The sequence below is a fragment of the Haliotis cracherodii genome, unplaced genomic scaffold (genome assembly GCF_022045235.1).
Source record: "Haliotis cracherodii isolate W230 unplaced genomic scaffold, xgHalCrac1.p SCAF_1, whole genome shotgun sequence".
NCBI lineage: Eukaryota > Metazoa > Mollusca > Gastropoda > Lepetellida > Haliotidae > Haliotis > Haliotis cracherodii.
In genome coordinates this window covers 41,727,624-41,871,802 of record NW_027266264.1, presented here as the reverse complement: position 1 = coordinate 41,871,802, position 144,179 = coordinate 41,727,624, and the positions used below count along the sequence as shown (strand labels likewise).

The following is a 144,179-nucleotide window of genomic DNA, read 5'->3' as shown; positions in this document are numbered from 1 at the left end:
GAATCCAGGTGCACAGAGATGTCGCAGGAAGAAGAATTACAAATCTGTCTCCTACAATTACAGGGGCAATGTATGGAGCAGATATTTAGGCAGATTATTTTGACCTGAACCAATTACTTCTTGCCAACTGATAGACAGATAACATATTTTCTCTTGCTGATACTTTTAATTGCTGACTTGTTTAAGACTTTGCTGTCAACTATAAATTATCTCCAGTGTTACTTCATGGTAAAAGTCTTGAGAAAGCTGTGAGAAACATTATTACATCAAGACACATTGAACATGGAAGTTGGAGAAGATAGACTGTCTCTCACATTGATGGTAACTCCTTTGCAGCGAGAAACTATTTACAGTTTATTTCATCACCACAACTGGGATATAATAGAAGTTCCTCACTCCGAGACAACAACAACAGTTACAACTGTGCGGGATATTAATGACCCTGATGATGACCCCGAGTTTATGATCCAACAGGGAGCTGATGCAGATGAGTGTCCTCATTGTTTATGCAAACCATGCATAACGGACTCTAGTAATAAGCAAATGTGGTGGGAAGAAGACATCCTTCAAGACAATGTTCATAATTCTGAACTAAGAAAGGGACATTATAAGAGATTTTGGACTATGCTTCTTCACCGAGGTGTATGGAGGGATTCACGTTATCAAGAGAGAAAGAGACAGGCATTAGAAAGACATGTGAACAGACATCACTTGGTTTGGAATGGAACCCGACACAAACGTGACCTGATGCCAGATTGTGTTATTATACTAGTTCGGACATGGCTACCAAATCCACCCAATAAACCATATTTGGGACATACCTGGAATTGATGCTACGACTATGTATTTGTTATGTTTGCATCGGTATGTGGAATACGCCCTTTCAATAATTGTGTTTCTTCATTGTTTATGTAGTATTATATTGAAGTTATTGTTAATAATGTACACTCAATTACCCTAACAAGGTTATCTGTTAATGCCATTGTTGTGAAGTTAGAAATATCAAAAGAACTTTAACAATTGTGCTTATAGTTCATTTAAATGATGAAGTGAGCGCCTGTAATGACACATATTTGTTGGTTGTAAACAATATATATAAGTACCTATAAAGGTACTTTGCCGTGAATTAAAATGTGTAAATGAATAATGGATGATCTTTCGAGGAAACCTTGACATTTATGTTGGGCACCTCCTCCCTGTTGCGGATACTTGACACACTAAGTGGGTGAGTGAGTGAGTGAGTGTGAGTGTGTGTGTGTTTGTGTGTTTGTGTGTGTGTGTGTGTGTGTGTGAATAGAGTATAACTGAAGTGCTGTGATTGAAACTTTTTGTGAATAATACTTTTGTCTTAGAACTCATTCTTTTGTAAATATGTACATTCATGAATAAGTAAAATTTCATATATGGTTATCAAATGATTCTGTCTTCTTTCTTCTGAATTTGTAGAGAAAGTGTAGTTGGATTCAGGATTTACTATAAGGCACATGTTTATTCTTGTAGTAAATTCCATGCTTAACCTTTGACCTCGCCAGGCTCTCACCAAGCAACAAAACTGTTAGAGCTCTGTCACTCATGGGCAGATAAAATCTACACTGCTGAGGAGTAGGCAATGGGAGACTAATTAGAAACCCATGGGTTTTTTTCAGTTTGCACTCCGGCCTTTAACTTTCTGCACACGTTCTGATACAGATATATCAAGAAATGTCGGACACTCTGAAACTCTGTGTTCTTCTTCACACATATAGCACTTTGGTGCTCTCTTCAGTTGCTGCTGTGAATATACACCCCTTTTTCTATCCAAGGGTTCGGAGAGTTTGATTTACAATCAGTCCTCCCTTTTTCAATGTCCCCAAAATCAGGGTCAAACTCCACCTTGACCCTTTTACTGACAAAGTCACTAATATGAATTACTGAAGGCATTTCACCCTTCTCTCTTAGATCTGTAGCGATATATTTCCACTTCTCTATGAGGTATGAAGGCAGCCGTGTCACAATCTTGTGGAGATTGTCGTTCGCATTTAAATCTGCATAGTAATATATGCGTTTGAGGGTTGCAATGCAGTTGATCAAGTCAAGTTAAACGTCTCGCAAAGCATCTGTGTTATTGCCAGGAATCTTAGGGCCCTCTGTCAACTTGTTAACATGTGCACGAGCAATAATGCTTGCCTGGCCAAACTGATCTTGAAGAATCTTCAATGCTGTTGCATACATGGTTCCACTTGAACCAAGTCCAGATATAGCCCTCTCTGCATCACCCCATACATGCATTCGCAGCTGCATCATCTTGATGTCATCTGACAAATGAGGTTTATTATGAATATGAATTTTAAACTTCTCAATAAAGTTCACATTCTCTAAAGGGGTTTCCATCAAATTTCCCCAGCGTAACAGTTGGAATGTCTTTACTGGCTTCCAGCTTAAATAAGGCCTCAGCAATGGACATATTGTTCAATCTTGAGGGCAACTCAGTCTCTCTAAACTCCACAAGACTTCTAATCCATGTATCAAATGACTGGTTCTGTTGTGAACTGTCTGGGTTGTCAAGTCCTGATGACTGCTGTTCACCATGTGAGCTCTTGCCACTAGCCAAGCTTTAATTGGGTACTCTCCCTCTCACAGGTGTTAGATTCTGACTGCAAAGTCTCCTGTCCTGGTGAGTCTTTGGATGTGTCAGTAGCATTCTGTTGACTTCTCCTGTGTTGTCAGGTTTGCCATCAGCTGGTGAATTCTGTTCAGCACTGCTTCCTGGACCTGATGGATATGAATGATGAGGCTGATAAGGATGATTAGATTTCTTAGTTTTCTGTTTCTGTGAACCCACTGAACTACCATATGACGTCTCATCCTCTCCATTGTCAGTAAGTGAGAGTAAGTAATCTTCAGACACTTCTTCCATAGTGTGAATGTCATCTATCAAATCAGCCTTGCACTAGTCTAGTCTGGCCACTTGTGTATCATCAGCATATGTATACAGTTCTGCATGGATCTCAAAGGCTTTCGAATAGTGTACGCAACTCCTTCAGTTCTTTCAAAAGCCGTCGCTGACTCAAATTCTTCTGAGTTACAGCTTCTTGCACTCTATTGATGGCTCTAGTTATTCTCCCCCTAATACTTCTTTCTCTTATTCTTCACCATGATTCTCAACTTGATTCTTTCATCAATCTCTTGTGTAGGTTGGCGGTCGGGTAGCCTAGTGGTTAAAGCGTTCGCTCGTCACGCCGAAGACCCGGGTTCGATTCCCGACATAGGTACAATGTGTGAAGCCCATTTCTGGTGTCCCCCGCCGTGATATTGCTGGAATATATTTTGTAAAAGCGGCGTTTAACCATACTCACTCACTCACTCTTGGGTAGGTGGAACATCACCTATTCCAACGTCGTCAACTGATGGTGAACTCATGATCCTTCCTAGATACCAAGCTGAACACTATTCTTCACTCTTCAGAAATTTGGTAGGAATTATCAGAAAGAATCATACAGAGATCACAAAGCCGTGATTTCTTCTAACACGGAATTTACTTTTCTAGGGTTTCTGAAAATTACAGAATGATACAATGTAATTGAATGTATCCACCATTCACTGTCATGACAATACATGTAATTAAACATGCTGAAGTACTCTTTTATAATATAATTACAACACAACAATAGCATGATACCTTACACTGTAAGACAATGACTGCTCCCTTGCTACGTGCGACTTTGAAAATGTCATGTTTACACAAAGATATGAAAATAAAGCATTAACACTGACCATGTGTGCAGTATGTTGTTTCTAAATCAATTTATGATGTCAATAACACTACGAAGATTTTTCTGCGATAGCGCGCACTTCTACGACGACAAGCTTATAGTTGACAAAGTCAGCTATATCCCCCGCCCATTTTAACAGGTTATGGTCCCAAACCAGGTAACTGACCCAACATTTCTCTTAGCCCATGTCAAAATAGCTGCAATGGAAATTCTAAAATAAACACATATAAAACTCCTTAATATCAAATGGCACTAGTTCAGTATGCGCTTTATATATAGACATGCAATGTTTGGCAAGGAAATATTTAACAGTTTATTTATTATACTACTTAAGTAAACCAATCCTATATTAAAACTTAAATCCAACTTGTTGTCATGGAAACATAAACAATAAAAGTTTCTAAAAGTTATTATATATCAAAAGGCACCAGTTCAGTATGTGCCTGGTAGACATACAAAGTTTAGTAAGAAAGTATTTAACGGTTTTTGAGTTACACTCTGGAAACGAACACCACCCCTGTAGAACCTAAGTCCAACTTATTGCCATGTATCGTGAAAAATAAAATTTTCTAAAATTCCTAAATAACAAGAGGCACCAGTCCAGTATGTGTCTGGTAAACATGCACAATTTTTGTTGGAAAGTATTGAATGGGTTTTGAGTTAGGCTCCGGAAACAAACTCTACCCTATAGAACCTAAGTCCAACTTGTTGCCATGGAAACGTAAAAAACAAACATTTATAAAACTCCTATATAGCAAAAGGCACCAGTTCAGTATGTGTCTGGTAAACATGCAAAGTTTTGTAAGAAATTATTTAACGGTTTTTGAGTTACGCTCCGGAAACGAACAGCACCCTTATAGAACCTAAGTCCAACTTGTTGCCATGGAAACGTAAAAAACAAACATTTATAAAACTCCTAAATAGCAAAAGGCACCAGTTCAGTATGTGTCTGGTAAACATGCAATGTTTTGTAAGAAATTATTTAACGGTTTTTGAGTTACGCTCCGGAAACGAACAGCACCCTTAAAGAACCTAAGTCCAACTTGTTGCCATGGAAACGTAAAAAACAAACATTTATAAAACTCCTAAATAGCAAAAGGCACCAGTTCAGCATGAGTCTGATAGACATGCAAAGTTTCTCACACACACGCACACACGCACACACACACACACACACACACACACACACACACACACACACACACACACACACACACGCACGGACGGAACCCATTTCTATATCCCCCGCAAACTTCGTTGGGGCGGGGGATAAAAATAGGATACACTATCGCACGTTGCTTAATATTTCAACTTTCCAATAAATATAAGAAACTGACTGTCAACAGCTTAAATGACCATACATCTTAAAATTATGTCATATTGATGTTTTCTGTACCTGAAGAGTGGATCTCGACCATGTAAGACATCTCAACAGTTGAATTTCCGCACTTCTCAAACTCTCTGACCATCGTTGGTCACTCGCTCGCAGTAAAAACAAATACTCAAGGGAGCATCTATTGTATCAGAATTGTGCAAAACAGTCAGTGTAAAGCCTCTATGGCTATGCACCTACAGTCACAGATATTATACAAGTTAAAGTCAAATAATATTCCAGACAATTAGTACACATGATGCAAAATGCCTCTGTACGTATTTTAGATGGAAAACTATTTTGCAAATATTATGATTACATTACAGAGAATGCTAACACAGCACGATCATAGTATTATTACTTATTCTCTAAAGCCTATAAATGCCATCTAATTGGCATTATTATGTTTTCAAGCCTCAATCTACATGAGTGATATATGCATAATGAGATTTACAGTATTTGTATAACTATACAAGGAGTAATCACATTGCAGTCTGGTATCATAACATTATGCAACACGATAAATGAAATACAGCTCTCTCCATAGATGGATCTATTAGCTCGATCATATAGCAGATAATAAATCAGATGCAACCTAGTTCTTAGTTAACATATTATTCCAAACACTTCAGTAGTACTAATTAGTCTTGAACTAATAAGTTCTCAGGCCACCCATGTTCAATATCAGGTACAAATGATGCCTTTGACTGACATCTTACTTTTAGTTGTTCTCCTTTGGGCACTTTGAATGCTTGAACACCAGTCCCTACTTGACTTACCTCTGATCACAACTGCCCTGACTTTCTTGTTTGAAACACCCTTCATGCAACATTTGAGTGCTATTTTCTCTGTTTGAGGACCAATTTCAGACTGATAATGTTCAATTACATTGTAACCAAAAAGAGGACATAGGAATCCATCATCATTACACCCTAGAAATGGTACTGTCAAATTCAATTCCTTTCTGCTACCTGTCTGGTGCTGGAAGTCGATGTCAACCGACCCTTCAAAGGGAATTTCGCCTAGGGCACATTGAATTGACTATCCATAATTCAGAAGTTCACTCAGTGGTCTAACTGTCTTCACTGGGGTGAATGATTGAAACTTTGCATCCAGTGTCCCATAAGATCTCAGTAGCTTTTCCTTCACATTTGCTGAAAACTCTGCATTTCTTTCCCACCAGCTTGATCAGTTTTCTTCTCTGACCTGTGGGTAGTGCTGATGCTTTTCCAGTGAGCAGATTTACTGATGCTGTAGAGGCCTTACCTTTGTCCTCTGAGTCTTTGACTGCTATTGATGACTGATTGGGTAGAGACGATAGACGGTTGTCGCTTTCCAACCTTGTATCCAGCCTTGAATTGGTCATTACTTCTGCATCGCCAACGGCGTGTACAGTTCTGAGCAAGTCATATTTTCTGCAGTTTGGGCAACCTGGTTCAAACTAAAGATTGGTATTCTTTCTCACATTGTAAGATATTGATTGAGGTGGTGAGTCTTGTGCTGGCCTCTGTGTACTCTGAACTGACATTTTCTTCAACTCAGCCACTTCCTTTTTTTAAGGTTAGTAATTTCATCAGGTCCAGCTTCCACCATGCTTACTCTGCTTTTCTGTTTGACCCTGTTAAGCTGCTCAGTTTCTTCCATTGTTGCTTTATTCATGGCCTCAATAAGTTTCTCATCTGGAGTTTTCGCCTGTGCTAACAACACTTTAAGTTCTTGACGAATACTGTCACTCAGGAGATGTCTATGTCTAAACATGGAATGTATGAACTGAATGTATTTTAGTCAAGATTGCTCTTATCTTCTTTGGATGCAAATTTTATCCTCTGCTTCAAGCACAATGCTCTCGTGAGAAGTTCCGGTGTATCTTCTTTAAAGTTCTGTACCTGATTACACAACTCTGTATACACTTCTGTTGGTGTCTTTAGGTGATAATGAGATCGAAGGATTCCTCGTAGTTTTGAAAGAGTTCTCTCAGGTCGCACCTCTGAATATCCTCTTAGTTTTGATCTGAGTGTAAAAACACTGATTATCCCTTCTATGACTTCCTTCTCACTGTATCCTTTCTCAACACCACCTTCAATCTGCTACGCTAGACTACTGAATGAAAGTAGTCCCTTGCCTTCTCCAATCTGTCCTAAAATCTTGAAGTCTTTTCTCCAAGAAGAGCACCGATCACATCTCTAACCAGATGCAGCTTTCTGAACAAGTACTGTGTCTCAATGACCATCTTATCCCTTTCCACCAACTTTCTACTATCTTTATCGGACTGTGTAGCTTCACACGACTTCTGCATAGCACACTTTTTCGTGGGGTCATTTACATGTAGTAGGGTTGTGGTCTGATTATCTTTCTCTTTGAAGGCTTCTTCAAAAGCCTTCTGCACTTTCTTGATGGCTCTTGTAAAACCTTCAAGGATGACACTAATCTGAAGGATACCCAGGATCTGAAGCTAAAACGTCCATCAATGTCCAACTATCCTGTGCCATACACACTCTAAAGGATTCATATTGAACCCTTTCTACTCCATTATCTGTTAGTTGACATGGGGGCTTACCAATACAGTCAGATCAGCCTGCAGCACCTTCAGCACTCCTTGATATCATCTGCTGTAATTTCAAAAAAGACTGTAACACACGTAGATGCACTTACCGGAAATATGGTCTCACTTGCAGTGCCGTGTGCAGTTAATACCATGGTACAAGCTGTAACAGTAAACAGTTACCAGACTTCTCAGCGGATGACAAACCTGTTGAGACTTTCGAGGTACATGTATATAATGATCTTGCAACGTCAAGCTACAGTATTCACCGTGATATTTTTCCACTGTTCATCACGTAACGTGTTCACGAATCACACAACCATGTAACGGAATGAGCAGTGGACAAAGTTTCAGATTTATATCTAAATATTTGTATTTGGTGGTTATATTTACATGAATGAAAACGAAACTTGTTATAACGTTAATTGTAATGTTGATAAGTGGATTCAGACAATAACAATCAACATTGATATCTAAACTCGCCAAAACAAGTAATTTAAGAGATACATATTGATATTTGGGGGGTACATTTGATTTATGCAAATGATTGAGTATTCTACATGCATCTGTGTATCCCAATGTAGAAGTTCAAATCACACAAATATGTCATCAGAGACCAAAAGGGTATTGATATTCTACGTCTAGCCATCAAACTCTTGGTGGCCGTCTTGGAATTTTGGGCCACCAGGGGGGCTCTGGCGACAGAGTTTCTATCTAAAAGTATACTTCAGTGAATCAGTGTGCTAAGTTCTATGCATATAAGTCCTAGCACACTGTTTTTTAGTTAAAGGTTTAACGGTGTAAGGACACATTTAGGAAAGTGTTGGCCATCTTGAAATTGGCGTCCATCTTGACTTTTTGCAGATTTGTCAATAGTCGAAAACGTTCAGTAGTTGTGAACATGTTTTTAGAAACATAATATGGCTATTTCGCATATACAACACATGGTTTTTCATCGAAACATTGAATCTCATCTGAAATATGGAAGATATATTAATAATTGGTGGCCGTTTTGGATTATGCAAATTAGACATATTTCCCAAACTAGGATTGCTTGGAACTTTTAGTATGTTGTGTTCGGGACCTTGTAGAAATGCATTGTGGTGAAATACATTCTGTTGCAATTTGTTCCAAGTGAAATCTTATTTTTGCCTGGGCTATGTCAGACATACTAGCAACTTACCCTAAATGGCTTCTGTGGTGGAATCGTAACATAAGATCAACAGATGTCGTTCATCCAAATGTTCCAAGGGAACCATGCAACCTAACCATTTCCAGAACGCTCTTACCATGTTCCTTTGTACAATTACTAAACTCAAACACATCTTGCACTTGTCAACTCACAAATGCTAAGATCTAAAGATCTGTGAAAAGTCTTCTTCAAACATATCCATTTCAAAACATCAAGTATTTAAGTGTGGTAAATGTCAATGTTCCAACACCTTGAGTGTCAATAAAGTCAAAGTAATCACCAAGGTTCTTCTGCACCATTCACTTCAGTTCCATTAGTCTCAAGAATTGCACAAGAGTTCACAAACCTGAAGTCCCTGTTCATACCTTGACACACAGTATCTAACATTCAATGTGCATTCCTGCCACTTGTCGAACAAAATGTCATAGACACTGTATAATGTTAATGTTCAGCATAGAAGATAACGGACTGTCATGACGCGACAAACTTCAGCTGCATACATTAACATCCGAAATTCATGAATAATCAAAATTTAGTGACATTTGTAACAGACTGCAAGAACTCCAACAACTTCAGCTGTGATCTTAAGTCAGAAATTCACGATTCTATCGTATTGCCCATTATAGAACACACAAAATCTGTCACATGACTGTCAGACCTCTTACAACTGACAGTCAAATATATTAAAGTAAAAAATTCACTTTCTCTGATGTAACACTGACGTGATTCACAAGTGACAAGTCAAGCACAAAAGTCAGCACAACTACTTTGCTTAAGTCTTCAGCAAACAACATTCAGTTACTTGTAATCACTGTTCAATCATTCTAGATGAAGTCACAAATAAATAGTTTCCTTTAATGAGAAACTTTAGCAGTCTAAAATTCTTGACCCACACTTCCACAGTCGTCTTCTCATGAACCAGAAGCAGTCCTTGTCATGGCAGAGTAGCAGCATCGATGATGACATCCCAGACGATCCCCCAAGATTTGTAACAGGTTTTCATGTCATCATGTGCTCCTGCTCGGGCTGCCTCGAAGATTTCCCCCTTCCAAACTGCTAAAGTCCCCTGAAACCAATGGCATAGAATAGACGAAAAAATAAACAAATTTACTGAACCGCAAAAGAAACGTCATCCCATGTAACATTGCATTGCATGGTTGTCATTTAAATATCTGGGTAATTTTTGTCAAAGTTTCTAAAATTTAACATTACCTTGTCCGGAAAATGAAGTTTGATGATAAAAAAAACAAAGCAGATGACAATAAAACCGATCGCCCAAACGCATCACGGCAACTGCTATGGTAACCCGATGCACGTGAGTTCCGTGCAAATTGAAATGCACATGCGTTCCCCCATTTCTTACCCTTTAGAAATCCATCCAGGTCGGGTAACATTCATTCGTCATTTAATTGCTTCCACATGCCAAGATTGACAAGAAATCAACAACACCAAGCCCTTGGACGATTGCAAGCTGTACAAACAACCCGGCAAGTAGCCAATACATTTCAAGTCCATGAAAGGACCATATACAGACTCCAGCAACGGTACCAGACCACTAACACTACAGATGACAGACCACGTAGTGGAAGTGCAACGGTCACCAGCCGACGTCAGGATCGTCAGATTGTGCGACAGCATGTTCAAGATCGCTTTGTTACTGCTGCGGAAACTGCTCATCAGACCATGGGGACACACCAGCGACACATTATAGCGGACACCGTGCTTCGACGATTGACGAGCAGACACCTCCACTGTCACAGGCCACACCGAGGACCAATTCTGACACCACGTCATCGTCGGGACCGTCTTCTGGTGCCACCAGCAGTGGAGAAGGGGACTCTTCTCAGACGAAAGCCGTTACTGTATCTCAACAGCAGAAGGCAGAGAGAGAGAAAGAGAGTCTGGCGACGCCATGGGGAACGTTATTCGGATGCTTGTGTTGTTGAGAGAGACTCGTGGGGCGGTCCGAGCATCATGGTGTGGGGTGGAATTGGTCTTGCACAGATGATCAGCCCTGTGGTATTCCAGAATATCGGTCCAGGGAAAAGCAATGGTGTCACAGCAGCCCGGTAAATTGATCAAGTCTTGAGACCACACGCCATACCTAATTTGGCACGTCGCCGCAATCACGAGTTTCAGCATGATAACGCCCGTGCCCACACTGCAAGAGCAACAAGAGACTTCCTCCAGCAGAATTTGATCATTTCAAAATGTCTCAAAGAATGTTTAGAGTGTTTGGACAAATAAGGTTTCTCATATATCTATCTATGGTGACGTTTCTTTTGCGGTTCAGTATAGTTTCTTGTTCAAGATTTAATACAGAATGTCTGCATGCGTTACACCATCAAACGCCTTACATCAACAAATAAATCAATGATTGGTATGCTTGAATCATGTTAACTGTTTTGTGTTACTTTAGACTTTAACACATGAGATTCTTTAACATAATACTTCTGAACACATATACAATACTTCTCGTGAGCACATGATACAGTACTTAATACAGCAAAGTGTTGTGACTAGTACCTACCAGAACTGGCAAGATTATCTCAATAATAATTCACAACTGGAATGGACAACTAATTTCCTGGAAATATCAACCTATTTGAACAATTTCAACTTAGAAATGCTGTAGAGAATTGTTATCAACATTAACTGTTTCCAATATAAACCTTCGGGTAACTGTCTGATAACTATAATGACTTAACAATTATTAGCTGTAAGATATCTCTGACATACAATGGATAACATTTATACCCATGGAAACTTATTTTCCACATTAATGATGGGGGTGTTCATAAACAACACTGGTCGTTATATGTGAAAAAGATTTACATATACTTAAAAAATAAATATACACTTAAATATATGTATTTGTATGAAATTATACACAGACATTAATATGTGAGGGCACATGGCATTCACATGTAGTCATATATAGAGGTTATCATGCAAGTGTGTTTGGGAATGGTGAATATCCTGCATTAGGAATAAACATTGTATTTAGCGAGCCTTGGCAAGCTAAATACATAGTGTTTATTCCTAATACAGGATATTTACCATCCCCAAACACACAAGCATGATAACCTCTTTATCATATAATGTCATTCTTTAATTCTGTGTTTAAAAATCGCTTTCCCTCTCTCACAAACATTACCGAAACATTGCGAGTTTTCCTGGAATGCGCGCATTAATATTCTTACGTCACAGGGTAAGTGATGTGTCAGTCGGACAGTGACAGTAGCCAATAGAGTTCAAACTGAAATCTGTTTTTTATACAGTGGCGAAGCAACAGATTCGCAAAACAACAATTTTTTTTACTTGCATTTCGTGGCAATCCATCTGTCTGTCCGCTTGAGTAACTGCCCTTTGTCAAAGGGAAGCTACTCTAACCCTAGTCTACGAGACGTCACAGTCACGTTCAGACGTTGTTGACACTCGGCCTTTCCTGTCATAACGTTAAGAAGTGCAATCAGATGTACACACAGCGACAAAACGAAACAAGGTAACAGTTCAAACATATTTCGGAAAAATCCACACTTTTTTAATTTGTGGAAAAGGTTTCAAGCCGCAGAGGTCTACAAGCACAGATATGGCTACTGATCCCGCTTGTATAGGCCTGGTGCCCTCGCAAAATTGTTTCGAAATTTATATCTCCAAAGTTTCTAAACTTATAAAATGCCTTAGCGACGTCACAGTTAGACACTGATTTTAAGTTTATAATACTGTTCTTTTGATAATGATAGCAATCATCTCTGTAGTTTATCCAGATTCCCGATGGTTATAATTCTGACTCGATTGCCGTATGACAAGGGCGACGCCATGTTTGTTTATAAACACTGAAAGTAGTCCCTACTTGACCTTTGATATTTGCATCTCTATCCGCATATGACCTCAACGGCTCTATCCTGCCGAGAAACCTACCCATTTTAGGATAATATAATATATTCATTCACATCGTCACACCGACGACATTATAGAAATAGATGGAACTCGTGTTTTTAACAAATACATTTAAGGACGTGTTATAAGTCGCAATAGCTACATATACATTTGTTATTATTGATTATATTAATACAAAAGAAAAAGCATACAAGCATATCGTGTAGGTGAAACTTGGCGCGAACTGAGTCCACCAAACACAAAGTGACAGGACTATAGTGCCTGTATCTAAATACAAATACAAGACCTAATATACTTACTTTGTTAAAACTGGTAATCTTAGAAAACACGAAATATGTGTTATACATAACATACCTATGAACGATTTACATTATACATAGTTATAAGCAAACATGATAAAAACATACGCACTCGCTCACTCATTCTCAAATGAAACATTTAGGAAAGGTGAAGATATAGAGTGCTAGATTTCTCTCGGAACTTACTGACCTAGTTGAAACATTTAAATGGCTGCAAATATATGACTAACTGAAATGACTTATCTAAATAAGTATTAAGACTTTGTAACACTTCAACTGATTAAACAAATAGACACAAGTATATTATAACAATAGGTATAAAAACATTACTAACCAATTAGGACGATCTGAAGAGATGAAAATATGACACAAAGCAAATGTTGTTTGTTGTGAGCATGGTCAAGGTGTAGTGGCTGGTGTATTGGTTAAATGCTGGGTGTTAGTATTTTAAACGAGGCCAATCAAGCACAATTAAACAAAGGACCGACCCAAGCTACCTACCCTACCTCACAGATATTAGAGGTAAAATAAAAGAAACACCAAGCAGAGATTGTCATTATTCTGCTGCAGCGCTATAGAATACAACAGCCATACATGTTTATTTAATTTAATGCAACACAATTAAAGGTTAAAACATCATTTCATTACAAAAGATGATATGTATGCAAATATATCAAACACAGAAAATACACACTTCGTTCCACTACGAAATGATGTCCTCATCATTTAATTATACCAGTCACAATATCCAAGATTGCATCAGATACTCGATGCGACTGATCAGAAAAACTTGTAAAAAATGAAATGAAATAAATATCCTTACAACCTGATAATAATCTAACATCATGTTCATAACACAAATCTGTTCTAAGAAAACAGCATAAAACACAAATTCATAACAACAAACCATCAAAACATTAAAAGAATACATCACTTAAGCAGCAATTTATATCAAACATTTTAATGCTTATGTTTTGCAAACAGAGAGCTGTTGTCAGTGTTGAACGACGTCTGTCGACCTCGCCTGAATGGAATCCGGGGATTTGCGCCTCCGTTGTTCAGGTGGAGATGACGACTTCGACTCTAGTGTCGGCATTGTTCTCGCTCACGTTTTCTTTGATGAAGGTTACGCTGGTCTCTTTACTGGACATTTAAAACATTAGTGAGTGGGTTTAACGCCGCTTTTAACAGTATTCCAGTTACATCACGGCGTGTCAGCTTCATGTGGGAGGAAAGCCCGAAGTGATGCAGGCCTCAGACGTTTACCACTTCGGTGAAACCCACGAGCACGGGTGTGGTGCTGACAAACCTAGAAACATAATCGGGGCGAACCGGGATTCGAAGCCACAATCATAGGTTCTGGGCATGCCCAAGGGACGCAACTCTGCACAGCGAATCGCGGCGCCTTAGACGACTGGGCCACCCGTGTCCCCGGACATTTAAAACAATTGCCTATATGTTATCATTATACTTGTTAATAAGGCATTCTATGATTAATTCAATCTTCTTTCTTTTTGAAAATGGAGATTCTTATGAACATAAACAACTACTTACAAAACCAAGGTTTACTATATTTTGGACCAGTTTATATTTTTACAACATATTCTATAATACTGTGTTCATATTTACAATAGATGAGTAAATCTGTTTGTATTTGTTTACACCCCATGTTAGTGATCCATAAATAATTACAGGTTCAAGCAGTGTGTCATACTATTTGATAAAATCTTGATAAGACATTCCTCCTGCCGTGTCGGTTACATCACATTAGTAAGACATCCCATTAGTGAGACACCCATTGTAAGACAGTGGAGAAGGTGGGATTAATTAAACAAACACAGCCAGTCTACCCACTTAACAATGGTCACAGCCCATGATTAGCGGATTAATTAATAAGAGTAGGCCAGTAATTCTGTTTGAAAATTCTCAGGAAATAAATGATTTAGGAGCTAATAGGAGCTTACTCAAAAAGTTTCACTGTACACAACCACCCCCGTGTGCGAAATACGCATCAGTCGGAAAGCGCACGTTAAATCTCCAAAGTAAGTAAGTACAACCACCCACCAGAAGACACCAGCAGAATCCAGTTCCTTGGCAACTTAAGGAAGAGAGCAAGAGAAGAACCAACCACTCCTATGCCAGCCCTCTACAACGACGAGGTCTTGAGACATGATCCGGAGGCTGCAGCTATATTTCCCTCCTTCAGCTAGGAGGGTTTCCACAGTCGCCCCAATGCATCACTGAATCAATGTCATCCTAATCTCTACAGGGTCATCGAGATCATCAAGAAGATTGAGAAATCTGAGAAGACCAAGCTATCTCAGTTAGACCTAGGTGCAGCTCCACCAGCAAGAATGAGTGAGTGAGTGAGTGAGTGAGTTTGGTTTTACGCCGTTTTTAGCAATATTCCAGCAATATCACGGCGGGGGACACCAGAAATGGGCTTCAAACATTGTACCCATGTCGGGAATCGAACCGGGGTCTTCAGCGTGACGAGCGAACGCTTTAACCACAAGGCTACTCGACCGCCCCCCACCAGCAAGAAAGCGTGTGTACAAGGAGATTGACAGTCGACTTTCCAGACTGAAGGATCAGCTATCCCAGGGTGTCAAGACACAACTCCAGTTCGTGGATGCTGTTTGCAAACTTCTGAAGATGGATTAAGGTTGTGTCAGTATGACAACCTCGATGTGAACTGTGATGTGAACTGTGGTATTAACTTATATTATATATAACTGAACTCTAAGTGGCGAATATGTTAAAACAATGGATTTAATATTGAATGAAATAAAGAAAAAGAGGGTATCAAGCATCTTGAGTCATTTCTTTTGTCTATAATAAGACAAGTCCATTTTCATGATAGGGGTTAATTACCCGATTAACATGTGCAACCAGGTATGACATTGTTGTTTTAAGGTGTCTCACAACTGGGCTGTCTTACTAATGGGAGGAGACCCCCGTGTCAATTTCGTAAATAATGATGATAATGCACAACTTGCTGATTTAGTATCCTTATTACGGTTGACTGCATCACCATTCTCAAACCTAATCACTAATCATAGCAATGGCATCTTCCAGTTTTAGTGAGAAAGACAAGAAATAAGCACTTAGGTTTTTGTTTTTATACGTGTAATGTTATAACAATATTTCATTTGACAATTTTATAACAATAAAAGTTCATGACAATTCATAAATAGAAGCACCATTACCAGTATGTATTTATGTTTAAAACAGAAGAATGAGTAGCACAAAAATATCTTAATCTCAAAGTTCTCAGTTCGTTTTTCTTCCGTCTTTATTTTTTAAGCATCAAGGGACGAAATCCATTCAGGTACGTACTGAAAAGCAGTCAAGTCTGGCCTGTCAAGTCGCTCCTTCAGGGACACAAGTCTGTTCTCTTTCTCAATGTAGACAGCCTTTCTTGGTGGTGGGGCTGCTCCAGAGAGATTTCCATCACTTTTGTATTTGGGGTGAGTTTTGATTGTGTTTTGGAAGTTTTGTGTGAAGTGGGCAGCTACATTTATAGCGTGAGCTTTTTCTTTGTTTATTGGATAGGTTCTGATTATTGGGGGGTGGGGGTGGGGGGGGGGGGGGGGGTGGGTGGGGGGTGGGGGATATCCTTTTATACATAGAACTGATACACATAAGGAAGAGAATTTATGGATGCCAGATTCCTTATCAAAAGGAACACAACGTTTCGGAGTATATACTTGAACCTTCATCAGCTGAATATATGTTATGAAGCAGGGAACATAAGCACCTGTATGAACAGCAAAAGTGAGTGATCATGGTAAGTTTAGATTTTACGTTGCATCGGCATAGTTTCAGCCATATAGCGACGAGACCAAGTTGATATATTCAAAAGTGAGTCATAAATGCAAGGTTATATTTACAAACATTTTTTGAAAACAATTTTCGGCATAACAATATCATTTATACAGTTTAAAAAAGGGGCTGTAGGCCAGTATGAGCCAAAGCTAGGCTACTTCGCTTGGGATCAGGCTTCCTGCACGATACCCGAGGAGGATTTACGTCATCGTTGTAGCTACTGATGGTCGTGCTTAATACTGGCCAATACTAAAATATATTCAGCAATGTGTTGGCTTAAAACACTGGTTTTATTATACTTGCATCGATTATGATACGAATTACGTGTTATACTTGGGGACAATCATTTTACGGTGCCTCAACCTCCTGGACAGAGCCTTTAATAATGTCAGTTAGTAAAATCATCACACTAAATTTAAAAACAAGCAATTAATTATTCACATACATATTTAGAATTTATTATACAGACCGTTTTCTTTCAAGTAACTGGGATTTTGATGCCCGCTCAGATAATGTGAATCCCTGTTTGATAATGTGAATCCCTTGTGATAGTCATACAAAGTCATACATGCTTGACGGTAAACCTTTTATCACAAGGGATACCCTTAGGAGGTTCGTCCTCATCTGCTTCCGGCAGGTATTCGTGCGTAAACCGACGGTGGCCAATACGACATCCTCGTAAAACGACCTCATCATGTCTTGACTCAGGACTGATTTAGATAAATCCAACATAATAGTCTCTAATAACAGTGGATATGTAAACAATGTAGACAAAAAGTAGTTTTATTCAGGTTAAGAAATTAAAGTTGTTACATATTTTATAAGTATCTTGGTATGTTATTTTCATCGAGGTTAGTCCGGTCCCGGGCGTGTGAAACTCTCACTTCAGCCTTTGAAGGCTCTGTTCCCATTTTATTAATTGATGAAAGTCTACCCACCACCGCACTTCCATTAAGCGTAGTTGTTGACATATTGCATACAAAAGTAATGACTATATTATTATGCGGAACGGAGATATTGGGTTTCTCGTATATAGACATTTTCTAAGGAAGGACAAACCCAACACCTTCCAAAACTAACATAAAAAGATCTTTAGAAATAGTGTCAAAAGATTTTTCAAAGTCTATAAGAAGTGATAATCCAGGTTTGTTTTATTTCTTTGTTTCAAACATGATGTCCCTTATACACATGCCTGGAATTAATCGAGCTTGGTTTTCACGGATAGGCACTGGGAGTATTTTCATTATCCTTATAGTAATGCAAGTAATAATTATTGTATTAATTTTGTTCAAAAGTTATAATTGCAGCCAGTTTTTCAATATATTTCCTATTTTTATTAATTTTTGGATAACACTCCACTATTCATTGTCATTGTGAGAGCATTGTTTTTGGAAAGTTCCTTAATATATCTATAAATCCAAAATGTAGTCATTCCCAAAGAATTTGAAAAAAAATCAATTGGAAATCCATCTAGCCCTGGACATTTGTTATTTTTCATTAATTTAACAGCTACATCTATATCTTTAATATTAAAATTTTGTTCTGATTCTGTCTGAAGTAGGTATTTCCACAGTACATGTATTAAGAATAGTCATATTGACCTCATCAATAGGCCCGGTTGAAGATTTTGATAGAATAGTTTCTGGTCATCCAGTATTTTGTGACCATCGAATATTTCTTCCCCATTTCTATTTATAAGACTATTAACGAATTCACTTGTGAAATTTCTATTTTCGAGATGGTAGATATATACTCTCTCAAAAAAGAAACGCATATAAGAATTTTAACTACAGATTTCTTTTTATTTTGATACACTGTGGACAAGTTAATAGCAAATGGAATTCGAAGAAATTTTACACAGGAAATGTCAAGGTAACACTGTTGAATAAGACATCGGAAAAAGTCAGTTAATGAATCACACATCGACGTTTGATGGCGCTGAAGTCAGTACCTCGTATGACCACCATTGGCGTTCAGAACTGCGCGACATCGTTTCGGCATAGAACGAATTAGTCTCTGCATCTGATGTTGCTGCAATGTAGCCCACTCTGCCTGTAGTGCATGTGCTAGTTGCTGGAGTGTCTGGGGCTGTGGGTTACGCTGTCGCACCCGTCTGTCCAGGGCATCCCAAAGATGTTCTTATCGGGTTTAAGTCTGGTGATCTGGAGGGCCAGGGCAGCACATTGATGTTCTCATTCTGGAGGAAGGCCCTCATGACACGTGCCGTATGAGGTCTGGCGTTAACCTGCTGGAATAGCTCCCTCTGGCGGTTGATAATGGGAAGGAGGTGTGGACGAAGGACTTGATCCCAGTAGCGTTACGCTGTCAGGTTGCCTTGTATCAACACCAACTCACTTCTTCCAGTGTAGGATATGGCTCCCCACATCATCACGCCGCCCCTACCGAGTCTGTTCACCTGGGGGACACAGGCGGCGGCAAAACGTTCATGACGTCGTCCGTACACCCGCATTCTTCCATCGCGTCGTTCCAACAGAAATCTCGATTCATCGCTGAACCAGATTCGACGCCAATTCACCAAATTCCAGGCCTGAACGTTTGTACACTATTGAACGCGATGACGTCGATGCTGCTGATGCATAACGGGGCCAAAGTAGGGTCTTCTTGCTCTTAAACCTGCCTCTCGTAGTCTGTTCCCGACAGTCTGTGCAGATATCCTTCTCAATCCGGGTATTTGCCTAGCGGTAGTGGTCGCTGTAGCTGTTCGCTGACGCAGGTGATGCACCCGGATGTACCTACTTTGCGCCGCAGTGGTGACTCGAGGACGTCCACTTTTAGGTCCATCTTCCAACGAGTTCTGCTGCCGATATCTCTCCCAGAGACGAGAAATCGTGCTTTGATGAACATTCATTCGACGGGCAACTGTAAGTTGAGATTGTCCTGCTTCCAGGAGACCTATGGCGACGTGACGATTGGCGCGGCTCAGTCTTGGCATTTTGCAGTCTTCACAAACTTCCAAATAAAGTGAATGAAAAAAGACGGAGATCGATCTTTTATACCCATCCACGACACGATGTGATCCCCGAGTTTCCCGCGCATTGCACGTGCAATACGTGTTCTGTGACATTAAATGCGTCTATCGAAAATCTTGCTTTAACATACGGGTTTTTCATGCGGGATGCGTTTGGATATGACGCTTTAAGACAAAAACACCAGAGAAATCATAAATTAAACAAAACAAATTGAAAAACCCACCCTGTACCAATACATTGCTGCATCAAATTACCATTTTCGTTATGCGTTTCTTTTTTGAGAGAGTATATTTGGTAGGCTTTTATCATTCTTCGTTCCATTGCGTCCTATTTCTGATTTTGATCTTGTTCCCCTTTGACCTTTTCCAACTTCACCTTCTTTCTAGATAACTCAGCTAATAGTCCGATGTTCTGAAAGTTTGAGTCTGATCATGTCCTCGAAGTCTTTAATTCTAAATTCTCTATTTCCTTCATCTTTCTTTCTGAAAGTTGGCATAAGAAATACTTGTTCCTCATTTCTTTCTGAAAGGTGGCATAAGAAATAGTTTTTCCTCATGAATTAAGTGTCTAAAGTGGCCAAGTTCTAATTTTAAAACTTCAACAGCCTTAATTTTCCAAATACTAGTACCTTCCTTAGTATACTCTTTTTTTGTTTCTAGTAATAAGAGTCTCAGGGTGATCTTCATTTCTCGGATGTGGTGTGCTGAATTTCCAGACAAGGCTAATAACTAAAAGGTCAGACTTGTATCCTGGAAGTATATGTCTACACAAAGTTAAATTTCCTATAATTCCAGAAAAAAGTCAAGCCTGGATTGCTGCCTATGATTTCTCAGCTACTATATATATTTTCTCATACAAGGATTGTGGTTGCTTTACATATCGACCCTGTCAGTGTCACATGTTTTAGGGTCCTTAATATTCGTTATAATCTTCTAAGCCTACTGATGGATTTAAGACAAGATTCCTATCTCCACAAATCACAAATGATTCAGTCTTTAATCTATCAATATAATCAAATAATGTTTTGTAAAAGGTGGGAGTTATCATTATTAGGCCCATAAAAATTAGTAAGTGTCATAACTTCAAAAGTGGCATCTGCAAAGATAAATTTCCATCGCACCCTTTCTTAATTTATGAATCAGGATTTCAGCCTCCAGAATTGGATTATAGGGACCGATAATGCTTTGAAGACCCCATTAATTTCTCATTGTGTTTTAAAATTCTTGTGAAATGTGTGTAGCCCGAAGGAAAATTTTGGAAACTTTATTTTTACGCCACATGATGGATTCAATTGAGGGATTAGCCAACCGAGAGAGAAAATGAGTTCGCGTCCTCCATGCGCAGTGCCACCTTGTCTTCCGCAGCGCTACCTTGAAATGCAGTAACATACCTGGCTGTAACAGTACTTTCTGTTTTTCCCGCGCGTAAGCTTCAAACATTTTATGTAAAGCAGGTGTACATGTACCTGCTCCTTCTGTATCCTTTCAATACCTTACCATACTTCTGACCACCAGTATGATGGCATATTATATCATGGATGGTGCTAGTATTAGCCATTACCAGTCTTTCTGTCTAAACTTGACTTTATGTTTTCTTTTTTTGTCAAATCATTTTTATTCCAGTTTCAGTGGTTACACAGTGATATATACATATATAGCAATTAACATTTTGACACCGCATATTTGGAGGATAGGCCTTGATCATGAAGGATCGAGCAAGATGTTCCGGCATGAAAGTAGTTAACACCATATTTATGAGCAATCGTAGAAAGATAAGCTAATATTAAAGGAATAAACAGTACCGAATTATAGTATTGTAATCCTTATATTGGAAAAACATTACAGTCTTTCTTTGGCAATAGAGTCAAAGTGATTGGAAACAATCAATAATAACACACAGTCGGCAATCTATGTAAGATTCAAGGCATCATGTAAACCACAATACAATATCCACTTTTTGTTATAAGTGCTAAGCTTATTATTAGTTTTTGCTGACAGATATTCCAAATAAATAGCATCTTTTAATACTTGTTTAAAAACGTCCAATGAGGGTTTCTTTTTCTTTAAACTAGAAATAAAAATGTGTCTCTTAGCTAACATAATAATATGATTATTTGCAGGTTTTGCACTTATTTCACCAAAACATACATTAGATCTTGTAAAACGTATATGATTATTTCCCACAGAATTCAGGAAAGCCTCCAAGTTTTGCCAGAATTCGAACACATATTCACAGTCATAAAATACATGCATCAAGTTTTCTTTCTCTATCTTGCAAAATTCACATAAAACATCATCGACAAGTTTCGTTTTATAAAGTTCTTTTTTTGTATATATCATTCTATGCAGAAATCTAAATTGAAAATCTATCGATTTTACATCTCTAATGTCTTTTCTAAAAGAGACACAAAAATTAGCCCATTCTAAGCATTCACCAAATTCAATTTCCCATTTCTTACATATTTTAGGTTGTGAGTCAGAAAAAATAAGTTTATCATAAAAGAGTCTTGAACCATTTTTACAAATCAATAAGTCCTGATAACAAGGAAGAATATACATGTCAAAGTATAAATCTACATCAAAATGTTTTTGAATTGCTGTTTTCCATGCTTGGGGAGTCAGAAAAAATAAGTTTATCATAAAAGAGTCTTGAACCATTTTTACAAATCAATAAGTCCTGATAACAAGGAAGAATATACATGTCAAAGTATAAATCTACATCAAAATGTTTTTGAATTGCTGTTTTCCATGCTTGGGGAATAATTGAAATAAGCTGAACATAATGCAAATTATAAACCAAATTTTTAAAGTACGTCTATTATAAATGATTTGGAAATTGTATCAAAGGCTTTCTCAAAATCTATAAGAAGAAGAAGCCCTGTTTTATTTTGTTCTTTTAGATGAAATATGATATCATATAAAAATCTTATATTTTCTGCTGTGCATCTTCCTGGTATAAAGCCAGTTTGATTTTCATCAATTAGGGAAGGGAGAGTTTTCTTTATTCTATTTGCAATACATGCACTCATTATATTGTATAATACATTAAGGAGAGTTATAGGTCGCCAGTTTTTAAGTAAAGTTCTATCCTTTTTACCTTTGGGAATACAGGTGTTCATACCTCTGTTTACAGTTATTGTTAATTTCCTATTACTAAAAGATTCATTAATGTATCTGAAGATCCAAGGGCCTAATTCCATAACCCGATGCACGTGACTACCGTGCAAATTGAAATGCACATGCGGTGAAATTGGCAACACGAAGCCCTTGGACGATCGCAAGCTCGACAAACCACCCGGGAAGTAGCCAATGCATTTCAAGTCCTTGTAAGGACCATATACAGACTTCAGCACCAGACCACTAACACTACAGATGCCCGACCACGTAGTTGAAGACCAAGGGTCACCACATGACGTCAGGATCGTCAGATTGTGCGACAGCATCTTCAAGATCGTTTTGTTACTGCTGCGGAAACTGCTCAACAGATCATGGGGACACACCAGCGACACATTATAGCGGACAGCGTTCTTGGACGATTGACGAGCAGACACCTCCACTGTCACAGGCCACGCCGAGGACCCATTCTGACACCACGTCATCGTCGGGACCGTTTTCAGTGGGCAACACAGCACCAGCATTGGCGCCACCAGCAGTGGAGAAGAGGACTCTTCTCAAACGAAAGCCGTTACTGTATCTCAACAGCAGATGACAGACAGAGAGTCTGTCGACGCCATGGGGAACGTTATTCGGATGCTTGTGTTGTTGAGAGAGACTCGTGGGGTGGTCCGAGCATCATGGTGTGGGGTGGAATTGGTCTTGGAATCAGCACTGTGGTCTTCCAGAATATCGGTCCAGGGAGAGGCAATGGTGTCACAGCAGCTCGGTACATTGATCAAGTCTTGAGACCACACGCCATACCTAATTTGGCACGTCGCCGCAATCACGAGTTTCAGCATGATAACGCCCGTGCCCACACTGCAAGAGCAACAAGAGACTTCCTCCAGCAGAATTTGATCATTTCAAAATGTCTCAAAGAATGTTTAGAGTGTTTGGACAAATAAGGTTTCTCATATATCTATCTATGGTGACGTTTCTTTTGCGGTTCAGTATAGTTTCTTGTTCAAGATTTAATACAGAATGTCTGCATGCGTTACACCATCAAACGCCTTACATCAACAAATAAATCAATGATTGGTATGCTTGAATCATGTTAACTGTTTTGTGTTACTTTAGACTTTAACACATGAGATTCTTTAACATAATACTTCTGAACACATATACAATACTTCTCGTGAGCACATGATACAGTACTTAATACATCAAAGTGTTGTGACTAGTACCTACCAGAACTGGCAAGATTATCTCAATAATAATTCACAACTGGAATGGACAACTAATTTCCTGGAAATATCAACCTATTTGAACAATTTCAACTTAGAAATGCTGTAGAGAATTGTTATCAACATTAACTGTTTCCAATATAAACCTTCGGGTAACTGTCTGATAACTATAATGACTTAACAATTATTAGCTGTAAGATATCTCTGACATACAATGGATAACATTTATACCCATGGAAACTTATTTTCCACATTAATGATGGGGGTGTTCATAAACAACACTGGTCGTTATATGTGAAAAAGATTTACATATACTTAAAAAATAAATATACACTTAAATATATGTATTTGTATGAAATTATACACAGACATTAATATGTGAGGGCACATGGCATTCACATGTAGTCATATATAGAGGTTATCATGCAAGTGTGTTTGGGAATGGTGAATATCCTGCATTAGGAATAAACATTGTATTTAGCGAGCCTTGGCAAGCTAAATACATAGTGTTTATTCCTAATACAGGATATTTACCATCCCCAAACACACAAGCATGATAACCTCTTTATCATATAATGTCATTCTTTAATTCTGTGTTTAAAAATCGCTTTCCCTCTCTCACAAACATTACCGAAACATTGCGAGTTTTCCTGGAATGCGCGCATTAATATTCTTACGTCACAGGGTAAGTGATGTGTCAGTCGGACAGTGACAGTAGCCAATAGAGTTCAAACTGAAATCTGTTTTTTATACAGTGGCGAAGCAACAGATTCGCAAAACAACAATTTTTTTTACTTGCATTTCGTGGCAATCCATCGGTCTGTCCGCTTGAGTAACTGCCCTTTGTCAAAGGGAAGCTACTCTAACCCTAGTCTACGAGACGTCACAGTCACGTTCAGACGTTCTTGACACTCGGCCTATCCTGTCATAACGTTAAGAAGTGCAATCAGATGTACACACAGCGACAAAACGAAACAAGGTAACAGTTCAAACATATTTCGGAAAAATCCACACTTTTTTAATTTGTGGAAAAGGTTTCAAGCCGCAGAGGTCTACAAGCACAGATATGGCTACTGATCCCGCTTGTCTAGGCCTGGTGCCCTCGCAAAATTGTTTCGAAATTTATATCTCCAAAGTTTCTAAACTTATAAAATGCCTTAGCGACGTCACAGTTAGACACTGATTTTAAGTTTATAATACTGTTCTTTTGATAATGATAGCAATCATCTCTGTAGTTTATCCAGATTCCCGATGGTTATAATTCTGACTCGATTGCCGTATGACAAGGGCGACGCCATGTTTGTTTATAAACACTGAAAGTAGTCCCTACTTGACCTTTGATATTTGCATCTCTATCCGCATATGACCTCAACGGCTCTATCCTGCCGAGAAACCTACCCATTTTAGGATAATATAATATATTCATTCACATCGTCACACCGACGACATTATAGAAATAGATGGAACTCGTGTTTTTAACAAATACATTTAAGGACGTGTTATAAGTCGCAATAGCTACATATACATTTGTTATTATTGATTATATTAATACAAAAGAAAAAGCATACAAGCATATCGTGTAGGTGAAACTTGGCGCGAACTGAGTCCACCAAACACAAAGTGACAGGACTATAGTGCCTGTATCTAAATACAAATACAAGACCTAATATACTTACTTTGTTAAAACTGGTAATCTTAGAAAACACGAAATATGTGTTATACATAACATACCTATGAACGATTTACATTATACATAGTTATAAGCAAACATGATAAAAACATACGCACTCGCTCACTCATTCTCAAATGAAACATTTAGGAAAGGTGAAGATATAGAGTGCTAGATTTCTCTCGGAACTTACTGACCTAGTTGAAACATTTAAATGGCTGCAAATATATGACTAACTGAAATGACTTATCTAAATAAGTATTAAGACTTTGTAACACTTCAACTGATTAAACAAATAGACACAAGTATATTATAACAATAGGTATAAAAACATTACTAACCAATTAGGACGATCTGAAGAGATGAAAATATGACACAAAGCAAATGTTGTTTGTTGTGAGCATGGTCAAGGTGTAGTGGCTGGTGTATTGGTTAAATGCTGGGTGTTAGTATTTTAAACGAGGCCAATCAAGCACAATTAAACAAAGGACCGACCCAAGCTACCTACCCTACCTCACAGATATTAGAGGTAAAATAAAAGAAACACCAAGCAGAGATTGTCATTATTCTGCTGCAGCGCTATAGAATACAACAGCCATACATGTTTATTTAATTTAATGCAACACAATTAAAGGTTAAAACATCATTTCATTACAAAAGATGATATGTATGCAAATATATCAAACACAGAAAATACACACTTCGTTCCACTACGAAATGATGTCCTCATCATTTAATTATACCAGTCACAATATCCAAGATTGCATCAGATACTCGATGCGACTGATCAGAAAAACTTGTAAAAAATGAAATGAAATAAATATCCTTACAACCTGATAATAATCTAACATCATGTTCATAACACAAATCTGTTCTAAGAAAACAGCATAAAACACAAATTCATAACAACAAACCATCAAAACATTAAAAGAATACATCACTTAAGCAGCAATTTATATCAAACATTTTAATGCTTATGTTTTGCAAACAGAGAGCTGTTGTCAGTGTTGAACGACGTCTGTCGACCTCGCCTGAATGGAATCCGGGGATTTGCGCCTCCGTTGTTCAGGTGGAGATGACGACTTCGACTCTAGTGTCGGCATTGTTCTCGCTCACGTTTTCTTTGATGAAGGTTACGCTGGTCTCTTTACTGGACATTTAAAACATTAGTGAGTGGGTTTAACGCCGCTTTTAACAGTATTCCAGTTACATCACGGCGTGTCAGCTTCATGTGGGAGGAAAGCCCGTAGTGATGCAGGCCTCAGACGTTTACCACTTCGGTGAAACCCACGAGCACGGGTGTGGTGCTGACAAACCTAGAAACATAATCGGGGCGAACCGGGATTCGAAGCCACAATCATAGGTTCTGGGCATGCCCAAGGGACGCAACTCTGCACAGCGAATCGCGGCGCCTTAGACGACTGGGCCACCCGTGTCCCCGGACATTTAAAACAATTGCCTATATGTTATCATTATACTTGTTAATAAGGCATTCTATGATTAATTCAATCTTCTTTCTTTTTGAAAATGGAGATTCTTATGAACATAAACAACTACTTACAAAACCAAGGTTTACTATATTTTGGACCAGTTTATATTTTTACAACATATTCTATAATACTGTGTTCATATTTACAATAGATGAGTAAATCTGTTTGTATTTGTTTACACCCCATGTTAGTGATCCATAAATAATTACAGGTTCAAGCAGTGTGTCATACTATTTGATAAAATCTTGATAAGACATTCCTCCTGCCGTGTCGGTTACATCACATTAGTAAGACATCCCATTAGTGAGACACCCATTGTAAGACAGTGGAGAAGGTGGGATTAATTAAACAAACACAGCCAGTCTACCCACTTAACAATGGTCACAGCCCATGATTAGCGGATTAATTAATAAGAGTAGGCCAGTAATTCTGTTTGAAAATTCTCAAGAAATAAATGATTTAGGAGCTAATAGGAGCTTACTCAAAAAGTTTCACTGTACACAACCACCCCCGTGTGCGAAATACGCATCAGTCGGAAAGCGCACGTTAAATCTCCAAAGTAAGTAAGTACAACCACCCACCAGAAGACACCAGCAGAATCCAGTTCCTTGGCAACTTAAGGAAGAGAGCAAGAGAAGAACCAACCACTCCTATGCCAGCCCTCTACAACGACGAGGTCTTGAGACATGATCCGGAGGCTGCAGCTATATTTCCCTCCTTCAGCTAGGAGGGTTTCCACAGTCGCCCCAATGCATCACTGAATCAATGTCATCCTAATCTCTACAGGGTCATCGAGATCATCAAGAAGATTGAGAAATCTGAGAAGACCAAGCTATCTCAGTTAGACCTAGGTGCAGCTCCACCAGCAAGAATGAGTGAGTGAGTGAGTGAGTGAGTTTGGTTTTACGCCGTTTTTAGCAATATTCCAGCAATATCACGGCGGGGGACACCAGAAATGGGCTTCAAACATTGTACCCATGTCGGGAATCGAACCGGGGTCTTCAGCGTGACGAGCGAACGCTTTAACCACAAGGCTACTCGACCGCCCCCCACCAGCAAGAAAGCGTGTGTACAAGGAGATTGACAGTCGACTTTCCAGACTGAAGGATCAGCTATCCCAGGGTGTCAAGACACAACTCCAGTTCGTGGATGCTGTTTGCAAACTTCTGAAGATGGATTAAGGTTGTGTCAGTATGACAACCTCGATGTGAACTGTGATGTGAACTGTGGTATTAACTTATATTATATATAACTGAACTCTAAGTGGCGAATATGTTAAAACAATGGATTTAATATTGAATGAAATAAAGAAAAAGAGGGTATCAAGCATCTTGAGTCATTTCTTTTGTCTATAATAAGACAAGTCCATTTTCATGATAGGGGTTAATTACCCGATTAACATGTGCAACCAGGTATGACATTGTTGTTTTAAGGTGTCTCACAACTGGGCTGTCTTACTAATGGGAGGAGACCCCCGTGTCAATTTCGTAAATAATGATGATAATGCACAACTTGCTGATTTAGTATCCTTATTACGGTTGACTGCATCACCATTCTCAAACCTAATCACTAATCATAGCAATGGCATCTTCCAGTTTTAGTGAGAAAGACAAGAAATAAGCACTTAGGTTTTTGTTTTTATACGTGTAATGTTATAACAATATTTCATTTGACAATTTTATAACAATAAAAGTTCATGACAATTCATAAATAGAAGCACCATTACCAGTATGTATTTATGTTTAAAACAGAAGAATGAGTAGCACAAAAATATCTTAATCTCAAAGTTCTCAGTTCGTTTTTCTTCCGTCTTTATTTTTTAAGCATCAAGGGACGAAATCCATTCAGGTACGTACTGAAAAGCAGTCAAGTCTGGCCTGTCAAGTCGCTCCTTCAGGGACACAAGTCTGTTCTCTTTCTCAATGTAGACAGCCTTTCTTGGTGGTGGGGCTGCTCCAGAGAGATTTCCATCACTTTTGTATTTGGGGTGAGTTTTGATTGTGTTTTGGAAGTTTTGTGTGAAGTGGGCAGCTACATTTATAGCGTGAGCTTTTTCTTTGTTTATTGGATAGGTTCTGATTATTGGGGTGGGGGGTGGGGGGGGGGGGGGGGGTGGGGGGTGGGGGATATCCTTTTATACATAGAACTGATACACATAAGGAAGAGAATTTATGGATGCCAGATTCCTTATCAAAAGGAACACAACGTTTCGGAGTATATACTTGAACCTTCATCAGCTGAATATATGTTATGAAGCAGGGAACATAAGCACCTGTATGAACAGCAAAAGTGAGTGATCATGGTAAGTTTAGATTTTACGTTGCATCGGCATAGTTTCAGCCATATAGCGACGAGACCAAGTTGATATATTCAAAAGTGAGTCATAAATGCAAGGTTATATTTACAAACATTTTTTGAAAACAATTTTCGGCATAACAATATCATTTATACAGTTTAAAAAAGGGGCTGTAGGCCAGTATGAGCCAAAGCTAGGCTACTTCGCTTGGGATCAGGCTTCCTGCACGATACCCGAGGAGGATTTACGTCATCGTTGTAGCTACTGATGGTCGTGCTTAATACTGGCCAATACTAAAATATATTCAGCAATGTGTTGGCTTAAAACACTGGTTTTATTATACTTGCATCGATTATGATACGAATTACGTGTTATACTTGGGGACAATCATTTTACGGTGCCTCAACCTCCTGGACAGAGCCTTTAATAATGTCAGTTAGTAAAATCATCACACTAAATTTAAAAACAAGCAATTAATTATTCACATACATATTTAGAATTTATTATACAGACCGTTTTCTTTCAAGTAACTGGGATTTTGATGCCCGCTCAGATAATGTGAATCCCTGTTTGATAATGTGAATCCCTTGTGATAGTCATACAAAGTCATACATGCTTGACGGTGAACCTTTTATCACAAGGGATACCCTTAGGAGGTTCGTCCTCATCTGCTTCCGGCAGGTATTCGTGCGTAAACCGACGGTGGCCAATACGACATCCTCGTAAAACGACCTCATCATGTCTTGACTCAGGACTGATTTAGATAAATCCAACATAATAGTCTCTAATAACAGTGGATATGTAAACAATGTAGACAAAAAGTAGTTTTATTCAGGTTAAGAAATTAAAGTTGTTACATATTTTATAAGTATCTTGGTATGTTATTTTCATCGAGGTTAGTCCGGTCCCGGGCGTGTGAAACTCTCACTTCAGCCTTTGAAGGCTCTGTTCCCATTTTATTAATTGATGAAAGTCTACCCACCACCGCACTTCCATTAAGCGTAGTTGTTGACATATTGCATACAAAAGTAATGACTATATTATTATGCGGAACGGAGATATTGGGTTTCTCGTATATAGACATTTTCTAAGGAAGGACAAACCCAACACCTTCCAAAACTAACATAAAAAGATCTTTAGAAATAGTGTCAAAAGATTTTTCAAAGTCTATAAGAAGTAATAATCCAGGTTTGTTTTATTTCTTTGTTTCAAACATGATGTCCCTTATACACATGCCTGGAATTAATCGAGCTTGGTTTTCACGGATAGGCACTGGGAGTATTTTCATTATCCTTATAGTAATGCAAGTAATAATTATTGTATTAATTTTGTTCAAAAGTTATAATTGCAGCCAGTTTTTCAATATATTTCCTATTTTTATTAATTTTTGGATAACACTCCACTATTCATTGTCATTGTGAGAGCATTGTTTTTGGAAAGTTCCTTAATATATCTATAAATCCAAAATGTAGTCATTCCCAAAGAATTTGAAAAAAAATCAATTGGAAATCCATCTAGCCCTGGACATTTGTTATTTTTCATTAATTTAACAGCTACATCTACATCTTTAATATTAAAATTTTGTTCTGATTCTGTCTGAAGTAGGTATTTCCACAGTACATGTATTAAGAATAGTCATATTGACCTCATCAATAGGCCCGGTTGAAGATTTTGATAGAATAGTTTCTGGTCATCCAGTATTTTGTGACCATCGAATATTTCTTCCCCATTTCTATTTATAAGACTATTAACGAATTCACTTGTGAAATTTCTATTTTCGAGATGGTAGATATATACTCTCTCAAAAAAGAAACGCATATAAGAATTTTAACTACAGATTTCTTTTTATTTTGATACACTGTGGACAAGTTAATAGCAAATGGAATTCGAAGAAATTTTACACAGGAAATGTCAAGGTAACACTGTTGAATAAGACATCGGAAAAAGTCAGTTAATGAATCACACATCGACGTTTGATGGCGCTGAAGTCAGTACCTCGTATGACCACCATTGGCGTTCAGAACTGCGCGACATCGTTTCGGCATAGAACGAATTAGTCTCTGCATCTGATGTTGCTGCAATGTAGCCCACTCTGCCTGTAGTGCATGTGCTAGTTGCTGGAGTGTCTGGGGCTGTGGGTTACGCTGTCGCACCCGTCTGTCCAGGGCATCCCAAAGATGTTCTTATCGGGTTTAAGTCTGGTGATCTGGAGGGCCAGGGCAGCACATTGATGTTCTCATTCTGGAGGAAGGCCCTCATGACACGTGCCGTATGAGGTCTGGCGTTAACCTGCTGGAATAGCTCCCTCTGGCGGTTGATAATGGGAAGGAGGTGTGGACGAAGGACTTGATCCCAGTAGCGTTACGCTGTCAGGTTGCCTTGTATCAACACCAACTCACTTCTTCCAGTGTAGGATATGGCTCCCCACATCATCACGCCGCCCCTACCGAGTCTGTTCACCTGGGGGACACAGGCGGCGGCAAAACGTTCATGACGTCGTCCGTACACCCGCATTCTTCCATCGCGTCGTTCCAACAGAAATCTCGATTCATCGCTGAACCAGATTCGACGCCAATTCACCAAATTCCAGGCCTGAACGTTTGTACACTATTGAACGCGATGACGTCGATGCTGCTGATGCATAACGGGGCCAAAGTAGGGTCTTCTTGCTCTTAAACCTGCCTCTCGTAGTCTGTTCCCGACAGTCTGTGCAGATATCCTTCTCAATCCGGGTATTTGCCTAGCGGTAGTGGTCGCTGTAGCTGTTCGCTGACGCAGGTGATGCACCCGGATGTACCTACTTTGCGCCGCAGTGGTGACTCGAGGACGTCCACTTTTAGGTCCATCTTCCAACGAGTTCTGCTGCCGATATCTCTCCCAGAGACGAGAAATCGTGCTTTGATGAACATTCATTCGACGGGCAACTGTAAGTTGAGATTGTCCTGCTTCCAGGAGACCTATGGCGACGTGACGATTGGCGCGGCTCAGTCTTGGCATTTTGCAGTCTTCACAAACTTCCAAATAAAGTGAATGAAAAAAGACGGAGATCGATCTTTTATACCCATCCACGACACGATGTGATCCCCGAGTTTCCCGCGCATTGCACGTGCAATACGTGTTCTGTGACATTAAATGCGTCTATCGAAAATCTTGCTTTAACATACGGGTTTTTCATGCGGGATGCGTTTGGATATGACGCTTTAAGACAAAAACACCAGAGAAATCATAAATTAAACAAAACAAATTGAAAAACCCACCCTGTACCAATACATTGCTGCATCAAATTACCATTTTCGTTATGCGTTTCTTTTTTGAGAGAGTATATTTGGTAGGCTTTTATCATTCTTCGTTCCATTGCGTCCTATTTCTGATTTTGATCTTGTTCCCCTTTGACCTTTTCCAACTTCACCTTCTTTCTAGATAACTCAGCTAATAGTCCGATGTTCTGAAAGTTTGAGTCTGATCATGTCCTCGAAGTCTTTAATTCTAAATTCTCTATTTCCTTCATCTTTCTTTCTGAAAGTTGGCATAAGAAATACTTGTTCCTCATTTCTTTCTGAAAGGTGGCATAAGAAATAGTTTTTCCTCATGAATTAAGTGTCTAAAGTGGCCAAGTTCTAATTTTAAAACTTCAACAGCCTTAATTTTCCAAATACTAGTACCTTCCTTAGTATACTCTTTTTTTGTTTCTAGTAATAAGAGTCTCAGGGTGATCTTCATTTCTCGGATGTGGTGTGCTGAATTTCCAGACAAGGCTAATAACTAAAAGGTCAGACTTGTATCCTGGAAGTATATGTCTACACAAAGTTAAATTTCCTATAATTCCAGAAAAAAGTCAAGCCTGGATTGCTGCCTATGATTTCTCAGCTACTATATATATTTTCTCATACAAGGATTGTGGTTGCTTTACATATCGACCCTGTCAGTGTCACATGTTTTAGGGTCCTTAATATTCGTTATAATCTTCTAAGCCTACTGATGGATTTAAGACAAGATTCCTATCTCCACAAATCACAAATGATTCAGTCTTTAATCTATCAATATAATCAAATAATGTTTTGTAAAAGGTGGGAGTTATCATTATTAGGCCCATAAAAATTAGTAAGTGTCATAACTTCAAAAGTGGCATCTGCAAAGATAAATTTCCATCGCACCCTTTCTTAATTTATGAATCAGGATTTCAGCCTCCAGAATTGGATTATAGGGACCGATAATGCTTTGAAGACCCCATTAATTTCTCATTGTGTTTTAAAATTCTTGTGAAATGTGTGTAGCCCGAAGGAAAATTTTGGAAACTTTATTTTTACGCCACATGATGGATTCAATTGAGGGATTAGCCAACCGAGAGAGAAAATGAGTTCGCGTCCTCCATGCGCAGTGCCACCTTGTCTTCCGCAGCGCTACCTTGAAATGCAGTAACATACCTGGCTGTAACAGTACTTTCTGTTTTTCCCGCGCGTAAGCTTCAAACATTTTATGTAAAGCAGGTGTACATGTACCTGCTCCTTCTGTATCCTTTCAATACCTTACCATACTTCTGACCACCAGTATGATGGCATATTATATCATGGATGGTGCTAGTATTAGCCATTACCAGTCTTTCTGTCTAAACTTGACTTTATGTTTTCTTTTTTTGTCAAATCATTTTTATTCCAGTTTCAGTGGTTACACAGTGATATATACATATATAGCAATTAACATTTTGACACCGCATATTTGGAGGATAGGCCTTGATCATGAAGGATCGAGCAAGATGTTCCGGCATGAAAGTAGTTAACACCATATTTATGAGCAATCGTAGAAAGATAAGCTAATATTAAAGGAATAAACAGTACCGAATCATAGTATTGTAATCCTTATATTGGAAAAACATTACAGTCTTTCTTTGGCAATAGAGTCAAAGTGATTGGAAACAATCAATAATAACACACAGTCGGCAATCTATGTAAGATTCAAGGCATCATGTAAACCACAATACAATATCCACTTTTTGTTATAAGTGCTAAGCTTATTATTAGTTTTTGCTGACAGATATTCCAAATAAATAGCATCTTTTAATACTTGTTTAAAAACGTCCAATGAGGGTTTCTTTTTCTTTAAACTAGAAATAAAAATGTGTCTCTTAGCTAACATAATAATATGATTATTTGCAGGTTTTGCACTTATTTCACCAAAACATACATTAGATCTTGTAAAACGTATATGATTATTTCCCACAGAATTCAGGAAAGCCTCCAAGTTTTGCCAGAATTCGAACACATATTCACAGTTATAAAATACATGCATCAAGTTTTCTTTCTCTATCTTGCAAAATTCACATAAAACATCATCGACAAGTTTCGTTTTATAAAGTTCTTTTTTTGTATATATCATTCTATGCAGAAATCTAAATTGAAAATCTATCGATTTTACATCTCTAATGTCTTTTCTAAAAGAGACACAAAAATTAGCCCATTCTAAGCATTCACCAAATTCAATTTCCCATTTCTTACATATTTTAGGTTGTGAGTCAGAAAAAATAAGTTTATCATAAAAGAGTCTTGAACCATTTTTACAAATCAATAAGTCCTGATAACAAGGAAGAATATACATGTCAAAGTATAAATCTACATCAAAATGTTTTTGAATTGCTGTTTTCCATGCTTGGGGAGTCAGAAAAAATAAGTTTATCATAAAAGAGTCTTGAACCATTTTTACAAATCAATAAGTCCTGATAACAAGGAAGAATATACATGTCAAAGTATAAATCTACATCAAAATGTTTTTGAATTGCTGTTTTCCATGCTTGGGGAATAATTGAAATAAGCTGAACATAATGCAAATTATAAACCAAATTTTTAAAGTACGTCTATTATAAATGATTTGGAAATTGTATCAAAGGCTTTCTCAAAATCTATAAGAAGAAGAAGCCCTGTTTTATTTTGTTCTTTTAGATGAAATATGATATCATATAAAAATCTTATATTTTCTGCTATGCATCTTCCTGGTATAAAGCCAGTTTGATTTTCATCAATTAGGGAAGGGAGAGTTTTCTTTATTCTATTTGCAATACATGCACTCATTATATTGTATAATACATTAAGGAGAGTTATAGGTCGCCAGTTTTTAAGTAAAGTTCTATCCTTTTTACCTTTGGGAATACAGGTGTTCATACCTCTGTTTACAGTTATTGTTAATTTCCTATTACTAAAAGATTCATTAATGTATCTGAAGATCCAAGGGCCTAATTCCATAACCCGATGCACGTGACTACCGTGCAAATTGAAATGCACATGCGTTGAAATTGGCAACACGAAGCCCTTGGACGATCGCAAGCTCGACAAACCACCCGGGAAGTAGCCAATGCATTTCAAGTCCTTGTAAGGACCATATACAGACTTCAGCACCAGACCACTAACACTACAGATGCCCGACCACGTAGTTGAAGACCAAGGGTCACCACATGACGTCAGGATCGTCAGATTGTGCGACAGCATCTTCAAGATCGTTTTGTTACTGCTGCGGAAACTGCTCAACAGATCATGGGGACACACCAGCGACACATTATAGCGGACAGCGTTCTTGGACGATTGACGAGCAGACACCTCCACTGTCACAGGCCACGCCGAGGACCCATTCTGACACCACGTCATCGTCGGGACCGTTTTCAGTGGGCAACACAGCACCAGCATTGGCGCCACCAGCAGTGGAGAAGAGGACTCTTCTCAAACGAAAGCCGTTACTGTATCTCAACAGCAGATGACAGACAGAGAGTCTGTCGACGCCATGGGGAACGTTATTCGGATGCTTGTGTTGTTGAGAGAGACTCGTGGGGTGGTCCGAGCATCATGGTGTGGGGTGGAATTGGTCTTGGAATCAGCACTGTGGTCTTCCAGAATATCGGTCCAGGGAGAGGCAATGGTGTCACAGCAGCTCGGTACATTGATCAAGTCTTGAGACCACACGCCATACCTCATTAGGCACGTCGCCGAAATCCCGAGTTTCAGCATGATAACGCCCGTGCCCACACTGCAAGAGCAACAAGAGACTTCCTCCAGCAGAATGGCATCAGAACCATGCACTGGTCTGCTTTCAGCTTTCAAAGACGGCTGAATGACGTGAGACCAAGGCCGACAACTGCAGCTGAACTGCATCAGGCGTTCCTCAGAGTGTTGGGCTCAAGTGCCCATGGCCTTCATCAACCGCCTCATCCATTCCATGTATCGACGTTGCACGGCAGTCGTCAATGCACATGGCGGACACACGAGATACTGACTTGTGATACTATTTGCTCAGAGACTAGTGTTGTGTTTCACTTTAAGAACATTTGACACTTTAATTTCTGATGATCAGTTTTGCCAAGTTTCATCTTTTCAATATGTCTCAAAGTATGTTTACAGTGTTTGGCGAAATAAGATTTCTCATATATCTCTCCATGGTGACGTTTCTTTTGCGGTTCAGTATATATGCGTTTTTGGTTATGTTTCAAACCACTCGCCTCGAGGTATAACACCTAACGCGGGACGGAAAAACACATCAGATCAGGATACTGCTACAACGTAACACTTAAAAAAGGAAACGACAATATTGTCATCAACACTCAGATTTATTACTTTGTGTCTGTGAATCAATCACTTTGTTACATTGCAGTGACACATCAGTTACATAATTTACTCCAACAAAATTCAACATAGACAGAAGTTTGATGTGGGTCACCTGGCTATCATATTGGGAAATATCCGTAACATCCTTGTCAGTCGGTATATTCCTGAAACAGTGTAGATGCGACTTACTCCCATCCTTGTTATGGTTTCAGTCAATGTACGTTTGTGTCATTGTGGTGTGGCCAGTGTTACAATTCTCATCCCCGACGGACATAATGGTAGAATTGGGATGTTCTTCTATATGGTTACAGGCTAGATGGGATGGCTCGGCATGTTAGTTATCTGTTATCATATCATTTCCTATGATCATACATCTGGTTGCTGTGTATATGGTATATTTTTACATTATCACGCCCATTTCGGAAGGTTCTACACAACTGTCAAATGTTCCCAATTATCATATTCAATTTTCGTGAACTATCATTGTGTACATCTGTAAAACAGTCATACGCTGTCTTCCATGGAAAGGTTTCTACTACTACTACTACTACTACTACTAAGGGATCATGAAATATATATGTCATTCTTCATTTTGACATTCAATGAAAGGTCTGAGTCATTAGTATTTTTTATTTTCATTATGCTATTGGCATGCTTCAAACTGGTAACAATCAGCGAGAGGTAGCCGATATGGTCATTGTGTCACAGTCTGTGATTTGCAGACTTAAGAACAGGTTTTTGTAGACACAAAATGTTAATGATCGGCCCTGCATAGGGCGCCCTATGTCAACACAATTCCAAGATCGATTAATCAGAAACCAGACCTTCAAGAAATATATCCAGCCAATCAAATCGCTGTTCACTTGCGCCAGGCCACCGGATTTCAAGCTACTGACCAGACAAATGAAACTCATCTGCATGCTCAGCGACCACGCAGTTGCTTTTGCAACATTGTGGATACTCAATCACTCAGACGCACATATTATATGAATATAGTGTCGAAATATTAAGAGACTAGTCGGTGTCCGTACCATGTCTCCACCCTTATAAATAAGGCAGCGATGCAGTGAAGCCACTTCCTCTCTCTGCTTCAATCCGAGAATTAGCGTCGCAGCATACATTCATGGTAAAAGTAGGAGGAGTTGACACCGTGTGTAAGATAAATCAGAACAGTATGGAAATCAAAAGTTTGTTCTTGAACTACCGCATTTGTGGCCTAGTAGAACAGTGCGTCTGCCCGGAGAGCAGAAGGTCAGTGGTTCGATCCCTGATCGCGTCATACCTAAATACTTTAACAGGTGGTAATTGTTGTCACCCTACCTGGCGTTCGGCATTAAGGGCATAAAACAATGACTAGTTGGCTCCGCGTGGAGTATCCATATTATACCTCCAACGTGGTATCACCGTGGTATTGCACTATAAAACCTAGCTTGTGCGCTATTACAAGCAGCCACACACACACGTATATATATATATATACACACACAGACACCGGTGCATTCACGTCGCTATATACCTACAATAATCATGAACGCGACATTAAACTCCATTTTACCTCACCTCGCCTCACATTCTTCTTGAAAAATCAACTCGCCATGGCAAACATAACATTATCCGGGTGCATGCTTAGAGAGAGAGAGAGAGAGAGAGAGAGAGAGAGAGAGAGATATTAACTGCTCGACATGTAATGCTATCAGTAGCATTGTAACCACTCGTCAAACAAAAACTCGTGTAAGATCGTGAATTTTCCCAATCATACTGAAACGATACCATCAATGGATAATCTTCTCTGTAATATTCCAGTTTTTCTGTCCACATGTATAGCTCTATACATGATAAACGGTACGAATACCAGTTGGACTTTCTCAACATCGGCCTTACTATTATTACTATCTGGTTAGTATTGGCAGAGTGTTACTGTCGATTGTGGAGCTTCTCTGCTGACAGCGCCAGGATGAACATGCTCTCCTCCCAAAGCCTGTAAGGCCTGTCCCAACTGAGAGTGGCTGTTACACTGCTGTCTCACTGAACTGCCACACTTGGCTTGGTGTAATCACCTCAGAATGGAGTCGTGCTATCTTCCTGGAGGCGGCAAGGGGGCGCTCTGCTGATTGGGTCCGCCGTATTGGCTCTCGGCCAAATATACTGGAATCACGTGATCTGCCCCTGTTATCCTTGTGTCAGAAAAGATATGGCATTATTTACGCTGCACACATTCACCAAACAAACAAACATACTTATTCTAATATTCACATGTCAATTTGTTAGGGTGATTGACATATTACTCTGTGTATGCGAGAGTTCGTGTGCCTGCGCGTAATAAATAGTTTTGACAACATTTACATGTATGCTACTGAATGATAATGTGCTCTCATGGAAGGAGTTCTATATAATGTATGACATAATGTACCCTTTGTTGCTGACTGGTCATCGCCGTGGCAGCAGTGACAACTGTTGATGACCTCTGTGCATCTTGAAACGGGGTGGTGGCTTGTGACAGTTGTGGTGATATGTCGGGGGAGTCGTCGTGTGTTGGCGGGCTTGGGGCAACCGATTCAGAAATCTTGCTGGACTTTTTGAAAGGCAATTTGAATTTACTCCTCACGCTGGCAAGAATGTCTGAAATTGAAAAGCAATGTGAAGGTTACGCGATGAACCTAACATCCATTGGCGCCGATTATATAGTGCATGAAGTATGCGCCATAAACGAAAAACCTTTCGAAGGTGGAAAATATTCATTCATGTTTTGTACACGTTTACTGAATGCGTTATGAACAATTTCTACTACTTCATGACTTTCGTACGCAATCTGTGAGCTCTCGCACAAAAGAATAGCATGTATATCTAGGGAATATTACCAGTGGGTATGAAACCCGTAGGTGCAGCAACAGGCATAACCTGGGTACCCATCTTGGCCAGTGAACTCCCAATGTGGCTCTCCATGCTGCTTGACTTCTTAAAGAAGCGTCTTTTCTCTTTAGCAGACAATTCCTTTGCTGGTTGCGTATTCGACTGGTCTGTGCTGTGTTCTGGGTATTTCTTTGACGTTACAGACTTTGAATTCTCAGTTTGAACAACTCGATGGTGCATCTTCTCATCCCAAGACATAGAGGATTTCATATTAAATGTACGTGGGCTGTCAGACCTGGCCAGCAACGAGTAGTCCTCCTCAGCTTCCTTTCTCACTGTGGAAGGATCGGGAAGACTCGACTGTTTCTGGTGGTGAACTATATTATGCTGTTTCCTCTCAGTCCAGGACAGGAAGCCAATTTCAGACGCGGGTCTCTCCTCGAAAAACTTGCGTCTAGCCGAACGCGGAGATAACCTGTCTAGACTTCCGACCTTCGGCCGTGAAAACGAGGCATCGTCTTCTGGTGGCGGCACAATGGCAGAAAACTGTGATGCAGCATACTGTTCTGTAGGTGTGGTTCCTGCAGACACTGATTGGGTGGTCGTTTTATGTTCGCGAGAAGTCAGCAGATGGCTGGCAGGAGCAGAGTCCATGGATATACTTTTCTGGAGTGTTGTAGGTCGCGCTGCGCAACTACTTGATGACGAGGGAATGGCAGAAGGGGTTGGAGACAGAGATTCACGCTGGGACGAAGATAAACTAGGGGAGGTTGATCGGGATGCCTGTGCACTTTTGCTACCGGGAGAATAAAAAGGACTGTGCGTCATCCGGGAGAACATGTATCTTGTAGGTGACGCAACATCTGGCAAAGGAGACACCGTCGAATTGTCGAACGTACTGCTCTTTTGTAATCTGTACGTTGTGTTTGGTCTATCTAAACTGTCCCTACTTTTCGCCACTAATACGCCGCTACCTTCCCTTTGTATATCTGTAAGTTCTTCTTTTATCAAATCTATCTCTGAACTTGACAGACTTCTGAAAATGTAAGAAATGAATCAGCGGAAGGCATGTGAATGTATAAGTTTGGTAAAATATGTTTCTTCTTAACTATCCAAAAGAGTCATGAACAATGATACAACCATTATCAACAAATATTGTCCATGTTCTCAGATTAATGTTTCCTAATACATGTCTACATATTATACTCTGTACACATTCACGTTGCTTCTTTCTTCAAAACTCATGTCGATGAACATTTCATTGATATTTTTCTTTACATATTTTTGCGTGCTTCAGTAATCATTGCTTTAAATGCCGTTAATATATTGTATTGTTTTGAAATAATTAACAATGTGTTAATTCGACCATGTATTCCCGCTGTAGGTACCTGCGTATCTGTGAGCGGTCATCTTGCAGAGTGCTGGTGTGTTTTGACAACATGTCAGCAGTGGCCACGATGTCAGCAAGTGCCTGCAACATCATCACAGGCATCCGCATCATGCATTCCCTCACAGCAAACAAACCTGTTGTCACTACTAATCTACTTCACCAACATAACTCTGGGATAACTAGTACATATGTGTTTATAGGAGTGAAAAAGATATATTTCTGACCAAAGATGAATGATTAAGGGCGTATATTTCGTTATATATAAGGATTCAAGTTATATGTTTACATTAGCGCAATATAACTATAATTTTAAATACTTCGGAGAATATAATTGTTGTTTTTTATGATAATTTAAGGATCTGAATAGTTAATCCGGTTCACATAAACAGAGTTAAGGGTTTCAGAAAGAGGGTAAAATAAGTATAAATATATAAAATACATGTGTGTCTGGGGGGACTGTTGTAATGAAGACCTGTGCATTTGGAGAGGTGGTTATATTGGACACATTGAAACCTGTTCGAACTATCATTTTGGATGCTTTGCCACATGTATTTGGATGATCTCTGGTCATTCCGAACAAATGACCGAAGTTTCAACTTTTAAATAAATTGATAGATAGTGGGTCAAAATTCATTTTGGTTGCCTATCACTGGATTGTCTTCTCTGCAATATTTCATACAGAAATGTCTGAATCAAGTACAGTCATTATTTGACGTAGTCGTTTGGTTAATGTGTACGATATCAGTTATATGAAGGATTATATTTTGTACGCAATCTCTTTCAACTAGTCTTACCTTCTTGATGTACTTTAAAACAGTCTGAAAATACAATGATGAACACAAAATCAGATCACTATTCCGAAACTATGAAACTAATAAAAGATTAGGGTGGCGTCGTACAAAACAACCTTAGCACTACGACTGTCGTAAGTCTATGTTAAGGTATGGGAGCTACGATCACCTTAGGGCTAAGCTCGCTTTGTACAACGGCACCTAGATGACTTCAGTTTAAAAATTATGAGTAATATTTTCAAAATCCCAAATTGTTGTCACCTTATCGAGACTGACCGCTTCATAGTCCCACGGGGCCTGGGTTCCGAGAGTGATCTCATGCTTCTCTTTAGAAATTAGTTGTCCCAATTCTCTCAGTCTGATCAACTGAAGAAATATGGAAAAGATTATACTAAAAACATGTACGTTACTCCTAAACAACAAGAAAAAGATATAAGGTGAAGTCATAATAATTTTGTATGAATGCAATTTTCCTTTAAATATATACGTGTATGTTTACAACGAAATCCGTTATTGTAAATTAATTTCGGTATCATTGATGTAGAACCAATTTTGTCCCCTCTGGAAAAAAGAAATCCAGATGCCTGTTTGTACAGGACCGATCATTTCATATTCTGCTGCAAGATGTTCTTTCAATGTTGTTTTTGTTGTCTTAAACGAAATGTTCAAATGACTCCGCTGTCTCATTGCATTGACAAATACATATTATACACATACGTTGCTGAGTATATCGGATACGCGCTTCGTATCTCTCGAATGTGCGGCTTTACTCTCTGAAAGGCGCCTGTATAGTTCGTTTCTCTCCCTCAAGTCCGCCTCCCGCTCTTCATCGTGTGTCAGTACAAGCTCCGTGCAGCGTTTCTGTAACGACACCAGTCTCTTCCCAAAAGATTCGTACTGAAATTGCAAAGAGTACAAACTGACATTAATGACAAATATTTCATACAGAAATGTCAGAATCAATTTCAACTACAGTAATTTATTCAGAGTATGAGTAAACGTGAGTATGAGTTTGTACCTTTTTAATAGTTCTGTGCTGCTTAACTAAAACCAATTCTAAACATTTGGTGACTGAAAGTACCTCATCGTAAAAGATTACCTCCGCCATGGCAATGTCTCTCTCTCTCTTCTCTTTATTGTATGCTTGTCTCTCCACCTCTAACTGCTGCAGTAGGACACGGCGTTCCTTACTGTACTCCTCGTCACGTGACTTGAGCTGCTGTTGAAGGTCAAGGGCAAGGTTATGGGCCTCCTCGAGCAGCCGTTTCTGTTCCGTCCTCTCCTTCTCCCACGCCAGTTCCATGTGACTATGAATATCCTTGGCTTTTGTCTGAGCCCTTGATGTCAATGACAGCTTCTCCTCCATCTACACAGGTCACACAAGGTGTTACTTAACTGTCGCGTACATACACGTCAATACTAGCTAACATTACACCTAGCTTATGCTATCATAAACTGTTTGATTGGCATTTGTAGAATCTTTGGAATTTATCACCAAGTCACGCCGAAAACAAGCCATGTCAGACCATATAATCAACTGCCCTAATCACAACATCATGTGGGCCAATGTACAAATCCTATCTAACAATCTCCATGATTCGCCAAACGGAATCTAGCAGAGGCAGTTTAAATCCGCCGACACAAGCAATCATCAACAGAGATCAAGGATAATCCAATCTGCCCACAATGAATACATGACAGTTGGGATAGCAACTTCTTTTATTCTTTATCACAACGTTTCAGATCTACGTCTTGCACATTCATCATGTGAATGAATTGATAAAACAGAATGCTCTAACTATCATCTCTTATCAATCAACCATTAACGTCTTTCTGTTGTTACTATATGAATCAATTATTATGTCCTTTGTTGTTGTCAATCCCTTCCTTGTATACTGGCATGTTGTTTTAGTTTATTATTATTACATAACCCTGTACTGTGCTGTCTTACTTCACTCTATCTTGACAACGGTAAAAGGATCTATACTGAAACATCGCAAAGAAGTTCCCCAAAGAATTACTGTGGCGTTTATAGACTGTTAGAAACACAATTATCTGCCCTTGATTTGTAAGCGATAAGCGGTAGATTTTTAGGCGAATATACCTTCCGGTGTGTGCAGGCTCCAGTCGTTTACAACAACAGTCGTTTACAAGGCCTAATGATACTGTTTGAATGGATACAGGTGTTCTTTTAAGCATTGTTCTTTCTCCATACCATTTTCTATCTTGAATATTCAAATACTGTCATTTAAACAATGTGCTTTCAAGACGACGTTCTAATGCCAAATTAAACATGTGTTTCAACATTGCTAAAACTCTCTGTCATATGCTTTCTCGCCGCAATAATGTATTATTGATGGAAATGTGTATGCTTTATCCTGTTTATGATATAGCTGTACCTAAGGTTAGACTTAACAAGAGAACGCCGTTATCACTGTGCCCCCGCCATGGGATACATTAGAATTTTGTTTGTTTATATGGTACATGTAGTTAATATAAACCAAAGAAAAGGTCCCATAAAGCCTTAAAAAGAGAGAGCCACTTGGGGCGCTTTATGTCATCAGGAAAATTGATTAAATGTGTAATTAATACACACAAAATGTCCCTTATAATAATATATAACAACGTTTTGATAAGTATCTCTTAGATAGTTTACTTATAGTAGTTTCTGAGATACATGAGTCCCCATTGCCGACACTATGCACAAAGTAAAATAACATGGATCGAGGGCCATAACTGTGTAAACAAATAATTTACGGGACCAATCCTCGAACTCAGTGTTGAATAGTATGCACACTTTCATTCATATAACTAAGGTAGTTTCTGATAAATCTTGTCCCCTTTGCACACAGTATGCACATTGTGAAAGTAAAATAAAATTGATCAAGCGCCGTAACTATGTAAAGTTTAAAAGAAATATTACGGGACCAATTTTCGAACTCAGTCTTGACAAGTATCTCTTAGGTAAGCATGCAAACTTTCATTTGAGTAACACAAGCAGTTTCTGAGAAAACTTGTATCCCCAATACATTTAGTTGAATAGCATGGAGCAATGGCTATAACTCTGTGAGAAAATAATTGACGGGACCAAGTTTTGAACTCACTCTTGACAAATATCTCTTAGATAGGCGCGCAAAGTTTCATTCATGCAACGTCAGTAGTTTCTGAGAAAACCTGCCCCAAGTTCACAGTATTCACTAAGTTGAAAAGAATAGAGCAAGGGCCATAGGTCTTAAAAAATGAATGTATAACACAATTTTCACACTCATTTGAGACCTCTACCAGTGACACCATTGTGTAAAATTTCATTTCTCTAACTTGAATAGCTTTTGAGAAAATGTGTCCACATTGAGATGCGAAAGGACGGACGACCTCCGTTCCTTTATCCCCCTGCCCCACTTCGTGGAAAACAACGTATAGGAGTAAATACTTACTCCTTCATAGTAAGGAAGTTGACATCAATAAATACTTTTCCTTATGTGTATCACTTCTAAATGCATTTCAAAGACTTTATAATACAATGGATATTAAAATTTATCATCACTTGTCAAGTTCACTTAAATGTCACCAGCGGGAACTTGTCACACATGAACATGGATTCTAACCAAATCTGATCGTCTAGAAACGGTATTTTGTAATTTTAAGTTGACATTGGTCTCTGTGAATGGCTAGCTTCTTTCCTTGCATTTCAATACTTTCTTGGTGTTTCTCTTTTTCCAGTGATTGATGTTGGCATTGAGAACTTTGGTTTTTTGCCAGGTAATATCGTGGCCAGGGTAATAGTGTTATTTCTGTACGTTAAATCCAACCTTATTTTAACATATCAGCATGTAGAAATGTGACCAACCAGGAGAAAAGGGACCTAGGATACAATTGTACCGTTACGTCACAAAGAAAGTTTGACGTTAAATCACCATGTGTGCGGCCTGAAGAAAAATATCTTATTTTTCATTTTTTAATTCGTAATGTAACAAAAGCAGACTTTCAAACATTTTCAGCACACGTCTACTTACAACTAAGCAGGCATTATATCTAAAAACTGCAATCATGACATATCGAGTTTTAAGTCTGAAAAAGGGACTTTGCAGAAAATGAATCCAATGTTTGTTGGCATGTATCTCTGTAACAAATATTAACTGAAGCTTGTGAATTGTATTTTTGTGACCCTAAGATATTGTACTTGTACAATATGTAATAAGAAGTCACAGTGTGATTTTTCACCCATAAGATCCCATCTCATGGTTGGTCACATATATAAACCCAATACGGACATCTAATGAAGGGACACTGAAGCGTCGAATAATCTGGTTGATATCCATAAAAGAGTGTCACGTAAAATCACCATCTGTAATGTTTTGTTTCCAATGTACTCGCTGGAAGCGGGGAGTTGTCAGGGGAGACAACTCTGTCTTATTTTCCTTAGGCGTTTCTGATAGAGCCTATAGAGCAAATTACTATAATATCATGGTTGCCGAAGATTCACATGAGCTCGTGTACATACCTGGTTAATCTTGCTCCTGAGGTTTGCTCTCTGGATGTCCCAGCTTGATCTCTCTGTTGCGCATTTATTGATTATTTCTGTCCTCGTCCTGTCCTGTGCAGATAGGTCCTCTTTCAGGTCCTGCACCTTCTTCCTCAAGTCCTCTGTTAGTTCCCGCGTCTCGTCAATCTGCTCAACAGGAAGACAACGCTTGTCAGTACGATAAAGGCCAGGACGTATAACTCATTGATGCCAGTCTACTACAATACGTAGACTGTATTGAAACCAATATATCTCTGTAGGTATAACGCACAGTCTATTGCTGTATGTGTAACGTACTGAGTGAGTATGTTGGGTTTAAAACTGCTTGAGGTGATGCAGGTATCAGACGCTGAAGTGCTAGAACACAATAAGTGCAGGTTCTAATCAAGTTAATTATTCAGGGCTTGTCAGCCACACCCGTCCTCTTGGGCTCGACAAGTGGTAAGAGGCTATGACGTGAATCACTTCGGGCTTTCCTCCAATAGACCCGTGAAGATCCGGGTTTGAGTAGGTCTTCAGAAACACATGCTCGTCGTAAGAGGCGACTAACGGGATCGGGTGGTCAGGCTCGCTGACTTGGTTGATACATATCATCGTATCCCAATTGCGTGGAAAGGTGCTCATGATGTCAATGCCTGGATTGTCTGGTGCAGACTCGATTATTTACAGACCGCCGTCATATAGCTGGAATATTGCTGAGGGCGGCGTTAAACAACAAACAACCAAACAACTTTCTTCAAACATCAACTTGACACGCCGTAATATAACTGAAATACTGTTTATACAGTGACGGTAAACCCTAGTAACTAACAAACTCACTATATGTTTTAAAAGTAGTTTACAAGTTTCCCACCTCCTTGATTTGCCTTTGCAATTTAGCTTTTTCATCCTCCCACTTAATGAGGTCCGAACTGTAATTATCCTTCAGGCCTGCCATGCCTTTTTGGATTCCCTGAATGATAGCTTTATCGAGGTCACGCTCTTTCTGGAGTTTCTCAATTGTCACAAGCATCTTCGAGTAGTCCTTTGACATCTTCTCAAAACGGGTCTCGTAGCGCACTTTCATAGCTAAGTATTCTGCCCGAATCACTCTTTCATCTTGCTGTATTTTGTAGGCCATATCAGCCTGCAAACACAAAAATAGATGTCAATGGGAAGATATTCTTACAGTCTTTGCAACAACAAAAGATGGTAGGCCCTCTCGCCCTGTGGACGTCACACAAAACCATTCTGTTCTGGGACATATAATGATAGGCTATCCAAGTCTAGGGAGATCGCATGAAGTCTGTTCTTGTACAAATAATGATAGGTCATCACAGCCTGGGTACAGCAAGTCTGATCTATAGCAAGTCTGGCTATCCAACATTGTGGACATCACATACAGCCAGTCTGTTTTACATCATGTATTAATCGTGCATCTCAGTCTGGGGACATCAAGCACTATCAGTCTGTTCAAGTGCATGTAAAAGCAGGTCATCCAAGACCGGGGACATCATATACAGCCAGTCCAATCTACTCTTGTATGTTATGGGCTAAAGGTATATACGTAAACGGTACGTGTATCTGGAAACATTTCCGGTACGTTAGAATCTCTGCAAGTGTACACAGCAGACATTATTTAAAATTAACAGATCGTTTTTAATTTCAACAAAATCAGTAAAAAACCCATTGTGTCACTATTTTTTCTGATCCATCGATCACTTGACTGTCTGGTATTTTTACATGCCACCCTCTCATGGCAGGAGTACTGCTGTGCGGCGTCATGCAACAAACACTTACTTGTTTGTGCAAATTGTATGAGAGGTGGGTGCTACCGGTAGGGCAGGACATGTTTCCCTTTTCAGGGGGCGTGATGGGGTTAAATTCATATACACATTCATCCAAGTATTATACCTTTTCTGTAGATTTTGTTTTGCGCAGGTACACTTCATTAGAATATATGAAACTCTGCCCCTTTAGGAAGTCTGCAAAAAATATCATTAAACGTACAAACCAATGAACTGAGACACAATGCGCATTTTTTACCTGTGCCGAAAGTCTTTCTATGTCTTGCCGAAGTTTGCTTTGTATTTCTGTTTCTTGACGCAGCTGGCTGCCTTTATCCACCACTTCTGACTGGAGAATGCTATTCTCTTCCTGCACAGCTTTTAGGGCTAGTTCCTGTTCCTTTTTGAGATTATGAATCTCACATACAAGTATTTCCTTCTCTTGAAAATACTGATGAGCATCTGATTTCATAGCTTTTTCAATTTCAAGTTTATTCATTGAAGGAAGCGTTTCGTATAGTTTAACTTTCTCATCAGCAACGTTTATTGTCCTTTCAAAAAAAGCTTTGTCTTTGTCCCATAATAACATAGCCTCGTCCAGGGCTTTCCTTGACGTTTCTAAATCCTTCGCGACCTTAATTTTTTCATGCCTTATTTCATTGAAGTCACTTTGCTGCATCCGCAGAGTTTCCTTAAGTCTACAGTTTTCTTTTTCTATGTCTGTTTCACTGCCATTATCTCTCCTGGTATTGTGGGAGATCTGTTGTTGCAAGACTGATATTACAGCCTCTTTTTCATTTAACTGAGAGCCACAGTTCTTTACCTTATCACTCAACATTTTCACATCTCGCTGCTTGCAATCTAAACTGCTATTAAGTTTGCACAAAATATCATCTTTTTCTTTCAAACGTTCGTCACGGTTTCTCACAGCTTCTCTTAACTCGCGTATACCCTCGTCCCTGTTCGAGATTTGTTCCAGTATTACACGGAAATCGTCATCACGCTGTTTCAGAAGCATGTCCTGCTCCTGAACGATTTCGTCACGCCTTGTGATAGCACGTAGGTTTTCGTTGATATTTGTCTCTGATATGGCGATGACCTTCTCCTTCTCACACAGTTCGTCCTTGACCTTCTCTAGCATGATACTCATAACCCTAATGTCCTCCTTCGTTTGTCTAAGTTCAGCTTCAAGTTCCAGCTTCTCTTCCTCTGACGCAGCACTCTTCGACCGCCAGATATCGTTCATCTACAATACACCATGCATCAATCACCATTAATCACTGCATAGGACAAACAATACATGATGTCAAAGCGACAACTCTCTACTCTTGCTTTAATAATGCAGTATTTATGATCAGGGCTATTGACATGTTCCAAACTGGTTGAACTCAGCGAGATGTTTGCAGATTTTGAATTCACAGGAACAAATGTTAATGACAAATAGTAATTACCCGCGGGCAGCTAATCTGCACACCACCGTTAACAAATCGACACATTCTAGCCAGATGGCAATGACGCTAAGAGCGTAGAAACTGGGGCAATCGACGATGGCCTTCGTGTAATGTTTCAGATGAGACCAGATTCACTCTGTTTTTTCTTGACAGGCGTGGACGTGTCTGGACATCATAACGAACATCATGCGAACGAGGTATAGATTCAGAACGCCACTGCCAGAAGACCACTGCATATTGCCGATAGAGGGGTCAGTGGTCAGTACATCAGTGCTAACCGTGCACGCACACTGTCTACCTCCAGCAGCAAAGCATCACCAGAATGCAAGAGTCAGCCATGTGTCCTGACCTATACCCCATAGAGCACGCCTGGGACAAGATCGGAAGACGAGTACGCCGACGTCAAAGGCCACCGCTACGTTAGCAGAACTGGACCTGGCACTGCAAGAGGAGTGGACAAGACTCCCTCAAAATGTCATTGGAAGATTGATTCAGACCATGCCTCGACGTATAAACGACTATTTGACCAATCATGGGGGCATGACTTACTATTGATAAAGTCATCTTAAACTTTCATTTCTTGACTACACTTCTGTCGTCTTATCGGATTGGTTATCCTCTTACAATACACCGCTAACATCTTCGTTTGAGTACCATTTTACACAAAGTTGTTCCTTTTCCTCATCTCTGCAATAGCATCACTCGATACCTCGTGGCCCAGCACGGATGGCCATATCGTCTGAGGCGCCGCAATTCGCTGTGCAGAGTTTTGTCCCCGGGGCATGCAAGAAACCTATGATCGTGGCGCGAATCCCGGTTTTGTTTCTTGAGTTTGTGAGCACCACACCCGTGTCTTGTGGGTTTCACCACATTAGTAAATGTCTACTACCTGCACCACTTCGGGCTTTACTCCCACATTAAGCTGACACGCCGTGATATAACAGGAATACTGTACATAGCGCCTTTTAACTCAAACTACTCACTCACTTGTATTTCTTGATTCGATATATCATATGTTAAAGCGTCTAATGTTTTCGAAGAACAAAAAGTGACTTGTTATTTCGATTTCGTGTTTTTGCCAACAGAGAACGTATTCGATTCAGTTCGACTGTGGCAGACTTGTCATCGCAAATACGATACGAGACAAGACAAACGATGAGCACTGATGTCGCCAATGCATTATTTCTACGATGGAGCGTGACACAATAATTATGATACTGTTTTTCAGTACATTTATATGGCGGGAGAATCCATGTTGATATTTCGATGTCATAATGTTTGCTGTGAATGTTAAGACTCGGTGCATCTGGGTTGAAGGTTATTAATTCGCAATGTTCCAAGTGTAACGGATAACATAATTACAATTACAGTTTCACATATCCTGACCCTTATAGTGTATCTCAACAGTGATTGTGTCTGTAGGATTGTGCATGTCGAATATGATTGTATATGTAGGATTGTGTATCCCAAAATTGATAGTTTGTGTAGGATTTTGTATCTTGAATGTGATTATGTGTGTAGGATTATGTATGGCGAATGTGAGTGGGTGTGTAGAAATGTGAATGCCGACTGTGATTGTGTGTGGAGGATTGTGTATCCGACTGTGATTGCTTAACAAGAATTATGTATCCCGACTGCGATTTTGTATGCGGGATTGTGTATCCCACATTTGACTGCATGTACTAATTTGTATGCTGAATACAAAGCTTATAAAGAATTGTTTATCTCAAATGTGATATATTATATGTAGGGTTTTGCTTTTGGACTGTGCTTGAATGTGTATGATTGTGTATCTTAACTGTAATTGTGTAAAGGATCGCGTATCTCGACTGTGATTGTGTGAAAGCTTGATTATCTCGACTGTGATTGTGTGAAGGATTGTGTTTCTCGATTGTGATTGTATGAAAGCTTGTATATCTCAACTGTGATTGTGTGAAAGCTTGTGTATCTCGACTGTGATTGTGTGAAAGCTTGTGTATCTCGACTGTGATTGTGTGAAAACTTGTTTATCTCGACTGTGATTGTGTGAAAGCTTGTGTATCTCGACTGTGATTGTGTGAAAACTTGTTTATCTCGACTGTGATTGTATGAAAGCTTGTGTATCTCGACAGTGATTGTGTGAAAGCTTGTGTATCTCGACTGTAATTGTGTGAAAGCTTGTGTATCTCGACTGTGATCGTGTTTATGATTGTGTATCTCGAATGTGATTATATTTGTAGGAATGTTTCCCGACTGTGATTGTGCGTATGTAGAATTGTGTCTACCGACTGTGATTGTGTGTCGACGTATCTCGAACCCGATTGTGTGATTAGGATTGTGAATCTCAGCTTTGATTGTGCGTTTAGGATTTTGTATCCCGATTGTGTATCCCGACTGTGAGCATGTAAATCTAACAGCTGACACATCTTATACCTCATGTTTATGCCATGTTAACATATCATTTTGCACATCCTATACTTCATGTACATGTTACAGTTAGTAACCGTGAACTTGGCACATCCAAAACTTAATGTCTATATGTAATATTAATATTACACTTGATAACTCCAATTTTTCAGTTCTGTGCAATACCCCTTCCTATACCTCATGTATATCTAATGTTAATCCGGGGTATCAGTCAACTTGCAGTATTGCGTGCAGTATTAATTAATCATGCACAAACGTATAAAAACATGTCTTGCTGTAACATCACAATTTATTTAATGATTATCATGGTCAGGTGTACATTCCTATCTATCTACACACATGCGAAATTCGCACATCAATAACATGATTGTCGCCACAAGTTCAACAGTTCACAGTTCTTGAGCACCTTGTGAGATCATGAACTCCACACACTATATTCGCGTTATTTACAATGCGCACACGACGTATAGCAAAACATACTATTAGTAAAAACAATTATCAGGTATTGGAATGGGTCGGATCACAGGCAATTAATGATACAGCCCGTAACACTTCACAGTTCGTCCCCAGTAACGTCTGTGTACAGCCCGCTTTTTGGTCGGCGTAAGTAACAACCCTCATCTCTCGAGCAATCCAACCACTGGTCGGTTAATAAGTCTTTAGTGAATGCAGTTTTTAAGGAGGATGTATCCACTGGGTGTACCATTCAAAGCGTCGTATCTTAAGTCCATCGGGAAGTATTATACATGTGTTTGTGAGTGTGTTACTATATTCCACTTGAATGACTTGCAATTTATTCCGATTTCATTGAACTGATGAACCATGGCATGGACACAGCCCTACGCAGGCCTCAAACATACACGTCGCAGTTTCACATTTGGTTCTACTCGTAACACTGCTTAACCTGCAGTGAGCAATATATCGCGCTGTATAACGTGTTCGTATCCAATTTATTCAGGCTTATGACGGAAACAGCAGCATGTATGGAGGATTGCTCGGAGGATGGAGGGAGACTTGCTGGTGTTACGGTGTGTTGTACCATGGAAGTGTACGGGCTGTGTATGTCAACACTGTTGTATACAGGCAGAGGCGGGCCGCTGAGGGTCGGGGAGGGCCATCTGTGGAGGAGACAATAATCAGTAGTCACATGACACAATAATAATAATAACAATTATGCTATTTAGTACACATGGATGTCTCTGTTTAGTCTTGAGTGTTGGAGCCAGCTGTTTGGAGGCGGGTGTCGAGACGACTCCGATACTGGTCTATGTTACAGTTCTATGACAATTTAAATAAGGAGTGACGTGAACGTGGCAAAGAAGTGATCATTAAACTACACAAGGCGCAAGTGATGCATAAAGCCAAAAGACGTTCTATAGTCTTATGTGCTGCAGGTTGTTGGAACAGGAATACCTCACATGTGTCAAAAATATTTTAGGTTTAAGATCTCAAAAAACAGAATTACTAAGATTATTTAACATTTTCAATATAAAAAAACCGAAAAGCTATCATGTATGTTCCTGCGTATTTAGAATGAAGCATGTTTGTGACGACGTTAAAAACGTATCTATCGCGAAGCTGTCACGATTCAAATAATAACATCTCTGTTGCCCCATGTCCCACGGCTACTCAAAGTAGCAGACACACGTCTTCACACATTGGGACATGTTGTTTTAATTCATATGGGGTCGTGACCTCTCAGAGGACAACGATATCCTTGTCTCGGGAGCCTGAAACAAAGGGTCGTCAACAAACACATGCCAGCCCACGTACGTAACTAACCCTAGCACCAGACATCATTCCTAAGACGCAACACAATTAACAACATTCGCATTCCTTTGTTAAATTAAGTTGCTGTGACACACATCACTATCGGTACTCAATGACTTGTTGGAAGGTACTAATTTCAAAGGAGGTGCAAATAAACAAAGATGTCACACATGCATAAACGGTAAGTGAAGTGTGAAATATATTTTCAGAGGAAGTATCACTAGGTCAAAGGTATGTTCGAAGCTTCTTAAGTATAGCATGTGAAAAGTGTTTCTAAATGTGTAATGATAATGTGCGTGCTACTTGTAACAGTGTTGCATGTGTGTGCATGTGGTGGTATGTGTTTCTAAAGGTGTGTGTTTGTGTATAGGTGCCTGGTGTGTGAGGTGACCTACCTCTTCCACCTTGTACTGCAGCTCCTCTGCTTTAAGTTTGTACATGGCACACTTCTGATCCAGAGACATGGCTTCTATGCTGCTCTGACGATGTGGAATCTAGTCGTCATGCGAAAAGGCCACACATCAATACATTGTCCAGAATGATGTATTTTTTCAATTGATTTCCTTCAGTCATGTTATGGATAACGCGTTTTGAGTACACACAATAAAAAAGTGATTGAGTGAAAGATATGGTTTTACGCTGCTTTTAGCAATATTCAATCAAGATCAAGGCGGGGACTTCAGAAATGGGCTTAACACATAACATAAGAAGGTATTGGCATGGTATATTTGTAGTGTGTATGGAGTGCCTGTACAAACCTTTAATGGGGAAAGACGTTTCGTCACGTTTACTGTTGAGCTGTCGGGTTCGATGTTGCCTTCTGGAGTTTTGTCGGAGTCATAGAAACTGTGTTCTAACAAGTCCAGCTGGAAGGAAGTCAGGAATTCATTTAATTTACTCTATGCAAAGACATACATGCTTACAAGACGACCGTGACATTTGACATAGTGCTGGTAGTTTAGGTTACTTGTTGGGCATAAAAAAGGACTGGTCGACTCGTTGTCAGCATGCCGTGACAGAGTTGTCTACCGAAGAGCAATTTTACGTTAATGAGGACATACTAAATATGGCCATTACTCCTCCATAGTAGTACCTGTTCACATATGCTGCTGTAGTCTATCTTCAATCTGATGTGTTCCTCCTCCATTATGTGAAGTCTTTCTTTCAATCCTTTGATCTGATCTGTAGCAATCTTCAAGTGTTTCTGGCTCTCAATTAACTGCAACAACAGACAATTTCACCATAACATACTCCCTTTGAGATTCCTGGGCAGATGTGCTCTCAAATATGCTACGCTAATAGTGAAAACGAAATGCCAAACTTGGCTGACTGTGTGTCATTGCATACTGACGGTGTGGATCGGTGATCATACAATCAACCATTGGGTTACATGGTCAAGACTCGACTGTTTACAGGCAGAAACGATATAGCCGCAATATTGCTGACTGCCGCATGTAACAGCAGTCACTGACATGAGGCTAGGTCGCATAGCACGACAAGACAACCCAGTAAGATGACAACTCAGCATTATCGAAGGTTAGACGACAAGACAACATGATGGAAGAATTATGACAGCAGCATAATCAAAGGATAGATGAAAAGGGCAGCAGGGTGGGAGAACAGAAAACAACGCAGTACGATGGGATAATAGATGAAAACGCAGTACGATGGGTAAATAGATGACATGACAATGCAGCGCGATTGGGGACTAGATGACAATGTAGCACGATGGGATTATAGATGACAATGCGGTTTGATGAAAGGTTAGGTGACACTGCAGCACGATATGACAACGAAGCATAATGGAAGGTAACGTGACAATGCGGCATTATGGGAGAATAGATGTCAATGCAGCGCGATGGGGAGGGGGTTAGATAGCAATGCAACACGATGAAAGATTAAGTGACAATGCAGCATGATGGAAGATTAGATGACAACACGGCATGATTGGATAATATATGAAAATGCAGCATGGAAGTTAGATGACAACGCAGTTTGATGGAAGGTTAGGTGACACTGCACGCATGAAGGGAGAATAGATGACAACAAAGCAGAATGGGAGATTGTATGTCAATGCAGCATGATGGAAGGTGAGGTGACAATGTTGCATGATGACGTAGTATACAACGCAGCATAAAGGGAGAATATATGAAAAGGCAGCACGACGTGATAATAGATGACAACGCAAGCACGATGGGAGAATATGTGACAATACAGCACGATCGGAGAATAGATGACAACGCAGGTCAATGGAGGTTATGTATGAACACAGCATGATAAGAGAATAGATGACAACGCAGCAAGATAGTAGGTTAGATGGCAACGCAGAGTGGTGGGATAATTGATGACACGAAGTCATGGGATGTCAGATGACACCTGAACTAACAAGATGAGAGATGAATTGTCACTTATTATACCACGATGGGAGGTTAGGTTACAACATTATGGTGCTCGGATGGGCGGTTAAGTTACAACATTATGGTGCTCGGATGGGCGGTTAGGTTACAACATTATGGTGCTCGGATGGGCGGTTAGGTTACAACATTATGGTGCTCGGATGGGCGGTTAGGCTACAACATTATGGTGCTCGGATGGGCGGTTAGGCCATAACATTATGGTGCTCGGATGGGCGGTTAGGTTACAACATTATGGTGCTCGGATGGGCGGTTAGGCTACAACATTATGGTGCTCGGATGGGCGGTTAGGCCATAACATTATGGTGCGCGGATGGGCGGTTAGGCCATACCATTATGGTGCTCGGATGGGCGGTTAGGTTACAACATTATGGTGCTCGAATGGGCGGTTAGGTTACAACATTATGGTGCTCGGATGGGCGGTTAGGTTACAACATTATGTGCTCGGATGGGCGGTTAGGTTACAACATTATGGTGCTCGGATGGGCGGTTAGGCTACAACATTATGGTGCTCGGATGGGCGGTTAGGTTACAACATTATGGTGCTCGAATGGGCGGTTAGGTTACAACATTATGGTGCTCGGATGGGCGGTTAGGTTACAACATTATGGTGCTCGGATGGGCGGTTAGGTTACAACATTATGGTGCTCGAATGGGCGGTTAGGTTACAACATTATGGTGCTCGGATGGGCGGTTAGGTTACAACATTATGGTGCGCGGATGGGCGGTTAGGTTACAACATTATGGTGCTCGGATGGGCGGTTAGGCTACAACATTATGGTGCTCGGATGGGAGGTTAGGTTACAATATTATTGTGCTCGGATGGGCGGTTAGGTTACAACATTATGGTGCTCGGATGGGCGGTTAGGTTACAACATTATGGTGCTCGGACGGGCGGTTAGGTTACAACATTATGGTGCTCGGATGGGCGGTTAGGTTACAACATTATGGTGCTCGGAAGGGCGTTTAGGCTACAACATTATGGTGCTCGGATGGGCGGTTAGGTTACAACATTATGGTGCTCGGATGGGCGGTTAGGTTTACAACATTATGGTGCTCGGATGGGCGGTTAGGTTACAACATTATGGTGCTCGGATGGGCGGTTAGGTTACAACATTGTGGTGCTATTTCCCATGCATTGTTTTGTTTATAGGTAGGAAGAAGTCAAGTGTATAAGATGTGGTGGGTACATATTTCTTTCCTTCACAACTCTCAGCCAACACATTGCTAATATATGGTAGATGGTGTCAGTTTGAATGAGTGAAATACTACAGCTACACCAGCCTGATTGCAGCCTACCTCTTGTTGTAGTAGCTCCTTCTCTCTCAGATGCAGTTTCGAGTCGTCGGACATGGCGGTGGATACTGTTTCCTGTGTGACAAGCAACAGCTTCTTCTCCGCTGTCATCACCTTCAGACGCTCTTCAGCCAGCAGTCGCTCCAAGGACTCGACCCTCTTTTTCATCTGTCTCTGGAGTAGGTTGGTTCGCAGACAAAGATCAGCCATATCAGACGTTCTCATGATCAGAGGGTGACATTTAGTAACATTGAAACAGTTGACTTATATTTAAATACTGCGCTGGTGGAATGGTGTATTGCATATATTTTCCCATGGTTTAAGTTACAGTAAACAGAAAACAGCGTTATCCCTATACCCTGCCATGGGGCACATTAGAATTTTGTTTGTTTATAGTGAATATAAACTATAGAAAAAAAGAGTCCTATAAAGCCATAAGATGAGATAGGCACTCGGGTCGCTTTGTCATCAGAAAAATAATTAAATGTGAAATTCTCGAACACCAATACTTAGATAAGCTAACTTAGCAGTTTCTGAGAAAGTTTGTCCCCATTGCAGACACTTAAATAACGTGGATCAAGGGTCATAAGTAAGAATGCTCAAAATCTAAAAACATGTACCAAGGGAAGTAACTCTGGGGAAAAATAATGTACGGCACCAGTTTTCGAACACAGTTTTGACAAGTTTCTCATAGATATGCATGCATTCATGTGACGTCAGTAGTTTCTGAGAAAACTTGTCCCAATTGCAGACACAATGCAGTAAGTTGAAAAGCATGGCTCAAGGTTCATAACCCTGTAACAAAACATTTTACAGCACCAATTTTCAAACTCAGTCTTGACAAGTATCTCTCAGAAAAGATTGCAAAATTAATGTGACGTCCGTAGTTTCTGAGCAGACATGTTTCCATCTCAGACACTACGTAGTAAGTTCAAAAGCATGGACCATGGGCGACAGCTCTGTATAAAAATAATTTATTGCGCCAATGTCCAAACTCAGTCTTGATAAGTATCTTTTAGATAAGCATGCAAACTTTCATTTATGTAACTTCCGTAGTTTCTGAGAAAACATGTCCCTACTGCAGACACTACGCACTAAGTTCAAAAGCACAGAGTAGGAGCCATAACTCTGTAAAATGTACTTAAGACATTATCGAACTCATTTCAGATCATGACAAGAAATATCAGTGTGTAAAATTTCATTTCTCTAACTTAAATAGTTCGCGGCGTGTGATAATAATTATACGAATTAACACCTTTACTTGAAAGGTAACTACTCACATCCCAGTCTCTGTGTATCACGGTGCTTTTGTCTGAGTGAGGCGGGGGAGACAGGAAGACGTCGTCACTGCCGACACTGGCGTTACTGAGGGCGCTAACCTGGCTGGCACTTCGTTCAGACTGGGCAGATGCCTCCTTGATTATAGCTTCTAATTCCTGCTCCGCCTTATCGGCCCGCTCAGTGACGATCTCAAGCAGATTGCTTAACACGCTATTTTTGTCGTGCAACATCGCCAGGTCTTGTTCAAGCTCCACCTCCTTTTTCCTCCAAATGTCGCTAGTCTCATCAATGTGGTCTTTTAGTGACGTCACCTCTCGCTCTACATCCTCACGCTCCAACTCTTTGTGCTTTATTACTGATTTCAGGTCCACTGAAATACACCGAACAATATCAATATCTAGGTCCACTGAAATATACAGAACACTTCTGATTAGGCAGATACCTATATTATAGATCATATTGTAGAGGTAACTATAGGTGACGAAGGCAGACAATGTATATTACAGATCACAATGTAAAGGTATTTACAGGTCACGGAGGCAGACAATGTATATTACAGATCACAATGTAAAGGTATTTACAGGTCACGGAGGCAGACACTGTATGTTACAAATAGCAGTGTAAAGATATTTACAGGTAACGGAGGCAGACACTGTATGTTACAGATCACAGTTTGAAGGTAACTACAGGTAACGGAGGCAGACACCGTATGTTACAGATCACAATGTAAACGTATCTACAGATAACGGAGGCAGACATTGTATCACGTTACAGATAGCAGTGTAAAGGTAACGGAGGCAGACACTGTATGTTACAGATCACAGTGTAAAAGTAACTACAGATAACGGAGGCAGACACTGTATGTTACAGATCACGGTGTAAAGGTAACGGAGGCAGACACCTACGTTGCAGATCACAGTGTAAAGGTAACTACAGACAACGGAGGCAGACACTGTATGTTACAGATCACAGTTTGAAGGTAACTACAGACAACGGAGGCAGACACTGTATGTTACAGATCACAGTGTAAAGGTAACTACAGATAACGGATGCAGACACTGTATGTTACAAATCACAATGTAAATGTAACGGAGGCATACACTGTATGTTACACATCACAGTTTAAAGGTATCTACAGGTAACGGAAGCAGAAACTGTATGTTACAGATCACAGTTTACAGGTAACGGAGGCAGACACCGTATGTTACAGATCACAGTGTAAAGGTAACTACAGGTAACGGAGGCAGACACTGTATGTTACAGATCACAGTGTAAAGGTAACTACGGGTAACGGAGGCAGACACCGTATGTTGCAGATCACAGTTTTAAGATATCTACAGGTAACGGAGGCAGACACTGTATGTTACAGATCACAGTTTGAAGGTAACTACAGGTAACGGAGGCAGACACCGTATGTTACAGATCACAGTTTTAAGATATCTACAGATAACGGAGGCAGACACTGTATGTTACAGATCACAGTTTGAAGGTAACTACAGGTAACGGAGGCAGACACCGTATGTTGCAGATCACAGTGTAAAGGCATCAACAGGTAACGGACGCAGACACTGTATGTTACAGATCACAGTTGTAAGGTAACGGAGGCAGTTACAGGTGGCTTGAGATGAGATCCTTCAGGGAAACATTGATACAACATGATGGTATGTAATGATGCAGGCCATATCTTATAGATGAATTTCAGAGGTGAGTCACAGAAAATCACTAATTACTTGTTGATCAACGTCTTCTACCCTATGCGTCTTCCACTCGACCGCTTTACTGTTTGGCGAGGGTAGGGGTTTGATAAGTATGGTTTTTGTGAGGAAAGGGGAGTGGGGAGAGTAAATGGAATTCTGCCACACATAGTTACGATCAGGGGTTCTGTTGGGCCCCGAGGAGAGGCGATATCACTGGAAACATCTTGCACGTGTTTCTTAAACTTCCGAATTCTTTTCTCCCGAACCGATAAACGCGTTGCAAAGATTAATTCTGCTTCCAAGTATAGATGTTACCACCAAGGTGAAATCAGAAACACAATAAATCCCCGGCAATTTTTTGTGTCTTGGAGAAGGTAACGAAACATATACATTGCTTGGTTCAATCGGTGATTTGCTTCAGCTTTGCCCTTGCCAACATTTTATATTACCTATGTCAGGTATCACTTCTGTCAGGCACATTTTTAAAGTTTATATCAGTGTGGGATACATATGGACTATATATTATTTCCGAGAATCAGAGTGTGTTTACCACCTATGGTGCCTTTCTGTGTGTTGAAAATGAACTTGAAGATTATATAGAATGGACACACCTCCAGAATATAACATATGTCGATACTCCGACCGTATTAAAATTTTGAAGCAGATATGATGCCAATACATAACAATCCTCCAGGGTGACATTCAGAATGGCAAAGTAACATGCTACTGAGAATGAAAACAAGTGCTGCGTCATTTCACGGGCGAGTTTAGAGCTGGCTTGGTGTGCAGTGCCTCGATGGGTGTACAAGACGAGGCCGAGTGTGCCAAGAAGGAAACACACCGGTGTGGAATTCTTGTCAATTAATTTAGCACAGGCTTGTCTGCAACACTGGAACCGTTCCAAGATAGCGTGGAAGAATTCGCAGGGTTGGTAAGAGTTCACCAGTGATCACAAGAATGCCATTCACAGTTTACCTTCGTGCGACCATAACTGTGATGGGAGGTGGTAGATCTAGCGGTCATTACCGTGATGGAAGGTGGTAGATCTAGCGGCCATTACAGTGATGGAAGGTGGTAGATCTAGGTGGTCATTACAGTGATGGAAGGTGGTAGATATAGACAGTTATTACTGTGATAGAAGGTGGTAGTTCTAGGCGGTCATTACAGTGATTGAAGGTGGTAGGTCTAGGCTCTCATTACAGTGATGGAAGGTGGTAGATATAGACAGTCATTACAGTGATAGAAGGTGGTAGTTCTAGGCGGTCATTACAGTGATGGAAGGTGGTAGATATAGACAGTCATTACAGTGATGGAAGGTGGTAGGTCTAGGCGGTCATTACAGTGATTGAAGGTGGTAAGTCTAGGCGGTCATTACAGTGATGGAAGGTGGCAGATATAGACAGTCATTACAGTGATAGAAGGTCGTAGTTCTAGCGGGAATTACAGTGACAGAAGGTGTTAGGTGTAGGCGGTCATTACAGTGATAGAGGGTGGTAGATCTAGAGAGTCATTAATGTGATGGAAGGTGGTAGGTCTTGCGGCCATTACAGTGATTAAAGGTGGTAGATCTAGGCGGCCATTACAGTGATTGAAGGTTGTAGATCTAGGCGGTCATTACAGTGATGGAAGGTGGTAGGTGTAGGCGGCCATTACTGTGATTAAAGGTGGAAGATCTTGACAGTTATTACTGTCTTTGAAGGTGGTAGGTCCAGGCGGTCATTAGTGTGATGGGAGGTGTTTAGATCTAGGCGGTTATTACAGTGGTGGCAGGTGGTAGGTCTAGCGGCCATTACAGTGATTGAAGGTGGTAGATGTCGACCGCCATTTCAGTGATGGAAGGTGGTAGATCTAGAGAGTCATTACAGTGATGGAAGGTGGTAGATCTAGACTGTCATTTCAGTGATGGAAGGTGGTAGATCTAGACAGTCATTACAGTGATAGAAGGTGGTAGTTCTAGGCGGTCATTACAGTGATAGAAGGTCGTAGTTCTAGCGGCAGTTATAGTGATGGATGGTGGTAGGTCTAGGCGGTCGTTGCAGTGATAGAAAGTGGTAGATCAAGGCGGCCATTACAGTGATGGAAGGTGGTAGATCTAGACAGCCATTACAATGATGGAAGGTGGTAGATCTAGACAGCCATTACAGTGATAGAAGTTGGTAAATCTAGAGAGTCATTACTGTGATGGAAGGTGGTAGGTCTAGCGGCAATTACAGTGATTAAAAGTGGTAGATCTAGGCGGCCATTACAGTGATGGAAGGTGGTAGATCTAGGCGGTTATTACAGTGATGGAAGGTGGTAGATCTAGGCGGCCATTACAGTAATTGAAGGTGGTAGATCTAGGCGGCTATTACAGTGATTAAAGGTGGTAGATTTAAGTGGCCATTACAGTAATTGAAGGTGGTAGATCTAGGCGGCCATTACAGTGATTAAAGGTGGTAGATCTAGGCGGCCATAACAGTAATTGAAGGTGGTAGATCTAGGCGGCTATTACAGTGATTAAAGGTGGTAGATCTAGGCGCCATTACAGTAATTGAAGGTGGTAGATCTAGAGAGTCATTACTGTGATGGAAGGTGGTAGGTCTAGCGGCAATTACAGTGATTAAAAGTGGTAGATCTAGGCGGCCATTACTGTGATCGAAGGTGGTAGGTCTAGCGGCAATTACAGTGATTAAAAGTGGTATATCTAGGCGGTCATTACAGTGATTGAAGGTGGTAGATCTAGGCGGCCATTACAGTGATGGAAGGTGGTAGATCTAGGCGGCCATTACAGTGATGGAAGGTGGTAGGTCTAGGCGGCCATTACTGTGATTAAAGGTGGTAGATCTAGACAGCCATTACAATGATGGAAGGTGGTAGATCTAGAGAGTCATTACTGTGATGGAAGGTTGTAAGTCTAGCGGCAATTGCAGTGATTAAAAGTGGTAGATCTAGGGGGTCATTTCAGTAATTAAAGGTTGTAGATCTAAACAGTCATTACTGTCTTTGAATGTAGTAGGTCTAGGCGGTCATTACTGTGATGGGAGATGGCTAGATCTAGGTGGTTATTACAGTGGTGGCAGGTGGTAGGTCTATCGGCCATTACAGTGATTGAAGGTGGTATATCTAGACATCAATTACAGTGATGAAAGGTGGTAGATCTGGACAGCCATTACAGTCATGGCATGTGGTAGGTCCAGCGGCCACTACAGTGATTGAAGGTGGTAGATCTAGGCAGTCATTACTGAAATGGAAGGTGATAGGTCTAGGCGGACATTACAGTGATGGCAGGTGGTAGATCTAGAGAGTCATTACTGTGAAGGAAGGTGATTAGATATAGAAGGTCATTACTGTGATGGCAGGTGGTAGGTCTAGGCGGCCATTACTGTGATTGAAGGTGGTAGATCTAGACAGTCGTTACTGTCTTTGAATGTGGTAGGTCTAGGCGGTCATGGGAGGTGGTTAGATCTAGGCGGCTATAACAGTGGTGGCAGGTGGCAGGTCTACAGGCCATTACAGTGATTGAAGGTGGTAGATCTAGGCGGCCATTACAGTGATGGAAGGTGGTAGATCTAGGCGGCCATTACAGTGATTAAAGGTGGTAGATCTAGGCGGCCATTACAGTAATTGAAGGTGGTAGATCTAGGCGGCCATTACAGTGATTAAAGGTGGTAGATCTAGGCGGCCATTACAGTAATTGAAGGTGGTAGATCTAGGCGGCCATTACTGTGATGGAAGGTGGTAGGTCTAGCGGCAATTACAGTGATTAAAAGTGGTAGATCTAGGCGGTCATTACAGTGATTGAAGGTGGTAGATCTAGGCGGCCATTACAGTGATGGAAGGTGGTAAATCTAGGCGGCCATTACAGTGATTGAAGGTGGTAGATCTAGGCGGCCATTACAGTGATGGAAGGTGGTAGATCTAGGCGGCCATTACAGTGATGGAAGGTGGTATATCTAGACAGCCATTACTGTGATGGAAGGTGGTAAATCTAGACAGCCATTACAATGATGGAAGGTGGTAGGTCTAGAGAGTCATTACTGCGATGGAAGGCGGTAGATCCAGAGATCGAGTCATTACAGTGATAGAAGTTGGTAGGTCTAGCGGCCATTACAGTGATGGAAGGTGGTAGGTCTGGAGAGTCGTTGCTGTAATGGAAGGTGGATGGTCTAGAGTCATTATTGTGATGGAAGGTGGATGGTCTAGAGTCATTACTGTAATGGAAGGTGGATGGTCTAGAGTCATTACTGTGATGGAAGGTGGTAGGCCTCGGCGGCCATTACAGTGATTGAAGGTGGTAGGTCTAGGCGGCCATTACAGTTATAGAAGGTGTTAGGTCTAGAGAGTCACTACTGTGTTGGAAGGTGGTAGGTCTAGAGAGTCATTACTGTGATGGAAGGTTGTAAGTCTAGCGGCCATTACAGTGATGGAAGGTGGTAGATCTAGACAGCCATTACTGTGATGGAAGGTGGTAGATCTAGGCGGCCATTACATTGATTAAAGGTGGCAGATCTAGGCGGCCATTACAGTGATTAAAGGTGGTAGATCTAGGCGGTTATTACAGTGATGGAAGGTGGTAGGTGTAGGCGTCATTGCAGTGATTGAAGGTGGTAGGTCTAAGCGGTTATTAGTGTGATGGAAGGTGGTACGTCTAGGCGGCCATTACTGTGATGGAAGGTGGTAGATCTAGGCGGTTATATATGTGATGGAAGGTGGTAGATTTAGGCGGTTTTTACAGTGATGGAAGGTGGTAGATCTAGGCGGTTATTACAGTGATGGAAGGTGGTAGGTCTAGCGGCCATTACAGTGATTGAAGGTGGTAGATCTAGAGAGTCATCACTGTGATGGAAGGTGGCAGACATGTATGTAGATAGAGTGTACATATCAGCAAATGTGGTTTATGAAGCAGAACTTTGTATAGCCTTGCATTTTATAATGCCTTCAAATTAAAATATTTCCAGGCATGGACGCATTTTAGTTGGTCATAATCAACTCAAACTACTGAATAACAAATTCCCACCAACTAGCCCCCAACCCACCCCCACCCTTCTTAACGTTCGATTCATCAATATAAGTTTATGTATTGATATCTATTATTTGTAGAACAGGCATACATTACAAACGTACTTGCAACATACCTGCCAAGTTTGTATCACTACAGATTCCGTCAAATTTGCAATTATAAAGTGGATAATATTTGAGTAATGTCATAACGTTATACAATTGCTGCTATGTTTCTTTGCAGGGAGAAGTTGTTCGCCCACATACAGACTCATACATTTGGCGAGTGGTATGCGCCTTCCTCTCTCCCCACTGTACATCAGTAGCAGGCAACAACGCACGTGCCTGCCAGCCACACGATATCGAGGATCAGGTTTCCAAGACCTAGATACAACTTAACTAAACTTAATTCTACTTACATATTTCATCCTCGAGATCTAGGACCTTTTCTACGAGCTGAAGCCGTGACATATCCTCTGGGTCTTTGTCCATGGCTGTGCTGTTGTCGTCTGCAACCGCCTTCTGATCGTCTGTTTTCTGAATGGTTTCTTCCGAAATCCGCCGCGAACTGGTCGACTCAAGTTCCGCCATTTTCCGCCGGAGCTCGCTGTTTTCTTCTTGTATGCTCTCCAAATGCTTCGTCGAGTCACGTGGCAACGGGGAGGTCCCGCTTTGAGGAATGTGTGGCAGTTCTGCCGAGAGCGAGCGAGGCTCTTTGGTGAGTGTTTGTAAACTCTCGGTCAAGGTTTTGATTCTATCTTGAAAAGAATGATTGTCGTCTTCTAGCTTTTTTACTTTGTCTTTGAGTTCAATATTTTCAACTGCAGCATCATCTGCTTGGATAGACGGAATCTGTCTGCTAAGTTGCAATTTCAAACGTTCGTTTTCGGAAGAAACCCTTTCGTTTTGTATCACTACTTGAACTAATCGTTCTTCAGTGGCCCCGGCCTCTTGGGCCAAGTGTTCAAGCTGTCTCCTGAGATCGACAACTTCCTGGTAGTCACTATCAAGGCTTTTACTCTTCTTTAGTTTGCCCTGCTGCTGGCGATGTGAATGTTGAATAAAGTTCATTTGGGCACACAGGCGCTCAATTTCACGTTCCTTTTCGATAATCTTCCATTTGAGATCATCGGTTTCTATGGTCATTTGTTTTATCTTATCTTCATAATATGCGTTTGGGGAGGAGGGTTCTGGTTTGATATTAAGTAACTGAGTCTTTTCCTCAAGTCTTTCTTGCAAGAACTTCACCTCCTCACGGATATTCTCGTTGTCCTGTTCCACATCGGAAATCTTTTTCCTGGAAACAGAAATCTCCTGTTCCAATAGTTCACATTGTATTTTGAGGTCAATGTCGCCGCTGCTGTCAGTGTCTGAGTCATTGTCCTCACTCTCCTTAATAAACCTCTCCTTCTCTTTTAGCTCGCGTCTCTTGTTGCTGCGGGACATCTTCCTGATCTGCATGTTCAGCCCCTCATTCTCTTCTTCCATCTCCGCTAGTTTCTTCCTCATCATTTTTGTCTCTTCTTCTGTGAATCTAAGCTGCTCTTTTAAGTCATTCTCTCGTTCGATGCTGTCATACAGATCCCGCATTACTTGAGACACGTCGTACTCGCTACTGCTCTGCTTGCCCACTGAGCCCAGCATCGTCTATTATTTAAACAAAGCTGGATTTATTTTACATGAAAAAATGATAAATCATATGAGCAGTATACACAGAATGAATTCATAAACAGTCCCTACTTGAAGAATCAAATTGTATTATTGTTTGCATTAACATATCGCCTGGAAAATGTTGTAACCAGCATATAATAGTTCATATTAAGGTAGCAAATATCCGAGTTAGAGTAGGTCTTCAGCAACCCATGCTTGCCGTTAAAGGCGACTTTGCTTATCGTAAGAGGCGACTAACGGGATCGGATGGTCAGGCTCGCTGAGTTGGATGATGCATGTCATGTCATATTTCAATTGCGTGGTTCGATGCTCATGATGTCAATCACTGGATTGTCTGGTCCAGACTCGATTATTTACAGACCGCCGTCATATACCTGGAATATTGCTGAGTGCGGCGTTAAACAATCAATAAACAAATGTTAGCCGTGTCATAACATGAATATAACAATTAGCAAAACTATCACAAACACATTTGCTCAATGATAATACAGATATATTATTAGAAACTAAAACTTATGATTATTATCAATATATCCGTGCAACAAACTACATGATGCCTAATCTCGTATCAGTCATGTCGTAAAAACACTAAAATACTTTTAATCTTCAACCTGAGACACAATCACCACTAATTCAGTGAGGAAAAATCACAAACGTTTGTGAAATTGAGGGTCAATCTATTCAGACCCCATACCACATAACTGGAACATTTCGGATCCAGCATTGTAGGGAGGGATCCAAAAAACCAAACTCCTCCCTCAGTTGTGGGGTGGGGGAGGTTTCTCTACAACATGCTACTTTTGGTTGTAAAGGGAGGTGTGCAAAATATCAATTCCTCGCTCAGTGTGTGTGTATGTGTGTATCGTTTTGATTTGTTTTGTGTTTTCGTTTTTGTTTTGATTTATTTTTTGTTTTGTTTTTTGTTGGGGGAGAGGGAGGGGGTGAAACTGTCAACATCCTCCATTTGCTTTTCAAAGGGGGCGGACCCCCTGGACCACACACCCCTGGATCCGATCTGCTTATGATTTTTTTCATTTATCCTGACTAACAGCACCAGATGCATAGAAAAAGAGTTACATACATTTTATTTTATCAGGCAAATTATCAAAGCTTAGGAGACTTGAGCGTAAATGAGCTATTTATATACCTGGTTGTACCAGCAGCCTGTTGCAGCTGCGACGTCATCATCAGACGAAGAAGTGGAAATGAAGAAGAAACAAAACGTGGGAGTTATTTTCTCTTCTTGGAATGTTGTTGATTGGGGCAAGTCTGGAGAAACTGATTGTGCACAGTACGTTTTTTCCCTTGAAGGTGAGGGGGGAAAGATTCGTGTTGTGCGCTAGGCGATATGCTTGCTCACCGACTGTGACGTCACGTACAACGTACTGTTCACAAAAAAATCTCTCAAATTTCAAATAAATTATCCGAATATCCAGAGATAGTTTACTGGCAACATTTCATGTGAAGGATGAAGCACGTCCGAGAGAGAGAGAGAGAGAGAGAGAGAGAGAGAGAGAGAGAGAGAGAGAGAGAGAGAGAGAGAGAGAGAGAGAGAGAGAGAGAGAGAGAGAGAGAGAGAGAGAGAGAGAGAGAGAGTATGGTTTTACGCCGCTTTTAGCCACATTTCGGCAATGTCCCAGCAGGGGACACCAGAAATGAGCTTCACACATTGTGTCCATGTCGGTTATCGAACCCGGGTCTTTTGCATGACGAGCAAACATTTTTACCACTAGGCTACCCGACCGCCCCCAAATGTTGTGTAGACTTCATACTAAAACACGTATCCAAACAGTAAAATATAACATCTGACCCGATATGGCCTACGAGACACTAGATGTAAAATCATATGTATAACTTCATGGTCAGGATAAGATATATTAAGACATATACCAATACAGTGCTTAAAGTTAAATTAAATTATGAGAGTCGTTGAACACACATACACATAGGCACAAGCATACGCACACGCACGCACACACACACACACACACACACACACACACACACACACACTCGGAAATAAATGAGTGTCAAGCGCCTTTGGAACATTTGATCAATTAATTTACAAAGAGTATAACACCCGTGTTCACATCTGAGTAATGTTATAAATTTCTCGATTTATGATGAGTTTAAAAAAAATCTAGCATACATTCACACATAGTGTTCATTACATCATAATATAAATCATCATGCATGTTACAATTAATTTGAAAAGTGGACCTCAGTCTCTACAGAGTTAAAACCAAAAAGGGCAAGTTCTATCCTGGTGGGGGACAGGACTATACCTCATTTTTTCAATGTTAATGTTAATTATGATCATGCCTCTCCGAACAAAAATAACTCTCCAAGACACACACAAACCATGCACACGCCCATCTTCCCGAGGCAAGGAAGTTAACTGAACACTGAACTATGCTTGAATTTCTGGGCTCAGTCGTAGCGCCACCAGTGGCTCTTACGAGTTATGTCCCTTCTAGATCCCTTCTATTGACCAATGAGATTCCACCTCTCATATCACATGTATTGGCTTCAAACGAAATGACGGCGCCCAGTGAAGACGATCAGATCGATAATCATGATCTATATTGTAATAAAACCGGGTCTTAGTCTTAGTGCATCAAATCACGCAAGCAACTTGATTAAAAACATGAAAAGATTTGGAAAATATCTGTTAGCGCTAAGTAGGCGGTAAACATGTTTTGCAAATCCTGCAGTCGACCGAAATCTGACACGACAGTTTACGAAACAATTTTGATTGGACTATGTATAGACTCGTTAGTCCAGCTAAATTATAACTCCATAATTCTAGTCTCGTTCGGCAAGGGTTGAAACTGGACTGTTATAGTCGGTAAACTCCCTTCCCTAGGGAAAATGGTTTACGCTTTGGCACAGTAACAGACCAGTGCAGCCGAGGCCATTTCTATTTATAGCTGCACCGTACTCCTCGAAGTGTTGGGTTGTTTCCAAAAACATATATGCTGTGAGGAGTAGGTACGAGCTAATTCCGCTGCATGAAAAGCCAAGTTTGAGATAATTTGGGAATGCAGTATTTTGGACAAAAAATATTCTTATGCGCACAATAAAAATACGTCAACGAAGAGGAAATAACAAACCTGATCAATGAAAAAGTAAAATTTGCGATAAAACATCACTGAGCTTGATGATTTACTGTTCTGCTAGCCATTGTTTTATATGCATAGATTAAGATCACGGTGTATATATTCTTGTAAACTTAGCCGGAAATAGCAATAAGATGTGCACACAATTTGTCACAGATGTACCGGTGATTCAGTTACAAAATGCACAATAACATAACTTATGCAATGATCGGAAACAATTGTATATGAAACTATTATCTTACCAGGAATAATATATTCCAGTATCGTGTTTTTTCTGTCGCAGCTTTTACTATATATATTTATGATAAAAATACTAGTAACCATAAGTGTAGCACATTGTTATATTGCCAGATATTCTTTAGGTATGGAACATTAGGGCGAGTCACCCTTGAGGCTTTCCGCGGCCCTGCTACTTTGATCGTGAAAACTATATGCTGACATATAATAGTCAATATGCACCAAATATGACTTTTAACGAGTCAGCGTATGGCATATATGATGTATGTATCCAATCACTGTCAACAAGTTTACAGATATACTTATCGATATTTGTGAAAGGTTTATACCAAACAAGATAATTACAGGAAAGATAAACCTAGGGTGAAAAATGAAATTGGTACATTAATTCGTAAACGTAATCTGCAAAGCGAAGAAACTCAACTTCACATTGGGAAGGGTTTAGACGATGAGCAAATAGGGCTGTATCCGTTATAAAGAACGCTAAAGAACCTAATTACTCAAAACTAGATTCCACGATTAATGACAATTGTAATAGTTAGACATGGTGGTATGTAGTAACAATATACAGGAAGAGAAAAGAAATATATGTATTTTTCCACCTATTACTTCTCAAAATAAAGTATATAATGATCATGTATCGATAGCCACTACCTCCTCCAAATATACATGAAAACAGTCTTGACAACATTACACAACATAACTAACTCGTTCTGATGTCAAAGAAATACTTATCTCAGATGATGTAAGTAAAGCCAATGTCTCAGATAGATTTGGCAATACTTTCCTTAAATTAACAGCTGAAGACGTACAGTATCCCCTTACATAGATTTTCAATCAGTCACTTCAAAATACCCCACATAAAGCATTAGTTATTCCTATATACAAAAAGGGCTGTGTAAGCGAGCATACTAGCTTATATATAGGCCTGTTACCTTCACATGTTGTTTGATGAAAGTTGAAAACAATGTTTATAAAAAAATATATAGCTAAAATGGATAGAATTATCAATAAACCGCCCACATGGTATCAGAAATGAGCGGGCCACTGTAACTTGATAATGTCCTCATATTGCTTTGCGACGGGTCATTATTACGCCCGTTGTAAGGTGACCTCATAGGGATAGGGATAGGTGACGTCACGTTCAATAGTGACGTCATCTGGTTTGTTCTATGACGTTTCCATATTTGTAAAAGTGGGTCAGTGACATTCGTGTTGATTGCACTAAATGTTTCAAAACCGATATTGTTGTTTATTTTTATTTGATAATACAAACCATTTCAGCTATAATAACGGTAACGTTATTTTTTAAGAGTTTTCTGCGATATAAGCAAGGCATATATTAAAGTAGTAACTTTTAAATATTTTTAGAGTTAGTCGTAATCTAAAGAACTGGTTTGATAGTGATCTTCATAATCGAGTTTATAATTCGGAATTTATGCCCGTGGTGGCAGGCGTCCCTCAAGGATCGGTGTTGAGACCATTACTTTTCGCGGACGATACATCATTATATTCAACGGTTGATTACCCAATTACTACAGCAACACGTTAAAATGATGATCTAGAAACAATTTAAATGTGGGCAGATCAGTGGCAGGTAAGTTTAATCCAGAAAAAGATACAGAAACAATACAGTTCAGTGAAAAAAGTAATAGATGTTACAAAACCTCAATTGTTCATGCACTGTATTCCTTTAACTTAAGTTGAAAGACATAAACACTTGAGTTTAATTCTTCAAAACGATGCAAGTTGGAAGTTGCCAGTTCAGACAGGTAGAGAGGTATACACACCCATTTTTAATTGTCTAGGTAGTTTTAAATATCGTTTATCCATGAAAGCCCTCTAAATTATATATAAAACCTTTATAGCTCTTTTGGTTATTATAAGTATATATGGAGTAATTGTACGATTGCTAAGATAACATTATTGTATTTTGGGCAACAGGGGTTTTATATATAAACTAGTGATTTCATCAGGTGTATAAGTATTTAATATAAAAAAAAGTCCAGATATTCGTGCTTGTCCACACAATCCACACAAGATCTTTCCCCGTTCAACGGCTCTTCATGTGTAATGAAAACTTAAACTTAGATTGTAGTCCTAGGCGACGCACAACAGTAGTATTTGTGGCGTCATAATGCCTATGATGCAACTGTGATGTATATATTATATTTTTTTTAAATAGATTAGTAATACATTCTCGATTCAGATTTTCAGATTTGGTTGTCTCATAAATCTGATAGAATCATTTCAAATGACCCATCCTGCTCATGTGGAGCTACTTATGAAAATACCATTTATTACTTATTTGTGTGTCCATATTACGCCATTATCAGAAACAGTATATATTATTATACACATAAAACCGATTTATATCATAATATTAAAGGTCTGGACAGGAAATCATAGAAATAATTCAATCTGTACGTATCTCAGAATTAATCAATACGGTCTTATATTTCCAGTATTTACTTATTATCTAATGGTTATCTTATTGCTTAACTGAATTAGTATCTGATGTAAATATTATAATGTAAAATTAATGGTCTCTATTTGGTATGTCATGTAATATAATTTCAGGTTTTTGTATTGGAGCGGCATTAAGATAAGCAAGCCATTGGCTTATTTGCCAATCCATTCCATTATGAAATAAATATGTTTTAAACATTCATTGTCAACTAGGGTTCATTTCGAGGCCCCAATAGCAGTAATCTGACCGTGTTTTTTTGTAAATAAAGGTGAGTTGGTGCGAGTTGCCGATCAGTTCACACAAGGTTTTACCGAAATTTATATAACCAATACTGAATGAAAGTTTGAATAAAATTAATAATACATAACAAACACAAGTCCAGATAGGCAATGATCACTGGTTCATAACCAGATAGTGCAATAAAAGGATTAAATTGCGTACTTCAGTACGCATTCTTCTTTGAATATAACTGACTTTATGTAATGGCAATCATTAGGAATTATGGCTGCTGAAGAAATTGCATCTATAGCGTTCCATGGCCGTTGAGCTCATTACCCCTTAGTCCAATCTATCAAGGGGTGGCTGAAATGTTCTCATCCAAACAATGATGGACTGCGTTGATGGAGTTGATCTCCTCCGAAGTCCACACATTTCTGGCAACGATGCTGGAGTTGTCTGGATCCCGCTAGTGTAGAAGACTTTCCCCCTGTATTGTAAAAAGTCCTCCATAGCAAAAATATCTGTCATCATCATTTGCATGGAAATTGCCAGACAGTTCTTTCTTTAAGTTTAGGAAGAAGTGGTAATCCGACGGTGCTGAATCTGGTGACGACGGAGGATGGCTTATGAGTTCAAAGCCTTAATCATCCATTGCAGCCATGGCGACAACAGATTTGTACAAAGCACAGGTGTATTGTCAGCTAGGTATACTTAAAAAACGACGTCAAGTCGCACAAGAGGCGGTAAACCTGGACCGTTTCTGATAAAGAGCCATAGGCCTTATAATGCAGTGTGCTGAAACCTTTCCCATACCTAGTTCATTCCCCAGAATGTTCTCAACTCTCTTATGAGATTTACATACTCTATTGGTAATGTAATGTGTAGTGTGTCGTTGATCATCCATAATCATATCATGTATTTCCTTAGTTGTTTTCAGTCGGAGGTCTTCCTGATTTTTTATCATCTTCTAATCTTTCTTTATCCCTATGGAACTCCACTGTCCATCTTAGCGGCAAAGTTTATGACTTCATACTGTCATGAACATTACTAATTCTGTGGGACTTAATATATCATGTAAATTCACCAAGTGAAAAATCCTTGGAACTGTTGAATCATCACTGCTCAACATCAATGTATGTGGTTTGATTGGTGTCATTTAATCCTTCATGATGTTACTTTCATAAGTGATGCGAGTAAACCCAGGGATTAAGGCTTTAAAACTGTTCAGTCTTGAGTCCTCAGCATCTGCTCAGTGTGTATTGTTTGTTTTATCCATTTAATGTGAATTTAAATGTTGAACTCACTTTATTAGATGTATAACATACTTTAGGTATTTTGTTTGGTTTGCTGAAGGTGTATGCAAACTGAGATATCTTTTCCCTTAGTTAACCAGGCACTATTTGTGTATGATCTTCCTAGAAATGGACCAGGCCCAAGTAGAATAATTTGCACAGACTTCGATTTTGTTTTTTAGTTAAAATTCCAAACAGGAATAATTATTCCTAATACGCTGTGGCTACTTGAATATGATTTCACAACTACAAGTGAAGTCCAGCAAGCAGGCGTATCCTACTCGCGGCTGTACATACAGGTGCTGTCGGAATACCAGACTGACTAACAGTAAAGATATAAACATATATATACACTTTTGGACAACAATAGACAGACAAAGAGACAATAGCGTTGCCCTGGACATGGGGCTTATGGGTGTGATTACGGTCACGGCCCAGGGGAAAATGGATTAAGGCTATAAATGTCATAATGTGAAATGCTGTGTTAAGACAATGGTACAACTGACCGCTGTTACGCATGGATTACGTCATGTTGAATATTGCAGATTTCCTAAATGATATGTTCTCAACATTGTGCAAAAGGTATGTTGTTCAGAAGCTACAATTGTTTAACAATGCGTTGTCACTCTGTGACAATACAAACAAGAAATATACAAGAGAAAATACATGAGAATATTGAGCCATTCAATACGGAAGTAAGAGAGTATATTTTACATAAAATACAAGGAAAGGAAAACTACTACTACTACTACTACTGTCCATCTTTTACTGCTACGTACATCAAATAGCATCAATATTTGTTCTTTAATAGGATTTATTCTGTTAGACAAAGTTTGTTTGTGAGTATTATGAATCACAAATGCCGAAGAAGAAATCGGTAACCCCACGTCAAGGGGCTTACGATGTCGTTCTGTATTCACCCAGAGGGTCGGTCGGTCATAATTGCACCTGAATCTGTCATCTTTCGGGAACCCAGCAAGGATGATGTTTGTGTTCAGACGTGCTTATCTAACAACCAGTTACCATAGGCATGCATGATAAAACAAAGTGATCAGCTTCAGCACTTTACCTACCATCTGCTAGTTGTTGCTTTGCAGAAGTTTGTATCTATGAGATTTAGAAGTTAGAGGTCGCATACAGTTAAGTTCACAGTTGTACGTTCTTAAGCACTAAAGTTTCACAGAATCGAACATGACACACGCGAGGTCATGTCATAATCGCTTCAGCATACATTGATCTAACGCCGCTTTTCTGAATGCCTGCCAACTACGTCAGTCACGCCACCTGTGTGCAGGGACAGCATGTGTTACAGCTACGGTTACCATAGACACTAGTACATACGCAACTCTGTATTTTTATGCTACTATAGAAGAAAAAACATTCAATCGTAATTCTCGAAATTTCGAGTACATCACATTACAAACAGTACAACACATGACAGACAGTACATCACATTACAAACAGAACATCACATGACAGACAGTACATCACATTACAAACAGAACATCACATGACAGACAGTACATCACATTACAAACAGTACAACACATTACAAACAATACAACACATTACAAACAACACTTAATACAGATACTGTTCAGTCAGTACCCATGTACATATTATGGAGCTATAGCTGACTACTTACTATATCTTGTAAATGAGTAAAGCATTTCTTTAAAAAGGTCACAATAGCCTTTTGCTTGAATATCCCCTTACATATTTCCATCCACACCTAACACAGTTCAAGGGATATAACTCCATCTGACAGCGCCTTCAGACACGAGCGATTTTCAGTAGGTTTCATTTTCCAGGAGGACTGATCTTGACAAACATGATATACAATAATAAAATAAAAGACTGTTGACGGTTTGAAACCTAATATGAGCAACACTCATGACAAGAGTAATTTACCATGTGTCTACCACACTATAACACAAATGTTCATAATTCTGTAACTGTCTGCGTCTTGTCAGTGGGTGTTTTTCAAAAACAAATTATCAGCAGGACCAACTGAGCTAGCGTTACCGGCTGGTGATGGTCCTGTCGTAGGCGTCGTTTCATCTCATCGCAGACATGTTCTATAGCGGAATGGTGTGGAGAAACAACCGGACATGGGGGTACAGCAATTATATGCTACCTCAAAAGGTCTGTTACAACACAGGCATTATCCTGCTGCAACGCGACGTTACCTCCCTGCATTTGCACAAACACTAGAACATGATCTCGAAGGGTGCTGTCCCGGCAGCGTAAGCCATTCAAATTGCTGTTAACAATGATGAGTTGTGATGCCACTCCATACAATTACACTGCATTACACCCAAGACTGACGAAATTGAGTTAACGCAAGTGTCACTAAAACGTTCTCCTGAACGCATGTAGACCATTGCACGGCTATCAGAGCTGTTCATGCACATGCAAATTGTGAATCAATTGGGAGGTCGAGGAGATGTCTTGAAAGATGCATTATTTAATTTCAGAATAAATGCTCAGTCAAGTTGTAAATGCGAAAATCGACTATACCCGACACTTATGATGCTATTTAGACCCCCTAATTTGACAGTCTCGCACTCCGACTCCGACACACCTTTTGGTAACAAAGTTGTAAGTACTCTCTACAGCTGAGAACATCCTATTACAGGTCACGACGACCTTTCGCGAACTTTGACCGACCAATGACATGACTAACAGGAAGTTAGCCACTATTTGTATAGAACTTTATCTGAAGCACAGTTATCTTTTCCCGTTAGTATATAACGGAACAACGACAACAATCTTCATCATCATCATCATCATCATCATCATCATCATCATAATAATGATAATAATGTCAGGCCTATACGTACTTAGGGATGCAGATTAGGGACAAACTCCAGAATGCTATGGTTGCCGAGAGGGGACATCGCTTTCTCGCTTTCTCGCTCTATGGCTTTATAGCTTTCTCGCTTTCTCGCTCTATCGCTTTCTCGCGGTATAGCAATATTTCCTCTTGGCCACTATATGGGTTTCTTTACGATAGAAAGTATATACGTAAAACAACATTAATGAATTGTTAAACCTGACCTCAGTGGGGGGAGGGGTTTTAATCATAAAAGAGAGCTGAGATTTTTCCAGTCACATTACAAATTATACATATGGACAGAATGTTGAAATTTTCTCACTATCTACTTAGACATAATTTAACAGTACAAATATGGGTGCGTATATAACAATCCACGTATTTCTGCGTGAAAAAGAATTTGATTGGTTTATGGCCCTATTTAGGAGTTTTATTGGATCCCCGGCCCCCAGGCCAAGTTATCAAAACAAATAGCAAGTAACCCCGCTCATTAGCGCTGAGTAGTACGTACTTCCTAAAAAACAATATTTTCCTCCTAAAAACCAGGTTTATATCAATGTTTATTCTGTTTGCGGAGTAGATGGCATCATAGTGGAAGTCCTCACCCAAGCAATGGTAATACTACCGGATGTCCAAATGTAATTTCTAGTTTTGGGATGACATATTGTTCTCAGTAACCGTAATGTGTTTAACAGATAGTTAATTGCTTTTATATTCAAGTTGGGATTTCCAATATTCAAAGTGTGCAGTGAGGCCGTCTTATCAACAGTCATTTCTGAGACATAAATGCAAAGTATAATTTATTTTGTCTACTCTCATTTTTTGCAGTTATAATTAACTCTTACGTTAATATTCAAGATTTACAGTACATACTATTCAAAAGAAGTTAAAGAACACCCGATTCTTTCATATGACTACGGTTAATCATTAGAGAAATGCGATAGAGCGAGAAAGCGATAGAGCGAGAAAGCGATAATTTCCATAATGCCGTACATTAAAACGGTTTTTGCTGATATTTAGTGATCCATTCCTGTAATTCTCACCACTATTTTGCCTCTTATGATTAGATTTTTTAAACATCTTGTAGTAGATAAATATGATACAAATGCACACATAATTTTTTTCTCGTTTAGTTTGTATATTTTCTTGTAGTGTAGTAAATACGCAAGATTCACAGAATACAGATAGTCACTGTTCATATTTTAATTTTGTACATAGTAACACCCCCCCCCCCCCCCCCACCCCCCCCCCCCCCCCCCATATTCCTCCATCAATCTTAAAGCTGATTAAAAAAAAAGAGATCATATATTGACAAATAATTGTCAGTTTTATCAGCTACTGTTTGTACTGTTTGCAGCGTCCAAAGAATTATTTTTTTCGGTCATTAGATTTGGAATTGTTCGGTCATTAGATTTGGAATTGAAGCCGAATATGTGCTCGTCCGATTTCGGGATCACAATTATGTTTATTAAGTTGCAAATACATTATGCAAACAAAAGTTATACATGTACACAGTTATGTTTCCCTCACAAAATACAGATGGATTAGATATATGTCTCTACCTTAAGTCACATGTACGACTTTCGAGAGCGTCATTAAGCCGTAACCCCATTCCTTGGACAATAGAAATGAAATGCGTTGTAAATATTTTTTAAGAACAACTCGTTTCTTATAATTACTTTCGATCAAACTGTCTTCGGGAATTAAATTTAATGCATAAGTGCTTGTAAAATAAAGTTTAACTTTCCCGCCAGGAGAGACTAGATATCCGATTATAGAATATGCTCAGGCAGGAATATATATATTGATGTGTCAAATTTCTATCCATGTAAACAGTATGGTTAACAACTGTGCTTCTGATGTGAGTTATTTAGTTATCTACTACATTTTTACACAGACAATGAGTCGGACACACACACACACACACAAACACACACACACATACATACCTAATTTTGACAAAACTATACTTAAGATATACATAAAATATTACAATGATAGCTGATTTAATATATGTTATAGATAATCATAGTAATGCATTTCATATTGTTATCATCTTTAGCTATGTGGCCACACTAATTATTATGTCTCTCCATATGTGTAGCTTACAAAAGTATACATATCAACTGTGGTAACGCCACAGCGATGGGGGCAGTGGGGTAGCCTTGTGGTTAAAGCGTTCGCTCGTCAAGCCGAAGACCAATTTCGATTCCCCACATGGGTGCAATGTGTGAAGCCCATTTCTGGTGTTCCCCGTGATATTACTGGATTATTGTTAAAAGGGACGTGAAACCATTCTCACTCACTCACTCACAGCGGTGTTTCTCAAATTATTATATGCAAGTTCATATAATTGTAGATTTGCACAAGACAAAAAACACAATTCAAGTTCAACATACGTCAAATGTCAAAAAGAATATTTACGGACAACAGTATGACACACTGTAACATCATAAACTACCGAAAACAAGTTATAGAACACCCAAAATTATAAGATTGTATTTTTGCAAAACAATCAGCCATGACTAATGAACCATAGTCTTATTAACTTCTTTTGAAAAGCATATATTTAGATTTTAACCTGATTTATTCAGAGCGTATTGCCATGATCTGCCACATTCATACAACTGAATAGGGCCATAAATCAATCGATTACATTTAACGCAAAAATCTGTGGATTGTTTTAAAATTAACTACGTATGTACAGTTAAATTATGTTTTAAGTAAATAGTGAGAAAGTTCAACATTCCCTCCCAATTGGAGCAGATACCACATGCGGCCCCTATAGAGGTCAAGAGCGGATATTGCTTGACCGCGAGAAAGCGAGAAAGCGATGGAGCGAGAAAGCGATAAAGCGAGAAAGCGATAGAGCGAGAAAGCGATAGAGCGAGAAAGCGATAGAGGGATAAAGCGAGAAAACGATAGAGCGAGAAAGCGATGTCCCCTCTCGGCCATCATAGAATGCCCATATCAAGGAAAAACTTCCGGCAGCGTAATAAAAAAAATGTTGACTTAAGAAAATCTGGAGTTCAGAGCTGAACGCTCGCAACAAAGTCAAAGCCACAAATACTTATGCTGTGCCCATTCTTTCGTATTCTTTTGGTGTTGTTGATTCGACGAAAACCCTCACACGAAGAAAAATGGCAGACAATAGATCCCACCACCCTCGCTCTCACCTCAATCCCTTATATTTACTAATTATGATGAACGGGCGTGGTTTGATTCATGTGGAGGCTCTTCATGATAGAATTGTTTTGTGCACTTTTGCACACATTTATTGGTCTGATGATCCCCTTGTGAAGCATGTCAAGTCCCATGATGAAAACAAGGCATTCCACAGTTTTCTGAAACGAGCCAAGGATGTGGGACATAATCTGAATGTCAGTGTTGATTATGTTGATGATTCTGTACTGCTGGACGGTACAGAAATGAGTGTCAAGCAAACGAAGTGCCATATCAAATCGGCCCAGACTCAGTTTTTCAAGGAGAGGCTTTCTGAACGACCACAGCATCGAGTTTATGTGCAGTGTGTTGAGAAGGTAAGCAACCAAGTACTTTCAACGACTCTTTTGAAGACTGATGTTTGACGTATTTATTGATAAACTATTTTCATCTGTTTGCACTTTACAGTGACCAACACTTCACTTCACTTGATCAATCTTTGGCATCAGTAGTGCGTTATATCGCCATTTTTTGTCAAACATCCATTGACTAGGTGGGACATAATGGGGAAAGATCTGGGGTCATTGCTGGCATCAGCATTCTACAGATGTTGTACTGCTGAAGGTGAGGATTGACGATTCGTACACGGTGAGCACGGGCGTTGTCGTCCTGAAAGACAAAACGTCGACCCCCACACCGTTCAAACGGGACAAGAACGGATGTCTGTATGTTACCCCGATAGTACTGTCCAGTGACCCTTCCTAGCACAATACGGAGTAGGGTTCGCCCAGTCATAGGGATGCCCCCTAACACCATAGATCTACCGCCAAACCTGTCATGAAGTGTCGGGTTGACATTGACTTGACGTTCATTTCGACGACGCCAGAAACAACCACGCCTATCAAGTAAGAGCAAAGTGAATAGGGACTCATCTCAAAACATGACACGTGAACAGTGACGATAACCCCTGTTTAGACTTTGTGTACACCATTTACGTCTTTTGGCAATATGACGATATGTAAGGAGCGGCACAACACCTGGCCGTTGGGAGATGAGCTGCATGTATACTTTCTAGACTTTCTGACCGTCTAGGGGCGGTCGGGTAGCCTAATGGTTAAGGCGCTCGCTCGTCACGCCATTTCTGGTGTCCCCCGCCGTGATATTGCTGGAATATTGCTAAAAGCGGCGTAAAACCATACTCACTCCTCACTCTGACCGTCTAACCTGTAATTCGTACTCCAGTGGTGTCACAGGGTTTTTATACTGCTCTGAAAGAAGTTATACTGCTCGTGTCACGGTCTAGTGACCGTGCCACTCCCCCGCAATCATTGTACAGTTTCCGACACAATTCGGCAAAGTCCGACGGTCGTCGTTGTACATTGTCATTGCATTCTGAGATAGAGAATTAGTGACCCTCATATTTTGTTTTCTTTTGATTTAATGGCTCACTCTTACCATGTATTGACTTGATGTATGGTATCTCCTATATGTCCGCTACCTTATTCAAGTGTTGAACATGGTTTTATTACTATGACTTTCAAACATTAGGGGAATTCAGATATTTCTCATGTTTTTATGATCATCCTTGCCCCCTTAATAATTGTACATAACTTGTTGAAAATATATAATGATTCCGTTGGATAGCTTATGTTCAGTGCTTTATTCTTATATTTTCATCTTACGTATGGATATAGTAGTTAGTTTGTTGTTCGTGTTTTTCCCTTGTTAAGAAATACACTATTGTAATCCACGGCTGTCTAGGAGAGATCTCTCTCCGAGATCCGCGCGCAGTATATTTAACGTTTGTCAAGATCTTGTGTCTTTACCCAAAGAATTCATTTCGCCGTTTTCCGGGTCCCTTCGGTACTGGGTGGTTTCGCTAGTAACTGATTACAGGACACTGGTGATCTAGTACTGACTTGTATTGAGCTAAACCTACTAACTTTTCCATGATTGCCAAGCTTTTGAGGAATTTTAGTATTTCCTTGCTCAGTTAAAGTGACTGAATCTTAAGTCTATTATACCAGTTTAATATTTAGACGTTCTCGTCTATTTGATTGTGTAAGTGACTTATTTTAGGGGTAGGCGCTAGAGAGACAGACAGACAGACATATTCTTAATTATAGTCTCCAAGATATACACATTAATATCCAAGATATGTTGCATTAAAATCATCCCTTTGGATTAAAATACACGGACCATTCATTATGGAATTATGAGAGACTGTAGTAAAAGATATTATGCATCCTACATATAAATACTGTCACAACATTACTGGAACACACTTTTCTCCGTTGCTGCAGAATATACAAAGAGGTTGTGGCTAGATAATATGGCTGATATTCACTAGACTTTAAAAAACATAGCTGCTCTAGCTTTGATTAGTTTGAAATGAACAACTAAAATAACACGCATTTTGCAAAAGATTAAAACGTAAATCATTATAAACAGGATAATTCAATAAATCATGGACTTTGTTTTCACTGGTGTTATCTAGGCATAAGTAAACTCCACCTCTGTGTTCTATGAGAACTAGGTGATGTGGGTTGTAATTAGGCAGGGTAATTAGGCGATGTGTGTATACTCTTTTTAAAATGAAAACCACGCGTAACGAACCATTTGATCATAAAATGTCTGTCATCAAATTGCAACCTTTTCATAATTCAGCTTTCCCAACATGTTTTTCATGTTATGAAACCCCGGGTGTCACTCTAATTATAACTCTAGATTATGTTAATGTTAGAGACGAATTTTAGGTATTTGTAGTTCATTGAAAATCATTTTAATTGTAACTAAGTTAGGGTTTGTATGTGTACGTGTATGAATCTGTTTAGTATAGTTATAAGATAAAACATAAGAATCAGCCAGCCCTTGCTGCCAGCGGACGTTTTAGGCTATCTTCCCGGGGGTTGGTGACAGTAATAATATAATGTTGCAGCTAAGACTTAAAAAAGTTAATTGTCTTGTGTGGAGTCTTAATGGTCGTGACCTGGTCAACCGCGATAAGCATCCCACAAGAATTTCAGATATAGAGTTGGACGAATGAGTGTCAGAAAGAGAGCAGAGAGTTTTAAGATGTTTCTAAGAGGGTGTAAAAAGATTGTGTCAAGGGAATAAAGGACATACGTTTTTTTAACCTGTCCAAGTTACTGTACGAGCCTCTATCAAAGTTACGAAGTTACTATCCTGCATCTATCCTGCATTTATCCTTCAACAGTGCTTCAACTGTTCATTATATTACAACCTATTCTGGGAGTGTGTGATATATCATTCAATCATTGTGTGGATATTCACTGAATTTATGGAAATATGTCATATGGAATTTGTGAAGTTAAAATCTCCAATAATTAAATATGTTAAGACTTCACAGTTCCGTCACTTCATACTTGAAAGGTTTTCCTCTTTGTTCAATGTTTTCTGATATTATGTTCTATGGGGATGTGACCTGAAAACTCGGACTACACCTTCGAACATGTGCGTATGTGTTGCATGTCTGTATTGTATATATGTGTAGTACGTCTTTGTTGTTTTTGCGTGTTCATACCCTCCTCGGTGCCTTATGAGACCGTACAAGCCCTTCTCCCTCAGACAGTACTTTACTCGAATGTACATACTGTTATGTGGCAGTAGATGTAGTAAGTTTAATGCTAACGATTGTTAGTGGCAGCAAATTGAAGCGCTAGTAAAATGTCAAGTGCTTTTCTTTCTAGATTTTTTTTATTGACAGTATACGACAAAATGAATACTTACGAGCGTGTCGACACTGGTATAGATTACATTGATCAAGCAGTTTCGCATGGTAACACTTTCCTTATAAGGGCAAGACGGGGCGATTCGGGGCCTTGTACGACTTCAGTTGCGACTTATCCACTTGCCTGTGCGGACATGATAACTATCTGACACCGACTGTTCTGCCTGCTTCCAAAACTGCTTTCCTACACGTGCCCCATTCAAGATATTCGGCTGTGAAATACGTGAGTGCACTGTCTTATGTAATTGGGGCTGTTATTTATTGCTACTGCCATTGTAAACACGCCCCATTATAATTCTGGAAACCATTTTTTCCAAAAACTCACGGCGCTGTGGCCAGTGTCAAACAAAGGTATTTACAGAATTCAACATGCTATTTTCATTGGTATGTACTAAGGAACAAAAAATGAAAACCAAATTTCAAAAAATCAAAATTTTAACTATGTCGCTCATGGGCAAACAGTGGCCCAAGGGTAGGGCCATTGGAGAGAATATTTTCCTTTGCTCAAAACACATGTTTATTTTTTGCAAATGCATAAAGGTGTGTCTAAGAGTATCATGACACATATTTCAATTCATTTTAACTTAATTCATCTAATTTACAGCGTTATTAAAATATCTCGCGAATGGGCGGAACCATTTGGCCCTATGTGTAAATAACTTCCTCTTCCTGTTTTTTTTGTTTTGGAACATGCATAAATGTGTGTCTACAAGTATCGTGACCCTCAAGAACTCCGACGAGATACCAGCCAGCATTAAACCGTGTCCAGATAACACAACTACCTCGTGCTTGGGATTAATCTGTGCCACAATCAATCTGTCGCATGATGCCTGTTTCGAGGCCATTTTATCCAGATTGCAACAATCGGCGCCAATTAACCGTTGGCTTCCTTTGGAAATGTTTCCACCTTTGCTATCTTATTACTTTTCTTGTCTATACATATATTTTTCTGTTGTTTCATAGGGTGTGCTGCATCTTGTGGCTAGCCACTACATACGTTGAGGTGAAGTGAGGAGGGTTTTAACGTCGTGTCCAAGATTATTGCACTTATATAGAGACGTGCTTCCACGTGTGTGTGTGCGTGCGTGCGTGTGGGTGGGTGTGTGGGTATGTGGGTGTGTGCGTGCACGCGGCTGCTTGTACTAGTCCCGACTTATGCCGATTTTATAATGCTAACCCATTGAGATACCATACCGCAGTTTAACATAAATACCCCACTCAGTCACAGTATACTGACAGTCTTTGTTTTAGTCCCTGAACACCGAGCGCCATGCAGGGTAACAACATGTACCATATTTCTGCTGTCATATTATTCCACTCTTATTAATCGCTACAGAGAATTATGCTGGAAGAAAAAGTCAGAAAATGCGAAAATACAGTAAACGGAATCGCTGGAATTGTTATTAACAGTCAATAGTTTTGTAAAATTATATCATCACTTACGAACAGTTTTCGCGCCGTCTCATGCACAATATACCAAGGGTGAGTGAGTGTGTGAGGTTTAAAGCTGATTTGAACCGCATTAAAGCTTCATCACGGCGTGTCAGCTTAATGTGGGAGGAAAGCCTGAAGTGATGCAGGTCTCAGGGGTTTACCACTTTGGTGAAACCGGATATGGTGCTGACAGGCCTAGAAACCGGCATAATCGGGCCTGTTACGACGTAAATTGTAATAAAAAGGTAAATTGTAATACTTGCAGCAAATTGTAATAATTTTGACGTAAATTGTAATAACAACGTAAATTGTAATAATATTTGACGTAAATTGTAATACGCAAATTGTAATAAAAATTGACGTTAATTGTAATAATCTCTACTTGCGGTAAAATGTAATAAATTCTTACGTAAATTGTAATAACCTTACTACCGTAGTGTCAAAGACGCGAACTGACTAGAAATGATCTTTGTCAGTTGAGCTTGTGTTTCACATGTACAATTCGAGAAATACTGTGTATGATGACAAACGTACAAAACTGTTAAGTTAGGGATGGTTGGTATAGGCTTTATCGTACAATCGCCATTAAAGGGTGGTATCAACATAGTGAAAGACATTTATTGGAAGTGATGTGATGTTTGTGGCATGCTATCATCTACGTAGAAGATACTACCATCTGCGTAGAAAATACTATCATCTACGTAGAAGATACTATCATCTAAGTAGAAGATACTCTCATATACGTAGAAGATACTTTCATCTACGTATATGATAGTATCTTCTACGTAGATGATAGTATGCTATCTAGATACTATCGTCCACTTACATACTTTCATCTACGTACATGATACTGTCATCTAGAGTATGCAGAAGTGCAGTCATATGTGATACCAATGACATAGAGCTCACATTTACTGTCATTACATACACACCTACATGCGCGCACACACACACATACATACATACATACATACATACATACATACATACATACATTTAACATACATACATATAGTGTTTGTGGGGATGTTTTTGTATGGGTATGTAGTATGTGCAACACGTGTTTGTGTCTGTATCTGTGTGTGTGTGAATGTATGTGTGTGCGTGTGCGTGCGTGCGTGCGTGCGTGCGTGCGTGCGTGTGTGTGTGTGTGTGCGTGCGTGCGCTTGTGTGTGTGTGTGTGTGTGTGTGTGTGTGTGTGTGTGTGTGTGTGTGTGTGTGTGTGTGTGTGTGTGTGTGTGTGTGTGTGTGTGTGTGTGTGTTTTTGTGCTGATGAGGCCCAATCTGAGGTTTCTTAGATAGTTACTAGTCTTTTCATCAGAATTTTAACAAAGTATGTTGTAATTTCATTGCAGTGCTTGTTGTTTGTTGGAAGATACGTTTATCTAATGTATTTGCTACATTCTAATTCGTATATCTACAGGTTTGAATTTCTATTTTATCTTTTAAAATATCTTACTTTGTTCATTTGTTACATTTTGCATAACCTTTAATTGCTCATATCAGCATTTTTGTGGGACCTCTCACAAAGTAGTGTCACTCATCTTTCACTTGGAACTATATGTAGAAGTGCAGTCATAGATCTGATACCAATGACATATAGAGGTCGTATTTACTGGCATACATACATACATACATACATACATACATACATACATACATACATACATACATACATACATAAACAAATACATAAACAAATACACAAACACACACATACATACATACCCATGTGTGTATGTGTTTGTATGTATGTGTGTATGTATGTGTATGTGTGTGTGTGTGTGTGTGTGTGTATGTGTGTGTGTGTGTGTGTGTGTATACTGATGAGGGCATAGTATCGGAGATAAATATAATTTGGTTTCTTAGTTAGTCACTATTCTTTTCATTGGAATGTTAAGATGGTATGCTATAATTTCAATATTGTATTACAGTGCTTGATGTTAGCTGGAATTATTTTAATCCTCTTAAACCCCCAGAGAAGATAATCCTCTGAGGTAATTTTTGTCCGTATATATGTCACAAATTAGTGATAACTTATGAAAAACGTAATTATCTGTTTCGAAAACTATGTACCGCATTATACGTGAGGTACAAAATTTGGTATCAAGATTGCTTGGCGCAATCAGTCAACGATTGTCGAGTTTAATGATCTTAGAATACTCTTCGTATAAGGTCAAAGAGAATATTTACGTTAGTGACAAAACCCTTTTCATTATAGATTTTCCATCCTTTCAATTTTGATCAAAACAGATGTATTTCAGCAATAATTGATTGCAACAAATTTATTATACATTCTGATGCTCTTTGAAACTCAACAAGACATGCCCGAAGATACCGGATATTATTTGTGTATGCTTTGAATAATGCCGTTATCATGATGGATTCTGTTTTTGTTGTTGGGACAAGGAGTTATTATCCCAGCAAAAGTTGTCAGTAAGTTGTTGTTAGTTCTTCATGACATATGAAAGGAATCCAGACAGTTACATTTATTAAATATACTTCTTGTTATTAAAGGAAATATTTTATGTTATATTAATTATCCATATGTTAATCATACATTGCTACAAATATTGCATAAGTTAACATGGTTTGCATTTATTTATTATTATTTCTTTATCTGTGAGAAGTTCACAGAGATCGAGAATACACAATATCTAATAGTATATGCAATGTAGGTAAAAGATATCCACTCCCCTCTTTTGATATTAATAAAAACATTGTATATAATGTTATGTATTAAGTATCTTCCTTTCCCATGCACGGGAAATCTATGCTGCATTTGCTGACGACTGTTTTTTTTCATTTGACATTGCACAGGAGATTTGTCACTCATTTCATGTATTTGAATTCTTCGTCAAAATATAATACAAAACACAGTATTTCTCAAATAAATAAGAAAAATAAGTTCATTCGAGTAATTAATCCTCTTCTGGACAACCATAGAAATGAAATTCCTGTGCGTTTATATATACATATAATTATACAACAATGCACGATAACGACCTCAATCCTCCCCAACACCCATACTTTAATGACAATTGTACGATAAACCCTGTACCAACCCTGACAAGGATAGGTTCTAGTCATTTAACGCCTTTGACACTAAACTTATAAGGTTATTACAATTTACGTAAAACGTTATTACATTTTACCCCAAGTTGAGATTATTACAATTTACGTCAATTTTTATTACAATTTGCGTATTACAATTTACGTCAAATTTTATTACAATTTACGTTGTTATTACAATTTACGTCAAAATCATTACAATTTGCTGCAAGTATTACAATTTACTTTTTTATTACAATTTACGTCGTAACCGGGATTCGAACCCACAAACATAGGTTTCTTGCATACCGAAGGGATGCAACTCAGCACATCGAATTGTAGCTCCTTAGGCGACTGGGCTTCTTTGGTGAAACACACGAGCACGGAGATAGTGCTGACCTAGAAACATAATCGGGGCGATCCGGGATAGATTTCTGGCGTGCGCAAGGGACACAAGCTAAACTCAAGAAAAAGAAAGACTATATCCCAAAACGATATTTCAATATGTGTTTCAGACACCAGTTGTTATTATTTATATCTGTATAAGTGATTAAAAAACCCATTTATGAAGCCTTTTTTGTTTGTTTTTCAACTACTTTGTCAAGATAATATAGCTAAGAGGTTAGAACGTGGCTACTGGGCCATGAACACACATCCACTAGACCCTGACATGCTGTTTATGTCTGTTGGTAGAATGGCGATAGGGAACACACCATAAAAAGGATTAGATTTGAGGCTGTCGAGACCTGTTTTAGACAACTTTCACACAAATTCTGGTAAATATATTTTGAGTGTCGCTAAATATTCTCAGTAATTTTAGCAGATGCGGTAGACATGGTTTGCATATAGACTATTATGTGAAATGCGTTACGTACTAGTATACATTGTCAAGGATGTCGGATAACCTTAGGCAAAGAAGTTATTGATTTGGACTTGTATGCCTTAACCAAGCATATTTGTGATTTCTTTTATTTCATTGCAATATTTAAACAAAGATTAAATGATTCTGGCAAATTGACCCTTTCCACATTATAAATGCATTCAGTCGTTTGTATATGCACAATACTGTGCAACAGGTATAGAGGTTATTACGCGAGTGTTTTGGGGATGGTAAATATCCTGCATTAGGAATAAACATTGTATTTAGCGAGCCTTGGCGAGCTAAATACATAGTGTTAATTCCTAATACAGGATATTTACCATCCCCAAACACACAAGCTTGATAACCTCTTTATCATATAATGTCATTCTTTAATTCTGTGCTTTAAAATCGCTTTCCCTCTCTCACAAACATTACCGAAACATTGCGAGTTTTCCTGGAATGCGCGCATTAATATTTATTACGTCACAGGGTAAGTGTTGTGTCAGTCGGACAGTGACTATAGCCAATATAGTTTCAACTGAAATCTGTTCCTTATACAGTGAGCGAAGCAACGTATACGCAAAACAACAGTTGTTTTTAATTGCCTTTCGCGGCAATCCATCGGTCTGTCCGCTAGAGTAAATGCCCTTTGTCAAAGGAAAGCTATTCTAACCCTAGTCTATGAGACGTCACGGCCACGGTCAGACGTTGTTCTCAGTCGGTCTGTCCTGTCATAAGGTTAAGAAGTGTAGTCAGATGTACACACAGCGACAAAAATTCAAACATATTTCGGCCAAATCCAACTATTTTGATTTGTGGAGAAGGTTTCAAGCCGCAGAGGTCTACAAGGACAGATATGGCCACTGATCCCGCTTGGCTAGGCCTCGTGCCCTTGCAAAATTGTTTCGAAATTTATATCTCGAAAGTTGCCAAAACTGCTGCATTGGCTGCTGTCAGACGCTATGTTCCCTTTGAATTGTGACATTTCCTATTTGAGGAATTCTTTTGTCTAAAAGTAATTTCCATCAAATGTCCATGAGTTTCTGTTCCAGTTATATTTTGCTGCAAAATATGTTTATGTATTTATATGTATACCTACCTATACTACCTTCAGATATTAAAACTGTATGTATTCAGCATACGTGTCATTTAATTTGGGGGTTATTCTATACTGAGCTGAAGGTATCCGGCATTCAGTCATGAGTGCACTGGGCCATGAACTATGTTGTTTTAGTCTGTAAAGGTTTGGGGAGGATACCATGTCTATGAGAGACAGCCCAAGTAACTCTGAGTTACAAAGTTTTACTCATTACCAGATCTACTACAATTTGAAATACTTTAGTTATACTTGTTTTCAGTGGAAAGAACATATGCACAAGTGAATAATATTGCTTCTGTGTGTGAACGCGTCGTAATACTTGACTCCTCGGTTCTCAGCTTCATTCGCTTGTATTGCTCATATTGCTCAGACACACTGTTAAGTACCACCATTCCCTGTTTAAGTAATTCAATTTGCTTCCACGATTACCTTATTAACCTTTATTTATGCATTATAACAAGCCAAAACCAGCCCCCCAAAACCAAATTGGGATTTGGGGATTTCATCGAACAACTAAATTATACCCCAAAAAGCTTTCATAAATAATTATGCTTTAGACTGTTGAAAATAAAGAGAGAAAATATTTGTTTTTGCAGCTGTAGCTAAAAATACCCTGGCTCCATAAAAAATCCTAAACACTTTAGAGATCCAGAAAGCCCCAGTTGTACAAACTGTGAAAGAATCCTTGGAAGGGTCGTACAAATGGGTGTAAAGTTTGCATGGAGTTCTTGTATAAAATCCTCAGAAATTGCTCGGTCTTTATTTGGACTCCTATTCTCCTTAACAATGTCATTGAGTTCATAACACAATCCTGGCTTATGGAGAAGCCATGGAGTTGTTATAGGTGTGGATGGATCCACTGAATTCGGGTGACCAACAACGTGTTGTGCTGCCAACTTATAAACGTTCAAGCCAAACGGAATCTTACAGTTACACATGACATACTCGATACCGTCACTAATATAACAGTAACTGTATGAAAGCTGCTCTTAGCCTTTATTTTCAGAAAGTATTTAAGTGATGTTGACTTCGGATGGACTTGGGCATGTTGGAACAATTTGAAATTCCCTGAATGGAGTTGTTACAAATGGTCCAGTGCAAATTCTTAGAGCTCTGGACCAAATGAGATCAAGCTTGATGGGGTGGCTTTTAGAATCAGATTTGAATACTTGCCCGACATAGTCAAGTCTTGAGATTTATCAGCTCCCCATTGAGTTTTGGGCACACACAAAAGATTATTAACAGTGTTACAATGGCGGCACATATGGGTTATATGGCTTCACCTTGTAAGTCTCTGATGAAAAACGCCTTGAAATTCATACTCGTATGCAACATTTAGGTTATGGTCCCCAAACGATAATTCAACCTTTGAAGGAATTCACGACGAGTGATCCGTATTTCTACTGATTTTGTGTGATAGTTTGAAACCCTGTTTTGAACACAAGGCATTAGCAATGTCATTTTAAATTGATTCTTTAACAAACTGAAAGTTACCAAATCGTGTCCAGACCGAACCATCATCTTCAACCTGTGCAGCTTCAACATTAAAAGGAAGGTTAGTGAAAAGGGTGTTGATCATGATACAAAGCTGGGCTAATTACACCTGATTACACCTCCTTGTGGAGTACCACTATCTATGATGTGCAAACCTGAAAGGTCTGTTCAAATACGCACCTGAATGGCCCTTATAGACAGAAATGACTGTACATGTGGGACTGGTGATTGTATCCATCATGTTACCTCTTATAACAAGCTGTTGCAAAATGAAAAGCAAATCCTGTCGCCAAATCATACAAGAGGCCTTTTCAATATCAAGAAATATACGCACAGGATGTACTCCTGAATGCAATTTGCTTCCTTGGCTTCTGTCTGTAGCCTTACATTCTGATCAGTAAGTGGGCGACCTTTTCGAAAACATGATTGCATTCTGGACTTGAGCTCATTTTACTCAAGATAATCAGTGTTATATGGCAGTGTATTTTATTGTTAAACAATGAATGATTACACTGTTTCTGTTGAGATCAGTAGAAGTTAATTGCATTGGTTTTTTATAATGATTAGTTGTCAGGAATGTAGTACTATTTAATGAAAGCAGTGCTGAGGAAGTTATCACATTTAGATGCTCGAATTACAGCGTAAACTTCTGGAATAGCAGGGTGGATGAATGTCAAACGTTACAGAAACTATATAAGTGGAGCGGGCGCGTCTCTGTCATCTGACATTTTATCTCATCTTTCATCTGACATTACATCAAGACCAGCTTTTGTGTGAAGATCATTTTTCACCTTGACTTCAGCCTTGGCCTATCGTGGAAGCATGACCGCTGCTAATTTGCTGCTGGGTTAATACATTATCACTGACGTCTCACATAATGTGTTTTTATTCTGTTATGTACTGCCATTGTAATGCTGTGCAGTAGTTTGTATTGATTTGTAAACCTAGTTAATTTTGTAATACAATTGTTGATATAGTATTCCATTTTTTGGTTGTGTGTTAGTTTCTCAGATTTCTGGGTTAACTTCGAGAGAATCGACACGTGACATCAGTCCAACGGTTAGTGACTATTCTTTTCATAACTTTGCATACATTAGAGGTAAGGAAAATTAGCCTATTAGACGTTGGTTGTGAGGGGTCGTTACCTGGTCCTGGTACAGGTATAATTATGGCATGTCTCCAAGCCTTTGGAACAAAACGCCAGCACATATTCAAAAGCTCGCAAACAACTCCAAGAGCAGAAAGAGGCATAAGCTTAACACACGTTATCAGCTTTGGGAAAGGACTTACTTGTTAGCTTTCAGAAATTGCCCCTTTAAGCCCAACATGTGTAAATGGTGTATTTAAATCTAAGTTTAAACATTGCACGAGTCCATTAGCGATCTACCAACATTGGCGTAAGGCTAGAATGTGTCGAATTGTTCACAGTGGTTTGTTTGTTGTTTTAGCACTCAGAAATATTCCAGCTATATCGCGACGGTCTATAAATATGAGAGTCTTGACCAGAAATCATGAGCATCGATCTATGAAATTGGGATACGATGGCATGCATCAACTATGTCAGCGAGCCTGACCACCCAATCACATACATTTTGTAAGTCGCCTCTTACAGCAAGTACTGGCATCATCGTATCCCAATTGCATAGATCGATGCTCATGATTTCTGGTCAAGACTCTCATATTTAGGCATTGTGGTGGCAGGTGGTCCTGTGCACAGCGCGCAGATCACAAATCAGGGTAAGTTAAGCAACGTCGGTCTCGGAGAGTAGTTGGATGGGTGACCACGTTAAGCAGCTTCACTCCTGAGAGTTTTTAGGGCTTCGGTCCTGCCCCACACTGAGCACATGTACCACAAGTGAATTTGTTCGAAATGTGCCTCTGTTCACCCAGAAGTGAGTGTTTACCCGGTAGCTTGGGTTGAATACTCCCCAGCTCAGAATGAAAATCGAGTGCTGACTGATCCATTGACCGGGGTAAATGGAATGGAATTATTCTTTCAAGACAAATTCTAACCCCGATCTTCAAGGGAGTAGTAATTGTTGTAGTTGCGTTCCTTGGGCACGCCAGAAACCTATGATTGTGGCTTCGAATCCCGGTTCGCCCCGATTATGTTTCTAGGTTTGTCATCACCATACCCGTGCTCTTTGGTTTCACCGAAGTGGTAAACGTCTAAGACCTTCGTCACTTCGGGCTTCCCTCCCACATTTCCTCTCTAGTGGTTAAAGCGTTCGCTCGCCACGCCGAAGACCCGGGTTCGATTCCCGACATGGGTACAATGTGTGAAGCCCATTTCTCGTGTCCCCCGCCGTGATATTGCTGGAATATTGCTAAAAGCGGCGTAAAACCATACTCACTCACTCAAAGAAATTGTAATTGCGCCTTGTTTTAGACACCAGATATTGGACTTCATGTAGTGGTGCAAACCTTATCTAATTGAAAATAATATTTGGTCATTCGTCTGATTAATGTTTTATCATAACAAAATCAATGCCCGGTAACATGAGACAGAACGGTACGCCCAAAAGTAGGGGCGGTGTAATAACTCAGTTAGCAATGTCAATATTAGATGTGACCAACATTAGCGTTGATACCAGATGGTTGCAAACAGCCTGGGGGATGTTGTTCCAAATGTCAACCAAAGATTGGACCAACTGAGCTGGCGTTACCGGCTGATTCTGGTCGTCGTAGGCGTCGTTTCATCTCATCCTAGACATGTCCTATAGGGAGTGGTCTGAAGAAACAGACAGCCAAGGCGGTACAACAATGTTATGCTGCCTTTAAAAATCTGTTACAAAACGTGCAACATGTGGACTGGCATTATTCTGCTGCAACATGACCTTACATCACTAAATTTGCCCAAAGGGTAGAACATGATCTCGAACGATATCGTCCCAGTAGCGTAAGTAATTCAAATTGCCATTAACAATGATGAGTTGTGTTCTCCTATGAGTTGTGATGCCACCCCTTACCATTACAGTTCCACCCCCAAACTGACGAATTGAGTAATGCAAGCGTCGTTAAAACGTTCTCCTGGACGCCTGTAGCCCCTTGCACGACCATCAGAGCTATCTAGCTGAACCCTGAACTCATCTGTGAACATATCATCTGTATATCGCCCCATTCTCCTGAACCTAAGATGCTTTGTACACCGATCAAGAAGTGCCTGGTGGTGACGTGGAATCAAAATTGGGCGTTTCGCTGGACGTTTGGGAGGATGTTGCCGGTTGCGTACATTTCTGCCACAAAATGGTTTCAAACCACGAATCGTCCGAACTGTTAATGTAGTTTTGTATCAATTCCGTAGATGCACCAAACGAATAAGGTTATCTTCTTGACGTGACATCACACGTGTACTACTGTAGAAAACGCTTCCAAAGAGATGTTATTGTGTATCAACATTAAAATGCTTGGCAACTTCGCTTTTCGCCATTCCTATTTGAACCATACCCATGGCGCGTAGACGATGAATTTCAGCAAGCCGTGGCATAACATAGGCGTTATTTACGGTTAAACAAAAGTGTTTTATGAGCACCTGATGGCTAAACAATCTTTGTTTGTTTTTTATATAAAACAAAACACGTGTGGGAGTTCCACGTTCCCAACAAAGATGCAAACATCAAAATTGTGTTCCAGGCATTGACATGCACGTGCAAACTGTGAATTAAAGAATTAAAGTCAAGATGCACTGGTGTTCATCTATGTGTACTAAAAGATGCATTTGTTAATTTCAAACTTTAATTTTTATTGGAAAAAGTAATTGAGTATAGACGGTAATTTGTGATTGCTTGTAGGTGGCTATCGTGTATGGGAAGTCATTGAGTATATGTGTTTAATGCTGAAAGATGGTCATTGTATAAAATTAGACATAGTAGGTCTCATGAATTTCAACATGTCACACTAAAGCTGTCAAACGAGCAACTTCCGTTAATAACTAAATTGCACTGTTATAAAATTATTGACTTAAAATATATCCGAATTATCATAGTAAGTGTAACTAAGTGTCTTGTCTACTAAACCAGTGGCAATCTCCAGCTAGCCAGCAAACTATCAAGTATCATTGCAAAACTTAGATTCTCTAGTTTTTCAAACCTAATGTTACCAGACTTGAAGGTGTCAGGCAACATGTTTTTAGGGCGTTTCAATTGTAACCGTGCCATTTTGGAAATTGCACTATTGCTTCATATAAATATTGATGAATCTTCACCCTGAATATATATTTTATTGTCATGCTCCTAGCACATGTATAAAACAAGGTCAAGGTCTAGAGGTCAAGGTCACATTATATGGGCTTTATAGCTATTCTTGCTCGAAATTCAATGTTTTATCTCGCATCTTTCTTAACTGCTGAGTGCATTATCAGTACAGTACCATGCATGTGGCATCACAAGAAACCTAATAGAATGTACTTTCTGAAACATGCAGTACATGCCAGGAAACATGCCATTTTTGGTTATTTCCATGGTTACTATGCATTTTCAGTTGCGGCACAGATATCCATTATAGCATGCTATTCGCTTACTAAATGTCGCTTTTCGAGGATGTTTACGAGTACTCATGTGGATAAACATCTTCAAGGTCCATCAGTTAATCTGGACTACAATTTAATAGTTTATGTAATTCATATACAAAACAAGGTATTGTCTTTTTCTTGCTCATGTCTTATATGATACAGAATTATGTACTTCAGTATAAACAAGGCAAGAGGTCTGTATAGTTTTTCTTTGTATAGTCTCCCTGACATAATTGATGATTTTATGTCCACGTTTGATTAATAGGTTTTCCGTCTTTAGATAGAGATTTCCATCGGGATTTTCAGAGACGGATTTTCATTGATTGAAGGATCGTATGTACATAAATGTGTCATGTAAGTAATCAGAAACAATCTGACAATCTATGAAATTATATATTTTTTATTATGTTTTCCAATGTAATCAAAAGAATCAAGTCAGAAATACAGATAAATACTGTCTGCGTTGTGCGTCAGTCATGGCGTCATGCAGGATGGAAACTTTTAAAATTTCTGTTGAATATACCACATCATTGTAATGTTTCTTTTTTTAGTTCCCTAATTCTTGCATCGATTTTCTTTTCGGGCATATTCTAAAACACTTGAGCCATTGTATGCAACAAATAGACGAATGAAAAACAGACAGTGTAAAATTTGAATTTAAATTTCAAACAAGTGCAGTTTTCCGAGCACAGCGTTTGTTTCCACACCGAATTTATTTTGTTTGATTTCATCTAAAGAATTTGTATTGGTGACAAAGACCATTGTCATTTGATTCTAAAATGTATGAGGAATTCAATGATGTGTGTATCGCAGTTTGAAATGTACGTGATCTAATAAGCGTCTCATAACCGGCATACGCGAAACGTGACTTTGTAAACACTATCCAATATGGCGGAAAGTTCACTTCGGCATTAGTGTTTGCGTTTTTTTCTGAAACATTCTGAACGATTCTAGGGTTATGTGCGACGTTTCAGAATGACCATTGGTGATTTGTTACATTACAGATACCAGTGATCACTAATATCCTATTTTTTGTTCTCCGAGTAAATATCTGGTAGTTTGATTTCAAAACATACACGAAATAACACCGTGAATGGTGATTCAGTATTATGTCCATAACGGCGAGATTTACGATGTACCTAATTTTCAGAGGTCGTTTTCAGTATTTTTTCTATGTTTATATTGACAGCGGATGGTATCACAGAACACACTGTGAAGTGTATATATTTACGTGATGTATTTTGAATTTTATTTGACTTCAAGGGGAGAAAATGCTGTCTTCCCCAAAGTTTACGAAGAGTAGTACAGAATGTAATGTCACAGGACTGTATCGCGTCAGACACCGCGAGGCCTTGGAAGATTTTCCCCTTGAACCATTTGCCGCCAATCTGGTCCAGGAAGATGACTTAATCCCACAAGAACGCAAAGCAGTTCATTTCAAGCCCAATGCAGCAATGAATAAAAAGATCGCGTGAATGTTGGTGGTTCTGTCAACAAAGCGAAAGGCGGGAGGCTGTAAAGATGGAAGAAAGCGTAACTATCTATGCTTTCTATTTACACTGGAAGCAGACACGCGCATTGACAACGTGGTAACATGTGTACATATATTGTGTGATACGTTTTACGTACATACATGTCTTTGAATAAGAAATTACGTATATTTGACTTTCTGATGTTGTTGATGTAAGTAGAGGGCAGACTATAACATTTTTCCCAGCCTCCTAGGTTTCTAGAAACTAAAGAATGATGATGGTGGCCACTCGAATTTAGCCCTATAGAAATTGAAAATTATTCACAATATATGATTACAATATAATCGTCGCCTTGAAGTATCTGCATAACTTTCCATGCATATGTAATATACCTTAGATCTGTGAACACACCAATATCTGCCCAAATTGCGGAATCTGCCATAGACCTAAGAGACTATGGATCTAATTCTTACATTTATAGCTTTGATGGTCATGGGATCTGCTTATACTCCAACTGTCAGGGCAGAGCATATACAACAGCTATGTGGGTAACGGTTATACAACAGTTATGTGGGTAACGCTTATACAACAGCTATGTGGGTAACGGTTATACAACAGCTATGTGGGTAACGGTTATACAACAGCTATGTTGATAACGGTTATGCAACAGCTATGTTGGTAACGGTTATACAAAAGCTATATGGGTAACGGTTATACAACAGCTATGTGGGTAACGGTTATACAACAGCTATGTGGGTAACGGTTATACAAAAGCTATGTGGGTAACGGTTATACAAAAGCTATGTGGGTAACGATTATACTCCAGCTATGAGAGAAAAGGCTATGCTCCAGGTTTGATGGTCATAGGATCTGCTAATACTCCAGCTTTCAGGGAAAAGGTTCTACTCAATTCATAAGAGTAAACGCAATATTCCATCTAAGAGGACCAAGGTTTTATTCTAGGTTTGAGGGTAAAGGCTATTCTCCAGCGATGAGGGTGAAGGCTATTCTCCAGCTTTGAGAGTAACGCCCGTACTTTGAGGGTAACGCTTATACTCCAACTTTAAAGGGCGAATAAATCTGATTATACTCCAAATTTGAGTGTAAAGGGATCCATTTCCACCCCAGGTTTGACGTTAAAGTGATCCGATTAAACTCTAGCTTTGACCGAAAAGTGATCTGCTTATCTTCCAGCCTTGAACGTAACGGTTCTGAGTAGAAGTCATGCTTCGGAGTAGAGTTGTGAAGATCACATGTAACTAAACTCAACCCTACTGTCTCCATGTTTCTCATGTAGGAGAAATGTTTTGGACTTTGTCAAACACTTTTCGCATCATGCCTTACCAGATACATGCAATGTCTATTTATCCTCCAGTAATTCATATCGCAGTTTTTTTCTGAATCGTTGTGTCTGTGTGCATTTCCCGATATTTAGAGCAAGTTACTCGATGAGAGTATAAAATGTTTGTTTGATAAAAGCACACCACTGCCGCCACACTTGACAACCTTAATGCGTTGTCAATTAATCCTCGCGGCTGGAGCTTTATTGTTTCTGTTAGATATTCTTTGGACCTTATGGTTGTGACATATGAAAAAGGTATTCGATTTCGTGCTACCCCATTAACATCTGATATACAATAAACTTAAAAACGGATTTGTAAATGGAAACATATATGGCTTTATTTAAAATACGTTACATTGTCAGAGAGTACAATGTCAAAAAATGTTCAAACAAGACTCTGCAGCAAACAAACTTGGATGATTAGCTGACTTGAGCAAAGGACAAGGTTGTCTCCTGACCTTAATCTATATCCAAGGTCGCATACTGAAAGTATAAGTGGCAGCTGCGCATTGGCTGACACGTGGTATGAAGTCACAGGGTCAAGGTCATTGCCTAGAACTCTGAAATAGATAATGTATTCCAGTTTTGAGCGATTGTCCAAGCAATGATTAGTAATGTTTCAAAATAATTACTAACCAGATTTATTTTGGATTTGGAAGCACCCTACTCCAAGTTTTGCTGCTGCCGAGTCAGTTTGCTTATTTGACACTGTCCTTCATTCTAGTTCCACAGCACTTTTGAAAAGAACCCAAGTTTACTTTTGGTGAGATAATGTGGTGCCCATGATTCTAATTTGACATCATCATGTCGACTTGATCGTATTTCCAAATAGTATGACCTTATTTCGAGTGCTAGCTGTAGTCAATAGTCAATACACAAACTGAAAGGCAATCAACAAAACACTGAAGTGTACAACGGATACTATGTACAGGGTGGCAGGTTCACAACGAGGAATATATTCACCTTCTTATTTCTAATTCAATGTTAGATCGGTTCTAATCTGTAATGATTCATTCCTCAGCTCTAATGTAGATAACCGTTATCGAAAAAGCAGATGCTCTGCTTACCTAAGATGAATACGATATCTTCATTTCTAAAGTGAAACTAGTATTGCATGCACATCTCTATGGTGAACCATTGAACACATGTATACATGTACAGTAAAAAGTGAATATTTGTGTACATTTAAATAATTCAAAAGGCATGTAATGATATTTTAATCCAAATTTGCTGTTAGAGATTATATACGTACTCATGGCGAAAACTCAATACATACGGATTCATTGCAACCACGAATGTCAGCAGTGGGTCGAGACATCGTCACAATGCCTGATTATTAGGACTGCATGCAGACAGGAGGGAAATCTAGTAAGGTTGATAATAAAGGTCGAGTTGGGTGACGAATTCAGACAGCCTACCTTTCGATCAGATGATTCCTGTCTATTGCCTGCATATTTAAGCTCTTGTTTCAAATCCATTATCTGAAAACAACACATACATTCATTATCACGTATATCTCGCCTAATAAAAGGACTATATTTGACTGTACAAACAGTTACTTGTGTGTTCCACCCGACTTATTGTATATCCATGTGTTACCTTTATAGAGTTGTACTTTCGTTGGGGTGAACATATAGATTTTATTACTGCAAGATACATTTCGAAACACATAGTTTGGAATACAAACGATATTTTACGTAGGCGAATGTACAAATTACTTTAATTTTGCACATTATCTCTATTTTGAGTTGAAAGAAAAACGTTGCTGGTATGACAGTAGCATATGAATACAACTTTTGTAGCTGATGATTCAATCATAGACTTTTCTCTCGAAGTGCCCAGGTTTTTCCGCGTTAAGATGCGGATTGTATTAAACTCTTTAACAATAGTGTAAACACAAACAAGCACCAATTTAGAAACACCTGCATTCCTCGGAAAATATAGCTTCATACCATCAAACTTGGTTTCGTGTTAGCGAGGGGAGCCCGAGAAACGATCGACCGTGTCAATCAGTTGGCTATAAGATATTATACGAGAGAGCAGGTAGTTTATATGTTAAGAAATTGATATTACCCTTAAGCAACATAAATAACGACCAAAGACATGGGGTTTGCATGGGTTAAGACATTTCTAAATACTGTTCACCTGGTCAAAGGCAAGCTGGTCACATCTGCAAAATTATTTCTAGGTTGTTCCGCTTGCACATAATGTTTTTTTATTAGTGATGTCACAGTGTTTGTTGTTAATGTGTCACTGCATGGTTGTTTGTAATGTGTCATTGTAAGGTTGTTTCAAATGCATCACTGCGTGTTGTTTAATAATGTGTCGCTGTGTGTTCTTTATAATGTCTTACTGTGGTTGATTCTAACGTCTCTCTGTGTCTTGTTTCTAATGTGTCACTGTGTGTCGTTTAGTAATGTCACTGAGTGTTGTGAGTAACGTGTCACTGTGTGCTGTTTAGTAATGTCATTTGGTGTTGTTAGTAACATGTCACTGTGTGTTGTTTCTAATGTTTTACTGTGTGTTATTTGGTAATAGCACCGAGTGTTGTTAGTAACGTGTCACTGTGTGGTTGTTAGTAATGTCTGACTGTGGTTGTTAGTAACGTGTCAATGTGTGTTGTTTAGTAATGTCATAGGGTGTTGTTAGTAACGTGTCACTGTGTGGTTGTTTGTAATGTCTAACTGTGGTTGTTTATAATCTGCAACCATGTGTTGTTTCGTAATGTGGAACTGTGTGTTGTTGAGTAATGTGTCACTATGGGTTGTGTTAAATGGGTCCATGTGTGTTGTTTGTAATGTTTGACTGTGGTTGTTTATAATCTGTCACCGTACATTGTTTCTAATGTGTCACTGAGTGTTGTTAGTAATGTGTCACTGTGTGGTTGTTTGTAATGTGTGATGAGGTGTTGTTTATATTCTGTCACAGTGTGTTGTTTAGTAATGTATCACTGTGTGTTGTTTGTTATGTCTGACTGTGGTTGTTTATAATCTGTCACCGTTCATTGTTTCTAATGTGTCACTGAGTGTTGTTAGTAATGTGCCACTGTGTGGTTGTTTGTAAAGTGTGATGATGTGTTGTTTATAATCTGTCACCGTGTGTTGTTTAGTAATGTGTCACTGTGTGCTGTTTATAATGTCTTACCGTGGTTGTTTGTAACGTCTCAATGTGTGTTGTTTAGTAATGCATCACTGTGTTTTGTTCAGTTATGTGTCACGGTGTGTTGTTTCTAATGTGTCACTGTGTGTTGTTGAGTAATGTGTCACTGTGTGGTTGTTTGTAATGTGTGATGATGTGTTGTTTATAATCTGTCACTGTGAGTTGTTGAGTAATGTGTCACTATGGGTTGTGTTAAATGAGTCCCTGTGTGTTGTTTGTAATGTTTGACTGTGGTTGTTTATAATCTATCACCGTACATTGTTTCTAATGTGTCACTGAGTGTTGTTTAGTAATGTGTCACTGTGTGTTGTTTGTAATGTGTCACTGTGTGTTGTTTAGTAATGTCATTGGGTGTTGTTAGTAACGTGTCACTGTGTGAATGTTTCTAATGTCTAACTGTGGTTGTTTATAATCTGCCACCGTGTGTTGTTTAGTAATGTATCACTGTGTCTTGTTTATAATGTCTTATTGAGGTTGTTTCTTACGTCTCTGTGTGTGTTGTTTCTAATGCGTCACTGTGTGTTGTTTGGTAATGTGACTAAGTGTTGTTAGTAACGTGTCACTGTGTGGTTGTTAGTAATGTCTTACTGTGGTTGTATGTAACGTCTCAATGTGTAATGTAACTAAGTGTTGTTAGTAACGTGTCACTGTGTGGTTGTTAGTAATGTCTTACTGTGGTTGTATGTAACGTCTCAATGTGTGTTGTTTAGTAATGTGTCACTGTGTCTTGTTAGTCATGTGTCACCGTGTTTTATTCAGTAATGTGCCAATGTGTGTTGTTTCTAATATGTTACCGTGTGCTGTTTAGTAATGTGTAACTGTGTGTTGTTTCTAATGTGTCACTGAGTGTTGTTTCTACTGTCACTGTGTGTCGTTTAGTAATGTCACTTAGTGTTGTTAGTAACGTGTCACTGTGTGGGTGTTAGTAATTTCTTACTATGGTTGTCTGTAACGTCTCAATGTGTGTTGTTTAGTAATGTGTCACTGTGTGTTGTTAGTCATGTGTCACCGTGTTTTGTATAGTAATGTGCCAATGTGTGTTGTTTCAAATGTGTCACTGTGTGTTGTTAGGTAATGTGTCACTATGTGTTGTTTCTAATGTGTCACTGAGTGTTGTTTGTAATGTGTCACTGTGTGTAGTTTAATAATGTCACTAAGTGTTGTTAGTAACGTGTCACTGTGTGGATGTTTGTAATGTGTGATGGTGTGTTGTTCATAATCTGTCACCGTGGGTTGTTTAGTAATGTATCACTGTGTGTTGTTTATGATGTATTACTGTGATTCTTTGTAACGTCTCACTGTGTGTTGTTTAGTAATGTGTCACTGAGTGTTGTTCATTATGTGTTACTTAATGGTTGTTAGTAGAGTGGCAAAGTATGGTTTGTTATAGTGTGTCACTGTGTGGTATTTTATAATGTGGCACTGTGTGGTTGTTTATAAAGTGTCAATTTGTGATCTTTATCATGTGTCACTATGTTGTTTCTAATGTGTCACTGTGTTTGTTAGTAATGTGTCACTGTGTGTTCTTTATAAAATGTCACTGTATGGTCCTTTAGTTATGTGTCACTGTGTTGGTTACAATGTGTCACTGCATGGTTGTTAAGTGATGTGTCCTTGTGTGCTGTTTAGTAATGTGTCACTGTGTGTTGTTTAGTAATGTGTCACTGTGTGTTTTGTTTTAATGTGTCACTGTGTGTTGTTTCTGATGTGTGACTGTGTGGTTGTGGTCACTGCATTGTTGTTTAGAAATGAGTGAATGTGTGTTGTTCATAATGGTAAAGTGTTGATGTTTCTAATGTTTGTTGTTTATAATGTGTCAAAGTATGGATGTTTCTAGTGTGTCATTGTGTTTTTTTAGTAATGTGTCACTGTGAGGTTGTTTATAATGTGTCACTGTAAGGTTATTTCTAATGGGCCACTGCCTGCTTGTTTAGTAATGTGTCAGTTTGTGTCGCTTAGTACTGTGTCACTGTGTCGCTTTTAATATGTCACTGTTTTTGGTTTCTAATGGGTCACTGTGTGGTTGTTTCTAATGTGTTGCTGTGTGTTGTTTAGAAATATGTCACTGAATGGTTGCTAGTAATGTGTCAGTGTGTTATTTGTTACAGTGTGTCAGTGTGTGTTGTTAATAATGTGTCACCCTGTGGTTGTTTCTAATGTGTCACTGTTTGTTATGTAGTAATCACTTCTTTTTAGTAATGTGTCACTGAGTGTTGTTTATAATGTGTCACTGTGTTTTTAGTAATGTGTTGCTTTGTGTTGTTTTAGTAATATGTCACTGTATGATGTTTATCATATGTCAGGGTGTTGTTTCTAAATGTGTCACTGTGATGTTTATAATGTGTCACTGTATGGTTCTTTAGTAATGTGTCAATGTGTGTTGTTTAGTAATGTGTCACTGTGTGTTATTTATATAATGTGTCACTGTGTGTTGTTTTTAATGTGTCACTGAATGGTTTTCAACAATGTGTCACTGTGTGGTTGTTTCTAACGTGTCACTGTGTGTTGTTTAGTAATGTGTCACTGTATGTTTTTTTTAATGTGTCACTGTGTGGTAGTTGATAATGTGACACTGTGTGTTGTTTCTGATGTGTCTCTGAGTGTTCTTTATAATGTGTTACAGTGTGGTTGTTTCTAGTAGTAACTATGTGTTGTTTATCATGTGTCACTTTTTGTTGTTTATAATGTGTCACTGCATTGTTGTTTAGAAATGTGTCACTGTGTGTAATTGATAATGTGTCAATGTGTGGATGTTTATAATGTGTCAGTGGGTTTTTTTTGGGTAAAGTATCTCTATGTGTTGTTTCTTATGTGTCCCTTGGTTTTGTTTGATAATGTATCACTGTGTGTTGCTTCTAATGTGTCCCTTGGTGTTGTTTAGTAATGTATCACTGTGTGTTGTTTCTTATGAGTCCATTGGTGTTGTTTGGTAATGTATCACTATGTGTTGTTTCTAATGTGTCCCTTGGTGTTGTTTAGTAATGTATCACTGTGTGTTGTTTCTTATGTGTCCATTGGTGTTGTTTAGTAATGTATCACTGTGTTGTTTCTTATGTGTTTATTGGTGTTGTTTAGTAATGTATCACTGTGTGTCGTTTCTAATGTGTCCCTCGGTGTTGTTTAGTAATGTATCACTGTGTGTTGTTTCTTATGAGTCCATTGGTGTTGTTTGGTAATGTATCACTATGTGTTGTTTCTAATGTGTCCCTTGGTGTTGTTTAGTAATGTATCACTGTGTGTTGTTTCTTATGTGTCCATTGGTGTTGTTTAGTAATGTATCACTGTGTTGTTTCTTATGTGTTTATTGGTGTTGTTTAGTAATGTATCACTGTGTGTCGTTTCTAATGTGTCCCTCGGTGTTGTTTAGTAATGTATCACTGTGTTGTTTCTTATGTGTTTATTGGTGTTGTTTAGTTATGTATCACTGTCTGTCGTTTCTAATGTGTCCCTCGGTGTTGTTTAGTAATGTATCACTGTGTTGTTTCTTATTTGTTTATTGGTGTTGTTTAGTAATGTATCACTGTGTGTCGTTTCTAATGTGTCCCTCGGTGTTGTTTAGTAATGTATCACTGTGTGTTGTTTCTTATGTGTCCCTTGGTGTAGTTTAATAATGTATCACTGAGTTGTTTCTTATGTGTCCCTTGGTGTAGTTTAATAATGTATCACTGTGTTGTTTCTTATGAGTCACTGTGTGTTGTTTCTAATGTGTCACTGTGTGGTTGTTTCCAATGTATCACTGTGTGTTGTTTCTGATGTGTCGCAGTGTGTTGTATATAATGTGTTACTGTGTGATTGTTTGAAATGTCTCATGTATTGCTTTTAGTAATGTGTAATTGTGTGGCTATTTGTGATTTGTAACTGTCTTTTTATTTGGAATGTCTCACTGTGTTGTTTGTAATGCCTCACTGTGTTGTTTGTAATGTAATGTTTGTCATGTTTCACTGTGTCTGTGTTAGTAATATGTTACTGTGTGGTTAGTCTTTGATTAATATGAATATATACTTGGATGCCTTATTTAGGTAACAGTAATATATATAAACTAAGAGTTTACGGAATAAAATACAGATGTAACGTTATGTAACGTTATTTTATCAACGTCACAATCACAATCACATCACGTGTGTGTATGTCATTTACTGTATAAACCTTCCTCTCACCCATCTCCTCACGTGACTTATTGTACGTTAACCTTCTTTACAGTTCATTAAAAGTTTACGTTGTACTTCACCCGTCTCATCATTTCCCCTCTGACAACACTTTCCATTGTGTACTTTAACCTTCCTTCCCTCGTCAATCACGTGTGTATTCTCCTTCAGCCTGTCTCCGAAAGCAGAAACATTACAACACTGTAAGCTGGCACTAGGCCAATAAAGCTCCTCAATATTTCGCGAGTTATTTATCCCGATACTCGAGCACCAATCTGTTGTGTGTGCCTACCACGTCTTTACTTAAACAAGGTGCTATGTAAGTATTTGTTGTCATAGAAACCGTGTTATCATTGCCAGAACCACCAACGTAAGATGTGCTAGAAGAGAAATGCAGCAGCAGTAAAATTCCTTTAGATCGCCTCGCCACGATGCAGACATTCTATAGGCTTTACACCTCCCTCAACCAGTCACACAATAGCTACAGATTTGGACAATCACCTTACTTCTGTGTTGGTCATTTATTTCCAAATATTATTTTCCCGACCGTCAAACAGCCCCACGATCTTATTGTTGAAGTAGTCAAAAAACTGAAGTGTCCCTCGGGAGGACGAATCGTAGTTTAAACAAAAAACGAATATATAGTCCCAGTCTATGTCACATGGTAGGTGAACATTCACATCACGTACATGACCTTAGTCTCGGTCGAATTATATCGTAGTTTAAACAAAAAACGAATATATAGTCCCAGTCTATGTCAAATGGTAGGTGAACATTCACATCACGCACATGACCTTAGTCTCGGTCGAATTGTATGGTAGTTTATACAAAAACGAATATATAGTCCCAGTCTATGTCACATGGTAGTTAAACATTCACGTCACGTACATGACCTTAGTCTCGGTCGAATTGTAGTTTAAACAAACACGCTCGACTGTATAGTTCAATCTATGTTGGGGCGGCCGGGTAGCCTAGTGGTTAAAGCGTTCGCTCGTCACGCCGAAGACCCGGGTTCGAATCCCGACATGGGTACAATGTGTGAAGCCCATTTCTTGTGTCCCCCGCCGTGATATTGCTGGAATATAGCTAAAAGCGGCGTAAATCCATACCCACTCAATCTTTGTTATATGGTAGTTAAAAAGACACAACCCTACATCGCCCTAGTGTATGGCTCCTGGTGAGTGAGTTAAAAATTAACATCGCATTGGCATTATTTCAGCCACAAAGCGACATGGTAAATATGCACACACCACCATATAACCATATAACCCTAGGCTATGTCACATGGTAATCATATAATTACATCACTTTTAGACGTTCAGATCCTTTTGCCTTTGTCACAATAACTAATATGTAGCTATGCACTGACCTGGTCACGTAATTTATCAATCTCCATCTCCATACGAAACTGTTTCTTGTCCGCTTGTTCCAGAAGTTCAGTGAGATGTCTGTTATCTTCCTCTGCCTTGCTCCTCTTGTCATCGAGCATGTCCAGTTCGTCGTGCAGCCTTACCGACACTTCCTTTGCCATCTGCAGCTCGTCTTCCACCTTCCGCACATGTGCCCGTGTGTCCTCAGACTCGCATTGGTTTTGTAGTAGTCTCATCCTTTCCTCATAGAGAGTTTTATCGGCCTCTACCTGCTCAATACGGCGTTCTGACTTTCGGAGTTTGAACTGCAAAATGCGACAGTTTTTTGCTGTGATTTCTAGCTCTTTTTGCATGTCCCTGAATTCATCCACTTCATTCTCCCTGAAAGTGTCATACATTTCCTCCATCTCGTCGCGTATCTCCCTGATCTCACATTTCAGTTTAGCATTCTCCTCCTCGACCTCGCCTACATCTTTCTCAGAGTCACGAAACTTCTGGCTGAGAGCAACTAATTCCATGGAACTGCCATGACAAGCTTTTTTTAGTCCTTCTTCTTTCTCTTTAAGTCCGGCCATGAGGCCGATATTATCGCCCTCCAACTTAACACACCGATCTTCCATGGACGACAGCTGTCGCCTCAAGTCTCCTAGCAGCTTTTCCATGTCCTCCTTCTTGTCATGAACAGAAACCTGCTTAAGAGATCTATTTTCCTCTTCTAACTTTTTGCACTTCTCCTCCATCTTAGCTAATTTAGCCTTTAATCCTGCTAAGTTCTCTTCCTGCTTACGGATTTCATTCTCTTTAACCTTTATATCATTTTCTTTAGCTTTCAACTCGTTTAGCTCTTTTTCCTTGATTTTAAGATTCTGAATTTCATGTTCCTTGTCTCTTATTTCTTGTTCTTTACATTTTACCTTATCTTGTCCTTTCTCTTTTGCCAAAAGATCCTTAAACTCATTTTCTTTTGCTTTTAGCTCACGTTCTTTTGCCCTCACTTCCTTAAGTTCATGCTCGCGTGTTTTCAGTTCCTTGAATTCTTTCTCTTTGGCTACAAGTTCTTTTTCTTTTGCCTTTAACTCAAGAAATTCTTGTTCTTTTGCCTTTAGTTGCTGCAACTCCCGTTCCACTCCCTTGTCTCTCTCGCCGTGCCCCTCCTCAAGTTTTCCTGCTACTTTGGCTCTTGATTCGGATTTTCCTACCTTGATATCCGCCACACCTCCTCTGAGACTGATCGTAATCGAAGGTGACTTTCTACCGGGGCCCGAACTGCCATCATCCGATCTGCCAGTTGCGACGACTTTGACTGTTTTACTGCTACTTGCAGACGCGTGCACTGTTTTCGACGTACTGGTAGAGACTGATTCCTTCTCCTTGCCAATCACGAGTGTCTTAGCAGTAACATGACTCCCTTCACTAGCTTGACATTTGGCTGTGACGTCAGACTCAATCCGGGTTGCATGTTTGTCGAGGTCGGAAAGCGCTTTCTTCTCTTCATGTGCGTCAGCCGGCTCATCTCCAGAGCCGAATGATCGAAGTAGATGTTTCACCTTGTTCACCCCTCCCGCATTGGCATACCGACTACTGCTGCCTGCAGACTTATTGTTGTCCGACTTGGAAACCTGAGCCGGTTCACTAGGCTGTGGCGCTTTCGCGACACCAGTTTTCGTTTCTCCAGATTTATTCCCAAGTTTTGGCACTGGCGAATCCTTCACTGACGAATTACTTTCTTTCGAACCAAATGTCTTCAATTTAATATCCGTGCCATTTTGCTTTTTGTCAGTTCCTGTAACTTTTCCTGCTATTTTCACATCTGTCGTCTGCTTGCCCACCGAACCAAGTACACGTTTCGTTGCCTCACTGGTGGATTTAGATGATACACTCGTTAACTTCCCTGTTGCTTTTCCGGTATCAGTTTTACCATTATCTGTACTTTTACTCAAAGCAGATCCAAATTTAGACGATAGTGTAGTTTTGGTTGATGACTTTGGGCTAGTTTTAAAAATGGAAGCGGAGGCAAGTTTACTATCTTTACCTGTTTTCAGCGTGGCTTGTTTTTCTTTACCCGTTTCTAGTGTCTTGGCACCTGTGGTTTTTTTCTCTTTTTTATCCGGCTCATCTTTCTGAGTCACCGCCGGTGTTCCATCAACTTCTTCCGTATGTTCCTCGAGGCCATGAAAACAGTTCTTACATAGGGACTTGCGCCATGTCTGGGGTTCAAACTGTACACAAACTGCGCACACCACCTCTTCCATTGCAGGGGAACGAAGCAGTCAGAATCGAAAAATACGTATCCCAAACTACAACAGTCAGGTTTAAAATATTCTAAGATGGCGGTGAGAATATCTTCTATTTCTTCGTTCCCTTACCTCCGCAGTTCACTAGTCGGATTCTGTGCACCACGTCATCAGTTATGGGGAACATGTTTTCCATATACGGCTCAAGCTTGTTGGCACCGTCTGTGCGATTGCTGTTCTACAGTTGTAACTCATGAAAGTTGATCGCCCTAAAGTTACCTCACAGCCTTCTCCCAGGAACCTTTTCGTCAGGTCAGCTCAGCGCACTGACCCTTGCCTCTGCACACAGCTGGACATGTGTTACGCTTCTGAGACCGCCGCTGTTCGGTGCAAGTCGCTCGCTGTTGGGTCTGTGACCGGCTCATCCCCCAGTTGTAGGCTTAATGTCAGATTATGGCCAGCCAGTAGCCTTCACCCCCCACCCCCCTTCACACTCACACACACACACATGTCCCTGTGATAAAAGCTACCATTTCCGGAATGCTATGCAATCTGCCAACCGTTTAATCATGATTGAGGAAGATACGGCAACTTCAGTACAAAACTTGCCGCAATGAAAGGTCATATAAAAAAGGTCTCAATTCTATGTTAACAGTAACGCAAGTGGTAGTTGTATACATCACGAATATGTGCGAACAGATAGAATCGTTTACAGCATTGTTGCGTAATCTATTGCGTGTCATAAGAAATCAAAAGACCAAGATCAGCGAGAATGCGTAAGTAGAGCTCCCGCATACGCTTTAGTTGATGCAAGAATATTAATGATAAAACACATGTTTTAATGATGCGTAAGATATAATACTTTGTTGATATGGAAAATTAGCCATGTTGTTTGAAGGGTTTTAAGATGGATTTATTAGACAGTTAATCCCTATTTTAAGGTATCAATAATTCATTTATTGATACCCCCGCTTTACCGCGGGGGATGACGCAACTAAATACTATCTGAGTAAAACATATATATTTCCACATGGAGACCTTAAGGCAGTTTCAGTTTCCCAGGATGATTTCATGTTAGAGACTGAACGTGATATTGAATTTCTGGATTTAGGAGAGATAATCGATGCAGATAAGTGATAATGCAGATATACTGTCGGACTTTATATCGGAAGGTGAAATAAGAAAGGCCATATAAAAATTAAAACCGGTTAAAGCTCCAGGAATAAAGGTTTGTAAGAATGCTTGGCACTTTGTTCCATCTATTGTTTAATTCCATTTTGGATACTGGAATGTTCCCCAATTCCTGGAATGTTGCCGAATTTTAAGAAAGAAGACAAGTCTAATCCTAATAAATCAATTATGTCATTAGGAAATCTATTATTGAAAGTAAACGTGGTTAGAAGCAAATCATGTTACATCAAAATCCCAAGCGGGTTTTAGACATGACCATCCGACTATTGATATCTATGTTTTATCTTTATCACTAAAATATTTTCGAATATGAAAGCATCGGTTTTTTATGATGCATATATTGACTGTTGGTTCCGTTGATAGTACAAAAATACAGAAAGAGATGCATAGAAGCATGTTTAAAGTGTTAAAGAATACGTGTGAAAATATGCATGGGAATGTTAGAACTGGCGCATTTCAGACCTCCATCGGAGTCCGACAGGGTTGTATGTGAAGCCAACTGTTATTCATATTTGTTATAAAACAGCTTGCTACAAATTTAGATAAAAGTGCAACAAATGCAGGAAGCCATAACTTAAAATATTGAAAAAGGAATGGGGTGGGGAAATGTTCTAAGAGAAGAAAAACTGTGTAAGTATTGCTCTTATACATTAAACATAAACAACGTGAAAAATGAAAAACAGGTTTGCCTACTTGTCTGTTTAACAGCCACAACAAGAATACAAATCTTCGAGGAGTCAAAGATCACCTATGTTTAAATACTATTCTTTATATGTGTAACAGTGAAGTTAAAGCTTGAAAAAACGGGGCATGTCTATATTTTAGATTAATGTTAAGGGAAGATTAGATAGAAAGATATTAACGTATATACAAACAAATTGTGGATGTTGGTACTGTTTTAATTTAATATATTATCATTGTGTTGTACTCATACCCGTACGTGTCAGAGGTGTTTTGGACTGTGTGTATTGATAAATATGTATAATATTATTTATTTGGACATAGTTGGGACCAATACGTGAATTGTTACGTATTTACACAATGTATTTTGTGAACTATTGGCTGGAGGGCCTACGTTCTGAATAAACGTTGATTGATTATTAAACAGCTTGCTACAAACTTAGATAAAAATGCAACAAAATTTACTTTTGTTTAATGAGTTTCCTATCTCATTAAAATCAGATCTTAATTCTCGCGATCGCTAAACAAAGATCCGAGTACATCCCATTACGGGTCACGTCAGAACGACGATTCATACGACCAATCAAAGCGTCGCTTACCAAATCATGAAATTGACAGTCGTAATGTGTTTTCTAATCATGCAACCTCGAAAAAGTTAACACGGGGTATTCCGAACGACAGTTACGGCCAATACGACTGATTCCGTCAAAATTATCGTCAATCTCTCGCTTCCCTGGGATAAAAATTTGAACGGAGGAGGCGTTGCACAGTAGGTGGGAAGTACTGCCATACAATCCCAACCATATTTTAGATATTCCGGAATGTGAGTTTGTTCAGTTTTCAAAATTTTAATCGAGAACTGTGTCAACATATTTTTCAAGCGTAGTCTGAAATGGATGTCGCCAGGTTGAAACGAGTGCCCTAAAACTCGAGAAAGCTGCTTTCTAATTGGCTTATGTCGACTTCTTGTTAGCTGGTGGTCGGTCAAACTTCGCGAAATATCGTTTTGACGTGACCCGTAATGGAATGTCCTCAGATCTTTGTACAGCGTCAGCGAATGATTTTAATGAGATTGATGAGTTTCTTGAGGAAATCAAATTGTTGCTGTTCGCTGTTGATATTGTCTTAATAGCCGAGTCTGTAATTGAGTTGGGAAGAACATTAGATAAATTGGAATATCCTTTTTTGTGATACTTGGTGTTTAGGAGTCAATATGGATAAATCAAATATGATTACAGTATATTCAGAAATGGTGGTGTTATTAAAACGTTGAAAATGATATTATGATAAAATACAGAAAGGAGAATACCCTTGAACATATATACTCGTGTACATACCTTTGCGACTAACGGGATCGGGTGGTCAGGGTCGCTAACTTGGTTGATGCATGTCATCGTATCCTAAATGCCGAGATGCTAATGAAAGCCCAGACTCGATTATTTACCAGCTGGAATATTGATGGGTGCGGCGTTAACCAACAAACAAAACAAACATACCTTTGATCATATATATATATATATATTATTGTACACAGCGGCGTAAACATATACTCTTGCGCATATACACCATTGTACATGTATACTGTTTTAAGGTGAAGTTACGATATACGGCTTTTCCATTATTCTTTATTCTTGAAATGATGTAACTACTGACGGACTACATGCGCATTCCTTGGGAAATCCCCGTGAGTTCCCAATCAGGAATAAATACAGAAGCGTTTATTCTGATCATTTCGACCGTTTAATCTTGAACTTAGCGTTTTAGCATACATTTGGATAAGTGATAGAGTTTGACGGAAGGCTCGTTAAAGAATATCCTCGCTACGACCCATCCTAGTAAACAAAACGAAGAAATGTACAATCAAACCATTGACTCGATCCTGTCCTAGACTGACAAAAGAAAGTCTACAGCTATCTATAAATGTACCTTATATTACACAGCTTTATAATCACTTTTCAGTGATTGGCCAAGTCATCAATGATGAATCACACTAATCGCCACAGTTTCTTGAAACAACTTCAGAAATCTCTCCCCTCACGTTATTGTGTCGGCTATTTTGACGTCCTGTATTTGATGTAAATATATTTGATGTAAGTCATTGTGACTGACTTGCTGACATGGTTCTCAAGATACCGTTTTCATCTAATGATGATAGTATTTGGATTAGTTTGTTATAACCAAACTACAAAAGAGTAAATTGAGCATACATAGGCTCATATGACCTATCCTTCTGATGAACTATTTTATTCAGCATTTCAGTTGGTTGTTGTACGACTGCCAGTGTAAACATTGAGCCACACGTACTAATGAAATTGTGTAATACATCCCACGAGGTATAAAATAGTGAATATGTTATAAGTTGAAGGATGATCACGAGGGGTACCCCGAGTGATCCTGCTACAACGAATTTATCTTACCGACAAGTTTTAATGTGACATTGTAAAATAATTAACACAAATTCAAAGTTGATAGAAAACAGCTGTTCGATTGAGTTGAGGTTAACTTGTGCTATGTCACGTAACATCAATTGGCTCGAAAACTGCGTGCGGCTTTTTTGCTTTGAAGCGCGGTATATGGGGTTTATTCTGTCTTTTAGAAATCCACTTTAAGCCTGTATTGCTCGTGGCGGGTATAAGAGATTTATTCCCCCCCTGAGAAATTTATTACGGTACCCTCCAGTGCGTGTTACGCAGTATTTTATCAAGATCCCGTGGACCAATCAGATCTCATCATTCGGAGGTATGATAAATAAAATTATAAGACTTGACTATTACTTTGAGTGAGTTCATTGGAGTATGAACCTTTTAAACGTGAGGTCAAAACATCGTATGAACGTCAAAGTGTCAATTGTTAGAAACATACACTTGTAGGGCAAACATTCTTGTACATATTTATATACATATATCTTTGTATATACATATACTCTTGTACATTATATAACCGAATACATATAATAATGTTAATGTGCACATATACCCGGGTAAATACATATATACCCACCTAGACTTCTACACGTGAAACTATAAACTGCCAACCGATCTCGAGGGGCACATGGTGTAATGCACACTTTTCACTCTCACAGATCAACATTCACAAATTTTACTCTAAAAGAACATCTTCCAAAGACTTTGTATTCTCACAAAAGAACATTCACACTCATTTTCATGTCATAGAACAATATTCACACCTTTCTATACCTCATTGTTTGAAAACACACGACTTTTTTACGAGGACGCACAAACGTTATTGTCTCTACGTGAGCCAAAAGTAGGTGTGGTCATCTGACGTTCGATAGACTCAGCAAAATACTGTGATATTCCAAATGCCCCAGAAACTTAACAATATACTGTGATATTCCATAATGCCCCAAAGACTTACCGATATACTGTGATATTCCACAATGTTCCACAGACTCAACAATATACTGTGATATTCCAAAATGTCCCAGAGACTCAGCAGAATCCTTTGATTTTTCACAATGCCAAAGAGACTTAGCAATATACTGTGATATTCAACAATGCCCAAAGGACTTAGCAGTATACTTTCATATTCCACAATGCCCCAGAGACTTAGCAATATACTGTGGTATTCCACAATGCCCCAGAGACTTAGCAATATACTGTGATATTCCACATTGCCCAAGAGACTTAGCGATATACTGTGATATTCCACAATGTCCCAGAGACTTAGCAAAATAATGTGATATTCCACGATGTCCCAGAGACTTAGCAAAATACTGTGATATTCCACAATACACCCGAGAGCTAGCAAAATACTTTGATATTCCACAATACACCCCAGAGCTAGCAAAATACTGTGATATTCCACAATGCCCAGAACACACAGCAATATACTTTGATATCCTACAATGCCCCGGGGTCTTAGCAATATACTTTGATATTCAACAATGTCCCATAGACTTGGCAAAATAGTGTGATATTCCACAATGCCCAGAAGACAAAGCAATCTAATGTGATATTCCACAATGCCCCAGAGACCTAGAAATATACTGTGAAATCCCACAATGCCCCAGAAGACAAAGCAATCTAATGTGATATTCCACAATGCCACAGAGACTCAGCAGAATCCTTTCATTTTTCACAATGCCCCAGAGACTTAGCAATATACTGTGATATTCAGCAATGCCCAAAGGACTTAGCAGTATAATTTCATATTCCACAACGCCCCAGAGACTTAGCACAATACCGTGATATTCCAGAATATACTGTAATTTTCCACAATGTCCCATAGACTTGACAATATACTCTGATATTCAACAATGTCCCTGAAACTTTGAAATATACTGTAATATTCCACAAAGTCCCAGAGACTCAGCAATATACTGTGATGCTCCACAATGCCAAAGAGACTCAGCAATATACTGTGATATTCCACAATGCCCCAGAGACTTAGCAAAATACTGTGATATTCCACAATGCCAAAGAGACTCAGCAATATACTGTGATATTCCACAATGCCCCAGAGACTTAGCAAAATACTGTGATATTCCACAATGCCAAAGAGACTTAGCAATATACTGTCATATTCCACAATGGCCCAGAAACTTAGTAATATACTGTTACATTCCACAATGCCCCAGAGACTTAATAATATACTGTTATATTCCACAATGCCCCAGAGACTCAGCAATATACTGTGGTATTCCACAATGCCCCGGAGACTTAGCAGTATACTGTGATATTCCACATTGCCCAAGAGACTTAGCGATATACTGTGATATTCCACAATGTCCCAGAGACTCAGCAATATACTGTGATATTCCGCAAAGTCCCAGAGACAGCAATATACTGTGCTATTCCACAATGTCCCAGAGACTCAGCAATATACTGTGATATTCCAAAAGGCACCATAGACTCAGCAATATTCTATGATATTCCACAATGCCGAAGAGACTCAGCAATACAATGTGATCTTCTACAATGCCCCAGAGACTAAGTAAAATACTGTGATATTCCACAATGCCCCAGAGGCGTAGCAGAATACTGTGATATTCCACAATGCCCCAGAGACTAGTAATATACTGTGATAAACCACAATGCCTCAGACACACGAAAAGACTGTGATATTCTACAATACCCCAGAGACTTAGCAAAATACTGTGATATTCCACAATGCCCCAGAGACTTAGCAATGTACTGTCATATTCAACAATGCCCTAGAGATTTATCAATATACTGTAATATTGCACAATTTCCCATAGACTTGGCAATATACTGTGATATTCCACAATGTCCCAGAGACTTAGCAATATTATGTCATTTTCCACAAAGTCCCAGAGACTTAGCACAATACCGTGATATTCCAGAAAGTCCCAGAGACTTAGCAAAATACCGTGATATTCCACAAAGTCCCAGAAACTTAGTAATATACTGTTACATTCCACAATGCCCCAGAGACTTAATAATATACTGTTATATTCCACAATGCCCCAGAGACTCAGCAATATACTGTGGTATTCCACAATGCCCCGGAGACTTAGCAGTATACTGTGATATTCCACATTGCCCAAGAGACTTAGCGATATACTGTGATATTCCACAATGTCCCAGAGACTCAGCAATATACTGTGATATTCCGCAAAGTCCCAGAGACAGCAATATACTGTGCTATTCCACAATGTCCCAGAGACTCAGCAATATACTGTGATATTCCAAAAGGCACCATAGACTCAGCAATATTCTATGATATTCCACAATGCCGAAGAGACTCAGCAATACAATGTGATCTTCTACAATGCCCCAGAGACTAAGTAAAATACTGTGATATTCCACAATGCCCCAGAGGCGTAGCAGAATACTGTGATATTCCACAATGCCCCAGAGACTAGTAATATACTGTGATAAACCACAATGCCTCAGACACACGAAAAGACTGTGATATTCTACAATACCCCAGAGACTTAGCAAAATACTGTGATATTCCACAATGCCCCAGAGACTTAGCAATGTACTGTCATATTCAACAATGCCCTAGAGATTTATCAATATACTGTAATATTGCACAATTTCCCATAGACTTGGCAATATACTGTGATATTCCACAATGTCCCAGAGACTTAGCAATATTATGTCATTTTCCACAAAGTCCCAGAGACTTAGCACAATACCGTGATATTCCAGAAAGTCCCAGAGACTTAGCAAAATACCGTGATATTCCACAAAGTCCCAGAGACTTAGCAAAATACCGTTATATTCCACAATGTCCCAGAGAGATAGCAGAATACTGTCATATTCCACAATGCCCAGAACACATAGCAATATACTGTCATATTTCACAATGCCCCCGAGACTTAGTAAAATAATGTAATATTCAACAATGTCCCAGAGACTTGGCAATATACTGTGATAATCCACAATGCCCCAGAGATTAACAAAATACTGTGATATTCCACAATGCCCCAGATACCCTAGCAAAATACTGTGATATTCCACAATGCCCCAGAGACTTAGCAAAATACTGTGCTATTCCACAAAGTCCCAGAGACTTAGCAAAATATTCTCATATTCCACAATGCCCAGAACACATAGCAATATACTGTCATATTTCACAATGCCCCCGAGACTTAGTAATATACTGTTATATTCCACAATTCCCCAGAGACTTAGTAAAATAATGTAATATTCAACAATGTCTCATAGACTTGGCAATATACTGTGATAATCCACAATGCCCCAGAGATTAACAAAATACTGTGATATTCCACAATGCCCCAGATACCCTAGCAACATACTGTGATATTCCACAATGCCCCAGAGACTTAGCAAAATACTGTGCTATTCCACAAAGTCCCAGAGACTTAGCAAAATACTCTCATATTCCACAATGCCCAAAACACAGAGAAATATACTGTCATATTCCACAATGCCCCAGAGACTTAATAATATACTGTTATATTCCACAATGCCCCAGAGACTTAGCAATGTACTGTCATATTCAACAATGCCCTAGAGATTTATCAATATACTGTAATATTGCACAATTTCCCATAGACTTAGCAAAATACCGTGATATTCCACAAAGTCCCAGAGACTTAGTAATATACTGTTATATTCCACAATGCCCCAGAGACTTAATAATATACTGTTATATTCCACAATGCCCCAGAGACTTAGTAATATACTGTTATATTCCACAATGCCCCAGAGACTTAGCAAAATACTGTCATTTTCCACATTGCCAAGAACACAGTCATATTCCACAATACCCAAGAGACTTAGTAATATTCTGTAATATCCAACAATGTCTCATAGACTTGGCAATATCCTATGATATTCCACTATGCCCCAGAGACGTAGCAATATTCTGTGATATTCTACAATGCCCAGGACACATAGCAATATACTGTCATATTCCACAATGCCCCAGAGACTTAGTAATATACTGTTATATTCAAGTGAGTGAGTGAGTTGGGTTTAACGCCGCTTTTAACATTTTTCCAGTTATATCACGGCGTGTCAGCTTAATGTGGGAGGAAAGCCCGAAGTGATGCAGGTCTCAGACGTTTACCACTTCGATGAAACCCACGAGCACGGGTATGGTGCTGACAAACCTAGAAACATAATCGGGGCGAACCGGGATTCGAACCCACAATCATAGGTTTCTGGCGTGCCCAAGGGACGCGACTCTGCACAGCGAATCACGGCGCCTTAGACGACTGGGCCACCAGTGCCCCCTGTTATATTCAACAATTCCCAAGAGACTTAGCAAAATACTGTCATTTTCCACAATGCCAAGAACACAGTCATATTCCACAATACCCCAGAGACTTAGTAATATACTGTTATATTCCACAATGCCCCAGAGACTTAGCAATGTACATTGATATTCCACAATGCCCTAGAGATTAAGCAATATACTGTAATTTTCCACAATGTCCCATAGACTTGACAATATACTCTGATATTCAACAATGTCCCTGAAACTTTGAAATATACTGTAATATTCCACAAAGTCCCAGAGACTCAGCAATATACTGTGATGTTCCACAATGCCAAAGAGACTCAGCAATATACTGTGATATTCCACAATGCCCCAGAGACTTAGCAAAATACTGTGATATTCCACAATGCCCTAGAGACTCAGCAATATACTGTAATATTCCACAATGCCCATGAGAATCAGCAATATACTGTGATATTCCACAATGCCAAAGAGACTCAGCAATATACTGTCATATTCCACAATGGCCCAGAAACTTAGGAATATACTGTGATATTCCACAATGCCCCAGAGACTCCGCAATATACTGTGATATTCCACAATGCCCAGAACACACAGCAATATACTGTCATATTCCACAATGCCCCGGCCCCAGAGACTTAGTAATATACCGTAATATTCAACAATGTCCCATAGACTTGGCAATATACTGTGATGTTCCACAATGCCCCAGAGACTTAGCAAAATACTGTGATATTCCACAATGCCCCAGAGACCCTAGCAAAATACTGTGATATTCCACAAAGCCCCAGAGACTTAGCAAAAAACTGTGCTATTCCACAAAGTCCCAGAGACTTAGCAATATACTGTGATATTCTACAATGTCCCAGATACTTAGCAATATACTGTAATATTCCACAATGCCCCAGAGACTCAGCAATATACTGTGATATTCCACAATGCCAAAGAGACTCAGCAATATACTGTGATATCCCACAATGCCCCAGAGACTTAGCGAAATACTGTGATATTCCACAATGCCCCAGAGACCCTAGCAAAATACTGTGATATTCCACAATGCCCCAGAGACTTAACAAAATACTGTGATATTCCACAATGCCCTAGAAACTTGGCAAAATACTGTGACATTCCACAAAGTCCCAGAGACTCAGCAATATACTGTGATATTCCACAATGCCCAGAACACACAGCAATATACTGTCATATTCCACAATGCCCCGGCCCCAGAGACTTAGTAATATGCTGTAATATTCAACAATGCCCATGAGAATCAGCAATATACTGTGATATTCCACAATGCCCAGAACACACAGCAATATACTTTGATATCCTACAATGCCCCGGGGTCTTAGCAATATACTTTGATATTCAACAATGTCCCATAGACTTGGCAAAATAGTGTGATATTCCACAATGCCCAGAAGACAAAGCAATCTAATGTGATATTCCACAATGCCCCAGAGACCTAGAAATATACTGTGAAATCCCACAATGCCCCAGAAGACAAAGCAATCTAATGTGATATTCCACAATGCCACAGAGACTCAGCAGAATCCTTTCATTTTTCACAATGCCCCAGAGACTTAGCAATATACTGTGATATTCAACAATGCCCAAAGGACTTAGCAGTATACTTTCATATTCCACAACGCCCCAGATACTTAGCACAATACTATGGTATTCCACAATGCCCCAGAGACTTAGCAATATACTGTGATATTCCACATTGCCCAAGAGACTTAGCGATATACTGTGATATTCCACAATGTCCCAGAGACTCAGCAATATACTGTGATATTCCGCAAAGTCCCAGAGACAGCAATATACTGTGATATTCCACAATGTCCCAGATACTTAGCAAAATACTGTGATATTCCACAAGGCCCCAGAGACTTAGCAATATACTGTGCTATTCCACAATGTCCCAGAGACTCAGCAATATACTGTGATATTCCAAAAGGCACCATAGACTTAGCAATATACTGTGATATTCCACAATGCCAAAGAGACTCAGCAATATTCTATGATATTCCACAATGCCGAAGAGACTCAGCAATACAATGTGATCTTCTACAATGCCCCAGAGACTAAGTAAAATACTGTGATATTCCACAATGCCCCAGAGGCGTAGCAGAATACTGTGATATTCCACAATGCCCCAGAGACTAGTAATATACTGTGATATTCCACTATGCCCAGAAGACATACCAATCTACTGTGATATTCCACAATGCCCCAGAGACCTAGCAATATATTGTGAAATCCCACAATGCCCCAGAGACTTAGCAATATACTTTGATATTCCTCAATCCCCTAGACAATTAGCAATATACTGTAATATTCCACAATGCCCGATAGACTTGGCAATATACTGTGATATTCCACAATGTCCCAGAGACTTAGCAATATACTGTAATATTCCACAATGTCCCATAGACTTGGCAATATACTGTGATATTCCACAATGCCCCAGAGACTTAGCAAAATAATGTGATATTCCACAATGTCCCAGAGACTTAGCAAAATACTGTGATATTCCACAATACACCTGAGAGCTAGCAAAATACTTTGATATTCCACAATGCACCCGAGAGCTAGCAAAATACTGTGATATTCCACAATGCCCAGAGACTTAGCAATATACTTTGATATCCTACAAAGCCCCGGGGTCTTAGCAATATACTTTGATATTCCACAATGTCCCATAGACTTGGCAATATACTGTGATATTCCACAATGCCCAGAAGACATAGCAATCTAATGTGATATTCCACAATGCCCCAGAGACCTAGTAATATACTGTGATATACCACAATGCCTCAGACACACGAAAAGACTGTGATATTCTACAATACCCCAGAGACTTAGCAAAATACTGTGATATTCCACAATGCCCCAGAGACTTAGCAAAACACTGTGATATTCCACAATGCCCCATAGACTTAGCAATGTACTGTCATATTCAACAATGCCCTAGAGATTTATCAATATACTGTAATATTGCACAATGTCCCATAGACTTGGCAATATACTGTGATATTCCACAATGTCCCAGAGACTTAGCAATATTATGTCATTTTCCACAAAGTCCCAGAGACTTAGCACAATACCGTGATATTCCAGAAAGTCCCAGAGACTTAGCAAAATACCGTGATATTCCACAAAGTCCCAGAGACTTAGCAAAATACCGTGATATTCCACAATGTCCCAGAGACATAGCAGAATACTGTCATATTCCACAATGCCCAGAACACATAGCAATATACTGTCATATTTCACAATGCCCCCGAGACTTAGTAATATACTGTTATATTCCACAATGCCCCAGAGACTTAATAATATACTGTTATATTCCACAATGCCCCAGAGACTTAGTAATATACTGTTATATTCCACAATGCCCCAGAGACTTAATAATATACTGTTATATTCCACAATGCCCCAGAGACTTAGTAATATACTGTTATATTCCACAATGCCCCAGAGACTCAGCAATATACTTTGATATTCCACAATGCCAAAGAGACTTAGCAATATACTGTCATATTCCACAATGGCCCAGAAACTTAGTAATATACTGTTATATTCCACAATGCCCCAGAGACTTAATAATATACTGTTATATTCCACAATGCCCCAGAGACTTAGTAATATACTGTTATATTCCACAATGCCCCAGATACTTAGCAATATTATGTCATTTTCCACAAAGTCCCAGAGACTTAGCACAATACCGTGATATTCCAGAAAGTCCCAGAGACTTAGGAAAATACCGTGATATTCCACAATGTCCCAGAGACATAGCAGAATACTGTCATATTCCACATTGCCAAGAACACAGTCATATTCCACAATACCCAAGAGACTTAGTAATATTCTGTAATATCCAACAATGTCTCATAGACTTGGCAATATACTATGATATTCCACAATGCCCCAGAGACGTAATATATACTGTGATATTCTACAATGCCCAGAACACATAGCAATATACTGTCATATTCCACAATGCCCCAGAGACTTAGTAATATACTGTTATATTCAAGTGAGTGAGTGAGTTGGGTTTAACGCCGCTTTTAACATTTTTCCAGTTATATCACGGCGTGTCAGCTTAATGTGGGAGGAAAGCCCGAAGTGATGCAGGTCTCAGACGTTTACCACTTCGATGAAACCCACGAGCACGGGTATGGTGCTGACAAACCTAGAAACATAATCGGGGCGAACCGGGATTCGAACCCACAATCATAGGTTTCTGGCGTGCCCAAGGGACGCGACTCTGCACAGCGAATCACGGCGCCTTAGACGACTGGGCCACCAGTGCCCCCTGTTATATTCAACAATTCCCAAGAGACTTAGCAAAATACTGTCATTTTCCACAATGCCAAGAACACAGTCATATTCCACAATACCCCAGAGACTTAGTAATATACTGTTATATTCCACAATGCCCCAGAGACTTAGCAATGTACATTGATATTCCACAATGCCCTAGAGATTAAGCAATATACTGTAATTTTCCACAATGTCCAATAGACTTGACAATATACTCTGATATTCAACAATGTCCCTGAAACTTTGAAATATACTGTAATATTCCACAAAGTCCCAGAGACTCAGCAATATACTGTGATGTTCCACAATGCCAAAGAGACTCAGCAATATACTGTGATATTCCACAATGCCCCAGAGACTTAGCAAAATACTGTGATATTCCACAATGCCCTAGAGACTCAGCAATATACTGTAATATTCCACAATGCCCATGAGAATCAGCAATATACTGTGATATTCCACAATGCCAAAGAGACTTAGCAATATACTGTCATATTCCACAATGGCCCAGAAACTTAGGAATATACTGTGATATTCCACAATGCCCCAGAGACTCCGCAATATACTGTGATATTCTACAATGCCCAGAACACACAGCAATATACTGTCATATTCCACAATGCCCCGGCCCCAGAGACTTAGTAATATACCGTAATATTCAACAATGTCCCATAGACTTGGCAATATACTGTGATATTCCACAATGCCCCAGAGACTTAGCAAAATACTGTGATATTCCACAATGCCCCAGAGACTTAGCAAAAAACTGTGCTATTCCACAAAGTCCCAGAGACTTAGCAATATACTGTGATATTCTACAATGTCCCAGATACTTAGCAATATACTGTAATATTCCACAATGCCCCAGAGACTCAGCAATATACTGTGATATTCCATAATGCCAAAGAGACTCAGCAATATACTGTGATATCCCACAATGCCCCAGAGACTTAGCGAAATACTGTGATATTCCACAATGCCCCAGAGACCCTAGCAAAATACTGTGATATTCCACAATGCCCCAGAGACTTAACAAAATACAGTGATATTCCACAATGCCCTAGAAACTTGGCAAAAAACTGTGACATTCCACAAAGTCCCAGAGACTCAGCAATATACTGTGATATTCCACAATGCCCAGAACACACAGCAATATACTGTCATATTCCACAATGCCCCGGCCCCAGAGACTTAGTAATATACTGTAATATTCAACAATGCCCATGAGAATCAGCAATATACTGTGATATTCCACAATGCCCAGAACACACAGCAATATACTTTGATATCCTACAATGCCCCGGGGTCTTAGCAATATACTTTGATATTCAACAATGTCCCATAGACTTGGCAAAATAGTGTGATATTCCACAATGCCCAGAAGACAAAGCAATCTAATGTGATATTCCACAATGCCCCAGAGACCTAGAAATATACTGTGAAATCCCACAATGCCCCAGAAGACAAAGCAATCTAATGTGATATTCCACAATGCCACAGAGACTCAGCAGAATCCTTTCATTTTTCACAATGCCCCAGAGACTTAGCAATATACTGTGATATTCAACAATGCCCAAAGGACTTAGCAGTATACTTTCATATTCCACAACGCCCCAGATACTTAGCACAATACTATGGTATTCCACAATGCCCCAGAGACTTAGCAATATACTGTGATATTCCACATTGCCCAAGAGACTTAGCGATATACTGTGATATTCCACAATGTCCCAGAGACTCAGCAATATACTGTGATATTCCGCAAAGTCCCAGAGACAGCAATATACTGTGATATTCCACAATGTCCCAGATACTTAGCAAAATACTGTGATATTCCACAAGGCCCCAGAGACTTAGCAATATACTGTGCTATTCCACAATGTCCCAGAGACTCAGCAATATACTGTGATATTCCAAAAGGCACCATAGACTTAGCAATATACTGTGATATTCCACAATGCCAAAGAGACTCAGCAATATTCTATGATATTCCACAATGCCGAAGAGACTCAGCAATACAATGTGATCTTCTACAATGCCCCAGAGACTAAGTAAAATACTGTGATATTCCACAATGCCCCAGAGGCGTAGCAGAATACTGTGATATTCCACAATGCCCCAGAGACTAGTAATATACTGTGATATTCCACTATGCCCAGAAGACATACCAATCTACTGTGAAATCCCACAATGCCCCAGAGACTTAGCAATATACTTTGATATTCCTCAATCCCCTAGACAATTAGCAATATACTGTAATATTCCACAATGCCCGATAGACTTGGCAATATACTGTGATATTCCACAATGTCCCAGAGACTTAGCAATATACTGTAATATTCCACAATGTCCCATAGACTTGGCAATATACTGTGATATTCCACAATGCCCCAGAGACTTAGCAAAATAATGTGATATTCCACAATGTCCCAGAGACTTAGCAAAATACTGTGATATTCCACAATACACCTGAGAGCTAGCAAAATACTTTGATATTCCACAATGCACCCGAGAGCTAGCAAAATACTGTGATATTCCACAATGCCCAGAGACTTAGCAATATACTTTGATATCCTACAAAGCCCCGGGGTCTTAGCAATATACTTTGATATTCCACAATGTCCCATAGACTTGGCAATATACTGTGATATTCCACAATGCCCAGAAGACATAGCAATCTAATGTGATATTCCACAATGCCCCAGAGACCTAGTAATATACTGTGATATACCACAATGCCTCAGACACACGAAAAGACTGTGATATTCTACAATACCCCAGAGACTTAGCAAAATACTGTGATATTCCACAATGCCCCAGAGACTTAGCACAATACCGTGATATTCCAGAAAGTCCCAGAGACTTAGAAAAAAAAAGTGATATTCCACAAAGTCCCAGAGACTTAGCAAAATACCGTGATATTCCACAATGTCCCAGAGACATAGCAGAATACTGTCATATTCCACAATGCCCAGACCACATAGCAATATACTGTCATATTTCACAATGCCCCCGAGACTTAGTAATATACTGTTATATTCCACAATGCCCCAGAGACTTAATAATATACTGTTATATTCCACAATGCCCCAGAGACTTAGTAATATACTGTTATATTCCACAATGCCCCAGAGACTTAATAATATACTGTTATATTCCACAATGCCCCAGAGACTTAGTAATATACTGTTATATTCCACAATGCCCTAGAGACTCAGCAATATACTGTAATATTCCACAATGCCCATGAGAATCAGCAATATACTGTGATATTCCACAATGCCAAAGAGACTTAGCAATATACTGTCATATTCCACAATGGCCCAGAAACTTAGGAATATACTGTGATATTCCACAATGCCCCAGAGACTCCGCAATATACTGTGATATTCTACAATGCCCAGAACACACAGCAATATACTGTCATATTCCACAATGCCCCGGCCCCAGAGACTTAGTAATATACCGTAATATTCAACAATGTCCCATAGACTTGGCAATATACTGTGATATTCCACAATGCCCCAGAGACTTAGCAAAATACTGTGATATTCCACAATGCCCCAGAGACTTAGCAAAAAACTGTGCTATTCCACAAAGTCCCAGAGACTTAGCAATATACTGTGATATTCTACAATGTCCCAGATACTTAGCAATATACTGTAATATTCCACAATGCCCCAGAGACTCAGCAATATACTGTGATATTCCATAATGCCAAAGAGACTCAGCAATATACTGTGATATCCCACAATGCCCCAGAGACTTAGCGAAATACTGTGATATTCCACAATGCCCCAGAGACCCTAGCAAAATACTGTGATATTCCACAATGCCCCAGAGACTTAACAAAATACAGTGATATTCCACAATGCCCTAGAAACTTGGCAAAAAACTGTGACATTCCACAAAGTCCCAGAGACTCAGCAATATACTGTGATATTCCACAATGCCCAGAACACACAGCAATATACTGTCATATTCCACAATGCCCCGGCCCCAGAGACTTAGTAATATACTGTAATATTCAACAATGCCCATGAGAATCAGCAATATACTGTGATATTCCACAATGCCCAGAACACACAGCAATATACTTTGATATCCTACAATGCCCCGGGGTCTTAGCAATATACTTTGATATTCAACAATGTCCCATAGACTTGGCAAAATAGTGTGATATTCCACAATGCCCAGAAGACAAAGCAATCTAATGTGATATTCCACAATGCCCCAGAGACCTAGAAATATACTGTGAAATCCCACAATGCCCCAGAAGACAAAGCAATCTAATGTGATATTCCACAATGCCACAGAGACTCAGCAGAATCCTTTCATTTTTCACAATGCCCCAGAGACTTAGCAATATACTGTGATATTCAACAATGCCCAAAGGACTTAGCAGTATACTTTCATATTCCACAACGCCCCAGATACTTAGCACAATACTATGGTATTCCACAATGCCCCAGAGACTTAGCAATATACTGTGATATTCCACATTGCCCAAGAGACTTAGCGATATACTGTGATATTCCACAATGTCCCAGAGACTCAGCAATATACTGTGATATTCCGCAAAGTCCCAGAGACAGCAATATACTGTGATATTCCACAATGTCCCAGATACTTAGCAAAATACTGTGATATTCCACAAGGCCCCAGAGACTTAGCAATATACTGTGCTATTCCACAATGTCCCAGAGACTCAGCAATATACTGTGATATTCCAAAAGGCACCATAGACTTAGCAATATACTGTGATATTCCACAATGCCAAAGAGACTCAGCAATATTCTATGATATTCCACAATGCCGAAGAGACTCAGCAATACAATGTGATCTTCTACAATGCCCCAGAGACTAAGTAAAATACTGTGATATTCCACAATGCCCCAGAGGCGTAGCAGAATACTGTGATATTCCACAATGCCCCAGAGACTAGTAATATACTGTGATATTCCACTATGCCCAGAAGACATACCAATCTACTGTGAAATCCCACAATGCCCCAGAGACTTAGCAATATACTTTGATATTCCTCAATCCCCTAGACAATTAGCAATATACTGTAATATTCCACAATGCCCGATAGACTTGGCAATATACTGTGATATTCCACAATGTCCCAGAGACTTAGCAATATACTGTAATATTCCACAATGTCCCATAGACTTGGCAATATACTGTGATATTCCACAATGCCCCAGAGACTTAGCAAAATAATGTGATATTCCACAATGTCCCAGAGACTTAGCAAAATACTGTGATATTCCACAATACACCTGAGAGCTAGCAAAATACTTTGATATTCCACAATGCACCCGAGAGCTAGCAAAATACTGTGATATTCCACAATGCCCAGAGACTTAGCAATATACTTTGATATCCTACAAAGCCCCGGGGTCTTAGCAATATACTTTGATATTCCACAATGTCCCATAGACTTGGCAATATACTGTGATATTCCACAATGCCCAGAAGACATAGCAATCTAATGTGATATTCCACAATGCCCCAGAGACCTAGTAATATACTGTGATATACCACAATGCCTCAGACACACGAAAAGACTGTGATATTCTACAATACCCCAGAGACTTAGCAAAATACTGTGATATTCCACAATGCCCCAGAGACTTAGCACAATACCGTGATATTCCAGAAAGTCCCAGAGACTTAGAAAAAAAAAGTGATATTCCACAAAGTCCCAGAGACTTAGCAAAATACCGTGATATTCCACAATGTCCCAGAGACATAGCAGAATACTGTCATATTCCACAATGCCCAGACCACATAGCAATATACTGTCATATTTCACAATGCCCCCGAGACTTAGTAATATACTGTTATATTCCACAATGCCCCAGAGACTTAATAATATACTGTTATATTCCACAATGCCCCAGAGACTTAGTAATATACTGTTATATTCCACAATGCCCCAGAGACTTAATAATATACTGTTATATTCCACAATGCCCCAGAGACTTAGTAATATACTGTTATATTCCACAATGCCCCAGAGACTCAGCAATATACTGTGATATTCCACAATGCCAAAGAGACTTAGCAATATACTGTCATATTCCACAATGGCCCAGAAACTTAGTAATATACTGTTATATTCCACAATGCCCCAGAGACTTAATAATATACTGTTATATTCCACAATGCCCCAGAGACTTAGTAATATACTGTTATATTCCACAATGCCCAAGATACTTAGCAATATTATGTCATTTTCCACAAAGTCCCAGAGACTTAGCACAATACCGTGATATTCCAGAAAGTCCCAGAGACTTAGCAAAATACCGTGATATTCCACAATGTCCCAGAGACATAGCAGAATACTGTCATATTCCACATTGCCAAGAACACAGTCATATTCCACAATACCCAAGAGACTTAGTAATATTCTGTAATATCCAACAATGTCTCATAGACTTGGCAATATACTATGATATTCCACAAGGCCCCAGAGACTTAGCAATATACTGTGCTATTCCACAATGTCCCAGAGACTCAGCAATATACTGTGATATTCCAAAAGGCACCATAGACTTAGCAATATACTGTGATATTCCACAATGCCAAAGAGACTCAGCAATATTCTATGATATTCCACAATGCCGAAGAGACTCAGCAATACAATGTGATCTTCTACAATGCCCCAGAGACTAAGTAAAATACTGTGATATTCCACAATGCCCCAGAGGCGTAGCAGAATACTGTGATATTCCACAATGCCCCAGAGACTAGTAATATACTGTGATATTCCACTATGCCCAGAAGACATACCAATCTACTGTGAAATCCCACAATGCCCCAGAGACTTAGCAATATACTTTGATATTCCTCAATCCCCTAGACAATTAGCAATATACTGTAATATTCCACAATGCCCGATAGACTTGGCAATATACTGTGATATTCCACAATGTCCCAGAGACTTAGCAATATACTGTAATATTCCACAATGTCCCATAGACTTGGCAATATACTGTGATATTCCACAATGCCCCAGAGACTTAGCAAAATAATGTGATATTCCACAATGTCCCAGAGACTTAGCAAAATACTGTGATATTCCACAATACACCTGAGAGCTAGCAAAATACTTTGATATTCCACAATGCACCCGAGAGCTAGCAAAATACTGTGATATTCCACAATGCCCAGAGACTTAGCAATATACTTTGATATCCTACAAAGCCCCGGGGTCTTAGCAATATACTTTGATATTCCACAATGTCCCATAGACTTGGCAATATACTGTGATATTCCACAATGCCCAGAAGACATAGCAATCTAATGTGATATTCCACAATGCCCCAGAGACCTAGTAATATACTGTGATATACCACAATGCCTCAGACACACGAAAAGACTGTGATATTCTACAATACCCCAGAGACTTAGCAAAATACTGTGATATTCCACAATGCCCCAGAGACTTAGCACAATACCGTGATATTCCAGAAAGTCCCAGAGACTTAGAAAAAAAAAGTGATATTCCACAAAGTCCCAGAGACTTAGCAAAATACCGTGATATTCCACAATGTCCCAGAGACATAGCAGAATACTGTCATATTCCACAATGCCCAGACCACATAGCAATATACTGTCATATTTCACAATGCCCCCGAGACTTAGTAATATACTGTTATATTCCACAATGCCCCAGAGACTTAATAATATACTGTTATATTCCACAATGCCCCAGAGACTTAGTAATATACTGTTATATTCCACAATGCCCCAGAGACTTAATAATATACTGTTATATTCCACAATGCCCCAGAGACTTAGTAATATACTGTTATATTCCACAATGCCCCAGAGACTCAGCAATATACTGTGATATTCCACAATGCCAAAGAGACTTAGCAATATACTGTCATATTCCACAATGGCCCAGAAACTTAGTAATATACTGTTATATTCCACAATGCCCCAGAGACTTAATAATATACTGTTATATTCCACAATGCCCCAGAGACTTAGTAATATACTGTTATATTCCACAATGCCCAAGATACTTAGCAATATTATGTCATTTTCCACAAAGTCCCAGAGACTTAGCACAATACCGTGATATTCCAGAAAGTCCCAGAGACTTAGCAAAATACCGTGATATTCCACAATGTCCCAGAGACATAGCAGAATACTGTCATATTCCACATTGCCAAGAACACAGTCATATTCCACAATACCCAAGAGACTTAGTAATATTCTGTAATATCCAACAATGTCTCATAGACTTGGCAATATACTATGATATTCCACAATGCCCCAGAGACGTAATATATACTGTGATATTCTACAATGCCCAGAACACATAGCAATATACTGTCATATTCCACAATGCCCCAGAGACTTAGTAATATACTGTTATATTCAAGTGAGTGAGTGAGTTGGGTTTAACGCCGCTTTTAACATTTTTCCAATTATATCAAGGCGGGTCAGCTTAATGTGGGAGGAAAGCCCGAAGTGATGCAGGTCTCAGACGTTTACCACTTCGATGAAACCCACGAGCACGGGTATGGTGCTGACAAACCTAGAAACATAATCGGGGCGAACCGGGATTCGAACCCACAATCATAGGTTTCTGGCGTGCCCAAGGGACGCGAATCTGCACAGCGAATCACGGCGCCTTAGACGACTGGGCCACCAGTGCCCCCTGTTATATTCAACAATTCCCAAGAGACTTAGCAAAATACTGTCATTTTCCACAATGCCAAGAACACAGTCATATTCCACAATACCCCAGAGACTTAGTAATATACTGTTATATTCCACAATGCCCCAGAGACTTAGCAATGTACATTGATATTCCACAATGCCCTAGAGATTAAGCAATATACTGTAATTTTCCACAATGTCCAATAGACTTGACAATATACTCTGATATTCAACAATGTCCCTGAAACTTTGAAATATACTGTGATATTCCACAAAGTCCCAGTGACTCAGCAATATACTGTGATGTTCCACAATGCCAAAGAGACTCAGCAATATACTGTGATATTCCACAATGCCCTAGAGACTCAGCAATATACTGTAATATTCCACAATGCCCATGAGAATCAGCAATATACTGTGATATTCTACAATGTCCCAGATACTTAGCAATATACTGTAATATTCCACAATGCCCCAGAGACTCAGCAATATACTGTGATATTCCACAATGCCAAAGAGACTCAGCAATATACTGTGATATCCCACAATGCCCCAGAGACTTAGCAAAATACTGTGATATTCCACAATGCCCCAGAGACCCTAGCAAAATACTGTGATATTCCACAAAGCCCCAGAGACTTAGCAAAATACTGTGCTATTCCACAAAGTCCCAGAGACTTAGCAATATACTGTGATATTCTACAATGTCCCAGATACTCAGCAATATACTGTGATATTCCACAATGCCAAAGAGACTGAGCAATATACTGTGATATCCCACAATGCCCCAGAGACTTAGCAGATACTGTGATATTCCACAATGCCCCAGAGACCCTAGCAAAATACTGTGATATTCCACAATGCCCCAGAGACTTAGCAAAATACTGTGATATTCCACAATGCCCTACAAACTTGGCAAAATACTGTGACATTCCACAAAGTCCCAGAGACTCAGCAATATACTGTGATATTCCACAATGCCAAGAACACACAGCAATATACTGTCATATTCCACAATGCCCCGGCCCCAGAGACTTAGTAATATACCGTAATATTCAACAATGTCCCATAAACTTGGCAATATACTGTGATATTCCACAATGCTCCAGAGACTTAGCAAAATACTGTGATATTCCACAATGCCCCAGAGACCCTAGCAAAATACTGTGATATTCCACAAAGCCCCAGAGACTTAGCAAAATACTGTGCTATTCCACAAAGTCCCAGAGACTTAGCAATATATTGTGATATTCTACAATGTCCCAGATACTTAGCAATATACTGTAATATTCCACAATGCCCCAGAGACTCAGCAATATACTGTGATATTCCATAATGCCAAAGAGACTCAGCAATATACTGTGATATCCCACAATGCCCCAGAGACTTAGCGAAATACTGTGATATTCCACAATGCCCCAGAGACCCTAGCAAAATACTGTGATATTCCACAATGCCCCAGAGACTTAGCAAAATACTGTGATATTCCACAATGCCCTACAAACTTGGCAAAATACTGTGACATTCCACAAAGTCCCAGAGACTCAGCAATATACTGTGATATTCCACAATGCCCAGAACACACAGCAATATACTGTCATATTCCACAATGCCCCGGCCCCAGAGACTTAGTAATATACTGTAATATTCAACAATGCCCATGAAAATCAGCAATATACTGTAATATTCCACAATGCCCAGAGACTTAGCAATATACTTTGATATCCTACAATGCCCCGGGGTCTTAGCAATATACTTTGATATTCAACAATGTCCCATAGACTTGGCAAAATAGTGTGATATTCCACAATGCCCAGAAGACAAAGCAATCTAATGTGATATTCCACAATGCCCCAGAGACTCAGCAATATACTGTGATATTCCACAATGCCAAGAACACACAGCAATATACTGTCATATTCAACAATGCCCCGGCCCCAGAGACTTAGTAATATACCGTAATATTCAACAATGTCCCATAAACTTGGCAATATACTGTGATATTCCACAATGCTCCAGAGACTTAGCAAAATAATGTGATATTCCACAATGCCCCAGAGACCCTAGCAAAATACTGTGATATTCCACAAAGCCCCAGAGACTTAGCAAAATACTGTGCTATTCCACAAAGTCCCAGAGACTTAGCAATATATTGTGATATTCTACAATGTCCCAGATACTTAGCAATATACTGTAATATTCCACAATGCCCCAGAGACTCAGCAATATACTGTGATATTCCATAATGCCAAAGAGACTCAGCAATATACTGTGATATCCCACAATGCCCCAGAGACTTAGCGAAATACTGTGATATTCCACAATGCCCCAGAGACCCTAGCAAAATACTGTGATATTCCACAATGCCCCAGAGACTTAGCAAAATACTGTGATATTCCACAATGCCCTACAAACTTGGCAAAATACTGTGACATTCCACAAAGTCCCAGAGACTCAGCAATATACTGTGATATTCCACAATGCCCAGAACACACAGCAATATACTGTCATATTCCACAATGCCCCGGCCCCAGAGACTTAGTAATATACTGTAATATTCAACAATGCCCATGAAAATCAGCAATATACTGTAATATTCCACAATGCCCAGAGACTTAGCAATATACTTTGATATCCTACAATGCCCCGGGGTCTTAGCAATATACTTTGATATTCAACAATGTCCCATAGACTTGGCAAAATAGTGTGATATTCCACAATGCCCAGAAGACAAAGCAATCTAATGTGATATTCCACAATGCCCCAGAGACCTAGAAATATACTGTGAAATCCCACAATGCCCCAGAAGACAAAGCAATCTAATGTGATATTCCACAATGCCCCAGAGACTCAGCAGAATCCTTTCATTTTTCACAATGCCCCAGAGACTAAGCAATATACTGTGATATTTAACAATGCCCAAAGGACTTAGCAGTATACTTTCATATTCCACAACGCCCCAGAGACTTAGCACAATACTGTGGTATTCCACAATGCCCCAGAGACTTAGCAAAATACTGTGCTATTCCACATTGCCCAAGAGACTTAGCGATATACTGTGATATTCCACAATGTCCCAGAGACTCAGCAATATACTGTGATATTCCGCAAAGTCCCAGAGACAGCAATATACTGTGATATTCCACAATGTCCCAGATACTTAGCAAAATACTGTGATATTCCACAAGGCCCCAGAGACTTAGCAATATACTGTGCTATTCCACAATGTCCCAGAGACTCAGCAATATACTGTGATATTCCAAAAGGCACCATAGACTTAGCAATATACTGTGATATTCCACAATGCCAAAGAGACTCAGCAATATTCTATGATATTCCACAATGCCGAAGAGACTCAGCAATACAATGTGATCTTCTACAATGCCCCAGAGACTAAGTAAAATACTGTGATATTCCACAATGCCCCAGAGGCGTAGCAGAATACTGTGATATTCCACAATGCCCCAGAGACTAGTAATATACTGTGATATTCCACTATGCCCAGAAGACATACCAATCTACTGTGATATTCCACAATGCCCCAGAGACTTAGCAATATATTGTGAAATCCCACAATGCCCCAGAGACTTAGCAATATACTTTGATATTCCTCAATCCCCTAGACAATTAGCAATATACTGTAATATTCCACAATGCCCGATAGACTTGGCAATATACTGTGATATTCCACAATGTCCCAGAGACTTAGCAATATACTGTAATATTCCACAATGTCCCATAGACTTGGCAATATACTGTGATATTCCACAATGCCCTAGAGACTCAGAAATATTATGGCATTTTCCACAAAGTCCCAGAGACTTAGCAAAATAATGTGATATTCCACAATGTCCCAGAGACCCTAGCAAAATACTGTGATATTCCACAAAGCCCCAGAGACTTAGCAAAATACTGTGCTATTCCACAAAGTCCCAGAGACTTAGCAATATATTGTGATATTCTACAATGTCCCAGATACTTAGCAATATACTGTAATATTCCACAATGCCCCAGAGACTCAGCAATATACTGTGATATTCCATAATGCCAAAGAGACTCAGCAATATACTGTGATATCCCACAATGCCCCAGAGACTTAGCGAAATACTGTGATATTCCACAATGCCCCAGAGACCCTAGCAAAATACTGTGATATTCCACAATGCCCCAGAGACTTAGCAAAATACTGTGATATTCCACAATGCCCTACAAACTTGGCAAAATACTGTGACATTCCACAAAGTCCCAGAGACTCAGCAATATACTGTGATATTCCACAATGCCCAGAACACACAGCAATATACTGTCATATTCCACAATGCCCCGGCCCCAGAGACTTAGCAATATACTGTAATATTCCACAATGTCCCATAGACTTGGCAATATACTGTGATATTCCACAATGCCCCAGAGACTTAGCAAAATAATGTGATATTCCACAATGTCCCAGAGACTTAGCAAAATACTGTGATATTCCACAATACACCTGAGAGCTAGCAAAATACTTTGATATTCCACAATGCACCCGAGAGCTAGCAAAATACTGTGATATTCCACAATGCCCAGAGACTTAGCAATATACTTTGATATCCTACAAAGCCCCGGGGTCTTAGCAATATACTTTGATATTCCACAATGTCCCATAGACTTGGCAATATACTGTGATATTCCACAATGCCCAGAAGACATAGCAATCTAATGTGATATTCCACAATGCCCCAGAGACCTAGTAATATACTGTGATATACCACAATGCCTCAGACACACGAAAAGACTGTGATATTCTACAATACCCCAGAGACTTAGCAAAATACTGTGATATTCCACAATGCCCCAGAGACTTAGCAAAACACTGTGATATTCCACAATGCCCCATAGACTTAGCAATGTACTGTCATATTCAACAATGCCCTAGAGATTTATCAATATACTGTAATATTGCACAATGTCCCATAGACTTGGCAATATACTGTGATATTCCACAATGTCCCAGAGACTTAGCAATATTATGTCATTTTCCACAAAGTCCCAGAGACTTAGCACAATACCGTGATATTCCAGAAAGTCCCAGAGACTTAGAAAAAAAAAGTGATATTCCACAAAGTCCCAGAGACTTAGCAAAATACCGTGATATTCCACAATGTCCCAGAGACATAGCAGAATACTGTCATATTCCACAATGCCCAGACCACATAGCAATATACTGTCATATTTCACAATGCCCCCGAGACTTAGTAATATACTGTTATATTCCACAATGCCCCAGAGACTTAATAATATACTGTTATATTCCACAATGCCCCAGAGACTTAGTAATATACTGTTATATTCCACAATGCCCCAGAGACTTAATAATATACTGTTATATTCCACAATGCCCCAGAGACTTAGTAATATACTGTTATATTCCACAATGCCCCAGAGACTCAGCAATATACTGTGATATTCCACAATGCCAAAGAGACTTAGCAATATACTGTCATATTCCACAATGGCCCAGAAACTTAGTAATATACTGTTATATTCCACAATGCCCCAGAGACTTAATAATATACTGTTATATTCCACAATGCCCCAGAGACTTAGTAATATACTGTTATATTCCACAATGCCCAAGATACTTAGCAATATTATGTCATTTTCCACAAAGTCCCAGAGACTTAGCACAATACCGTGATATTCCAGAAAGTCCCAGAGACTTAGCAAAATACCGTGATATTCCACAATGTCCCAGAGACATAGCAGAATACTGTCATATTCCACATTGCCAAGAACACAGTCATATTCCACAATACCCAAGAGACTTAGTAATATTCTGTAATATCCAACAATGTCTCATAGACTTGGCAATATACTATGATATTCCACAATGCCCCAGAGACGTAATATATACTGTGATATTCTACAATGCCCAGAACACATAGCAATATACTGTCATATTCCACAATGCCCCAGAGACTTAGTAATATACTGTTATATTCAAGTGAGTGAGTGAGTTGGGTTTAACGCCGCTTTTAACATTTTTCCAGTTATATCACGGCGGGTCAGCTTAATGTGGGAGGAAAGCCCGAAGTGATGCAGGTCTCAGACGTTTACCACTTCGATGAAACCCACGAGCACGGGTATGGTGCTGACAAACCTAGAAACATAATCGGGGCGAACCGGGATTCGAACCCACAATCATAGGTTTCTGGCGTGCCCAAGGGACGCGAATCTGCACAGCGAATCACGGCGCCTTAGACGACTGGGCCACCAGTGCCCCCTGTTATATTCAACAATTCCCAAGAGACTTAGCAAAATACTGTCATTTTCCACAATGCCAAGAACACAGTCATATTCCACAATACCCCAGAGACTTAGTAATATACTGTTATATTCCACAATGCCCCAGAGACTTAGCAATGTACATTGATATTCCACAATGCCCTAGAGATTAAGCAATATACTGTAATTTTCCACAATGTCCAATAGACTTGACAATATACTCTGATATTCAACAATGTCCCTGAAACTTTGAAATATACTGTGATATTCCACAAAGTCCCAGTGACTCAGCAATATACTGTGATGTTCCACAATGCCAAAGAGACTCAGCAATATACTGTGATATTCCACAATGCCCTAGAGACTCAGCAATATACTGTAATATTCCACAATGCCCATGAGAATCAGCAATATACTGTGATATTCTACAATGTCCCAGATACTTAGCAATATACTGTAATATTCCACAATGCCCCAGAGACTCAGCAATATACTGTGATATTCCACAATGCCAAAGAGACTCAGCAATATACTGTGATATCCCACAATGCCCCAGAGACTTAGCAAAATACTGTGATATTCCACAATGCCCCAGAGACCCTAGCAAAATACTGTGATATTCCACAAAGCCCCAGAGACTTAGCAAAATACTGTGCTATTCCACAAAGTCCCAGAGACTTAGCAATATACTGTGATATTCTACAATGTCCCAGATACTCAGCAATATACTGTGATATTCCACAATGCCAAAGAGACTGAGCAATATACTGTGATATCCCACAATGCCCCAGAGACTTAGCAGATACTGTGATATTCCACAATGCCCCAGAGACCCTAGCAAAATACTGTGATATTCCACAATGCCCCAGAGACTTAGCAAAATACTGTGATATTCCACAATGCCCTACAAACTTGGCAAAATACTGTGACATTCCACAAAGTCCCAGAGACTCAGCAATATACTGTGATATTCCACAATGCCAAGAACACACAGCAATATACTGTCATATTCCACAATGCCCCGGCCCCAGAGACTTAGTAATATACCGTAATATTCAACAATGTCCCATAAACTTGGCAATATACTGTGATATTCCACAATGCTCCAGAGACTTAGCAAAATACTGTGATATTCCACAATGCCCCAGAGACCCTAGCAAAATACTGTGATATTCCACAAAGCCCCAGAGACTTAGCAAAATACTGTGCTATTCCACAAAGTCCCAGAGACTTAGCAATATATTGTGATATTCTACAATGTCCCAGATACTTAGCAATATACTGTAATATTCCACAATGCCCCAGAGACTCAGCAATATACTGTGATATTCCATAATGCCAAAGAGACTCAGCAATATACTGTGATATCCCACAATGCCCCAGAGACTTAGCGAAATACTGTGATATTCCACAATGCCCCAGAGACCCTAGCAAAATACTGTGATATTCCACAATGCCCCAGAGACTTAGCAAAATACTGTGATATTCCACAATGCCCTACAAACTTGGCAAAATACTGTGACATTCCACAAAGTCCCAGAGACTCAGCAATATACTGTGATATTCCACAATGCCCAGAACACACAGCAATATACTGTCATATTCCACAATGCCCCGGCCCCAGAGACTTAGTAATATACTGTAATATTCAACAATGCCCATGAAAATCAGCAATATACTGTAATATTCCACAATGCCCAGAGACTTAGCAATATACTTTGATATCCTACAATGCCCCGGGGTCTTAGCAATATACTTTGATATTCAACAATGTCCCATAGACTTGGCAAAATAGTGTGATATTCCACAATGCCCAGAAGACAAAGCAATCTAATGTGATATTCCACAATGCCCCAGAGACTCAGCAATATACTGTGATATTCCACAATGCCAAGAACACACAGCAATATACTGTCATATTCCACAATGCCCCGGCCCCAGAGACTTAGTAATATACCGTAATATTCAACAATGTCCCATAAACTTGGCAATATACTGTGATATTCCACAATGCTCCAGAGACTTAGCAAAATACTGTGATATTCCACAATGCCCCAGAGACCCTAGCAAAATACTGTGATATTCCACAAAGCCCCAGAGACTTAGCAAAATACTGTGCTATTCCACAAAGTCCCAGAGACTTAGCAATATATTGTGATATTCTACAATGTCCCAGATACTTAGCAATATACTGTAATATTCCACAATGCCCCAGAGACTCAGCAATATACTGTGATATTCCATAATGCCAAAGAGACTCAGCAATATACTGTGATATCCCACAATGCCCCAGAGACTTAGCGAAATACTGTGATATTCCACAATGCCCCAGAGACCCTAAAAAAATACTGTGATATTCAACAATGCCCCAGAGACTTAGCAAAATACTGTGATATTCCACAATGCCCTACAAACTTGGCAAAATACTGTGACATTCCACAAAGTCCCAGAGACTCAGCAATATACTGTGATATTCCACAATGCCCAGAACACACAGCAATATACTGTCATATTCCACAATGCCCCGGCCCCAGAGACTTAGTAATATACTGTAATATTCAACAATGCCCATGAAAATCAGCAATATACTGTAATATTCCACAATGCCCAGAGACTTAGCAATATACTTTGATATCCTACAATGCCCCGGGGTCTTAGCAATATACTTTGATATTCAACAATGTCCCATAGACTTGGCAAAATAGTGTGATATTCCACAATGCCCAGAAGACAAAGCAATCTAATGTGATATTCCACAATGCCCCAGAGACCTAGAAATATACTGTGAAATCCCACAATGCCCCAGAAGACAAAGCAATCTAATGTGATATTCCACAATGCCCCAGAGACTCAGCAGAATCCTTTCATTTTTCACAATGCCCCAGAGACTAAGCAATATACTGTGATATTTAACAATGCCCAAAGGACTTAGCAGTATACTTTCATATTCCACAACGCCCCAGAGACTTAGCACAATACTGTGGTATTCCACAATGCCCCAGAGACTTAGCAAAATACTGTGCTATTCCACATTGCCCAAGAGACTTAGCGATATACTGTGATATTCCACAATGTCCCAGAGACTCAGCAATATACTGTGATATTCCGCAAAGTCCCAGAGACAGCAATATACTGTGATATTCCACAATGTCCCAGATACTTAGCAAAATACTGTGATATTCCACAAGGCCCCAGAGACTTAGCAATATACTGTGCTATTCCACAATGTCCCAGAGACTCAGCAATATACTGTGATATTCCAAAAGGCACCATAGACTTAGCAATATACTGTGATATTCCACAATGCCAAAGAGACTCAGCAATATTCTATGATATTCCACAATGCCGAAGAGACTCAGCAATACAATGTGATCTTCTACAATGCCCCAGAGACTAAGTAAAATACTGTGATATTCCACAATGCCCCAGAGGCGTAGCAGAATACTGTGATATTCCACAATGCCCCAGAGACTAGTAATATACTGTGATATTCCACTATGCCCAGAAGACATACCAATCTACTGTGATATTCCACAATGCCCCAGAGACTTAGCAATATATTGTGAAATCCCACAATGCCCCAGAGACTTAGCAATATACTTTGATATTCCTCAATCCCCTAGACAATTAGCAATATACTGTAATATTCCACAATGCCCGATAGACTTGGCAATATACTGTGATATTCCACAATGTCCCAGAGACTTAGCAATATACTGTAATATTCCACAATGTCCCATAGACTTGGCAATATACTGTGATATTCCACAATGCCCTAGAGACTCAGCAATATTATGGCATTTTCCACAAAGTCCCAGAGACTTAGCAAAATAATGTGATATTCCACAATGTCCCAGAGACCCTAGCAAAATACTGTGATATTCCACAAAGCCCCAGAGACTTAGCAAAATACTGTGCTATTCCACAAAGTCCCAGAGACTTAGCAATATATTGTGATATTCTACAATGTCCCAGATACTTAGCAATATACTGTAATATTCCACAATGCCCCAGAGACTCAGCAATATACTGTGATATTCCATAATGCCAAAGAGACTCAGCAATATACTGTGATATCCCACAATGCCCCAGAGACTTAGCGAAATACTGTGATATTCCACAATGCCCCAGAGACCCTAGCAAAATACTGTGATATTCCACAATGCCCCAGAGACTTAGCAAAATACTGTGATATTCCACAATGCCCTACAAACTTGGCAAAATACTGTGACATTCCACAAAGTCCCAGAGACTCAGCAATATACTGTGATATTCCACAATGCCCAGAACACACAGCAATATACTGTCATATTCCACAATGCCCCGGCCCCAGAGACTTAGTAATATACTGTAATATTCAACAATGCCCATGAAAATCAGCAATATACTGTAATATTCCACAATGCCCAGAGACTTAGCAATATACTTTGATATCCTACAATGCCCCGGGGTCTTAGCAATATACTTTGATATTCAACAATGTCCCATAGACTTGGCAAAATAGTGTGATATTCCACAATGCCCAGAAGA

At 39.4% G+C, this 144,179-nt stretch overlaps 1 protein-coding gene across 1 annotated transcript; it reads right to left on the bottom strand.

The window, feature by feature from the left end:
* Positions 1 to 37,230: 37,230 nt before the first annotated feature.
* Positions 37,231 to 111,224, bottom strand: LOC139478039 (uncharacterized). The gene is made up of 19 exons (XM_071260410.1): positions 108,561 to 111,224; positions 101,306 to 101,368; positions 66,286 to 67,513; positions 59,192 to 59,562; positions 57,915 to 58,085; positions 55,295 to 55,420; positions 54,960 to 55,067; positions 54,597 to 54,695; positions 48,834 to 49,820; positions 47,662 to 47,934; positions 46,788 to 46,955; positions 43,386 to 43,652; positions 43,004 to 43,183; positions 42,548 to 42,652; positions 42,290 to 42,313; positions 41,494 to 41,576; positions 40,114 to 41,141; positions 39,666 to 39,874; positions 37,231 to 39,429 (listed from the first exon to the last, which is right to left on the bottom strand). Exons 1-19 carry the CDS (start codon positions 110,811 to 110,813, stop codon positions 39,265 to 39,267), a joined length of 7,908 nt encoding a protein of 2,635 aa, XP_071116511.1. The 5' UTR covers positions 110,814 to 111,224; the 3' UTR covers positions 37,231 to 39,264.
* Positions 111,225 to 144,179: the final 32,955 nt, after the last annotated feature.

Coding starts and splice junctions, on each gene's coding strand:
- LOC139478039 (XM_071260410.1), bottom strand. CDS start 110,813: ATGGAAGAGGTGGTGTGCGCAGTTTGTGTACAGTTTGAACCCCAGACA. Junction 67,514..101,305: donor AGGAATCATCTGATCGAAAG/GTAGGCTGTCTG, acceptor TTTAAATAATAG/ACGATGCTGGGCTCAGTGGG. Junction 41,142..41,493: donor GACCGCTCACAGATACGCAG/GTACCTACAGCG, acceptor TTACATTTTCAG/AAGTCTGTCAAGTTCAGAGA.